This window comes from Mytilus californianus, unplaced genomic scaffold, assembly GCF_021869535.1.
Source record: "Mytilus californianus isolate M0D057914Y unplaced genomic scaffold, xbMytCali1.0.p SCAF_5, whole genome shotgun sequence".
NCBI classification, from domain to species: domain Eukaryota; kingdom Metazoa; phylum Mollusca; class Bivalvia; order Mytilida; family Mytilidae; genus Mytilus; species Mytilus californianus.
Genome location: NW_026262701.1, coordinates 75695649 through 75839827, shown reverse-complemented (window position 1 = coordinate 75839827; position 144179 = coordinate 75695649). Strand labels below are relative to the sequence as shown.

The 144179-nt window shown below is 32.1% G+C and overlaps 1 long non-coding RNA gene across 1 annotated transcript; it reads right to left on the bottom strand.

Moving 5' to 3' along the window:
* Nucleotides 1–67190: 67190 nt before the first annotated feature.
* LOC127703063 (uncharacterized) lies at nt 67191–139180 on the bottom strand. The gene is made up of 3 exons (XR_007982648.1): nt 139050–139180; nt 83133–83199; nt 67191–67530 (listed from the first exon to the last, which is right to left on the bottom strand). It is a non-coding gene; the product is annotated as an uncharacterized LOC127703063 (long non-coding RNA).
* Nucleotides 139181–144179: the final 4999 nt, after the last annotated feature.

The window sequence follows — 144179 nt, the reverse complement described above, 5'->3', positions numbered from 1 at the left end:
AATGTTTTAGAAGCTTCATCTACTGTTAGTACACAATATCTTGAATCGGACTTCTTACCGCAGAAAGATCACACGTACGGGAAAGAATGGACCGATTTTCAGACTAAATTTTCTCAAACAAATATAGTTTTAACGGAAGAAAAGGGAGTTCAAAGTAAATGTGATGGAGCAACTATGTCTGCTGCACAAAATTTAATAACGGACAATGACGCTTTATTGTATACAGGGGTCACAAAAGAGGTCTTTTTCACGCTGGTGAAATGTTTTACTCCATTCAATACATTCAGTTTTCAATTAGAGGTAGCAGATCAATTACTCCATGAGACTAAAGTTAAATTTAATTTTTGACGATCTATGCAGAAGATTTGGTATATCAAGTGGTTTAGCTTGCAAAATATTTAATTCGTGGATTCCTGTGTTGGCAGATAAGTTAAAGTCCTTGATTGTTTGGCTCCCTAGAGAAGTAATAAGAGACTGTTGTCCCGAATCATTTAGGGAAAATTATCCCAGAACTACTTGTATTATTGACTGTGCTGAAACATTTATTCAGAGACCAACTAATTTAAGGAGTAGGGGTGAAACGTACAGCAATTACAAGTCCCATAATACAGCTAAATATTTAGTAGGAATATCCCCACATGGACAAATTATGTTCATATTCAAAGCTTTTGGTGGTCGTGCTAGTGACAAATTTATTGTAGAAAAAAGTGGATTCATGAATTACTTGCTTCCAGGCAACGAGATTATGGCAGATCGTGGCTTTACAATAGACGACTTATTGTTTCCATTGCGTGTCAAGCTGAACATTCCAGCGTTCACAAAAAACAAACCTCAGTTAAGTGCAGAGGATGTGACAACCACAAGAAGGATTGCCAGAGTACGGATACATGTTGAAAGGGTAATTCGACGATTGAAGGTCTTCTGTGCCTGTATCATCCTTAAAACTGTTTGATGACATTTTGCTTGTATGCTCTGCTTTGGTTAATTTACGGTCAGATCTGATCAGAGACACTAATGAAAGTAATGAGTGAAATTAGTTTGTTATTTTTTTCTCTTTGTTTGTTAAACAGGTTGGGTATACACTGTACATGTACATGTATATTTAAGTCGTTGAATACTGTAAATGCTATAGACGTACATTGCATTATGATTGTATTATATTATAGATCCATTGATTGTTGGTTGTTTAACGTCCAGTGGCAAATAGTTTATACATATTCAGGATGACATATACATGAATTGAATAGAATTCTGTTTGTTTCCCTCTAGACGTCTTTTGGTTATTTTATGAACTCTCCCTTTTTGAATTTACCTTGGTGTTTGTTTTGTTTAGGGTCAAATTTATTTTGTAATTGGGTGTCTGTCGCATTGATGTATAGCATTGTCCCACTCATCTCCTCTTATTCATAATTTATAATAAAACTTTCACCGCAATACATCAATCAAAGAGTAAAAACATCATTGGAGGTATTTAAATGAAAACATTAAACTTGGACACCTTTTTAGATCAATAAATGGTTTCATGATAAACCTTTAAAGATCTTTTACTCTTTAACTGATGTAATGGGATGAAATTGTTACAACCGACAAGCAGTTTAAATGTCCTTAAAAATAACACAGGGTTCTTTGTGATAAGCCAGACCACACAACTATGGGGAAAATCAGTGTTAGATAATTAAGACACACCATGGTATTAACTGTGTAAATATTACTTAACACAGTAGGGCAATTAATTGACATATTTCTGATTGAAGAATGTAAACAAACAAGTACAACTAAAGGCTCCCTGCTATCATTATCTGAACCAAACTAGACACATATGTGTAAATTTATCCTAAGACATGTAAGAGATGTAGAAAGACTGACCATACAATAATATAATCAAAATAAAAGTACATGTATCAAGAGCAACTTTGAAAAATCACAACAAAATGAAAGGTCTCCTAAAATGATCAATCCAAGTGTAAAGGCTTGAATGTTTAATTTACACAACAAGTGATGCTTTTTACATAATATACATGTACAAAATGTACATGTATATATACATAGTAATCACACAAGTGACAATCAAGTTGTTTGAAGAATACACACATTGGCAATCATACCACATCTCGCAAATAATATATATGTTTAGGTAAACCAACAAATAAAACAATAAAAGGAAATTTTTTTTAGTTTAAAATAAATAAAATAATTTTCAATTGAAAATAAGCACTTACATTGGTGTTCATTTATAAATTATACATTCCCTTCGAAATCTGACTGCTCAAATTAAGCAAATGTACATGTATTTATATATATTATTAAATATGCATAAACTTTACAAAAGCTTTGCTCATCATCAGACGGTCATCCTGCATCTCATTAACTAAACATGGAAGAAGTTTTTTTACATACAAGTTTTTTAATCTGGTGACTTGGTTATTAACGTAAGTCTCATTATACAAAATGTCAATATATTTATGTTCATCTACGCCCAGCCATACAAGCAACTCGCACTGTTTTAATCCCGTACAATACATAGTGAGCTGAACTTGTAGGTAAATTCCCCTGCTCCCTTTTTCCTTTACAACAAGATCTCCATTTTCATCTTTTCCGACATCATATTTTTCAGATTCAAATTGTTGATCTAATGTTGACCAACTAGAAGAAGGCACTGGACACTTTATTTCTAGTAGACTTTGTCCATCAAAAATTCCATCTGGACTTGCGGACAACCAATTTTCCTGTTGCGACACACAAATGCCTTTCTCTTGGACTTGATGTCCAGTAGAGTTCAGATACACTTTTGCATCTATTTCTCCCTGCTGGCCATGTTTAGTATATTTATTTCCAACAAATTTTGGGTGTAAATGTTCACGTATAAAGTTCGTGCTGTCTGTCGTTTCCTTAACTGGCACTTTGTGAGCACTGCTGGCAGTTATTCTTAACTTTCTACAGTCTTTCCATAATGTGCTTTTGGACTGAAGTGTTGTTTCAGTCTGTAATCTAACTAATTGGGAGTCCTTCAGGAACACATATTTAGAAAAAAACTGCACACATTTAGCACATGATGACAAATCATTATGTTCACCATGAACTTGTTCAATACTTTCTTTAGTACGAACTGACGGATTACTTTTAAAACTTTTGTTCATGATTGTTCCTTTGATTTCAAATAAAGGTAGCATTGGTGAGGCATTGATGGCTTCTTTAAATTCCTCTTTTGAAACATAAAATGGTGTATCTCGCAGTCCAGGGACACTTTCGTTACCCATCATATTTTCACTAAGTTTTGTTTTTTTCAGCTGAATACTGACAAGTGGCTTTGGTTCAATGTTCCTGGTAGTTCCTCGGTTCCACTTGGCAGTTTCGTCTGTGCAACTCACTCCAGTCATGCTATTTCTCACAGCATACTCGATCTTCCACAATAATGCTCCGACATGACTGCATGAAAGTCCTAAACCAGCCATGCACGTACACCAGGCTTGTTCCATGGCACCTTCTCTTGTGCACATAACATAAGCATCATTAAGTCTACTCACAGTCTGGGATGATCGTACACTCGCTTTCATAACTAGTTTGTTATCTGTTGCATTGAAATGCAATATTTTGTCTACATTTCCGCTTTGAAAATAATTGTAACTCTGTAAACTCTTAAGGTAGATCATAGGTATATATTTCTTGAGATAGAATTTTCTTATACTTTGCCAAAATGAAGATTTTACTATGCTTTTTTCAAAAATATAATAAAAAGTATGGGTCACCGTGCTATTTTCCAAGCTATGAGTCGATGAAAATTGCCTAAATTTGGTTAGATTATTCATAAAAAAACACATTTGTGTGCATTAAAAAAAATCTATGAGATAGAATTTTGAAATAAATTGTGAGAAGATAAGTTTTATAATATGTTTTCAGAAAATAAAAAGAAAAAATGGTGTCACCGAACTTGTTTTCTTGCTACAAGTAAAAATTAAAAATTTCCCTATCAGTCCAGTATATATTTTTTACTAAAAGAGTTATCTTCCCTGAAATGGCTTATTTGAAAAAAATGATTCTAAAAACACAAAATTTGATATTTGTTTAAATATTTTGAGTTATACAATAAATCACCAATTTTTATTTACATAAATAAACAGTCTAACCAATAAATTGTAAATCTGTCTCCGAATTTGCAGATTTAGGCAAATAACTAGACCGATTTTGTACTGGAATTGTACAATCCAAGATGGCGGTATACCATGAATCTACCTTAAAGTTTTTCATTTCTTCTCCATCAACTGCCTTTGATCTTATCAAGTAGTTATAAATGTCACCGTACATTAAATTTGGCCAACTCCTCATATCGTCATTCCTGTCCTTTATTTCTTTGAAAATTTCTGGCATTGAACTTTTAACTTCAGTAGACATGATGAACTTCACTTGTTTATATATTTCTCGTTACGATTGAATGCTTTGTTTACACTTTTATCATTACTGTAATGGCGGACGTAATTATATCGCGCCAAGCGGCGAAGATTATTACTACGGGTGATAATTGAAAAAACGTGTCTATACTAGACTTAAACACGCTGATGTTTATCAAAGTGCAGAATTATATACATTTCTTTTCGTTTGACTGTAGGGATTTCTCCTGCGTTAAATATAGTTAAATATATTCAAAACTTTTAACAATGTTGAGAAGTTGTAAAACGGGTTATTGTTATTTTGGATTAAGATATATTGGTTATAATATGCACGTGAAATCTTTTGGCGGTTTAAAGGTTGGAGTTCCGTTATACATTGTATTATATAAAGAAAATGTTGAGCTGTCAGTTCTTCGAAGGTGCTCACAGTAACTACAACGTACAGTTTACCGTTTATTGTCTGTGTACATAATGTCCAACGCAAATCCAGACCAAGGATTAGGCGTACTATAGAACCTGATAACGCTGAAGACGATTTTCACAGAGGGTGCAGTTTCTCTTTTATCAAGTGTCTTAAACAACGAAATAGACTAACAGAAGAATAGAATTATTCCCATTTTGTCAGTATCTTTTCGTGTTGATGTTACATAATTCACTTTCAAGCACGAACATAAAAAAGGGAGATGTGGTATGATTGGCAATAAGACAACCAAAGTTAAAATGAAGTGGATGTAAGCAACTATAGGCAACAGTACGGCCTTCAACAATGAAAAAAAATCATACCGTATAGTCGGCTATAAAAGGCCCCGATATAAAAAAAAAATTAAACAATTCAATTGAAAAAACTAACGGCCTAATTTATGAAAAACAAACATGACAGACATAAACCAACGACAACCACTGAACTACAAGCTCCTGACTTGGGACAGGCACAGGCGCGCTCAACCCTCCCCCTAATCTTGGACAGTGGTGTTACAGAACAACATAAGAACAAACTATAAAAATTAGTTGAAAAAGACTTAACTCATTAGATCGATACAAAGCAGAAAAACATAAAACAAAAATACTGATCGGACGTGGCATGGTATGTATCCATCCCTTATCTCTAACAACAACAACACAAAAGACACTAAGTATATATCTGAGAGTACTCGCAGGTACTGACAGCTAGTTCAAAGCCAATTAAAACTAATAAAAAAAATCATGTATCTAAGACTAAAATATCATCAGTACACATCCGACATCCAATGGATTTAGTATAAAGACGTCATTAACAATCAGAGAAAACATGACTCTGTACAATGCCAAATTATAGGTATCGACAGATTGAAGTACTGTGAAAGTACAAATTTATACCAATAATATTTAGTATGGTTTTTATTTACTGATAACAAAATCAATGTTTATACCAATAAAACAATATCGAAAGATTTAGTTACAGTGTTCAATTAGTAACCTTTAAGAATAAATTTATTTAAAGGATTGCTAAGTTTACCCGGATCGTATATACATTTCCGGGCTCGGTAAACAACATCACCGTAAACCGAAGGCAACCGTATTCAACATAGTTTTAATCTACAACGTTTCGAATAGCTGACCAAAATTGACAATGACACCAAGTTAACTTCGTTTGGAGACCGTCTCTACTTTGATTACAGAAGAGAAAGAAACATTTAACTGTATGGATGACCGGGATACAGTGCAGGAGTTCTTGGATAGTCCTAAGGCCGATAATACAGACGATGCTGTTAATTTACGTACTGTCATGACAAGGGCTTCCAGCAAAACAAATTTCTAGAGTCGAAGAACGACATTGGGTCCATAATTCAGTAATCATCAGTAAATGAAGTTAGGTATATTTTTGATTTCATATAGAATTAGGAAACAGAATTAGGAAAATAGAGAGAAATAAATCAGTTTTTAAATTTGTTTTTACGAAAACGAAGCATGAAATCATATTTGGAAGTTGCAGTATTATATTGTTTCCACATTATGTGTAAATAGTAATATGTAGAAGTAGAATAAATAACCAGGAATGATTATACATGTGCAGACGAGCTTACATTTACTTTATTCGAACTCTGGTGGATAGTTGTCTCATTGGCAATCATACCACATCTTCTTATTTTATATGAGTGAAATAATTGGTTTTGATGATCGAAAATTAAAATTAATAATAATGTTAATAAAAAATAAAATATGAAAGAGTTCATGTAATTGCATATATAATTGGTCAAACAATTTATAATGTTTATAACTCTTGTTGATATTATCAATCATATACAGATGTTTTAGACCAAAGTAATTTAATAGTACCAATAAGGAAGTTGGCTATGTATCTGTATATTATGCATAATTGTCCCCCGCGCAACGTGTTGCATTGGACAAAGAAATACCGGAAGTCCGTCCGTCTTTCCGTCTTGTCTTGTTAGAGCTCTCTCATGTACATTTATTTGCCAGATTTGTTTTTTTACTTATATCATAGGTTTATATGAGCAATGTCTCGGACAAGTTCGATAATAAGTGCTGATGAACTTTTTTTAAAAGAGTTATGCCCTTAGAAATATTAATTATATGGAAAATTGCAATGTTAGTGCTCTCATGTGTACAATTCTTGCCAGACTTTTATGAAACTTTTATCATAGGTTAGATCAGCAATGTCTCGGACAAGTTTGAAAATCAGTGCCGATCAATTATATTTAAAAGAGTTATGCCCCTAAGAAATATCAATTATCTGGAAATTTGCTATGTAAGAAATTGCTCTCAAGTCTTCAACCCTTTAAGATAATTTTTTTATTTATATAAAGAAACAACATTTTTTTAGTTATTGACTTTCCACAGATAAAATATGTGAGACGCGGGGGACATTGGAACTCTGTTGTTTTATTTAAATCTATATGATTTTAAATGGATCGGTTGTATTAAGGATGTTCGCTCCTCTTGTTTTTGAATTTTTGCCAGATATTCGAAATCCTCTGGTTTTATCCATGTAGTGCCATTAAACTAGAGGCTCTCAAGAGCCTGTGTCGCTCACCTGACTCTACTTTGGTTTTAGAAATCATGTAAAGATAGATAAAAATCATAACAGATACCCAAATAATGATTGAGGCCAAATTTTGATTAATATTGGTCCCGTTATTTAATAAAATATCCTGGTGGCCATCTTGAACAGTAAATGGGCAACAAAGTAGCAACACTTGGTCAGCACTTCATAAGGAACATTCATGCCATGTTTGGTTTCATTCCATTCAGTGGTACTCTAAAAGAGTATGTATTTCCCATAGGGTCCTATGTTAAACTAAGCCCCCCCCCCTCCCCCCCCTAGCGGCCATCTTGGATGATGGATCGACTGCAAAGTAACAACACTTGGTCAGCAACTCATAAGGAACATTCATGCCATGTTTGGTTCAATTCCATTCAGTGGTTCTCTAAAAGAAGACAATTGTATGTATTTCCCATAGGGTTCTATGTTAAACTAAGTCCCCCGCTGTCGGCCATCTTGGATGATGGATCGGCTACAAAGTAACAACACTTGGTCAGCATCTCAAAAGGAAGATTCATGCCATGTTTGGTTTCATTCCATTCAGTGGTTCTCTAAAAGATGACATTTGTATGTATTTCCCATAGGTCCTTTGTTAAACTAAGTCCCCTGCTGTCGGCCATCTTGGATGATGGACCGACTGCAAAGTAACAACACTTGGTCAGCACCTCATAAGGAACATTCATGCCATGTTTGGTTTCATTCCATTCAGTGGTTCGCTAAAAGAAGACATTTGTATGTATTTCCCGTAGGTCCTTTGTTAAACTAAGTCCCCTGCTGTCGGCCATCTTGGATGATGGACCGACTGCAAAGTAACAACACTTGGTCAGCACCTCATAAGGAACATTCATGCCATGTTTGGTTTCATTCCATTCAGTGGTTCTCTAAAAGAAGACATTTGTATGTATTTCCCATTGGGTCCTATGTTAAACTAAGTCCCCCGCTGGCGGCCATCTTGGATGATGGATCGGCTACAAAGTAACAACACTTGGTCAGAACCTCATAAGGGACATTCATGCCATGTTTGGTTTCATTCCATTCAGTGGTTCTCTAAAAGAAGACATTTGTATGTATTTCCCAATGGGTCCTATGTTAAACTAAGTCCCCTGCTGGCGGCCATCTTGGATGATGGACTGACTGCAAAGTAACAACACTTGGTCAGCATCTCATAAGGTACATTAATGCCATGTTTGGTTCCATTCCATTCAGTGGTTCTCTAAAAGAAGACTTTTTTATGTATTTCCCATAGGGTCCTATGTTAAACTAAGTCCCCCGCTGGCGGCCATCTTGGATGATGGATCGGCTACAAAGTAACAACACTTGGTCAGCATCTCATAAGGAACATTCATGCCATGTTTGGTTTCATTCCATTCAGTGGTTCTCTAAAAGAAGACATTTGTATGTATTTCCCATAGGGTCCTATGTTAAACTAAGTTCCCCGATGGAGGCCATCTTGGATGATGGATCAGCTACAAAGTAACAACACATGGTCAGCACCTCATAAGGAACATTCATGCCATGTTTGGTTTTATTCCATTCAGTGGTTCTCTAAAAGAAGTCATTTGTATGCATTTCCCATAGGGTCCTATGTTAAACTAAGTCCCCCACTGGCGGCCATCTTGGATGATGGATCGGCTACAAAGTAACAACACTTGGTGAGCACCTCATAAGGAACATTCATGCCATGTTTGGTTTCATTCCATTCAGTGGTTCTCTAAAAGAAGTCATTTGTATGCATTTCCCATAGGGTCCTATGTTAAACTAAGTCCCCCGCTAGCGGCCATCTTGGATGATGGATCGGCTACAAAGTAACAACACTTGGTGAGCACCTCATAAGGAACATCCATGCCATGTTTAGTTTCATTCCATTCAGTGGTTCTCTAGTAGAAGTTCAAAATGTAAAAAGTTAACGCCGACGACGGACGACGACGGACGACGACGGACGACGGACGACGGACACCAAGTGATGAGAAAAGCTCACTTGGCCCTTTGGGCCAGGTGAGCTAAAAATGTGCCCGCTAACCCCTACTTTTCTTTCCATAATTTGATTACCTATAGTTTAAAATGCCATCTTTGAAAATCTTATAAAATCCTTGTTATTTTTTCATAGTTTTTGAAAGAAAAAAAGGGGCCAATGTTAAATGTATGCAAAATCTAGAGAGAATAATTTCCCGCCAAATTTAAATGGCTTATATCTCGATAACAAGCACACGGACCCTTCATTTTTTTCTGCTTTTTTAATTCCTTTATTTATATACTATCAATTTATAACTTTACAGTCTTTGTAAAAGCTTGTTATTTTGAAACAGAGTAGCGAACATCCTTAAGCCAATTTTAGGGGCACAGGACGTTTGCACTTTTTTACCGGTAACACGATAGGACATTTGCTCTCCGAATACTATGGACATTTGCGCTTTAAATTTTAATACACCTGTATTAAATTGAACGGACATGTAGTCGTCTACCTGTAATTTAAATGAGTTGTAATCATTACGTAAATAAATTCAACTTATACTTGTAGTTAGTTAGTTCAAATTGACACAGACTTAAACATAGAGTTTAAAGTTATAGACTAGTAAACGGAAATGTAAATGTCACAATGGATTTTTATCATTGAAAAACAGTCGGTTAATTACATTAAAATTCGTTATATTGACCTCAGTCAAGAATTGAGAAAGAGAAATTAGAATATTTTTTTGAAATGTGGGCGAAATACGAGTCAGGACAGATTACAAAAGCCAAATTTGTTCTTCCTTGAGCTTCAGATATCAAGCGAAATCTGACCTGTGATGACTATACGCGTCTTTGTGTCTTTAGACTGTTTATGTTAGCTATACATAACTATATTGATGTGCTATGTAATGACTTTTAAACACGAATGTGCTATGAAATGACTATTACACATTTAACCATAATGAAAATGGTGTCTTTAACTCTGCCAGATCAAACCTACCGATCCTAAGCCCGGGTAAAATAGGAGGGAGGTCATAAAAAGCAAATATTGGAAAAGCTCAAATGTCCTATATAAAAACCACAAATGTCCTTTTTTAAAAAGCTCAAATGTCCCGCGTCGAATTTTAGATAACATAGGTTTAAGTTATGTATGGAACAATCAGTGAGTGCCCTTTGACAACTTTAGATTCAACGGAAAATCGCGAGATAGACACTTCTTTTTCAAGGTCAATCTTATTTCTAATTCTAAGAAAATTTGTTTTGAGAAAAATATTTGACATTTTCACAAAAGGAGAATATAATTTATATTACTAAACTACGATGTTTGACCATCAAATTTCCGAATAAAACTGGCAGATGGATAAACAAACTCATAGGGAAGAGAGATGGGGCACGTTATGTAATGACAATTACTTTCTCTGATTTCATAGAAAATAGTGTGTCCATTTTGAATTTTCTAGATATTCCGAGGGAAAGAAAAAACAAAGATATTCAGAAAAAAATGATATGTTTTTTTTTATTATTGTACTTTTGCAAGGGGGATAACTGCTTTATACTTAATGGGAGGATAAATGGTGACAAGGAAGGAAACTTGATTTGCAGGAATGCTAGTGTGGTAGATTATTGCATTATTAATGTGAATTTTATAAATAGATTTTGTACTTTGAAAGTAGTAGATTTTTCAAAATTATTTTCTGACGTACATTGTCAATTATCTATTAGTCTGTATGCAACAAATGTAGACGAATGTGAAGTACCTGAATATATAGAAGAACGTGTAGAAAGGATAAGAAAGTGGGACAGTGATAAATTGATAGAATTTCAACAAAATATAAACCAAGGTAAAATAATGCAAAAACTACATTTGGCATTTATTATAATAAAAACGGGAACCCACGTCAGAAATCGTTTATAGATAAACCCTGGTTTAACCGAGAATGTAAATTTGCGAGACAAAATTATCGTAAAATTAGACGAAAATTTAAAAAGGTCGAATTGCAGTCAATAGATCAAATTTGGCTGGATCAGAAAACATATATAAGAAAACTCTCGACAAAAATCATAGATTATACCGGCAAAATCTTTCAAAAAAAATTGAAAGAATTGAGAACAAAGAATTCCAGAGACGATTGGAAACTACTTAACCAGGGAAAGCGTAAAAAAAACCCCGGATATCCCAATAGAGAAATTATTTGATTTCTTTATAGGACCTAAACGCTGCTCCGACTGCTGATAATGGAGTTGATTTACCACCTCTCGATGAAAACCAGGTTAATTAACTAAATTATGATTTGAATTTGTATATAGAAAAAGAAGAAATTTTGAAATGTATAAAAAAATTGAAAAATGATAAGACTGGTGGCGAAGATGCTGTTATAAATGAATACATAAAAGCAACTTCAAACCAGCTTATCGATATTTATGAAAAAATATTCAAATTGGTATTTGATACCGGATGTGTACCAGAAAGTTCGCTAGTTGGTAAAATTATGCCAATACTCAAGAATAAAGGAGATCGAAATAATCCTAAAAAAAAATCGGCCAATAACCATTGTTAGCTGTTTGGGTAAACTGTTTACGGCTGTTTTCACCCAGCGTTTGAATAAATATTCTGACGATTTCCTGATTTTACATGAAACACAATGTGGCTTTAGGCAAGTTTATAGTACTATGGATAATTTATTTATATTTCATTCTCGGTTTGAACTTCTTCAGAAAAGTCTTCTTATCGACTTTGAAAACGCTTTTGACAAAATTTGGAGGGATGGGCTTTGGCATAAGTTACTGTTAAACAATATAAATGGGAAAATGTTAAATGTGATACAAAATATGTACAAAAATATAAAATCAAATATTATTTTTAACAACAGCAAGTCTGATTATTTTCCGTGTAAAAATGGGGTAAGGCAAGGGGAAATACGTCCCCTTTTTTGTTTGCAGTATTTTAAAGTTATTTGGAATGTTTTTTACCGACAAAAACTGTCAAGGCCTTTTCACAGTTACATAAGAAACAGAACATGAACTTGATGTATTTCTCAATATCATTTTTTTTATTATGCGCAGATGATACTGTTTTGATGTCCGAAACACCACAAGATCTTCGAAGACAGTTTGATATTTTTAATGAATACTGTAAAAACTGGAAATTAAAAGTTAATGTATCCAAAACCAAAATATTATGTTTTTTTTTGTGGAAGATTACCAGACAATTTACACTTTGTTATAGATAATCAAGAGATAGAAATCGTTCAAGAGTTTAGTTATTTGGGTATTTTATTGACAAAAACGGGAAATTATAAAAAGGCAATTAAATTACAAGTTGAAAAGGGAACAATAGCGATGTATGATAAACAGAAAAGGGAAAAAATTTCATAGCCTATCAGTTTCTTGTCAATTAGATCTTTTTGATAGAGAAGTCAAACCTGTTCAGTTATATGATCAGAAATATCGGGATTCAGTAAATGTGATATTATCGAAAAGGCTCATCTAAAATTTTGTACGTTGCTCCTGAATCTGAAATTTTCCACTCCCAACTGTATGATATACGGTTAGCTAGGACGTTTTCCACTTAATATTGATGTAAAATTAAGAATGATATTCTACTGGTCGAAATTGATTATTGGAAAACAGTCAAAGTATTCTTGTACAATATATAAAATACTGTACCACTTGTATTGTAACAAAAACATAGATTTTAAATGGTTAATATTTGTTAAACGTATATTTGATGAATGTGGATTTTCTTATATCTGGAACACACAGTTCTTTTTAAATGATAAAATTGAGAATGGAAATGGGGAATGTGTCAAAGAGACAACAACCCGACCATAGAGCAGACAACAGCCGAAGGCCACCAATTGGGTCTTCAATGCAGCGAGAAACTCCAGCACCCGGAGGCGTCCTTCAGCTGGCCCCTAAACAAATATGTATACTAGTTCAGTGATAATGGACGTCATACTAAACTCCAAATTATACACAAGAAACTTAAATTAAAAATGATACAAGACTAACAAAGGCCAGAGGCTCCTGACTTGGGACAGGCGCAAAAATGCGGCGGGGTTAAACATGTTTTTTGAGATCTCAACCCTCCCCCTATACCTCTAGCCAATGTAGAAAAAACAAACGTACAACAGTACGCACAGTAAAACTCAGTTTAAGGGAAGTCAGAGTCCGATGTCAGAATAGGAAACAAAAGAAAATAAACAAAATGATAATAATACATTAATAACAACAGACTACTAGCAGTTACTGACATGCCAGCTCCAGACCTCAATTAAACTGATTGAAAGATTATGTCTTCATCATATGAATATCAGGCACAATCCCTCCTGTTAGGGGTTTAGTATTATACCGTCATAAAATATATGAGAAGAACATAACCCGTGATATGCCAACAACTGGTTTTAGAATAAATATGTTTAATTCCGATGCAAAGACCCTATAAGTGAATCAATATTAAAGCCAGAATATGCAATCTTTAATGACCTGACAACAGTATCGTAACTATATCCCTTCTTAATAAGTCTGTTTAAAGGATTTGTTAGCTTTATACTGACATTTTTGTGCTTTGTAAAGAATATTACCATAAAAGATTGGATGTGAAATACCCGAACGTATAAGATGTCTGCATGTTGAGTTATATTTAGGAATGATGTCCTTATACCGATGATAAAATTTAGTAAATGTTTTTACTAGTTTATGATATCGAAAACCCTGGTGTAATAATTTTTCAGTAATACATAAATTTCTCTCGCAAAAATCTAATACGTAACGGTTGTTACATACACGAGCGAATCGTACAAGTTGAGATATATAAACACCATAAGATGGTGACAAGGGAACGTCACCATCTAAAAATGGATAATTAACGATAGGAAATGAAAAATGATGTATGGTTGAAATATAATATCAAAGCAAGCTTGTGTGATCAATTCAAACAAACATGGCACGAGACTATTCAAAACTGTCCGAAAGCCTTGAATTGCCGTATTTTTAAGAATTTATTTTGTTTTGAAGAATATTTTAATATTTTAGACGAAAAAGATTTTTTGACATTATGTACATTTAGAATATGTAACCATAAACTACCAGTCGAACTTGGAAGATGGTACAATATAGAAAGGGAAAAAAAGAAAGTGTAATGTATGCAATCTAGACATTGGAGATGAATTCCATTGCATTATAAATTGTTCGCATTTTATAGAAGAAATAAATAAATTTATCAATCAAAATTTTAATAGAAGGCCAAATATTTTACGATTTACTGAAATTATGTCTTCCACAAATAGGACAGATCTCATAAATTTATGTTAGATTTTACGAATTTTAAACAAGCGAGTGTGTCCTCCTGAATAAATTGAAATTGTTTTTGTTGTTGTTGTTGTATATATTGTATATTTATGTTTATGTATTTAATGTAATGTATTACATGTCTTCTCTGAACCTTTGAATTTGGTGATGAACATAAAGATATATATATATATACAGATCAGTTGGGAATGAATTTCACTAATTATATATTTGTCAACACAGATATCAAATTTTGAAAGAGAAATATATACCAAATTATTTTAGAGAGAGAGAGAGTCCTGAATAATTTGTCTATCTTTCTTAAGAAATTGCTAAATATCTGTGATATTATTTACATATTATATTCTTATGCACGGACTGCTCCAGTTTACACACGTGGTTATATCTAATTCGATACAATTTTAAGTCCGTTAAATGCCAGTCAAGGTCAGTTGTACTCTTAATTTGTTGTACATAACAAAAACAAAAGTATATATATATATGTATAATGCTACGCTCCATATCGTACACCATTGTAATATATGTATTATGATTCCTTGCTCTTGTTGCTGTTTATACTGTCTAAGAGTAATAAATAAATAATATAATTTTGAATCTCATGATCATATTTGGCATGGAATTGTTGATCGCTTTACAGATAATTATCAAAGTTTGTTAAAGGTGTTGGAGAATATATATTATATACATATATATAATTAAGTGACGATATTTGCAAAGTATGTGTTAGAACAGTTCAAAAAACAAACTTTATCTAATGTTATGAATTTAGTAATCTTCGCGCAGTGCGATGATTATTGTCACGTAGGGTGAATTGAGTTACAATTATTTTGAACTGGGGGTTTTAAGAAGAAACATTTCATTTAAATAAACCTTAGGCAGCAACCATTTATTTTTTTTGGGAGGGGGCTTAGATCAAATTTGAAATAAACAGGCAGGACCCGAATTTATGGTGAAACAAATTTTTGATGAGCATTTTCAAAATCAAAAGGCAGAATTAAAAAAAATTGGCCGCAAAATAAGATGATTCGGAATATAAAAGAAATCGTGTGGGCAAACGTGTTAGAAATAGAAAAACAATTATTATCCAAGCACCCCCTCCTCTAAAAGTCCCTTATCAAAAACATGGACATTCTTTCAACTGGACGAAAGTAAAATGTGAACAAGAATTAGAAAGTAACCCATTCATTTTATATAAAAAATTCTTTTACCGCAAACGTTTTCGGTACTTGAAAGTCAATATTGTTCATTCCTTTTTATGCTTTTTATTCGTCTTCTCGGGACGGAGGGAATTTAACGACCTTACAATACCAAAATACGAATAGGTCTGCAAGGTCGGCGTTCTATCGAACTGACGGAGGGGAGTTCAACTAACTGACAATACCTAAATAGGTTTGCATGATCAGCCCTTTGTCGTTCTTTGGTATATTGATATTTATATATACATGTATAATTATATATAATTAATATTTTTAAAAACGAAAAAGTTAAATAACCAAACATAAACAGGATTCACGTAGTTAAGGCTGTTTTGTGATTATGATAATTGTGTATAAGTTTCATAACATTTGGTTGAGGCAAACTAAAGTAAGAAAACGAAAACGACAGATTTAGCAATTTTTCCATTTATAAAGGGGCATAACCCAAGAACGGTAAAAGTGACGCCACCCAATTTCGAAATTAATCTGTGTTTTGTGGTAATAAGCATTGTGTATAAGTTTTATAACATTTGGTTGAGGCAAACTAAAGTAAGAGAACAGACACCAACTTTGGGGACAGACGGGACGGACGGACGGACGCAAGAACAAGGGGACAGACGGGACGGACGGACGGACGGACGAACAAGGGTAACACTTAATGACCCCTCCGCTACAGCGGGGGTATAAAAACACAAAATAAAAAAATACTGTAGGACGCAATGGCGCAATGGCAAAGGAGGACTGCCGTAACCCATGCTGGAAATTTGGAAATTAAGAATTTAATGCAAAAGTTTGAGAGGATGCCGCCGTTTTGGAAAGAAAATTTAAAGCCAAATGTCGATGTGCGGAAAGGATTTAGAAAGCAAAATATTAAAGCCAAAGTTTGAGTCCTCTGAATTATGCTATGTATAATTTAGAGAAACCAGAAAGGTGTATATAATTTTATAAGCCGAATGCGCGTTTATTGGTGGTGCAAGTGTAGTGCGTTTTATTGTTCGATATTTGAAGTGCCGAATGTGTATGCATTTTGGAGCCGAAATAGTTATAGCCCAAAAGGTGTTTGTAAAATTTAGTTGCCTTGTACCAGACCACCGTAGTTGTGGTACCTTAAGGTGCTGGCGCACCGGGCGTTGCAAGCAGATTAACAACACCCGCACAGGAATCTCCGTCCCTGCACGACGGGTTATATCGAACCAAGCAGGAGCATTTATATAAGGAGCTTACTCAACAGGTTGCCCACAATTATTATAAATTTGCATACCAGTAGTTACTTTGTAATCGTAGTATATTCTTGTATAAATTTCTATCTCAAATTGTTTTAAGACTAGATAAGTGTCCGCCTCAAAGGAGGTAATCTTATGCATGTTATATTCGTACTCTAAGTGCCTTCGTACTATATCAGTTAGGGACCGACCATATAACTTGAAGGATTGTTGAAGTTTTTTTGAAGTAAGATTGATGTTTTCGCGAATTTTTTTTAAAATTTTTAACTGAGACATCTTATTTCTTTTAACATTATTTTACATGGTACAATTCCGCTTTCAGATTTCTCTTTTACACCTTCCTGGTCAAATATATTTTTTTCTCAAAAAAAAACAGCGTCACATTATTTATTTAGGAAAAAAACATGACCCCCCCCCCCCCCCCCCCCCCCCCTTTTCCGGTTAAATTGACGTTCCCTTAATAGTTGTTAAATTGTTTGCCATGTGTTTAGTCGAGTTAATGTATTTTTTACACAGTCGTCGTTTCCATACTAACTCTATTTAGCATCATAGAATCCAGCATCACATGGAAGGAAGAAAAAGGGGGGGGGGGGTTAAATGTAAGGAGCGTATAGCCCTTTTGGTACGCGGTTTTCCGGATATTTTGAAAGAGTATTCGGTATCACCGTGTACAGGCAAATCTTACTGGGGGTATGGGGGCACAGAAAAATGGTTTTACAGAAAAATAGATTATCAGAGAAAGCTAACATATGGACCATAAAATTCAGCAAAACATACTCTCATACTCTTTCCTTTGGTAACACACACGTTGTGAAGGAGGCTATGTCGTTTACGCAAACACCTCAACAATTTATTTTTGGTATTCTTTCTATTCAAATTGTTGAAATGTTTGTGAAAACTAGAGCGTTTTGCAAATCGTGTTTATAACCAAAAGATAGAGTATTTATGCCGGATTCCGTCGGTCTATCGTTTTACTTTCTCCTATGCTTCATTTAGCCTTGAGACAGTTTTTTTCAATCATTGTGCTCCGCCATAAGATTTGTCTGTACACGGTGGGTATTCGCAGGCATGGTACGCGGTATTCCAAAATTGAGTATATAGTATTCAGTACGCAGAAATCACATTTTTGTTTTTAATTTTTAAGCAATTGGTTTACAAAAGAGGTTAGTGTGTGTTAAAAATACATTGGTTACCAAATAGTATTTGGTATCCAGGTAGTTTTTCACCGGTATTCGGTACGCACGGGGGAGGGGAGGGTATTCCCTCCGTCAGACCCATACCTGGATGATTTATTTGCAATATACTAATCATCTATCTAAAAAAGACTTGTTTTTGTTTTTGTTTTTAGTCTTCTTTTTTCTGTCGCTCCTTTTCTCTCTCGATTCCACCTTTCGTCCTTTTTCTCCTTTTAATTGTTCTCTTTTCTCTCACGTTTCAACTCCTTGTTCTACCACCCATCACTTTTCCCAGCACGTTTCCCCCTTTCTGTTACCCATTTTGATTTCTATCTCCTTTTACTCTGTCCCCCATTTATATATATTGTGCCCATCTCCACCCTGATAAGCACCGGTTTAATACTTCAACCTAGATAAACCAATTTTACGATAATTCTACCGATCTTTATTTACTTCAACCAGGTTAAACTTTACTCAGCTTACTCGGGTGGAGTTCACGACAATTGGCTAAGCCCGTTTCATAAAATGCAATCGAACTAAACCAATTGTACGTGAATTTTAATTTTACTTTACAATTAAATTACCAGTGGTAGAGCCCTAAGGAATATTGCGTTCAGGTTAGCGTAGCTTTGGATCTTTTCGAGTATAGCAATTGAAGAGGACGGATGTACCATGGTGGCAATAACTTGTATTATCCTTTGCTTAAGGAGAACATGGTAACATGTACATATGCATTTCACTTGACCTTATATCTGCGACAATTGTCGTTCAATCCAAACACCAAATATCATTTCTTTGTATTTTAATAACCAGATTAACTTTTGTACAATCTTATTTGATTTTTTATATTGTTTTCCATTCGACCGAAATACTCTCTTCTATAATCCAACTTTTTTTCTCTCCACTTTACATGTTGACCGTGTTAAACAAAATAATGAAAAGATTCAGTGGAATTTCAATAAACTTAATTGAAAAAAGTCATAAAACTATACAAATTTTCTCTGACGGCGAATCAACATTTTAGTCGCTATTGGTCGCCTTATAATTTTTTTTTTATAGAATTTAGGTTTTTGGGAAATATTAAATTAAGCCAGAAAAAATGGTTACACATGTTATTCTGTCCACTTGTCCGTACCCTTTTCATATCTCTATTTCGAAAATACTAAACCTGTCTTGAGTTTTCATTAATATTTTTACCACCAGAATGATTAAATTGATCATAGCTAAGCTTGAAAAGTCCAACGTCCAGTTATGATCCGCTTTTCTTCTGTTCATATTAGTAATTCTGTATGGCAGGAGCGGATCCATAATTTATTCAAAGGGAGTTTCATCGGGTCTAGCATTTCTATTTTTGGTAATTTTGTCCGAATTTATGCAAGAAAAACAAAATGGGGTTCTAACCTCCGGAAATCGCCCTTTGGATCCACCAATATATGGAACAATTTCATTTAAACGGATAATCAAACATATCTGTCATATTCATTCCGGATTTTAAGTCCATGATAATGATACTTTCGCGTATCAGCAGATGAAGCGTATAGGTCCTGGACTTCGTCGTGATTTTCTGTCGACGGTTTCATCCTTGCTGACAGTATCTATCCGAATACATGACCTCTCGTGACGCCTTACAAAGAAAATGAAATAGCCAGACAGCCTCGCAATGAAAAAAGAAGGAGACGTAAATTTAACAGATTGCACAAGAAGAGGAGGGTGTTTGTAGAGCATGCTATAACATGTATAAAAGTGAAATAAAACATTCCGGGTTATCGGAGAAATTTACCGCCACACAAGATGGGAACTCTCGTGGATAGTTGAGTTGTGTGCTGGACTTGCATAGGGAATGACTGGATTTATGATTAATCTTATTTAAGAACAAGATGTTCTTACGGTATCAGAATAAGGCCATGCACGATTGTTTTTTATTTCGTTCCAAGATAGTATATTGTTCCCTCAAGAAAGTGTTCTTGTACTCTCAAGATAACATCTGGTTCCCACAATACAGTATCTCGAACAAGATACTATCTTGTGGGAACGAGATGTTCTTCTATGGGTACAGGAACAAGAACCCTTTCTTGAGGGAACAAGATACTATCTCCACGTAACTATCTTGTGGGAACGAAACAAAAAAATCTTGCGTGGCCTGATTCTGCCACTGTATGTTCCTGTACTTTTTATAGATAATTATTGCAAAACTTCTGTTTTATCTGGGATTTATTTACCTAATAGTATACCTGTATTTCAATAAGTTTGTTGACGGTGGTTTATGGTGATAAAAGAGTGAATTTTACCACACTGCGTAAACGATGTACTCTGAAATGTTATTTCATGTTTGTACTTTTTTAAATGTTATTTCGTATTCGCAGTTACCAACTGTTACGTGAACTCGAAATAACATTTCACAGAGTACACCAATACAGAAAAGAAGAAAGAACATTTTCATTATAGAGTTCACCGGTTACACTGTGTTTACAAGTGATAGAAAATCGATAATTTCACGGTCTCGGATTAACACTAGTAACCAGTTCAGATGGATTCGGCCATATTTGTCTTAAAAAGACTTACAAATACTGAAAATAAAATTGTCAAGATTTTAAAACCTTTTCAGTCCATTTTTCAGATTACAGTCCTTGCGGTCAATTTAGATTGTTCAAGTGCTTTTAATTTTTTTTAGAACTAAGCTGTGTAGGTGAGTGATCTGAAAAGACTTAAACAGAGTTAACTGATCTAAATTACTACAAGGACAATTTTATTTTCGGTCATTTAAGGCTTTTTCAGTTCGACTTGGCCGTTTTAGTCTGATAATTGGTTACTAGTGGGAAGTTTTACGTCGTCACTACGAAAACATCTTGGTGCCTCAAGTTTAATTCAGAATAAACGAGTTACTAAATTAAACGATTGTCTCATCATTATATGACTTGAAACCCAATAAATATTAGATACATCGAGGACACAGGCTATACTGAACAATAATGATATATTATCTATAAAAAAAATTAAAATGTTTTGACACAGAAAAGAAAGTGAACTTAAAAATCAACTAAAAATGTCAAAGGTGAAGGTCATTCAGGGTCATCACTTATGGAATTCTGCACATCAACTTCAGTTGAATACATAAAAGTCGAATACGGTCGGTAATACTCGGAAGTTTGCCTGCAGACCATGCAAGCTTACCATGTATTACAGATAAAAAGTACTTTTAAGTAAAAAGAAAGTATGTCGTATATATTTTCAATTGAAAGCAAGTTTCTAAAAGTTATTTCAAATACTTTAAATTATGATATGTTGCTATTGATGTATATATTACTCATAATATTAAAACACCATGAACTGTTTTATTTTGATTGAAAGAAATATGCTTTTGTCAGAAACTGCTATTCAAGGTAATTTCTGAGGTAGTCTTTACTTTTGGACCTCCTTGGAGCATATACACGGATTTCCATCAAATTAAATACGCTGCTTCTTTAAGCTTTATGCCAAATTTGGCTCCAATATTTAATTTGTTTAAGGCAATGCAACAGGGAAAAAAATTAAGATGACCATTTTCCGAAAACCCTACTCGACCTCTTTCACCTGTTACCTGTTATGGTAATGTATTGGTTTGATTAACAGTTAAACTAGTACAACATTTCCATGTGACAATCAATTTCTAAAGTTAATACGCTGATCGTGGTCAAAAGGAAGATCCAATAACCTTAGAATCGAATCACACCTCGTTGACATACATGGTTAATATATTATTATTCGGGTTACCCATTCCATGTCATTTGATACTGTATCTCGCCTTGGATAATTTTCATGTCGCCTGGAAAACGTCGGCCTTTTCTCTTCCCGCGACAGCTTTCTTTTTTACAGAGTAATTATCTTTCCATAGCGATGCTTCGAAGGGTAATAGTAACACAATGCTACCTGCAATCCTTCTGGCTGTCCGACGGTCCGTCCGTTCGTAAGACCCTTGTTGACACGCTTGCATCTGCATCCTTTAAGGGATTTTATACATGACAAATTTATCACACCGCGAAATGATCTGTTTTCACTTGCCATTATGACCTTTCCTAGGTAATCGTTTTCAAAACTGCTTTTCTTGACAGATTATTTTTAATGCCACACACATGACACAGATTATTCACCTTAACAAAGAAATATTTGAAATATTAATTAAACCAAAAAGAGCGTTTGATAATCTTACAAAAAAGGTAATAAAATACACCCCCCCTCCCCACCAAACGATCTGTAAATCAAATAATCGAGGTATTTTGATATGCCTAGATAATGGAAAAACATTGCGATCTACAGGTATATATTTACCAAAATTACTGAGCTTGTGTCATTAAACTTTTATCAACTTTATCATTTTTAGAAAAAATACGTTCAGAAAACTCATATTCCCATATACTCCTAGAACACCATATCAACATATTAATTGAAAAGAAACTTTTTCTAAAAAGATAGGAAAAATTGTTAACTGTATATCATTTAAAATATACCTGTGTCCCCTGCTAACAACGTTTGCCTTTTCGTATGTTCAAATATTAGTGAAAACTCTCTCTATCGTGGAATACGCTATTTTAAAATAGATTTGAACTAAATGGAGAAAAGGAGACACAATTTTACAATGACCTAGTTTAGGTGTATTGGTGGCACGGTAGTATATACATTCCGGAATTTAGGTTGCTCTTTTGTGTATCCTACTGAAGTCAATGTATCTGAACACTATGATTGGACAAAAAATAAAGTCTACTGAACATACTTTCCAAAGGTGAGGGATGAATCAGGTGTAGAAAAATATGAAATAATTTTAAAAACAGGTGAAAATGAATTTTTAGAATTTATGAGAATTTTGTATTCACTGCATGATAAAAGACCTAAAAGCACTAGTTGCCCTTAGGTTTATAAAGATAGCAGAAAAAGTAAACGGTCATCATTTTTTTCTGAATTTTATCATGAAAGTACTTCAGTTTACTGTGTATGAAGGCATTTGGGCGGTGTTAGAAAGTGGTGAAAATTCTAAAAAGCCTATCAATATCCCTATGGGCCAGGGAATACTACTGTGCCACCTATTACGTACGTCAACATATAGATCTTTGTTTCATTTACAAGTTTAATGGCCAAAGGGAGGTAGCAATAAATGATAAGGCAAGTATATCAAAAACCTAAAATTCTCTAATGCGACATGAAATTTTGTTAATAGTTTGCTATATCTAGATATTATGTTTTATTTTCATTGAGTATACTTTTGATTTTATGAACTATGATTAAACATATCAAGTAGATAAAGAGAGAAATGAAATCTCTAAATATTATAAAATTATAATTATTACAACTGATGTTAATTAGAAAACTTGTTTATCGGTTAAATTTTATATATAAATGATAATTTGTAATAGAAGTAGAATGAATAACTAGGCCTGATTATAGATGTCCGGACGAATAAAGTAAAATATTTGATTTTGATGACTCGACTTTTTTCTGATGGGACCGTTTGCTAGCTCCTGATGTTTTTGCAGATCATAAAAGTCTATATGTACGTAAGAATAGAAAGTAATTGCAATAACGTATCTGGTACTTATAGAATTGCAAAAAAAAAAATTTAGTATTGGTTGTACATCCTGTTAATATTATTAATCAAATGCAGATGCTTTCGGCCAAGATACTGGAATAGTACCAACGTGGAAGTCGGCCATTTATATTTGAACTAGGGTTATAAGCTGTTTTACAGATAATTATCAAAGTTTTGTTAAAGATGTTGAAGAATATATAACAAAAAAAAAAAGATAAATAAAAGTGACCGATTCATAAACAGTATTGTGTTAGTATAGTTGTTAACTTATTTTGATGTTATAAAATGTTGCAATCCTCGCGCAGTGCGATGATTATTGTCACGCAGGGTGACTTGAGTTACATTTAGATTGAACTGTAGTTATGTATGTCACGCAGTGTGACTTAAGTTACAGTTAGTTTGAACTGTAGTTATGTATGTCACGCAGGGTGACTTGAGTCACAGCTAGTTTGAACTGTAGTTATGTATGTCATGCAGGTGACTTGAGTTACCACGCAGGGTGACTGGAATTGGTTAGTTTGAACTGGCATTTATGTACTACAAATAAAATTGAGAATGAAAATGGGAAATGTGTCAAAGAGACAACAACCCGACCAAAGTGCAGAAAACAGCCCACGGCCACTAATGGGTCTTCAACACAGCGAGAAAATTCTTTTCGTTTGACTGTAGAGATTTCCCCTGCGTTAGATATAGTTAAGTATATTCAAAACTTGTTAGATAAGTTGTAAATCGGGTTATTGTTATTTGGGATATAGATATATTGGTTATATATGCACGTGAAATACTTTCGCGATTTAAAGGGTGGGGTTCCGTTTTATTATATAAAGAAAAGCTTGAGCTGTCATTTCATCGAAGGTGCTCAAAGTAGCTACAACGTACAGTTTAACGTTTTTTGTCATATTGATGAATATGGATCATTTAGAGTTTAAGTTCATTTACATATGATAACTTGTTGGACAATTTTATTGTATGTAAATGTCAATTTGAATATTGTTATTAACTTATATTAGATTATTATGTTATTAAACATTGTTTGCAAGAGAAAAGAACAAGTTTTTGGGAGGAACCAAATCTATAAAAGAGTTTTTTCTCATTCATACGAAGGAATTTAGTAAAGAAATACTTTACAATCGGACGAGCAGGCGAGGGAGGATTTAAATCAAAGCGACCAACCGCTTTTAATAGTGTTTAGACGTAATTGATAATTATATAAACATTTATAGTTTATTTACTTGTTTTGTTGACTTCGAATGAAATTGTCCAATTTATTCAAAGATATGGATCATTCATTTGATTTTATATAGAATATCATATTATTTGATTACAATAATTTGTTTCTTTAAAAAATAATAACTTACCTTTAGAGTGAATTTTTATTCCCAGATTAAAACATCCTGCTTGGTTTTTGAAAAAAATAATTTACGGTCAACTTGACTCTTAGAAATCTATGATCCACGTCGTTTCAATTTATGTTAATTTCATATCTCCATATTACTATTGTATATGATGTTATTCATATCATTCTATTTTGTTCGGTTATTTATTATTTGTATGTAACATGTGTAATGGAGAAGACGTTCTAAGTTGACAAACTTGTGTCTGTTCGTGTTTGGACAATAAAATATGTTTAAACTAAACTAAACAAATGAAAGATTTATTGGCATCATAAAGCCAATAAATAAAATAAGAAACAGCATTGACAGATTGTTTTCTTGTCAATTCTTTTATCGACCTTGATTAAAATTTTGAAATAAAATGAACTATGCAAAGTAGTTTGATATTTAATGGCCAAAGAAAAATACAAACACTTTTGAAATCAAATGATTTCATAACCATATATATATTTGTACATGACTATGTGTCCGACATTTTGTTCTGTGACTATCTCCTTCATTTAATTTTTGTACATACAATTATTTGAATTTGATTATTATTGAAGAAAAAAAATTCAGACATAAGCAAAAGGTTTTCTAAATGTAGATCACACAAGCGGTGATCAAAGTCATCGTCTATTAAAAAAAAGAAGGGAGAAATAGAAATAATTTCGTAATTAAAAAAAACAAAGAAAGTGTACGAAAAAATACATCAATGAGACAGCAAGCCGACGACACAGAAATTAAAAGTAATCTATTAATTAATACATTGAATTTAACAAACAAGAACAAAAAAAATGTGCATTACCTAGTAAATAAGTATTATATACTACAAAGTTGATAATAACCAAATGAAATATGTCATTTCTAGGCTATATCTACTATTATATACTTCAAATTAATGTATAAATAAGCTGTTAGAAGTTTATAGGAAGCTGATTGAATACTTTATGAATAAATATATTCGATAAAATCGGCCATTTAATTCCATAGTTCCAAAAATACAAAGTGACTCGTGAAAGTCCTTTATTTTAAAGAATCTGTCAAAATTACTTGACTGGGTGTTTACTTACAGTTTGTACTTGATAAATATGAAATAAAACCATTTCAGTCTGAGTACCTGCATAAGCATTGAATTCTCTTGGCTAGTTACATATTTGCACGCCTTTTTATTAATAGATTTTTATATGCATGCAGGTGCATGATTTTATGATGTCATGATGTGCTTATGTCATGTCACGGCTATCATTCGGTATATCGAGAAAAATAGCCGTGACAGAATAAGTTACGGTGGCCAAGTATTGCGATAATATCGTGACAGTTCTAGTATGGGATCGAGAAGACACATGCAAGGTCAATGATTATCTAATTTATTGAATTGTAAGGATACACTTTAAAATAAATGTCTGCAAAATGGTTCAAAGTTATAATCAGTATCTGTTTTTACATAATTACAAAAGTCAGACTATTCTTCAATATTTCAATGACATAAACAATGTAAACACACATGATTGTTTCCCTTATACATGTATGAATGACTAAATAAATATTATCTGAACAATGTCGTTCTTTATTCATGGTTTAAATGGTTCTCACAATTATCAAAAAGTAGCTTAATCAAAAAGTGGGTAAACATTAAAATATTTATATAAATTTGATATTTAAGATTGTGGACGATCGGTGTTACTTTTTTTAAATCGTGAAAATGACCTAGAAAGAACCGCTTTCGTTTATTTTGTAATTATATGAAGATTTATTATGTAAATGGTATAGTTAAAGACTAGAATTCCTTGACTTTTCTGGTTGTGTTTTTTTTTGTTGTTGTTGCTAGGGAATAATCTGTTATGCTATGATGGTTTAATGCTATTTTGTCTTCTTTTTTACTAAGACCATGCCGAGAAGTCCGTGTTGTCCTAAAGCAAATATTGTATGTGTGTTCGTGCAGAAACTCATCTAATATCGATAATGTTTATGGACAGCAGTTATCAATGTTTATATCTATAAGAGGAGATCCTTGTCGATTTTTTATAAAAAGAAATGAGGGAGCAATTTTGTACAAAAGTCATATGTTAGTTTTTCTTAAAAAAAAATAACAGATTATGTTTTTGACCTGCATGTGCTAGGATTTAAACAATAATTTATATTTAGTTATATTTTGGTTTCAAGATTGATTCCCAGAGTCATATTTTCGATTAGAAATAGGTTTGAAGAAAAATAACAAATTTGAAAAACAAAATCTGTTCAAGGACTTTTTCGAAATGAAACTAAGTGTATTATGTTATTTTAAATTGATTATCTGTGTCAAAATTGCCGTCTTAACGACTTTTATTAAAAAAAAAAGAAAAAAAAAGGAAACACACACACAAAACAGTGAATATCATCCATAACAAGAACAGAACTTAGTATTGCCCCAAAGAACTGATTAATATGTATACCCACACAAAAATGATCATTGATCACAACATCATTGATTTTTAATGATACCTAGAACAGAAATACTCATTGATCACAACACCAGTGATTATTAATAATACCAAGAACAGAATAATCATGGATTCAAACAACAGTAATAATTTTTGATTCAAAGAAAAGTTATCCTCGATACCAACATCAGTAAGTATCATTGATGTCAGCAACTGTGATTATCCGGGATACAAACTGCAGTTAATACATGAAATAATCTACCTACAAGTAGTTTGTTTAAATGCATTAGATTATTTTATGTAAAATTCCAAGCAGATCTTTCATTTATTCTTGCATCAACCAACATTAATTATAATTGATTTAACCTTCAACAATTATTATTGATTCAAACAACAATTATTATCCTTGATTCAGACAACATTAATTAACCTTGATTCAAGCAAACAAAAATCAGACTGGAAGACATTATCATAACAGTGTATAAAAACTAAACATTTTGCAGTATCAGTCCAAACTTAAACTACATATGAACTCTGCCGTTTCTCAATAGATAATTGCTGCTGCACTAGTTGCACCCGTCATGGTGTTCTTGACAAGGTAAAACCTGGTGATACGTTAAATTAGGGATGATATACACTCTGAAATTAGGCAAGAGTTAAAACATTTAGTATTGAGGTACTCCTTGCTTATCAACATGCTGTTGTATTTAAATGTATTGTTTATCTTACCAAGCCTTCGCTTCTATATTCCTTGTTAGCTCCGTCAGTTATATATTGTTTTACATCTTCCAAATGACCATCATAAGCAGCCCTCCAAAGTTTCTGTAAGTAAAACAATGATTGATCAATATATTAAACAATGCATTTAATTTAATTTTAAATTTTACTCATACAAACAAGAGACAAATTTCTCTTATGACTCATTAGAAGAGTTTAAAAAAATGACATAACTAACACATTACTTAAATATCTCAAATACAAAAAATTTGTCATTACTTGTTGTAGTATTGTTTTTGTTTCCTTGGTTAACAGGAGAAAATCCAATTTGAATCATGTTCCACCACCTATTCTAAGTCGTTTTAAGTCCAATACTTTCTTTAAGTTTATATTATATAAGTTATTTGATCCATTTTTAGGCATTATATGTCCAATACTTTCGTTAAATGTAAATATATAAGTTATTTGACCCATTTCAATGCATTATATGTCTAATAGTTCCGTTAAGTTTAAATTATATGAGTTATTTGATCCATTTCAAGACATTACATGTCCAATACCTTCGTTCAGTTTAAATTATATATTAATTTATTTGGGCCATTTCAAGACATTATATGTCAATACTTTCGTTTAGTTAAAATTATATAACTTATTTGACCCATTACAAGACATTATATGTCTAATACTTTGGTTAAATTTAAATTATGTAAGTTATTTTACCCATTTCAAGACAAAATATTTCCAATACTTTCGTTAACTTTAAATTATTTAAGTTATTTGACCCATTTCAAGACATTATATGTCTAATACTTTCGTTAGCTTTACATTAAATACGTTATTTGACCCAGTACAAGACATTGTATGTCCAAAACTTTCGTTATATTTCAATTATATATGTTCGTTACTAAATAACAATAGATAATGCAATAGTACTAAATTATTCTAAAATATTTTTGTATGCATTTTCCATCATGTTCAACGATTGAATTTTCATCATTCATGCAAACAATTGTGCAATTACATGAATCATACTAATAGCATTACTGAGTAATGGCAATAGATTGAATCTTATATCCCTACAACAGATAATTGTGTTTTGCATTCTTTACTTATGAGAATTTTAAAATAAAAAAGACAATGTATACTGTAAATTTTCGAAGATTTGTCAAACTATGTATTACATTTAGAATTTTAAATTACGAGAGACAACTATTAAAACGTTTTATATGTATTTTTGTGTGTGTAAACTGTTACAATTATTTTTAAGTAATTGTATCAAACTGTAGAACTGTGATGTACAAATACTTTTAACGGAGCAACCTTTAAACTGTAGGAACTGAAAAGGAAAGTGTTGTATTTGGTCTTTAGTTGCGTGAGTTAGATATTTAATGTTTAGCAAAATACGATGAGCAGTCATCATGATCCATTTTGCCCACTGTATGTAACCAGTGTGTGTGCACTCCAAAATATGAAAACACATCCCTCATTCATTTACTAAAAAGCAAGACACTATAGATGTCTTTTACTCTGTGGAAAGTAGCAAAATATTGCAATGTGTAGTTCAAGATTTAAATGCAGCCATGTAGGAAAAGATTGTTACCTGTATTACCGTTTATATTTGATTTATTTTAAGTAAGTTTCTTTTGGGTAAATTACGGCAGTATAATTAGAAAATGCTTGATTATTTAACAAACAAATATCATCAAGATAACAATAAGTGTTGTTAAATTTATCAATTAAATGCAATTTAGATGGATCTTTGTTGAGTTTTGTCATAAACTGTGATTCATTACAGTACAAGAACAAGTCTGATATTAAAGGGGCGTAAAGTGTGCCCATGGGAATACCTACAACCTGCTAAAACGTACATAAATGTAATCAGGGACCTTCACTAATTTCATCAAAGCACCAGTAAGTATATCTAGCATATTTACCTTTCTCGTTGGCGAAGAAAGCTCCGTGTTGAAGGCCGTACTTTGACCTATAATTGTTAACTTTTTATACACTGTGACTTGGAAGGAGAGTTGTCTCATTGGCACTCATACCACATCTTCTTATTTATTTTTTAATGTGTTGCAGACCATATAATTTAATAGGAAAACTTGTTTGATAAGATCGTGTGGAAATGTGGTGTAAAGATTAAATGTCGAAACTGTCAGCAGAATCAAAAGGACCACCACAAGCACGTAATTTATCTAAACCATCCAAAGAATTTTTTACACTCCACAACTAGTTAATTCCACTATTTTCATATGTTTTATTACAATAGTTAATGAGGATTTCTTTAATAGTAGTTAAGGAACTAGTTAAAAGAACTGAAAGATTAGTTGTAGAACACTTACTAGAGGCCGAGATGAAACGATGTTTTACGAACTGTTTTTTTTTTGGTATGAAGTTAAGGTAATCAATACATAGTAGGGACCTTCAAATGTTCAGGAGAGGTCTTAAGCTGTGGTGTGGTTATGATATGACTGTTTACTATATGATTCTCAGTAGAGCGCACTGACCTGAATGTAGAAGAATTGATAATTTCATTCTTAAAAACTTCCTTGTAGTATTAACGTCATACCACCATCACATTGGTGTCAGTTGTGGCTTCCGGTACAAACACAAAACGTTTTGCAAGTACTTGAAGTTTGGTTCTTATTTTATATTAGTACTGTTTTATGCATTTCTAAGTTATTTTCAGAATTTAATATTCGAATATCCACAACATTCATACGTTTATTTAAATAAGAATCAAGAGATTCTTTATCAGATTTTTTCCGTTTACACCAATTTTTACAATACGACGAAAGAGTGTCTTACTTTATTTGGCCTTTTTAACTTGTTTTGATTCGAGCGTCACTGATGAGTCTTTTATAGACGAAACGCGCGTCTAACGCATATACAAAATTTCATTCCTGGTATCTATGATGAGTTTATTATGACATGACGACACTTTTGCCAATCTATGTTAAATGGAGGACGATATGTTGGTCCTTTTTTTCAAAAGAACCGTTAAAGAAGACACCTTTCAATTTGTAAAGACTGGTCATCAACCCCTGTCTTTTTGCTATTTAGTTGTTGGATTACTGTTTCATTAATCTATATTCCAAATCTCCTTTTAGTAATGTTCACAATATTTATTTATCTTTTAAAGAAATTGTTTTGCTTCAAACTTTGACATTCTGTCATGTTCAACATGTTTAAGGGTGAGATAATTTACATGATTCGATCGATAGTTCTTGAATTTGGTACATCAAAGGGTTTATAGAAAAGAGACATTCACAAATTTTCTCCTATCCGGGACCAACTTCCAGGTAAGGACCGAAGCTCATCAAGTCGGCAGTCAAATGTAGGACTTTGGGAAAGCTAACAGCCGACGACATTGTTTTCGAAGTTAATCGAGGACATGTTTTATTTCTAGTTTATAAAACCTTATCTTCATTATACGGCAAGCAATCAGAATCGATGTTTGTTGATTAATAATTTCAAGATCGCGTAAATATCGAATTAAACTAACGAAACTTTTAACTTTACACTGTGACACTATATATGTATAGCAAAGTAAAATAGTAACAGCAAAATTATTCATTCATCGAATATCGGATCAGATCTTGAATACCCATACTCTAAATTTTCCGTATTTGATATCTCTCCTGTCCCAGAAATGTTCCCAATTCTATATATATTATTTTAGCAAACAGAATCTTCCCACATAACAAGGCAACCAATGAAACCAATTATTATGCAATCATTTAAAATTAATTGAATATCGTCCGAAAATAATAGTTTCACACCACGATGCGAAGCAATTATTAGTAGATAAGACCCACAGACATATTTTAACAGGAGTATCACGAAATAGTAAGGTAACAACACCTACTGATTTTGTTTGAGCACTCTTTGTGCTCTCGTAATTCTTTTGTGAGGTTGATTCCGTTTGCTCATTGAGTAAATATATATGTAGTTTTTGTGAACTGGCAATTGCAATTTTTCATTTACTTTTGGCTTGTTGTCTTTTTTTCAACTAATGATTATGTTATTGTCCCATAAATTCCTTTCCTCCTCCTTATTTTTGTCTTTGTCCCCTGGTTTCGTTCTACCTCACTCCTTATGATCTGTAATGTACCCTTCCTTGGTGTCTTCCCTCCTCTCTCCTTACGTTTTTTTTCCTCCTTTATTCTTTACTCACTCCTCTTTATGTTTTAATTGACCCTTGGTTTCGTCTCCCCCCCCCCCCCCTCCGTAGTGCCCTCCTGGCTTCATTTTCCTTATGACCCATGGTTTTTTTGCCACTTTTGTTTCTTTTCTCCTTCCTCCATATTCTTAAATTGCCCGCTTTTTTATTTTTTGCTCTCTTCCTCGTCAAGTTTTTACTTCCATTTGATTTCCTTTCCTCTCCCATCGTTTGTTTTTTTTATTACTCCTTGCTTTCTTACCTCTCAACTCCTAACGGTTTATTCAATGTCCCCTTGGTTTCTTGCAGCACCCCTATGTATGTATTTTTCTTGCTGGCATTGCAATCTATCCATATTCTTCGTTTTGTTTTACATTCTCTTTTTTGTTTCTTTCCTCATTCTATGTAATGTCTTTATTGCCAACTCAGTTTATTTCCTCCTCCCTCCTTACGGTTGTTATTGCCCCTTTGAATTTTTCCCTTCTTCATTATTTTGTATTTATCATTGCCTCCTTGTTCATCTTCCCTCCCTATGCTTTGTATTGCACCCGGTTTCTTTCCACCTTTTTCCTTATGATTTCAAGTTACCCTTCGTTTTTTTTCCATATGCCTCCTTATAATTTTGTATTGCCTCTTGGTTGCTTTACTCCTCTTCCTTCCTAATGATTTATATAGTTTGTTTGAACTATTGGTTTGGTATCTCCCCCTCCCTCCTTTTGTTTGTTATTGCCCCATAGATTCGTTGCTTCGCCCTCCTCATGCTTTTTTTGTACTGTCTCATTTTTTTCTTTCCTCCTCCTTTTTAACGTTTTTTATTGTCTCCATGCTTTCTTTCCTCCTCCCTCCATGTGGTTTTTTTTGGTGCCGCCTTAGTTTGTATCATTTGCCTACTTATGTTATTCACTGTTTCCTTTGTTTATTTTCTCCTTCCATCGTATGTTTTCATTGCTCCTTGTTTTCTTTCCTCCTCTCTAATTATGTATGACATTTGTGTTATTGCTCATTTGGCTTCTTTCACCCTCTTTAAGGTAGTTTGGGGGTATAGAAAAAAAAAGTCAGAATTTTCTCAAACTTTGTGAACTTAAACTATGTTGCATGGTTATTAAAAAAATACAATGGAATTTGGGGGTCAACGGCCATCCAAGAGATTTTTCGACCTCTGAAAATGGGTGCTATTCGGATAATTTCTCAATGGATATATATATATATATATAGAAAATGGACATAAAACCTCTTTGATTGAATATTCACAGCAAAAAAAAATGACAGAAGTTTCTACATACTGAAAAGCTTGATGTCTCTATTTTATAAAGTTGGAATAGAATTCCAGGGGTTGCCGGTAATATAAGAAAAGTAATCTACTTTGTATGACTGCCTTACCATGGAAACAGACTAAAAGTAAACATTCAGAAAAAAAAAAATGTTTATGAATGGAGAAGTTGGATATCAAAATATCCTTAAAAATTTTCATGGGAATTCAATAAAGGAAACTATTTGCAGGGGCAAAATTTGATTTAAGGGGGTTTCTCATGGTACAACACGGACTAAGCGATTACTCCATTTCAAATGTCATCAACATGTCGCTTGCAATTTCCATCAGAATTAATTAAAACTTTGAAAGATTATTTAAAGTATTATTTGACGATATGCAAATAGCATAAGAGTAAGTTTTAATTTATTTACCAAACTGACTTTTGTGGTCTTTCATGGTAAAACAAGGACATAGCTATTTATTCGACTCTATATATATCTCCTTTTTGAAGAGCACCACCATGAGATATGGTGTAAATAAGTAATTTAGCACATGGAACAGGAATAGATTAATGTGAGAATTTGCCTATCCAGTTTCTCAGTTAGGCTGTGATGGTTCTTACTACCACAAGGTAAACTATCTGTTAATTCCGTGTGTGTAGGGATAATCAGCCGCGAATACCCTACCCTTTTCATATATTTTGAATTTGAAAAAAAAAACATACCTTATATATTTTTGCCTGAAAGTATAGCTTTCATGAATATGTTATTTCCTGCAGAGATAAATATATTTGACATACAAGTATACCTGATCATGATGCATTCACACAATGGTTTTATTCTTATCTTTGAAAAATACGAAATCTGATAAGTTCAGATACTTATGATATATTGAACAACGTTGTCAATGTTATCAAATATGTCTACTAAATTTTTTGCCAGGTCCCTTATAATACATTATTACATTAATACACAGACCCCTACTTACTACTCATTACAAAAAAAAAACACCTCCCCTCCCCATGCCAAAAATTGAAAAAAATAGTTATCATAGCTCCTAAATGGTATGGGGGTGTACACAAAAATGATAGATTTTTCTTAAACTTTGCAGTTGAACCCTACAATCATGACAATATGTACATTGAAAAAATATAGAATAAAAGTTGGGGGTTACTTACCGGTCATTGAAGAAATTTATGAGCTCCAGAAAAAAATCATTTTTTAACTTGTTCTGTAAAGATATATAAGGACAATTACTTCTTGTTTTATCTACCAGGCTTGTGTTTATGAAGAAATGAATGATAGACATTTCTCATTTATAGATATTAGGTACCACAATTTTAAGTTTTAAAAAACCCTTGTCAAAGAAACATGTGCATCAGTAATCATGGTAATATCTCAGATGCTAAATTCTCTAAAAGAGTAAACATGTATTATGTGAATTTTTGTTCCACTTGTAAATATTTGCTGCCAAAATTGATTCAAAGAAATGTATTTATTATATATAACATGTATAATATATATATGTTTATAAGTCTTCGTAACTACTTATTCATATAGCTTGTAGATACTCTAAATTTTCTACAATGCTTTTTCACGACATAAACAATGCAGTGCCTAGATTTTCCTAAAATTCCACAGAGTGAAGCTTTTCCAATGAGAAAACAGGCTAGTTGTTGAATTCTTTTAAATGCTTCACATTGTGCCATTCACAGGCCTTTTTAACTGACTTTACAGTATGGACATTGCTAATTGTTGAAGGTCTAAGGGTGACTTGTAGTTTATAACATCATTGTTGTTTGGTCTCTTGTAGATAGTTTAAAGTAAACAGGTAAAAAAAGAAAATTTTCAACACTTCTTACATTTAAGAGAACATGCATGGCAGATATTTAGGTAAACTCATCGAGATATTTAAGTTCAATTGTCAGATATTTTGGTCGACATGTCATATTAAAGTTTGAAAAAAATGTGTTTTATTTCATAAATTGGGAGAATTGAGATATTATTATTATTTTTTTAATATTCTTTAAACATTAATCTATCAAAATAGAATGATACATGTATGTTCCATACTGTTTTTGTTTGCTCAGTTCGTGACATACATGTAAGGATCCTACATTATGCAGATCCATTGTGCATGTATGTCAGATTGCATTTGCATTTAAATGTAGAAATAGCACAAACTTTCACTTCTCATGATGTATGTTTATATATATTTTCAACATTTTCATGAACTCTGTATAATGGAATGTATTGACTGGTTTACCACATAATTTTTCAGTTGCTACATGCTCACGTTGGCTATGTTTTATGTAAAAGTACATGCATTTTGTGAAGAAGAAATATTTGTACTAAATAACATTTTGCCATTTAGGGTAAAAATATAACTTTTACTGTATAATAACTATTTGTCAATCTGAACTGTTTTAGCGTAACTTGATTTGAATTTATCTTCCTTGTAGACTTTTTAATTCTGTCCATGAACAGTTAACTGTGCTAGTATAAACCAGGATAATAACCAAATGCTGACCGGTCAGTAGCAATTTTCTGTAAAGAGGCCTAATAAGCCATAAAAATCTAAAGACATTTTATGAAAAGACAGGTTTTCCTACTTTGAAGTAAAAACTTGTGTTTTTCCCTGAAGATTCTGCAGGATCAAATGGAAGGGTCTAGTTGGGTTTTAAAAAATAAAGAATAATGTGCACAATTCATGTAAATAAAGAAAATATAAAAGTAGACAAAACAATAAGGAATAATGGGGTGTTGAATTATAAGAAATACCGAAAAATGGGAAAAGCAAAATACAAATCGAGAAAAATGGTATGAAAAATTATAAAAGAAAGAAATGCAGGACCTTCCATCCAGACCCACAGATAGGAAAGGTAGTTTTGTGAAATGATTTATTTTTAAAAATAATTTGTAGAGCCTATATAGGGAAACGGTCTAAACTTTAACGGAATAAACAGTTCTTCTATAAAATGTGTTTTAACAAGTATATGTTCTTGCCTAATAACATACATTTGTAATTTGATTATATAAGATGATCTCTATGAAATGACCCAGGACTCAGGAATCGGTGCAAAAAAACCTAACATTATTGGCGATACAAATCCATGTGACGACTGACTTGGGGCAAAAATAACCCGCATCAATATTCCTGGTTTGCAACAAGAAAAAGTGAAAATTCCAATCGCAAAAAATCTCCTACGTTCATGACTTTTCATCCCAGAAACTCAAATGGTCCTCCCCTTATGGAGATGTAACACCTGAACCGAATTACCATAATTACCTGCAATTCATTAGTCCACAAGTTATCGAATATTTATCACAAGTAGTGAATTACGATGAGCTATGGTTAAATTTCAGACTCAGGGGGGGGGGGGGGGGGGGGGGGTTACTGGTTTTGTTTGTTCACGGATTTTGCTGTGAAATCATTTCCGATAATTTTAAGCTTGCAAATGATGATTTTATGGGGGTCACTTGTTCTCAATTCAATAGCAGACGATGTAAAATAATTACTTTACAGTATAATTTTTCCCTTTTGTTTACATCCATATTTCGCATATTTGCATGACCTTTTCTAGTGTAAGACAAGGGTGAAACTGCTTCATAAGCTACCAAAATGAAGATCGTTATCTATAATTTTCAATCTGCATTACAGTATTCATGAAAAGCAGTTAAAGTGTTCAATATAAGATGAAGTGTCTTGTCTTTCTCTCTTTTCCGACGTCATGAACATGTTCCATATTTCCAAAACGGAAATGCATTTGCAACAATGAAAATTGCAACAATAAACTTTATAAAGTTATTCATGTTTTCCTTAATATATTTAAATAAGATGTTTTTTTTAATAATCAAAATTTATTGAAATGGCTAATTACGACAACAAGCATGACTTACGATATCATTTCGTAACCACCTGCGCAAACGGCGGGAAAATGCAAACCCCGGAAATACCTTAATTATGTTTTGTGTCAAATTAATTTTGTACCTCAAACCTCATTCCTCCTTATAGTTTGTATTTTCTCCCTCGTTTTCTCGTCCTCTCTAAATTTGTGTTATATTGCCCTTGGATTTTCTTCTTTCCTCCTTATGTTTCTTTCTGCCCCTTAGTTAATTTCCTCCTACCTCCTCCCGATGTTTTGTATTGCGCCTTAGTTTCATACCTACCCCCCTCCCCCCCCCCCCCCTATGTTTTGTTATTGTCCCATTTATTTCTCCCTTCTTGTATATCAATCATTGACTGTTGACGAGGTCAATACGTTATATATGGACCTGTTCAGATTAAATTGACCGTGGACGATGTATATACTGAGTGAAAGTCATTAATTTATATATTACATATGTGATTAAATAGTGTGAGTTTGAACATGATATTGACTCGATGTTACTATTTTTGGAAATTATATTGACTCGATGTTACTATTTTTGGAAATTGTATTGACTCAATGGTAATATTTTTAGTAACATGGAGTCAATATCAGTTTTAAAGATAGTAACGTAGAGTCAATACGTCAAAATTGTAGAAAAATACACAATATATATTGGGAAACACGTGACCAAATAAACCAATGAGAAACAAGAAAAAATAAACCATATGTAATATATTTTTGTATTTCCCCTTTGTTTCTTTCCTCTCTTTTTCAATGTTATTTTCATTGCCCCTTTGATTCTGTCCTTCTACTTTCGTATGTTTCAACTGCCGCTTGTTATGTTTAAGTAACCGGTTTGTAAATGACTTGTCCAACAATATAATTTTTTAAAATACGCCCGTCGCCCTTTTAGCTCGTCTATATGCTTGAAATGAATTTATATGATCAACTAGAAATACTGTGACACTGCTAAAATAGACCCCCCCCCCCCACCCCCTTATAAAAGAAACGACATGCACACACAGTGGTAGACATTGGCACAAAACTTGAATAATTTGGCATTATTTAGGCTATCTCAATTTTTACTAAGTTTGTGGCGTTGATTTTTCATCTATACATTTCTGTCTTGTTCACTTCTGACTGCTTTCAATAAAATTCCGGTTGTCATCGTAACAAATTGACCGTTAAACGAATGAAGTTCCATAACTTCGCAATTTCATATCAGAAATAAAAAAAAAAAAAAAATACGGAGCTTATTTCAATAGTTGTAAACAAGTCGTCAAAGTTTCATGAAATTTGCTCAAAGAGTTTTTGAGTTAGTGTCCAAAAGCTGGACCCCCCCCCCCCCCCCCCACCTTTAAGTAAAGTAAAGTTCCAATACACCAAATTATAAAATCAAGAAAAATTTCAAAATCAAAAGGGAGCTTATGTCAATATATATAAACAAGTCACCAAAGGTTCATGAAAATTGCTCAAACAATTTTTGCCGTATAGTCATTGAACGAGAAATTCCCCATTTGTGTATGAATAAAATTTAAATCCCATAACTCGGAAATGTTAAATCTTAAATTTATAAAAAGCGGAAGGGACACATCCAACATCCAATGGATTTAGTGCAAAGACGTCATTAACAGTCAGAGAAAAACATGACCTTGTGCAATGCCAAAATATAGGTATCGGCAGATTGTAGTACCGTTAATGTGCATATTTTCATTTCATATTTTATAATGCTATGCTATGTATTTGCTACTGTGTCATCCAAAAATGTAATGGTCATCAGGAGATTTAAAAGATTTTTAAAAGCATAAATGTCTACGATTTTTGTTTTTTTGTTTTTTGTATCTGGGGGTTGTCGTTTCCCCAAATTTCTAATTCATATAAATGACGAAAATCAATTTAATTTTTTTTATTTGTGTGTCTATAAAGGGCGAATCCAAAATGCTGCTGATGCATATCCCCAGACCCCATTTGCCTTATTTTTTTAAGAGTGCGCTATGGCCGTGAATTCAACTAGAGAATGAGATATCAAAAATATAAGATGGTCTGGGCAGGGTTCCGTTCTAATCTGTGTTCTTTAATTTTTTTAACCATTTTTCTCTGTTCTTTATGAATTTTGCACATTATTCTCTATTCAGCACATTATTCTTATCCTTATTATTTTGCCCTATTTTTCTCTATTCTTTATTTTTTTACCCATTTTCTGTAATGTTAGCCCTTTTTATTCTTTATTCTGTAAACTCCATTCAGACCCTCATATAACTTTTTTTTTTAATTTGATAAATTAAATATCCTTCAAAACGGTATTCTTTATTTTTTTTAAACCATTTTTCTTTATTTTTTATGAATTTTGCACGTTATTCTCTATTCTGCACATTATTCTCTATCTTTATTTTTTGGCCTATTTTTCTCTATGATTTTTTTTTTACCCATTTTCTGTAATGTTAGCACTTTATTCTTTATTCTGTAAACTCCATTCAGACCCTCATATAACTTTTTTTTAATTACAGGACCAGTCAGCAACTTGTGGCCAAAACATTAATGTTAAATAAATAAATCGATGCATTAACAAGAATCGGTCCAAGAATATGTGTCCATAGGACACCAATCCCTGCTCGCACTATTACGTATTCCATGTTAATTTTGCATATTTGTTAAACAGTTCTCTGCATAATGAACATGCGCACCATGTTTCATTTTGATGTGATCTCAAAGTAACTTAAACCAAAAATTTAACCTCATACATGCTTTAACTGACATTTCATTGAAAATTGACCCTTGAAATCTTGATCAAACCATAAGGACAAGTGGCGATAAGGGTAATTTTTTTCAACCCGTCGCCACTTTCATTTAATTTGTCATGTTGTAATCATCGGGAAATCGTGACAGTTTTGTATTATTTTATATACCGTTATTGTGTTCGTAGCAACATGTATAATGGAGGTGATAAAATAAGTAAATATGCTTAAAATACAGCTTTAATTTATTTCTATGACAGATTAAACCGGGTGAATAGGACATTTATACATCAATATGCTCTTTAAGTATTACACAAAATTAATTGCATACTTTTTGGCAATTGTTTTTATATTTTAATTGTGAGAGTTTTCGAATTATACAGATACTAGTAGATACATGTGGTAAATATACTAAACTCGATTGAAAATGTCAAAGATAGAAAAAAATCTCAATACTATCAACAAACAAAACTATAGATAAATAACTAGTATTCAAGAGAATTTTGTAACGTAATAGGGGCCTCGGTGGACTACAGTGATCACTAGCCTATTAACACTGCTCGTGGCCGTACTCTGACATTAATTGACTTGGATTCTCTACGATATAGCACAGAGTAATACAAGTGGCGTTGAATATCAGCAATCAATCAATCAATATAACGCAACGAACATCAAGAGTCATTTGTGGAATGGTTTTATGGAGAAATAGTTCATCATTATATTTGTTTCGTAATCTCATACATCTAAAATTGAGAATGGAAATAGTGAATGTGTCAAAGAGACAACAACTCGACCATTGAGCAGACAACAGCCGAAGGCCACCAATGGGTCTTCAATGCAGCAAGAAACTCCCGCACCCGGAGGCGTCCTTCAGCTGGCCCCTAAACAATTATGTATACTAGTTCAGTGATAATGGACGTCATACTAAACTCCAAATTATACACAAGAAACTAAAATTAAAAATGATACAAGACTAACAAAGGCCAGAGGCTCCTGACTTGGGACAGGCGCAAAAATGCGGCGGGGTTAAACATGTTTTTTGAGATCTCAACCCTCCCCCTATACCTCTAGCCAATGTAGAAAAAACAAACGTACAACAGTACGCACAGTAAAACTCAGTTTAAGAGAAGTCCGAGTCCGATGTCAGAATAGGAAACAAAAGAAAATAAACAAAATGACAATAATACAAAAATGAACAAAGGACTACTAGCAGTTACTGACATGCCAGCTCCCGACCTCAATTAAACTGATTGAAAGATTATTTCTTCATCATATGAAAATCAAGTACAATCCCTCCCGTTAGGGGTTTAGTATCATACCATCATAAAATGTATGGGAAGAACATAACCCGTATCATGCCAACAACTGGTTTTAGAATAAATGTGTTTAATTCCAATGCAAAGACCCTATAAGTGAATCAATATTTAAGCCAAAATATGCAATCTTTAATGACCTGACAACAGTATCGTAACTATATCCCTTCTTAATAAGTCTGTTTAAAGGTTTTGTTAGCTTTTGAGGTGAATACTGACATTTTTGGGCTTTGTAAAGAATATTACCATAACAGATTGGATGTGAAATACCTGAAAGTATAAGATGTCTGCATGTTGAGTTATATTTACGAATGATGTCCTTATACCGATGATAAAATTTAGTAAATGTTTTGACTAGTTTATGATATCGAAAACCCTGGTGTAATAATTTTTCAGTAATACATAAATTTCTCTTTTTCCATACACGAGCGAATCGTACAAGTTGAGATATATAAACACCATAAGATGGTGTATAAATTCTTTAAATGATATTTACACATTTTGTCTCGTGCTATAGGTGGAGTCCGTAAAAGGTTTTTTTTTCATACACGAGGAGTATACTTTTGTACTTTTACATTTATGTCATAACTATTACCGTATAGGAACTACTATACGTTCTCTCTTTCAACCCCCAATAAAATGACTGGTATAGATAAAAATTGTACTGCCTGATCTTCTCTCGTCACGAAGTAAAACCCTCGCTGAAGTGGTCGTCAGTTCGGATGTGCTGGACGTATAAATACGCAGCCACGTCCGCTCGGTATGGAAAACGATGCCCCGTGCATGCAAATTCCACACCCTCTGCACATTAAAAATTCCTTGTTACAACATCAGTATGGGTCTGTTGGTGGTCTATTGCAAGCCAAAATTTCTGCCCTATTCAATATTCTGTCTTTTAAAAAAAATGCATTTATATTGCCGATATACCTTGCAGAATTGATATTTATTTGTTTTCGTCTGCATGAAATATTGCCACTGTATGTTCAATACGGAACACCAATTTCATGACAGGTAATATTACTAATATATTGATGCAATTTATGGTATTATTTGTTGATTTCTTTGTTTCTAATGTGTTGATGTTCCTATCACTGTGTTCTTTTATGCATAGAAGTACAATGATCGACGATGCTAGGGACTGTCTTAAAATTGTAATGAAATTGTATATGATTATCGAATATATTATTGACAAAGACAAACATATGTATAGGAACAGTTAAAGGGATAAATCGAGAGGAACAACATTTTTAATAACGGAAAACATACACGAGCAATAGCGAAATGAATTTAGTTCGAGCTGATATAACTACTACAATTACAAAGATGGGGAAATTAGGGGCTGCTTTGGTAAATTATATGTTGCACTTTGATTGGGGACTGGTCATTTGTAACTGGAGGGTGAGTGGGAGGACATTAAGGGGCTTTGTAAAATTTGGGAATGGAAAGGGGAGTATCCAAATTTTTAATTCTTCAAACGGGGGGTGCGCATCGAAATGTTTTTTGAGCAATTCTGTATTCCAAACATGCAAAATAGATAGCTAATTGATGAATATACTGTTTTTTCTTTATGACCTAGAGATGCGTAATCAAGAGACGCACACCCTCCCTAGCGCTCCTCATACAATAAAAAAAAATGGTATTATTTTGGCACAAAGAAAATGATTTCCGCTTGGCACAATTCTTAAGATCCCAAATTCTAAGTTTCAACATTTTCTTCCAGGAGAGTATTTTTTTATCTGAAGCTAAAATGGAATGAAGGTGTGGTAAATGTCACTGAGACCATATCTGGCATATCCAAATAAAGTTCCCTGAAGTCACAAACAACTAACCCACATGAAGCTCTAGATCCCCTACTGATGCAATATAATAATAATAATAATAATAATAATAATAATAATAATAATAATAATAATAATTATAGAAATTGTATGCTTTTATTTTTTGTTATAACGAACTTTTGTATTGAGAAATGAGGAGGGGGTGTGTGAAATTTTTATGTCTTTGGAAGTTGGGTCTTGAATTTATTTTCTTTCTTCAAGGTGGGGACTTGAAAAAAAAGAAAGAGAAATTCCAATGTTTCCTTCCATCCACTGGAATGCTTAAAAATAAGAATCTCGTCACCTTAACAAAAAAATGAAAATGAAGAAAACATATTTAGGACTTGAAAATTTCAGTTTTTTATACCTACAACATTCTAAATTTGAAAATGAAATTTTATAATTATTAACACAAACAATCAAAAATGGCAAAGTAAATTATCATAGTTTTCAAATTAACCTAGAATTATAGAAATGTTTTTAATGAAACAAGAACAAAGCAGGTATTGAGTACGGGGTTGAAGCATACATTTTATATCTCAAAAGAAAACGCGAACCTGATAGAGCGCATGACCACTGGTGTAATTACATTGAAACTATGGATTCATAACAACTCTACCATTACATTCATGTATATACATTATTGTTTTCTCAATTTCTTGACTGTTATTTGTTTGAAAAAAATTCGTAATGTATATACAAAGAAGTCTATTAAATAAAGAACATCATCCTCCGCTGTAGTGTATAGGGGATGATTGCAATTTTAGCTAGACATATATATTTGTTGTTAACCTCATAAACTCCGTGTAAAACACCACAATTGGGGTGTTTAATGCTGTGTATGACATAGATTAAAGAACTAGTAAATAAACGTTTATAATTTCTTTTTTGAGAGTATTTAATACCAAGTTGCATGGAACGTATACCAATCCTCCTTAATTATAGCAGATGTCCCTAGTGGCAGTGCTGTGCTAGCTCAATCACTTCTTAGTTTTTATGGTCAGATATTTGGACTTTTGGAAGCGAGGTGCTCGTTTTAGTTCAATTAAAATAAACTCAAATATACCTGTAGAATACCTGTAGAATCCTTAAAGGGCTCATGTGTAAGGACATTCAATCCTTTTTTTTAGCCCACCCAAATTCGTACTTGTACTAATAACTAAACTAATAACATCCTGCATTGTATGGGTCACTCTTGGTCGATGCATAATTCAATTTATAATGGTTAATATTTAAAAAAGTCAAAATTCATCACTAGAACTGGTATTTAATTTCTTCCTAATGCCAATCCACTAATATTAAGAAACAATAAACATTTGTAGTAAAAATAATTGTCTAATTTATCACTAGAACTGGTACATTACATCTTACCAATGATGATCAAGTTGTATTTTGAAGTTATCAACGGTCTTTGCAGACACAACATTTTCAGGTAAACTGTAGGAATGGTAAATTTACGATTATTTCAGGAATTTATTTCAGTTACTTGTGATTGGGACAAAATAACATGAAACTATGTATTCTGTTCATCTGATGGAACTTAATTTTCTGTAAGATAACGTAATGTTGTTGATTTAAACAAAATGTCAACAGGTTAAATCACTACGATTTGACTTACGACTGCCTGTTAACACTCGATCAAACTTACGATAAAATTCTACTTACGATTGTTTATGAAACGGTCAAAAACTTACGATTTGACGTACGACCGACGTACGATCTAAGACTTAGATAATCTGCCACATAAATATAAGCAGAAAACAACGACGGGTTTATTAAGATTTCTTAATAACTTATAACGTATACTTCTGAACGAATGCGCTTTGGAGCAATATAAAACAGTTATCCGGTATGAAACTCATAACAAAATATTAGTAAAGAGAATCCAGAGGGCAACATGTAGTCTTTTAGAAAAGACCAGTGTATATACAATATGTCTAGCTCTGAATCGTCCCGAGTATATAAAAGATGTTTATAAAATTTACAGAAACAATCAAAGATCTATCATACAACCCGATTTTCAGAATTAGTATATCTCTGTGGCAAGCATTCCATCTCTCTTCATTTTTATATAACCATGAATACGACAACTACTGACTACCATTATCCTGTTAATCTCAGTATAGATTAAATAAACGTCGTAAAATAATATACATTAAAAACTAACTTTCTTCTTTCTTCTTTGATTTGTAAAATTTATTGACCTTTATAATGTCACTCTTAATTAATTAATGGATTGATTGTTGATTGAAAAACATCCAGTGACAATTATTTCATGTACATTTAGGACGATATTACTTGAATAATTTCCTTTAATATGCAAAAGTGTTGACGGAAAGAAGACGGCAAGTTTCTTGCATTTTTATAGTATGCTAAAATCTATTTATAGTATTGTGTTGGAAAATCAGTCATATGAATTATATAAATTACGTTTGCAATGGCTAGTGAACGGAACATCAACATAAACACCAATTTCGTGCACAATAGTGTGTACTGATTCAAGTCGTCATCCGGTCGTTCGAAAAAATCAAATGGCCCAGTTATATGCATAGTACATTTAAAGGAGATTCAGAATGAACGTATCTTTGACAGCAACCCAACCAAACAAATACCAAAAAGATATCTCGATTTGGGTGTTTTACTGATTTATTCCTACTCTTTTCCTCTCCTCTTTCGCGGGGTTGTAGCATAAGATATTTCTGATACTAGGTGTAAGTATGTACCTATATATTCATTTCTGAAATGTCTTTTCCTCTTCCCAGGTTTGCAGTTAAAAAAATAATTTCGAAATTCATTTTCGTGTCATACAACAAATTTCATTTGATAGTTTTGTTTCTGTATAATCTTACAATGAAGGTACTATTTTAAAACACTAGTTTTATAGCTGTTTTTTTTCCACTTCTAGACAACATTTTGGACGTCATAGAAACCAGTGTTAACAACGAACCTTTTTTGTATGAACTTCGAACTTTATAGTTATACATTAGTTGGAAAATGGGGGTAGGAGGGGGTGTCATCCCCTATTTTCAAAACAATAAAGCATTCTATACATGATCTAAAAAAATTTATGATTATTCCCGAGTCCCGATATGTGAAAAATACCGAATTCCCATTCAGGTATAGAATTGTGTTCGTAATGTTTGCCAACTTCGTCAACTTCGCCAACTCTGCCAACATTATTATTAAAAGAGGACTTATTCAACACGTAATTTGGTTTCCAATCCATGTATTGTATTGATGTACGTTTTTATTTAATTGTTTTCTGAATAGAATATTGTTTACACTAACACGTAATGGCGGCCACTGCTTAACGTTGATTTTTTACCATTATAGGCTGATCAGTTACATTCATGACATCCTTGGACGCTTTGAATTGATGGTACACAACAATATAGAAGGTAAAGGCTTATTTTAGATTTTTAGAATAATTGTGCTTTTAAGAAAATTTGAACTCCGCAAATAAAGTGTAAAATTATTTGAAGGTTGAAATCCAGTTCATATCCGGAAATATTCAACTTTAATAGTACACTATATCAACATCCGTTTTAGAACTGTGTAGATGTGTTCCTTTACAATTTTCCTTGAACTTATTGACCGCTATACTTGGTGTTCATATAATAGTTTATTTTTGTAAGTCTCAAAGTGTACACAGAGACGTCTGATGAAGAGGGATCCTATAGATTTCAATAAACAATTAATTTCCCCATGTGCGACAATGATAGTCTTTTTCGAGATACAGACTTTAGAAAGTGGATTTTTTTAACGAAACCTTGCTACAATTAAAGAAAAATTATTCGGACAGTATATTTTGGTCCAAAAAATATAGGTTGTCGTGGCTTTTCTTAACTTAATTTGTACTTTTCTCCCTTGCCTATCAATTTTGCACTCAAAAACACGTGTCTAGTCCTAGCGTAGAAAAGACATCACAGTTCCGTTAGGGCTAAGGAAAATATATTTTTGTTTGCCTTCGGTATAATGCAGAGTGCACGAAGTCTCTAATAATAAAAAATAACGGGTGCACATATCGACCAATCAGGATTAGCCATACTCTTAATTCTGAATACCATGTTATCTTCATAAAATGGCTGCGCCCATAATATTTAATGGTTGATTGTAACCTATACGGTATTTAATATTTTCTAAAATCGTGCAATTTATAGTGCATAACATGCACAAACATATATGCCACAGATATATCAACATCAAAACGTTCTCTCATTACTCTCTGAAGTTTTAAAATTTTTTATCAGAGGTGACCTCAGTCTAAAAATGGAGGAAAACAAATCCTGATTTTTTTAGTAAATGCGGTACTGCTAAAAATGATCTGAAGATAATGACCATTTACTCCAATGATTCTTTATAGGTCATCAAGTACTGATTATATTGATACCAAAACCGATCCAATATGTAACTACTACGGTGAATTTTGAACGACAGTTTTAAATGAAACCATTTTCGTATAAAAGTACATTTTTGAAACAGACTATAGCATTTCAAAATACGTAAAATGTGAAAATATTTGCATTCTAACATTGAAAACTATTCTTTTACTTCAAAATGCCATGCCTATTCTAATTGTTCTAGTTTGCAATTCAATTGAACATTTTAATGTTTTAAGGGGGTCATGTCTGTTCATTTTCACTGAATTTGGTAATTTCAATAACAGCACTTGGGTCGAGATCGTCATGTTTAAGAATCGATTTTTGTATGCAAACTCTAGATGTGTACGTGCTTGCTTCAAACAAATCAGCAGAAGTTCTGAAAATGACATATTATCGCCACAGTAAGTCAAAATTCGAGCCCGACCTTGTTTCTACTGTAAAACGCAATACAAGTATGAAACATATTATAGCTTGAAAACAAGATGATCAACAATTCATTTGTCACCAAAATATACGGTTTCACATCAAATATCAAATAAAATTACTGTTTTTGGCACTTTTTGAGCACTGTGATAAAGAAATGTCGACGCTGTATATATAGATTGCAATGAACAATTTATTTCCCCATAGGCGACAATGATAGCCTTTTTCGAGATACAGACTTTAGAAAGTGTTTTTTTTTTTACGAAACCTTACTACAGTTAAAGAAAAATTATTCGGACAGTATATTTTGGTCCAAAAAATATAGGTTGTCGTGGCTTTTCTTAACGTAATGTGTACTTTTCTCCCTTGCCTATCAATTTTGCACTCAAAAACACGTGTCTCGTCCTAACGTAGAAAAGACATCTCAGTTCCGTTAGGGCTAGAGAAAATATATTTTTTGCCTTCGGTATAAGGCAGAGTGCACGAAGTCTCTAATAATAAAAAATAACGGGTGCACATATCGACCAATCAGGATTAGCCATACTCTTAATTCTGAATACCATGTTATCTTCATAAAATGGCTGCGCCCATAATATTTAATGGTTGATTGTAACCTATACGGTATTTAATATTTTCGAAAATCGTGCAATTTATGGTGCAAAAGATGCACAAACATATATGCTACAGATATATCAACATCAAAACGTTCTCTCATTACTCTCTGAATTTTCATAATTTTTTATCAGAGGTGACCCCAGTCTAAAAATGGAGAAAAAAAAATTCTAATTTTTTTGAGTAAATGCGGTACTGCTAAAAAGGATCTGAAGATAATGACCATTTACTCCAATGATTCTTTATAGGTCATCAAGTACTGATTAAATTGATACCAAAACCGATCCAATATGTAACTGCTACGGTGAATTTTGAACGACAGTTTTAAATGAAACCATTTTTGTATAAAAGTACAGTTTTGAAACAGACTAAAGCATTTCAAAATACGTAAAATGTGAAAATATTTGCATTCTATTATGGAAAACTATTCTTTAACTTCAAAATGCCATGCCTATTCTAATTGTTCTAGTTTGCAATTCAATTGAACATTTTAATGTTTTAAGGGGATCATTTCTGTTCATTTTCACTGAATTTGGTAATTTCAATAACAGCACTTGGGTCGAGATCGTCATGTTTAAGAATCGATGTTTGTATTCAAACTCTAGATGTGTACGTGCTTGCTTGAAACAAATCAGCAGAAGTTCTGAAAATGACATATTCTCGCCACAGTAAGTCAAAATTCGAGCCCACCCTTGTTTCTACTGTAACACACAATACAAGTATGAAACAGACAATAGCTTGAAAACAAGATGATCAACAATTCATTTGTCACCAAAAAATACGGTTTCACATCAAATACCAAATAAAATTACTGTTTTTGGCACTTTTTTAGCACTGTGATAAAGAAATGTCGTCGCTGTATAGATTGCAATAAACAATTAATTTCCCCATAGGCGACAATGATAGCCTTTTTCGAGATACAGACTTTAGAAAGTGGATTTTTTTTAACGAAACCTTGCTACAATTAAAGAAAAATTATTCGGACAGTAAATTTTGGTCCAAAAAATATAGGTTGTCGTGGCTTTTCTTAACGTAATTTGTAGTTTTCTCCCTTGCCTATCAATTTTGCACTCAACAACACGTGTCTCGTTCTAGTGTAGAAAAGACATCTCAGTTCCGTTAGGGCTAAGGAAACTATATTATTTTGCCTTCGGTATAATGCAGAGTGCACGAAGTCTCTAATAATAAAAAAAAAACGGGTGTACATATCGACCAATCAGGATTAGCCATACTCTTAATTCTGAATACCATGTTATCTTAATAAAATGGCTGCGCCCATAATATTTAATGGTTGATTGTAACCTATAAACTTTCGTTTTTATGTTAACGAAACGAAATCGAGTATGCTGTATACTACGGGAACGTAATATCTGACTTGAAAATATTCAAAAACCCTATCATATTTAACAACATCGTAATGCGTGAAATTTGCTCCACTGAATAAACACACAATTGTTATCGACAACCTACATAAAACGTTTGCTTACTTACTGTTCATGTGTAGTTTTCCAGGATATAAAACGCACTGAGCTGTATTGTTTAAAAAAAGAGCCTGCACATATTTGAAATAAATAAATAAACTAGGAGGGTGTAGATTATCCCCTAAATATATATGCGGTATATCACAGTCACAACACGCATGTGCGCAAAAAAATGAGACTAATAGGCGTAAATAAGAAAGAATTTACAATTCAAAGTTGATTCAGGTTATTATTACTGTTCCTTTTTGTTGAGACTAAAAAAATGAGACTAATAGGCGTAAATAAGAAAGAATTTACAATTCAAAGTTGATTCAGGTTTTTATTACTGTTCCTTTTTGTTGAGCAGAAGGAAACAAAATTCTAGGTCATTATCAATGTGCATTTTGACGCGGCAACTGTCCATTTGATAAGGGAAATGGGTTAACGCAAACATCATTATTTTGGCATTGATCATTTTACTCTTAAAATCGTCAAAAAACTTAGCGCGTCGATGATTAAATATATATCATGCGTATGAATTGATGATATGGATACTTTTTCAAGCAAACAAATAGCTTCAGATTTACTTTTAAGAAGTTACATACGTTTGTCCTTTGTAAATACATGACAATACGCAATGATGATAAGTTACTTACAAACCTGTTCGTGCATTTTTCATTTTTATTCAACGCAAAACAATTATCTAAGATACCTGGGACGATCTCATTTCATAAAAAATTTCTTTGTTTACTTATTGTACCTCGAACTTATTAACCCGGTGTAGAAGGTCTTTAATTTGAGGTTCAATTTACTAAAAGTTAATCGGGCATGACAAATTATACACGCCCTCTTAGAATCAGGGGATCCAAAATAGGATCGGGAAAAAAAGCCAGCGAAATACCATAATTTACAATTTCAGAGGATCAAAGTGCTTTTGGTTGATTATCTCCGACCAATAATCTGACGGTATGTAAGTGGAAATACAAACCTGTCCGAAACCGGGAAATGTTGGCTGCAATAGGAATTTATTTACAAATACGTCCATATCTCATTTATTTATAGTTGCCGTTATTGATTGTAATTACATGTCGATTTGTTTTTGGCAACCGTCTAACGTGGAGAGAAAAAAAAGGGGGGGGGGGGGGGAGGGGGGCTACTAGCTCAACTTACGATTTTGATCATGGTTCAACTTTATTCTAGTACTGCATACGTTTTACCTCTAGCCAACGCTCTATCTTATTAAAGTGTCACTCTAAAATTGTTATCATTTGCTTCAGGTCGATCCACTTTGCATCTCATCGTGAATATGCATGACATATGTGCCACTGGACATTAAGGAAGCAATCAATTAATCAGCTTCATTTAGTGATGTCAGAAGTCCATTACTCTAGAAGTCCATTACTAAGGGAAGTGTGCAAGCTGTATTATGTAGCTGGGCGATCACACTGTCCCCGTTATCAGCGAAAAGCGCTATATGTGGTCCTACCAAATCTCGTTTTTCAACTATGGAATCATGGGTAGAAATGTTATCATCAAACAGATAGATGTTAATAAATATCCTTAAGTGTTTGATTAATGATCGGTTTGTTGAAAATAAAATGAGGCAACTTAGTGCGGTAGTTTCTTATTGCCATCTATTTAAAACTTCATTTTCAACATGTAGAAAATGAAGTAAAATTTTATAAAAGAATACATTGGTACCACTTATCATTAAATTGCGCATGAGGCAAATAAAAACTATAAAAAACTATATTAAATCTGCCGTGACTAAAAATGTATCGTCTATTTAAAAGATATAGTTCCTTTTGTCAAAATATAGTCATAATTGCTTCCATTTTTAAATGGAACGTTGTGTTGACGAATTATGTCTCGGTTTAATATTTACGGCATCAAGGAAGCTAGCTTTATATCGTGATGTATAAGCGAAAGACAGGTTTCTTCTTCGCTAGTACAAAAATACATCTGTCAAAAATAACCGAATATTAGTTGCTGCAGATGGCTTGAAAACAATTTCGAATTTCAAAATTCTCTTGTTTTCAATCTATTTTAAAGTGAGAGGCATATACTTTACTTCTGTCTATCTGTCATTATGCTCTCCCTCACGAGATGTGCGGGAGTCATCACTGCAACGTCCATAATTATGGTCTTTTTTTAAGTCGTTTTATAATCACAAGATTGAAGACACCTCAGGCCTGCATATCATTCGGATTTATGTTTTGATTTATCATGTGTTGTTTGCTTAACAGTCAGGGGCAAATATTTTATGCATATCCCACCAAAGAGTTGTCGCAAATGTTATCTAATATACAGCGAGCGTAACATTCATCCTGAATACGCAAGGTTCTGGATTTAACGTCCCTCCTTCAACCGGACATGGCTGCTAATTTATATATCACACGCTTGTAAGAAAGGGATTTACTGTATAAACCGGACAATTCCAGGGGTTACCATATTTCTATACCCAACTCAACCCTTGAGATTGATTTTGTATTCGAACAAACTAAATCAAATTGTCCTACAGTAAGACTATCATAATCAAGTATGAAGTATACTTACATAAACATTATATATTCAATATTTATTTGTTTACAAAGATCGTGATTGCAACTTTTCCTACAATTTATATTCTATAACATGTATATGGCAAACATATATTTTAACGGATCCGACTGAAATGACAACCTTTGTCAATCCACACCATTATCCTAGGTAGAATTTCCGTCAAGATCTTACGCAGGATTGAAGATATTCGAAATTGAAGAAATGGCATAATATTAATGTTTTCTCTTTTTATTTTCAAAATTGAGAGTAAAATTTGCTAAGTTTGCTAAAAATGAATATGTTTAACCTAAACTAAACATATTTAACCCCGCCGCATGTTTGCGCCTGTCCCAAGTCAGGAGCCTCGGACCTTTGTTAGTCTTGTATGTTTTTTTAATTTTAGTTTAGTGTGACTGCCATTTTCACTGAACTAGTACACATTTTTGTTTAGGGGCCAGCTGAAGCCCGCGGGATTTTCTCGCTGTTTTGAAGACCCATTGGTGGCCTTGTGCTGTTTTCTGCTCTTTGGTCGGGTTGTTGTCTCTTTGACACATTCCCAAATTTCCATTCACAATTTTATTTTTATATATCTGCAGAATTCTCGTTCAATATTAAAACAAAAACTCTTATTTTTTAAAATTTATAAAACGTAAAATACACGCTTAAAATAAATATAATGTGATGTTTTTTCCTTTCAACTCATTCATAAATTAGTGTTACTTGTACTGTATATGGATGCACAATTTTCCGACCTAACTTTTTTAATGGCAAATTTTTCAAACAAAACGTGAATTGTATAAAAAAGTAAGATTTGTTTTATTCCGACGATTATAAATGTAGTTTTTAATTGATAAATAATACCAACATTTTTATAGTTTAACATTAAAACCATCACCATGGCTCATGACACTGTTAAAATATAGCATCTAGGATCTGCTATTCATTAACACGTCGATTTTTCAAATATAATTTTCAACTGTGTGCTAATTGAGTTAAAGGGTGTTTTGCATAAATTATCTCTACCCAGAATGCATTGAAAAATCTCTGGCCAGTGATTTTTGTTACTATTAATAGAAATCTTGATTAAATCCCGTTTCAATTACCGTTGGAAGTACGGGGACAGCGTGGTCGCCTTACTATATAGAGGGCTGTACAGTAATGGACTTCTGGTGACGTATAATCATTAGTCTTCGGTTGATAATTGTCTCAAACTGTTTTCCAATTTTTATATATTTTATTTTTATTTATATTTGATTTTTTTACGTGTAAATTTCAGCATTTCTTTACTCATTTTTCTCTTTTTTTTCATTTTTTTAACAAAAAATAACGTAGTCGACATCAGGGGTTACATTGTATCCTATCCAGCCAAACTAAAAGGAAGGGAGTAGAACAGAAAAAAATCTTCATTGAGTGGCAATAACTCATATCTTAACGACAGTCTCGTCTAGGTGACAAAATTTGCTGTGTCAATTTTTTTTTATATCTGGTATAGTCATAAAAGCAAAAATGGATAAAATAAATGTTATAGAAGGATTCAACTTATTTTGGCCGTTTCATTTATTCTTTAGATATTGTCTTACTGGTCGGTTTTTTTATTTTAAAGTTTTTTTTCATCTACAATTGTCCTTGCAAAAGGCGCAAACAATGTGTTAAAATCAGCCAAGCGACTTATTTGAAGCTTTAGCTGACCTTTGTTGTTGTTTAGAGGTTTCAATTATTTAACTTGTGCGTAGATCGTATTTCCCCCTCAACGAGTTATTCAAATGGTTCTTTAACGTATAGATAGCGTGAAACTCTCACTACACCAGGCAATGGACATACGACATTTTTATTCCGACCGGACAATGCTGCGTATTTATTCATCCGAACAGCCAAACGGACGGACAAAGCTGCGTATTTATACACCCGAACAGCCAAACGAACGCACCCCTGTAGCAAGGTATACTGTCGGACAGGAGAAGTCTAGAGATTTGAATATTTCTATACCCAAGTCAATCCTTTGGTGTGAAATGAAAGGATATAAAGGTATACAATAATGCGACAGCAACCCGACGACACAGACAAATCAAAACATTAAGAGTCAATATAGTCTTTTGTAATAGAAAGATGCCTATACAGAATAATAAGCTCAAAACCGCCCATGACTAAAAAATACGGAGTTAATTTAATAATATTTACCGTCAAAGATATCCCAACGGCTAATTTGATTCAATATTATTCACCGTCAAAGATATCCCAACAGGCACAAGTGTTTGGTTAAAAAATATCACCTGCCCTTTTTTTAATTTCGGTCGTTGGAAATTAAAGAAGGAGTAATATAAACCAGTAGAAGAAAAGCACTTCACTGTTTAGTAACGGTAAAATAAATGATGATAATGGATGACGTCCAGCGGCAAGTTAAATGCATATTCAGGACGAAAACATGTAAATGTAATATGAATATTAACCCTGCTTTGTACAAGACCGACACGCTGAGCCGGATTTTTAACCTGTAAGTTCACAAGCTAATAGTTCACAGGAAGAAAAGTCACCCTAACTCCGAGCCGACCAGTATGTGCTCTTTCTCTTAAATGCGGCGTGTTTAGCGTTGAAACAGCAAATACCAATTTTAACATCTTTGTTTGACCCGGTCGGGATTCGCACCAACGACCTCCCGCTCTCGATACGAACACACTCCCACGAGACCAACCAGGAGAGCGGTAGTATATAATATCATACCAAAAACGCAGGTACAATAAACAATACAGTTTCACAGAATTATCTCAGTTACCAAAGCGAGCTAAACGTATCTTTCTGTACCTAAGTAAGAATCCTTAAATGATATTGGAAACTACACGTAAATACCGATGGCCGACTTCAGAATAGATTTCATGGATCAACGCTCTCTGCAAATTAAAAACTCTTGTACCATTTATTTTAGGGGTTTGGATGTGGCCAGCCTTTGGAAGGCTAATTTATGTCCTTATTTAATATACCCTCATTTTCCAGTGATATTCCAAGTTTCACGTCCAACCTCACCGTCGACCTCCTATTGCAAGACCTACTTATTGTATTCAAAATGTATGTGTTCTCGTCATGAACATGCATGAAATATTTGCCACTGGACGTAAAGCAAACAACAATCAATCAATTTCATAAATTATTCCATGTACATAGTACACGAAGACAAGATCTTGTAAAATGCTATAGTGTAAAATTTCCATTTAAATCACTCAATAATAGTGCAAAATTGTTTGTTATTTTTTGCAATTTACTACATAATTGAACACTTATAATATTTTTTAATATTTCTTTACAATGGTTCTTATCTTCTGTTTTATTACGATATACTACATATGGTCTTATGTTTCTTGTTTTTCATTGGTATATTTGGTCACGTGTTTCTCAATATATCTTTTGTATTTTTTCACTATTTTGACATATTGATTCGTGGTTCCTTTTTAAAAAATGATATTGACTCCATGTTACTAAAAATAGTAACATCGAGTCAATATCATTTCTAAAATTTGGAACATCGAGTCAATATCATGTTCAAACTTACACTATTTACATATGTAATATATAAATTAAGAACTTCACTTCGTTCTCGGTCAATATAATCTGAACAGGTCCATATATAACGTATTGACCTCGTCAACAGCCAATAATTGATAATTATAATATATGATTATGTCAGGCGATTATAAAACTAAGAAAGGTAAAAAAAAAAATTTTTTCAAGGTGTTTATGCTTCATTTAGACGTGAAAAGGGAATGATGGACGACTAAGAAAAGTGTTTGTTTCATATAATACATTGTATTTCAATTTATGAATGATAATCAACCTTGCGAAAATATCTCATCTTTACACGTTTTGATCGAGCCTCTCAAGCCTACATAACTTGACTCTAAAGATGTTACATTTAGGCTATTTAATACGATTTATTTTTCATTGAAGTTTTCACAAAACAAAATTTATTAATTAATTGGACTGAACAGACAACACTAATTATTTTGCATTTGCATGTAACGTAGTGTAGGAAAATTACAGAATCAAAACCAAAATGAACATTTACCTGAATATTGTGAAGGACCTTATGCATCTAGGTCTGTTCGATTAGAAATTTTAAAACAAGCTACAAGTATTTAATTAACTAATTGACTAATTGTTGGAAGAGTTTACTTACTGTTTTCATATGGTCTGGTCTTTACGAATCAATTTCATGATTACTGACAGATTAAAAACATCAAATGTATATAACAAGAAGTTTTTGTACAGAACATTCATTGGTCAATTACAAATGAAGTCTGTATAGGGTTTTGATTTACTCATTTATAAAATAAAAATCGTTATTTTAAAAAGTTGAATTCAAAAATATAAATTTACCCCTTAATTTTATAAAACTTTCCTATGGTGTTATTTTAATGCTAAACAATTTATAATAAATAAATAATTAAATGATGTACTGCCATTTAATCGGTCCGTTTCCAATGCAATACTTTCCGACCCTAGTTTGTATAATGCATTTGCAGAAAATTCTGACATGCTTATTTTTAACAGTTTATTTTGTTAAGCTACGATAATAGATTGAATTTTTGTTTTCATTCTGTTTATACCAGTTAGCTATATGAAATATCTTATAAAAGCGAAAATAAGTATTATAATTACCCGGTATTCAACCTTAATTGACAAATCCAAGTGTCTTAGAAATATTAAAACACATTTGTAGATGTGGTCTAAATGTCACTCACTGAATCAGATAATTACCAAATGAGCATTATTTATATAGCTTTCTTCCCTCCTAAAATGTTCATTAATGAGTTTTGAGTATCCTATGTTTTGAAATTTACCTGTATCTCAGTCAAAAAAAAGGAAAACAAAATAAAATGAATTCCCTACCTACCCTTACGTTTTTTTTAACGTGGAGACAGGAAACAGCATATGTGTTTTGTATCGATCTGATGAGTTAGGTCCTTTTCAACTGATTTTTATAGTTTATTCATATGTTGAGCTGTTACACCACTGTCCTGGGTTAGGGGAGGGTTCGGCGCCCGCAAACATGTTTTACCTCGCCACATTATCTTTGTCTTGTCCCAAATCAGTAACCTATCAATCAGTGGTTGCATTTGTTGCTGCATATCATATTTGTTTTTCGTTCACTGTTTTGTACATAAATTAGGCCTTTAGTTTTCTTCTTTGGCTTGCTTTATATTTGTCCTTTCGGGGCCTTTTATAGCTGACTATGCGGTATGGGTTTTGCTCATTGTTGAAACGTTGCATAATGTAGGTTGACTGTTAATTTTAGTGTTTAATGTCAGTTTAAATAAATGTTATGGAGTTGTATTAGCATTTCTTGTTTCCACAGAGGTTGTTTGACATTGCAACTTCAGTCAAGTTTTACTCTAAATTTGAATGTTTTTCAAGTTTTACAAGAACTTAAAGTGTGTGTGCACATAACGGCAGACAGGTTGATTCCTATTTGAGATAACTAAGTTGAACACATGTGTTATAGTAATATCAGCTCAAATATAACCCCAAACTGTGTATACAGAGATAAATAGACAGTATAAATTCTTAAAAGAGGAATAAACCAAATTGTCAGAGTGGTATGTTTCCGATATCTACATGTAAGTCAAACAATTCTTCTTGTATTCACATGTTATAGTTTAAGTAAAGATATTTCTTGCATTAATCAAAATTCTAATAATGGTCAAATATTCAATAGCCATTATAAAACACAATTTGCACAAACAAACTAGAGAGTGATAAATGCAAAAATCTTATTCAATAGATTTGAGTTATTAAAAGGTTTTCCGACTGAAAAACCCCGATATAAATTTGGGGAAGGACAAGAAATTGATGGATGGTCAGAAATGTTTTTATGTAATAACTTGGAGAATAAACCAACCAATGTTTTTCAAGTTTTAAAAGAACTTAACGTTTGTGTGTACATAACGGCAGACAGGTTACTCTAATATAACCCCAAACTGTGTATACAGAGAAAAATAGAAAGTGTAAATACTCAAAAGAAAAATGAACCAAATTGTCAGAGTGGTATGTTTCCGATATCAAACGGATAAATTTAGGGAAGGACAAGAAATTGATGGATGGTCAGCAATGTTTTCGTGTAATAACTTGGAGAATAAACCAATCAATGCTTTTCAAATTTAAAAATGTTGTTACTGATGACAGGATGGGTTTTGACAATTTTCAATTCAGTTGCTGAGGAGTTATGTCTCTTGGTTGCTTTTACAATGATATTTATAAATGACATATTGACAGCCTCGTATAGCTTTGATATTGATATAAAAATTCGGTAAATACTAGAATGTTTATAATGATATTTATGACCAGATTTTAAAACATATATTTATCAATATTTATATATATACTTATATTTTTTTCGTCTGGGCTTGTATTATATTTGCCTTCGGGTTTATATAATCCGTTCATCCTATTTCGGCTCTTCAAAATTCAAGAGTCAATCCTAAATTGAGGTAAATTTTATCGCCTTCCAAATACCGTTCCGATTCCTAACATCACTGAGGAGACATCAATTGAGGAAATCCGGATATGGTGTACCAAGTTTTCTGTTTGATATTAAATTAATAATTAAGATCCATTTTGTTACATCTGGTGATCCGTTCATTTGGCAATCGCCATGGCCGTCAGCAGGGTTTTAGAACATCCGTTGTTCGACCTGCTAGTCAAATGCGTTTTGTTAAAATATACCTTTTCACTTTTTTGGTCTTTTGGAAAATGTTGTTTGTGCTGTATTTAGACTCCTTTACCAAGAAATTTGTTTTGCATGCACAAACATGTTCCACCTATATTGACCAGTTCTGTTGGCTTCATACATACCGACGGAAATCAAATATTAAAACTAGACACAAGGGATGTGCATGTAAAAGCCGAGTTGCGATCTTCAAGGAAGTGTAGTAGAAGAAACAGTTTTTTCTGACCGTTTTGTTTATGGACATAAGAAATAAAATAAAAATAATTCCGTAAATTTTATTAAACGATCATATTTGATTAAAAAGTGTGGTCTTTTGATATGAAATAGATACATACTAACTCAGAAATCACTTAAAGGTCTAAGTTTTCATTTTCAAGCTACGTTTGACAAAATCTAAACAAATAGTTGACATGATTTCATCCCAAAACCAATATTCTTCCAACAATTAAGTGTGCCAACTTTTTTATGACCTGATGAGCTCAACATCGATGTGGGTTTTAATCCTTGGATAGTATCTGAATAAATGTGATACATGTACAGTTTATGGCTCAAATAGCCGTTAGGGAACATGAATGTAAACTTTTGGATGACGAAGTTTGACCTACTATGTAGCAACTTGTCTAATACTCAAGCCAAATCTAATTTTTAAAAAGAGGGATCAATATACTCAGTTTTCAAGTTAATGACTGAAATCATTTGAAAAATTAATCTTTTCCCGATATCTAACAGTTTAACGTCATACAAAAATAAATGTGTCATGTTAAAAAAAAAAAAAAATTTTCGACTGATTTTAATCGTCACATTGAAAATGAATGCATGGACCCCTCTTTTAAAATTAACATCTGGCTGGATTATGTATAACAATTATTTGTACCAATTTCTATGAACAAATTACTCATCATTTTTTTTAATCAGGTAAATATACACCAAAAGATGCAAGTTTTTTCTTCTTTCTAAAATGATGAAAATTGATAAAAATGAATTATTTCCAAAACAGTGTTGCACAAATTCAGAGTGTACTTACATTTGTATGTAAAGACGATATCCAAATACTTTTACTAAAATCGGCTTATGTTTATATTTTGAAACAAAAAAGTTAGGAATGCCTGTCCAAAGGATAGAAATTTCCAAGAAATCAAAATTTTTAGTAACTTTTCACCCCATATATCTCTAAAAGAAGCGCATGACATATTTGAATTGACTAGTTGAAAAATAGCCTAATGCAAATTTTTGTCAAAAAGTCACTGTGGGATCAAAACTGTATCGTCTGCTCTTAAATAAGAAATATTACCTATAGGAATTATATTTCGAATACTTTCGATAAGTTTGACTTATAAACGTTATGTTACCCATTTCAATGCATTTTATGTCCAGTACTTTCGTTAAGTTTAAATAATTTAAGTTATGTTCTTTTATGGTTGTGGCCTTTAATCTATTTCTCGCATAGAGAGATATTTCCCGTATCACACTGCAATGAGTTTGATTGGCTTATAAAGCAATATTGGACGATATTGCGACATTTTCATTGTCTATTCGATAGGTTATTGATGACATTCAAAGGTTAAGACGACACAAATTCGTCCATGAAAACGGGGATATGTGATATTTTAAATTATAATAGAAATAATTGACTCACACAAGACTCGTTTAATATTATATTGAAATTACATAAAACGAGTTGATATCAAGCAATATTTCATTCTCACTCGTTAATAAACCTGTAATTACCCATTTCAAGGCATTACATGTCCAAAATTTGTATCACCTTATAACAGAACCAAACTTGCTATATTGACTTCTGCATTACTTAATTTCATTCTATAATCTATTTCAAGCAATAAAAAACAAATTATGCTGTAGTCCAAACACTATTTTACTGTTTTAAGTCCAAATTGGACTGGTAGTAACATGTGGGTTACGCAAAGAAAACTGCATATATGGATATTACCAATGGCAAAAATGATTTTTTTTTATTTTCAATATCATGGTTCTAATTTGTTGATTTCTACTAGTAAAACAATGGTCTTATCAATAGTCATATTTTTATCAGAGATTGTTCATTTAATAAAAAATATATTTGTCCAAACCTAAGACATAATTGAGAATATTGTCCCCCCTTTTTTATTCTAATTGGAAAAGGGACATTTTTTATATAAACCCTACTTCTGTGGTACACCATAGATTATTAAGAGCAATTTATATATCCCTCAGCTGGATAACTTGCTAAACTGGTCCAAAATTGCATATAAAGTGAGATTTTGGAATTCTTATATGAGTATATACCAATTGCGTAAATTGTTAAAGGGTACCTTAAGAAAACCCATAAAACTGGAAAAATCATAGGATTATTTGACCAAGAGCTATTTTTTTAACAGTAAAATAAACAAGTAATATGTACATGATTCATTGATTTCAATTCAAAATACTGCAAAAATAAGAAATTCAGGCAAGTTGTATGACCAACAAAGGCTAAAATACCTTATTGTGGCAATTTGAGAGCTGAAATTTCCCATAAACAGAATTGTTCATCCAAAAACGTTGATTAAACATGATTACTGACATCAAATATGACTAATTTTCATTGGAATAGGTACAACGTCTATAAACTGAATTTCTGATGATTCTCTGTAAAAGGAAGTACACCACTAATTCATGGCTCCATTACTTTCTATATTAAATTCCTTAATTTCGAGCAGGCACAGCTCTTTTGTCTTAAGTTCAAATAAAGTGACAATCATTGCATGTCAAAGCAACACCTTATCGTGTCTTGTACTGAAAAAATCATCATACCTTTAATAGCATATAAGAGAAAACTGGTTCCCGGAACTTCGGATTTACCAAAACATGTACTTCGGATCTGACAAACAGGAAAATTGTACCCTCCTTTTTAAATTTCATGCAATTTTTTTATTCAAAAAGTGTTCTACAATGATCACCAGTCATTCAGCTTTCATTGATACCAAAATTACCAAAATATTTTACATATTTTGAAAGTTACACCCATGCGTAGGAACAATTTTGTGTTAAATATGTACTACTTTCTGGTATGTTCTTTGTATCGCCCATTAAGTTTCATTCTTCCTCCTTGTGATGTTTGTAAAGCCCCTTGACTTTTTTCCTCCTCCCCAACTGTAAGTATCTACATGTATATTCTTCTTTAAAAACGTTTTGTATCGTACCTTGGTTTCTATTCCGCCTTCTCTATTATGTATTACCCCTTGCTTTATTTTTACTTCTCCTTGTGATTTTTGTATTTCCCCCATATGGATAGTTCTTCATCACTCGTATAAGTTTTATTGTCCCTTGGTTTTTATCCTCCTCTATCCCTATGTTTAATTGACCAATTGAGTTATTTTTTCATTGCCCTTCCTTTCTTACCCGCTCTCTCCTTATTATATGTTATTGTCCTTGAAGTGTCTTTTCTCCACCATTTTGATTTTTGCAATGCCTCCCTTGTTCTTTCTTCCTTCTCTCATATCATTTGTATTGCTCACTTGGTTTTTATTTTTCTCCCTAATTATGTTTTATTACCCAAACTTTGTTTCCAATTCATTCTTTATAATGTTTTCGTTCTTGGTTTTGTTTCCTCCTACCTTCTCATGATTTTGTATTGCATCCTTGGTTCTTTACTTTTTATTCCTTTTATATTTCCCTCTTGTGTTATTGTCTCCTCCCTCCTAAGATATGTTTATTACCGTTTTATTATTGTCGCCCTCTTTCCTCCCCGCTGCTTATATTGTTTTTAGCCCCTTTGGTTTCTTACACCCTCCGTACTTATATTTCATTGCCTCTTTTGCTTCTTTCTTTCTTTCTCCATTTTATGTTTAAAATGTCTCCCTTCTTTTCTCTCTCCTTCTCTACTCTGTTTTTACTATCCTCTTGGTTTATTGCCTTTATTAATGCCTCCCGTTGTTTCTCCCTTCCTCCCTCCTTATAATTTGTAATGCACACTTAGTTTTTATTCTCCCCCTTCCTTCCTTTTAATTGTATCGGCCTTGGGTTTTTTTAATACCTGCCTCCTTATGTTTTTGAAAAACCCCTCTTGGTTGTTTTCCCTTCTCTGTTATGGTGTTATCTATTGCTCACTTGGTTTCCTTCTACCTCTCTCATTACGTTTTTTATTGCCACTTTGGTTCCTCTCCTCTTTTATTATGATATTTACATTGCCCTCTTCCTTCCTATTCTCCCCAAATAATTTTACCACCCTCTTTGTTTTATATATTCCGTCCTTATGTTTGTTTATTGGCCCCTTTGGTTTCTGTTCTCCTTCCCTCTTGTAATGTTTATGTTTTCCCCTTAATTTCTGTCCTCCTGTGTATTATCATTTGTATTGTCCACTCGCTTTGTTTCATCCTCAATCCTCACGTGTACGTTTGTTACTGCCTCCTTGGTTTCTTTCCCCCTCTATTCGTATATTTTAATTTTCCCATTCTTTCGACCTCCTTCTTTATTCTTTACTACCTTCTTGTTTATCCTTCTTCCATCCTCCTTATGCCTGTATATTGCCACTTTGATTTTTCTCCTCTCCCGTCTGATGTTTTTCTATTGCCTCCTTGGTATTTTCATCCTCCCTCCTTATGTTTTGTTATTTTCTCCCGCTTCCCTCCTCCCTCCTTATGTTTTGTAAAGCCCCCTTGGTTTATTTCTTCCACCCTCTATATGGATTTTTATTCTCACCTTAGTTTTCCTCTTCTCTCCTCTTTGTAAAATAATTGTGCCCTTTATTTTCTAACTTTCCGCCTGATGTTTTTCATTGCCCTTTGGCTTCTTTTCTCCTCCCAGCTTATGTTTTTAGTTGTCTTCCTGTGTTGTTTCCTCCCCTTCCTAGTATTTGTTTATTAATCACTTCGTATCCGTCTTCCGTCCACTTGTGATTTGTAAATGTCTCTTTCTTTCCTTCTCCTTCATATGTTGTATTGCACTTTTTGTTCATTTCTTCCTCCATTCTCGTTTGTTTTTGTTTCCCCTTGGCTTCATTCATCCTCCTTTTAAAGTGTTTTTCTCTTCCTGGTTTTCTCTTCACCTCCCTCCTTATGCTTTTGTTTCCTCCTCCATCCTTATGTCTTTATTTGTCCTATTTTGTTTCATCGTTCCACCTTACGTAAGCTTTTTTTCATTGCCCCTTAGTTTCATTTGTCCTCCCTCTTTAAGTAATTATTGCCATCTTGGTTTCTTGACTCCTCCTTTATTATTCTCAGCTGATTCTCAATGATTATAGAATTTATTTTCTTTTGATTTTGAGCTTGAGCTTGAAGTTAAAAAGGTAAAACATGCTACACAGAGGAACAAGAGGGACGAAAGATACCAGAGGGACAGTCAAACTCATAGATCGGAAACAAACTGACACGCCATGGCCAAAAATAAAAAGACAAACAGACAAATAATAGTACAGATGACACAACATAGAAAACTAAAGACTAAGCAACACGAACCCCACCAAAAACTTGGGGTGATCTCAGGTGCTCCGGAAGGGTAAGCAGATCCTGCTCCACATGTGGCACCCGTCGTGTTGCTTATGTTATTACAAATCCGGTAAAAAGTCTAATTCGGTAAGTCACATTCGTGAAAAGGGAAGGGTATTGTAGTTACGACATAAGGAACATATCCGATATCATCTGTGAAACGGTTATTCCATAACGGTCAACCAACTCGTGATGGCGTCCGTAAAATTTACGAAGGGATGATTTCAACTTCACCATTTGGAACTCTTGGCTTAATAGCTTCCTTGTGAGCAGCAATCCTCTATCAAGGAAATCATGATAGGAAACACAAGCCCGGGAAAATCGTATCAATTGGGAGATATATACTCCGTAACAAGTGATCAGTATGCTGGAGTTTCTTATTGACAACATATTTGTTGAATTTGGAGATAGACTTGTCCTATGGGAACGAACTGTGCGCCTCTCCTTGCCGACCTCTTCTTATTTTCATAGGAGTCGGAGTTCCTTCAGACACTTGTCAAAAACAAGACGATCAAAGAAGCCAGGTCATTTAATTTCACATTCAGAAATATTGATGATGTTCTTTCTATTAACAATCCAAACTTTTCTGATTGGGTTCCATTAATATATCCCCCCAGAACTAGAAATTAAAGAAACAACAGACACGGATTCCTCCAACTCAATTTTAGACTTATACCTCGAATTTGACATACACGGTCATCTCAGTACCACAATCTATGACAAACGAGACGATTTAATTTTGAAATTGTCAATTTCCCCCACCTTAGTAGCAATATACCAACTTCACCTGCATATGGCATATACATTTCGCAGCTTGTTCGGTATTCAAGCTGCTACTCAGAATTTGTAAAACGTCACCAGTGTCTTAGCAGAATGTTGATGAACCAGGGGTATGACAAAGAACGTCTCGTCCTTTTTCTAAAAAAGTTCATCGGAAGGTACCAAGACCTTGTTGATAAATATTCCGTATCAACTTCACAACTAATACACGAGGTCTTGAAGTAAAGATTCTTAGTACTGACGTTGTTTATCATCTTAATAACGTTTTATAGAATTCTTTTATTTGTCTTTTTTAATACATTTTTACTGATAGTCTATTTTTGGTGATATCAATTTGACGTGGCTCGGTACTTATACATCCCGTCATTGTGTTCTTGTGCGATGGTAAATTGTTGTATTCTTGTCTTTCATTTTTGCTTATGTGCTTTGTCTATATGCCTTTTTGTGTTTCTTTGTTAAATATTTGTTTTTATAGTGATTAAGATTATAACACAATGTTGACTGTTGTACCCCTATTTCGACATTTTTACCTCTTATGTCTGTTTGTTTTGTTCACACATCGTTGTCAATATAATGGAATTTTATGCGACTGTCATACAAGTGAGAGGTTTAGCTAACTATAAAACCAGGTTAAATCCACCATTTTTTACATAAGAAAATGCCTGTACCAAGTCAGGAATATGACAGCTGTTATCCATTCTTTTGATGTGTTTGAGCTTTTGATTTTGCCATTTGATTAGGGACTTTCCGTTTTGAATCTTCCTCGGGGTTCGGTATGTTTGTGACTTTACTTTTTACTAGTACAACACAATATTCTATGAGAGTAAAGTCACACTGTATAAGACCAAGTCTTAACAATCCTCGACCTATTCTTTATCTATATCTTTTATTCCTTCTATCTAAAGTCTTTTTTTTTTTTCACTCGGCTAAAAATTTGAACAAAAACTTATTTGTCCAATAAAACAATCGAACATAAATGTAAAAATAATTAAGTCGTTAATAAAAGGAAAACATTATACTTATACACTCAAGATTGATAAAGTAGACGTTTATTTATCGAGTAAGGTTCATACTTTTGTCGAGTAGGGTTCAGACTTTGGTCGAGTATGGTTCAGACTTTGGTTAAGTATGGCTCAGTCTTTTAACCTTTGGTCGAGTATTAAGACATTGAAAGCAGATCGTGAACTGGTTATTTACAGGACGAGAATGGTTTAAGATTGTTTGAGCTTGGTCAGAGTTCAGACTTTTCAGTATGGCCAAGATAAAGGTCCAGTACAAATCAGAACAGTCAAGTATGGTTAAGAATGGTGTCTAGTAACATTAAGTAAATTTCAAACCCATTCAGAATGGTCGAGTAAAAACCAGTCGAGTCCAGTACAAATACTGTTCATTTCAGATTTTTACTGGTTTGTAGAGATATGTTTTGTAGAAATATTGATATGAATTCTGCAATGTTCTGGTTTAACTATAACTTACAAGTACAAAACAATATGCTGTGAGAGTAAAGTTACACTATATAAGTTTGTTTCAAAAATAAAAAAAAAATATCAAATTGAATTAACTAAGTTTTGATGTTTTTACCTCATCCAAAGTTTGTCCATCTATAGATTCCACATCCGAAGTTTCCTCATCTGAAGTTTCCTCATCCATGTCCTGCGAAAATAGAACATTTATTTAAATATTGTCATAAACTGGTACTAAAGATTTTTAAACATTGTTGTTTCTCAGAACTGAACACATAGTTTTATCTGGTCTACAAAAGATTTCTTCGGAGAAAAAACGAATCATGTCAGGAGTTTAGAGCCAAATGAGCCATATGTACATTAGAAACTAATGGTTCCATAACTATTGGTTCTGATGGGAACCATCTCAAAATGCTATGTTGCTTGCAATTAAGTCTGTTGTGATGTATTGTTTTTTAAGTAAACGGGATAATTCCATTAAAACATTTTTTTTTCAAAGATGTCCCACTAAAATTAGTAATATTTAACTTTGCTATAAATGTCTCAATGTTTAAACATTGAAATATCCACTAGTACAGAGCGGAGACATGACTCTAAATGTATTGTGATGTAAAGAACACATTAAATATATTTCAACTACATGTAACTTGTTGGTCCATGAATTCCGAAATACAGGTTACCTCTATGTACTCAACACCTTTCAGAAGGGATGGACACTCAAATCTAGGAGTTTTCAATTAAAGAGAGGGGACACCATTAATGTATAAAATCACGGGAGGGGGTATCTCTACACACGTCATTAGAATTAACGTCCTAATTTGACCGGATGTGACTGCGAATTTGTGCATCACGCTCATCAAAACGAAAGCCAAAATCTGGCAAGGATAATACTGACGGTCGGAAGAAGACCAAGAGATGACCATATTTTTAGTCAATCTTTGAAGTTCTGTATATTTCTAAGTGCGTTGGATATGAACACTTTTGCAGTTAAGTCTTGCATTCTCGTTATTTGAAATGACATGTGTTTAAGACAAATCTTTGATTGTTTCTGTTTAATTCATTTACTATTTCTATGGACTCGAAACAATCGAAAGCTTGAAAAATAACTGAATAGACAGCTGCCTTTTGTTTAATACTGTATATTTCCGTCCATATGGTTGTTGTTTTTGTCATGTTTGCTGTCTCGTTGAAATCTTGCACAACTATCCCTTTATTCCAACAAATGTGTTAAGCTTCAAGTAGATCTATCAAAGCATTTGCCAAAAAACTTAACAAAAATACGAAGTTTATAATTTGGTACACCATATTCGCGTTTTGTCTTCATATACTCGAATAAAAACAGTCAAATACGATGTGGAAGAACATTTTAAAAAAAAATCCATTAAATTAAGTAAAATAAGTCTAAGGCAATCTATACCTAAGAATAGAAAAACCTTATTGTTACGAATAATTCTACATTTTATAAACTGTTAATTTATAGAAAAATGAACATATCAATGATGTTTCATGTCAACACAAAAGTGTCGTGTGATACACTCGTCCGGCAAGGCCATGTACAACTAGTGTAAAATAAACTTAAATCTGAAAGTAAAAGTACCGCAACTTTGGAATGACAAACCAGAAAATAATCAAAACCAAAAAAGGAGTTGCCTGTAATTAATTCCACCAACAGCGTCAAGTTTTGGGTAAATTAATCTAAGCATACTTTAGTAAATTCGCAATGAAAAAACATGCCTTAAATCTGACAGTGAAAATCCCGATACTCGGGGAAAAGTATTAATAAAAATACCGAACTTAAATTCAAAAACGAGGAAGTTTATAAAACCTTAGAAAATCAAACGTTCGACTTTTTCAACCAACAGAACAAATGGAAAACAACTGTTATATTCCTGACTTTGTACGACACATATAAATAATTCAAAAACAAAAGAGAGTTTTCTTTTATCAATCCCAGCATTATTTATTATAAAGTAAATTGATCAATGCACGAGTGAGTACTTTTTTTATGTTACAGCTGTTACAGAACTAATGACATACTAGATGGGTTTCAGTATTGTTATGCTTTATTTGCAGCATTGATAACCTGGCTAAATGGGTTTCAGTATTGTTATGTTTTATTTGCAGCATTGATTTCCAGGCTAGATGGGTTTCAGTAGTTTAATGTTTTTAGATGGGGTTAAGTATTTTCATGTTTTATTTGCCGCACTGATTACTATGCACGTAATAGTCACCAGGCTGGCTTGAGTCCAGTATTTTAACATTTTATTTGTATCATTGATGAATAAGCTATATTGGGTCCATTAGTTTTTTAATGTTTGGTTTACAACACTGATGACCAGACTAGATGAGGTTCAGTATTTTTCTGTTTTATTTATAGTACTAATGGAAAGATTAAATGGGGTTAAGTATATACAACAGAAATGACCAAGGTAGATTTTGTACAGTATTTTTATTTTTTTTAACAGCACTAACGACAAGGCTAGATGGGGTCCAGCATTATTATGTTTTGTTTTCAGCAAATATAACCACGCTAGATAGGGTCCAGTATTTTTTGTATTTCTGTTACAGCAATAATCATAAAGCTAGATGGTGATAAATATCTTTATCTTTTATTTAATGGATCAAAGCTAGATGGCTTCCAGTATTTTTCATTTTAAGTATCAGCACATATGTTATTATGCTAGATGGGGTCCAGTTATTTGATGTTATATTTACATCACTGATGACCAGGGTTGATGGGGTTCAGTTTTGCAATCTTTTATTTTCAACACTAATGACAACGCTGAATGCGTTCATTATTTTACTGTTTTATTAACAGCACCGATGACCAGGGTAGATAGGGCCGGTATTTTAATATATTATTTACAGTCATTACGACTAGTTTAGATTAGGTGCATCTTTATTTTATGTTTTATTTACAGAACTGACAATTTCTATATACAAAAACCATTAACAAAAATGTCGAACTCCAAAGTAAAATTTTAAAAAGGTTTCATTTACAGAACTGATGACAAGGCTAGATGGAGTCCAGTATGTTTATGTTTCATTTACAGGACTAATGACAAGGGTTGATGGAGTATAGTTTATTAATATTAATTTACAGGACTGATGACAAGGCTAGATGGAGTCCAGTATTTTTATGTTTCATTTACAGGACTAATGACAAGGGTAGATGGAGCACAGTTTGTTAATATTCATTTACAGGATCGATGACAAGGCTATATGGGGTCCAGTATTTTTATGTTTCATTCACAGCTAAGATGACCAGGCTAGAGGAGGTTCCGTTTTTTATGCTTTATTTACAGCACTAATGACAAGGCAAGATGAGGTTTAGTATTTTAATGTTTTATTTGCAGCACTGATGACCAGGCTAGATGGGGTTCAGTATCTACATGTTTTATTACAGCACTGATGACCAGACTAGATTGGGTTCAGTATTTCTATGTTTCAGTTGCAACACTTATGACCAAACTAGATTGGGTAAGTATTTGTATGTTGTTGTTTTTTTTTTTTTTGCAGCAAGGCTGACTACTAGTATTCAAGCAACAGTGACCAAACTGGATTGAGTCCAGCATTTTAACATTTTATTTGTATCATTGATGACTAAGCTAGATTGGGTCCATTATCTTTATGTTTTTAATTGCATCACCAAAGACTAGGGTAGATGGAGTTCAGTATATTTTTGCATTATATACAATAGAAATGACCAAGGTAGATTTGGTACAGTATTTTTATGTTTTATTGACAAGGCTAGATGGGGTCCAGCATTATTATGTTTTGTTTTCAAAAAAACATGTGAAGGCTAGATAGGGTCATGTACTTTTTTTTTTTATTTCTTTTCCATCAATAATCACCTAGCTAGATTGAGTTCAATATCTTTTTCTTTTATTTAATGGATCGATGACTAGATGGCTTCCAGTATTTTCCTTTTAAGTTACAGAACAGATGTTACAGTTCTAAATGGGGTCCAGTTATTTTAGGTTATATTTACAACATTGATGACAAGGGTAGATGGTGGTTTATTATTATCATCTTGTATCTACAACACTAAAAACAAAGCTGGATAGGGCCAGTATTTAACAGTTTTATTTACAGTCATTATGACTAGTTTATAGTGGGTGCAGTTTGTTTATGTTTTATTTACAGAACTGACAATTTCTATATAAAAAAGCATTAACAAAAAACGCCAAGGTAAAATTTTAAAAAGGTGGAAGTCCATATAAACTGACAAAATAAAACGTTAAACTATATCAATCAACTGAACGAATGGAAAACAACTGTAATATATCCTGACTCGATATAGGCATGTTTCGAAGAAAATGGTGGGTTGAATATGGTTTTATACCTATCAAAACATATATATTACAGTTGTTTATAGTTGTATTGACGAAATTGGGTGAGCACCCCAAACAGTCTTTATTGGTTATTTGACAATAATAAGGATCCAGAAGCCATAACCATGTAAAAATACATCACAGAGATACTGCACAACTGACTCAAGAATTCAAACAAACACTCAAATAAAAGCCGACAAATAAATTAGTGTAGTTGATAGTAAATCTGACAAGGACGCCAACAAAAAGTGTTTTATAGTTGATAGCACATATGTTATATCATTGAAATATGATGAAGAATTAGTTTTGTATGTGTTAATTAAAACACTGAACACCAGGCTACATTGTAGATGAGTCCCTTTATTGTATTTTAAATGTTCAATACTGAAGGTCCGGCTTGATGGGTTCCAGTCTTTTTATGTCTTATTGACAGTACTCATGAACAGACAAATAAAGGTACATTGTTTTATAATTGTTTGAAACACTGACGATTTGTCTAGAAGGAGTTCAGATTTTTATGTTTCATTTACATGACTGATGACAAGTCTAGATGGAGGACAATATGTTTATGTTTCATTTACATGACTAATGATAAGGCTATATGTAGTACAGTATGTTTATGTTTCATTTACAGTACTGATGACAAGGCTAGATGGAGAACAGTATGTTTATGTTTCATTTACAGGACTGGTGACAAGGGTAGATTGAGTGCAGTATCTTTATGCTTCATTTACAGGACTGATGACAAGGGAAGATGGAGTACAGTATGTTTATGTTTCATTTACATTATTGATATCAAGGCTAAATGGAGTTCAGTATCTTTATGTTTCATTTACAGTACTGTTGACAAGGGAAGATGGATTACAGTACGTTTATGTTTCATTTAGTACACGACTGATGTCAAGGCTAAATGGAGTTCAGTATATTTATGTTTCATTTACAGGACTGATGGCAAGGGTAGATAAGGTCCCGTTTTATTGTTTTATCTACAGCACTGATGGATAGGCTATACATTATTTGTGAGTTTTATTTCCGACACTTATGGCCATGCTATAGCATTATACACTTGGAAAGAATCGAGTGTTTCTATGTTCTATTTATAATATTACCTGGGAGGATATACAAAATTCAAAAATATTTTGCGGCTCTTTTCTTTATCTGGTCATGAGTAATAGACTTGGTTGCGTCCCCTATTACTATGTTATATCTTTAGTTATAATAACCAGGCTTGATCGGGTTCAGAATTTCCATGTTTGATATTTAGATGTAATTATCAGGCTAGAACGGGCTCATAATTATTTCCTTGTTCTGTCTTAAGTTATAATTACGAGACTTGATCGTGTCAAGTATTTTCATGTTTTATCGTTAGTTATCATAAACTGGGGCTTGATCATGTCCATAATTAGCATGTTCTATGATTGTTTTTCGTTTTTTTGGTTTTGTATGGCGTTGTCAGATTGTCGTCGACCTATACGTTTGAATGTCCCTTTAGTATCTTTTATCGTTTGATCATTAGTCAAGCTTTACCAAGCTTGATTGTGTCCAATATTTCTATGTTCTAGCTAAGTTACAATGACCAGGCTTGATAGGGTTCAATATTTCTATGTTTACGATTCTTATATGACAGTTCAGTAGGACAACCTGAAGCGTCTGAGTAAGGATTCGGTGCTCAGTGATTCGGTTCTCTAAATGACGTTGTCAACACGTAATTGCGGCCATTGTTTTACGTTGGATTTGGCAATCCACGTTATAAAGTTGCATTTATGACATTCTTGGATGCTTAATCTTTTTGCAACACAACATACGAGGTCAAAAATTCATTTCAGATATTCAACTAATTATTTTCAAATAAGTGTGCTTTCAAGAAATTATTTAAACGGCAAAAATAAAGTGTAAAATTATTTGAAATATTAAATGCCATTCATCATCATTTCCCATTCATATAGTGAATCCACTATTTATGCCCAACGTTTATAAATTAAAATCGGATTTCGGCTAAAGATATCCGCAGACTGTAAGTTCTCAAGAAAAGGAGGAGGGGGAGACTTTGGCATTTTTTCCCAAATATAATGACCATAGGAACTTTGTTACTTTCTAATTTGCTGAACGTCTCAGGTTCCACTCAAAAGTCCATGTACCAACTCATAAGAATGTAAGACATATTCGCTTTAACTGTTGACTTCTTTATACCTGGTCTAATATAAATATATTTGTCCCAGTTCATACATGTATACCCCAAAATTTCTAAACTTCCATGCAGGCAAGAGAAAAGTTCAATAAAAAATCAAACTTATAAATGTAAAATACAAAGGGCAAAAGAAAATTAAGGGGATGACCATTTAATTTTCTGGGGTTGAGGCAGGCAGAGTTCTCGAAATATTTTTTTCCCTGTAGGTCCTTGATGAAATTCTTCTGGTCCTCACTATTATTTCTATTGCAAAATTGCAAAATTGTGTCAGTCCTTTGCAATTTTTGGTGGTATAAACCTTCAGACCACTACATTTCGAAAACTCTGCGCTGGAGAATTTAAGGGGACAGAATATTCATTTACCTATATTGCTAGTATGGCTTATTTAAGTTGTCTTGCCACACGAACATTTATTTGCAATCTGTACACATATTAGAGAATTATTTCCTGCATTTTATTGGACAGAATATCATTTAATCCTGTGTCAGCACTCTTGAGTAATGTTTAGAGTTTTGTATTTGTTACCATGATTACATGTACATGTACCAGACCCCTAATACTCCTGCCCCCCTCCTCTCAAAAAAATAAATCAATCTAAATTAAATAGCCATTCTCTAAATTCATCATGTTCATATCTCTGAAATTATCAAAGAAATTTACAAAATGAAATTAACCAATCACCCACCCATTTGAAAGCTTATACATTCCTCCCATGAAATAACAAAATAATTCATCTTACAATTTCATTATACAGGTATCTGACATGTTATAATCTTCCAGCAATCTAATTTAAATGAAAATCCATTTACAATATTACTTTCTCAAACTTCATTAATATTATCAAATCCAATTTGTGATTTAGTGACAATTTGGTCATGGCAGTGGTGGTTCCATCAATCAAAACAAATGTGTTGTGGTTGTCCCCAAAATGTATAAAAATTCAGCTTGTATCTACAATGTACATGTTAATGATGTTTATGTACAATATTGAATATGAAAATGTAAACAAAAGGTTTGGTATAACATATATTTGCTCAATGTTAAACCTTATAATTATTTTTCAAGAAATGTTTCTTTTTTGCCTGTCACTTATATTTAGCAAAAATGTAAGGGGCATTAGGTGGCATAATTTTTAATAATACATGCATTTTGTTGGTAAAATTTCTGTGTTGATGATGGCAATGATATATTTAATTTTCCTGTGAGAAATTTAATAAAAACATTTAGTAATTGTACATGTTGTATGTACACATACTTTGTATTTACAGGATGGAGAAAGATGTTCACTAATGGATTAAACAGAGAACTTTTACATATAAAATATATTGCAACAACACATTTTAATGAAGTGATTTACATTTGTACATGGTGGAAGCAAAATTAGGTTTGTTAGTTGAAAACAATATGAATATAATATATTAGGGGTAAGTAACCAAAAAGTGTCTGAATAGGGTTACAAAAGTGGGCTAGTTACAATGTACTATGGTTTCAATCCCCCAAAGTATGAAACAAATATGATATACATTGTATTCAAACTGTTTTTATTAGGGAAACAGACTGTGCAAATATTCTGCATTTAATGGTCAGAGATGAAAGTTCCCAATGGAATAAGTTGGAGCCGGCACTTAAAATGAATGTATAGGATAGGCCAGGTAATCCTTCACAGACTTTAAGGGCCAATGGTATACTTTTATTTTATTTTCTATGTTCTGTAAATGTCAATATTGTTTCCTTCAGATTTGGAACTTAATTGCAAAGAATGAAGGGTACAGTAATTATAATTCCATATATATGATCGAAAACAATATAAGGGAAGTAACTCTTACATGATGTGCATCATATCCTGATGAAGAGTTAACATGAGGTTTCTGAAAGCTTTTATCTTAAAATTTTTTACTAACCACCTTTACCAAAATTCTTGAAAATTTATTCAATTTGACCATTTTTTTCAGATAAGAGAACTTACTTGAGCAGACCATATTGGGGTAATCGATGGACATAACAATGAAATACAATATCATAATTAACATTCTTCATAACTTTTGATTGAATTAACAAACTTAATTTAATAAAGATAATAACCAAATATATTCTTATTTTGAGAAAACAACAGATCCTGTCAGAGGAATAATTTTACTGGATGATGACATTTGAATACCTGGATTCAGCAATTAATATGAAATTTATTAAGAGAGATATGTTAATGTGCAGATTTGTTTCTTAGTTGGTAACCCCACCAGATACTCCATGTTGTTCGAGTGATTATTACATGTAGCAGAATTTTTTGCTGAACTAATGCAGCATTTAATAAATGAAACTTTAGCAGTTTGTGGACTCCTACTTCCCACATAATTGTTGTAAAAAGAGGAATTTAGATATTAGAGACTCATCAACATTAAAATGAAGATGTGGATAAGTGAAATGTATGTTGCAATAAATTCAGATATTGACTTAATATTTTTATGAAATTTTCAAAAACTGTAAATTTTGCAATCACATTTTCGGTTTTAAAATGAACAAACTTAAACATAAGGAATTATATAACAGTGATATTGCTTTGCTGAATCTTCCCTTTGGCCTCAAGTGTTTCACTTTTATTTTGCATGAGTGTAATTTTTTTCTTTGAATGTTTGCGAGTTTGGTCGATCCTGCACAATTTTTATGATATACAAGGTCAACACTTCATACAATAAATCTAAATACTTAACCCATTATCCTGAAATTTTAACACAAGATAAGAATTGAAGAAACAAAGCTCCCTTTTGCTTTTGACGATTTCAAGTTTTGTCATTTAAGAATTATTTGACTTTATTCATGGAAAATTACACATCTACTCAAGTGTACAAGAACTAAACTTTGCTTTGATACTTTTTCAAGAAATTGTATCACAAGGCTAGATTTGATCAAATAAGCTAACTATTGTAATTTTAGAGTTATGGTACATTTGTACTTATTTCATACATAATTGAGTATTTATCACATGCAGCTAAAATGCTTGGATTGATTTCCTTCACTTTTGACATGTTGTTGAGATTGATTGAAACAGTTTAGTTATTTCATCCCAATCAATTGTGGGGGAGGGGTCTATGTCATTTGCATTCAACACTGCATAACTATATCAAATCACAATTTATTTATATGCAATTGTTTTTGGTAGTAGTTACTTATTAAAGGTATTATAGTTCCCTTTCATTGGCCTGCTTTAGACTTGATTACAGTTTTAATATAAAAATAAGAAGATGTGGTATGATTCAATGCCAATGAGACAACTCTACACGATATACCAAATGACAAAGAGGTTAACAACTATAGGTCACTGACGGCCTTCAACAATGAATAAAGGGTCAGGAGGATTTACTAAATAAATAATCTGGCCTGGTAAGAACTGAAAATAAATAACTTGACACAAGATTGGCTGAAAATTAATATTCTGCATCTCAAAATGCAGGGTAGACATGATAGATCAGGATACAAATGTATTCAAAAGTGTAAATTTTATAAAAAATGAGCATGTGTAGCAATAGATGATGATGATTAAGTCAATCAAGAAAAAAAATCCTACTGCACCCCCTCACATCACCTAGAAAATCAAATGATTGATCCTCTAAGATACTGCACATTGAATTTTAAAAAGTAAAAACACAGACATTTTAGACATACATAGCAAACCATAAATTAAAAAGCATAAGCCCATAAAAACGACACACGCCTTTGTCCAAAATTTAATTTAAAAAGAGCCCGCACTCCCTTTTTCCAAAAACAAAACAAACAACCAAAAAACAGACAAAAACAATTAGGAAAAAAAGAAAGATGTTCTTTGACATATTTAAAGTAGATGTTAATTAAAACACATCGGCCAGTAACAGCTCACGAAGTAAATATGGATCCACGAAACGTTTACAATGTCAGAGATGTATAGTTATCAACAAATCAATCCCATGTAGGCCTATCTGGCTGTAATTTTACCAATCTTGGCCTGTTTTTGGTACAACGTTAATATGGATTCAACATATCGCATGACTTCCTTTTCATCTGGACACAAAAAATTGCAAAAAAAAAAAAGAAAGGGATCCAACTTTTATTGACATTTTACATGTTTTACGTTGATATTTGCGGCGCCGGAAATTTGCAACGTTGATCTATATACTGAAACAACTTCGGTTGAGGTCGATTCCGGCAATTATGCTTAAAAATGTCACTAACAGTTAACACTTATTTATGTCTTAAGATATATTTGTTGTGTTTTTTTTTTTTTTTATTTTTAGCGGATCATTATTTTCGAGTGATGAATAGATAACGTGTACTTCAGAAACAAGGTTACGGGAGGACCACGCCCCCGTAGTAGGGACACACAAAATAAAGGTGATCGTTCTCCATTTTTACTCGATAGAAATGCCTATTGTTTTCATAATTTATACATTATGTCCCAAAGATTACTATATGAAAGTATAAAAAAATCAAGGCGGAGATTTTTTAAGAAACAGCTGATAATTATAGCAGACCTATAGACGCAATAGAAAAAAGACAAAAATAGTGCCTTCTTCAATTTCGAAAAAGGAATCTATAATTCTACAATTTATTGACACCTATTGTGATTTTTAAAGGGGTTGAATAACTAAAGATTCACCTTTTTGTGAGATTTGGACGATTTTTTACTTTTTAAACAGAAACTTTTCCAATTTTTAAATCTACCACACATGCAAAGAAAAATCTATAAAAAAGAGACCCTTTCTTTAAAATGGGTACACATTTTTGCCCTGGATTGAACTCCCCTATTCTTTATGGATTTCGATGCCAAATACTACCGAGAACAGTATTAGTATAAAAATTATTGAAAATCGAAGGATATATATTTTTTTGACCCATTTCGAATATCGCCATTTAATTTTACAGTGTAGAAAAATTAAAATCCTTAATTCTATGTTTAGATATAAAAAATAAATAAGATTTCCTGTTGTTTTAGAATATAAGAATGACAATAATACGTAATTTTATATACTTTTCTCATATAAACGTGTATAAAATCAACAGTTCTTTGTATTAAACGAAAGAAAAAAGTTAACGAAAGCGCGTCATTTTTCAGTTGACGTCAGCCGACACAAACTAGTCCAATTTTGTGCGCGGGACTACTGATCGCCACCGAATCACAATTAGGCGAAAAAAGGCACATTCTGTTGTCCTACTGAGTTGTAATTTAAAATCCAAACGTATCTATTAGCTATCAATCATCATTTAATATACTTTGAGGCCTTTCGTCAAATTAAAAACTATTGCTTGATCGGTTATCAGAGGGAATTTTTGAATGTTCAAAAACACTATTTCGTGGAAGGGCAGACTTAACATTTACAGAGGTTGTAGACTAATTACCATAGATAACACACACAAAGAATAATTTATTTTTTTTAGGTTATGCTCAAAAAAGATCTAAAAGCAAAGTGTGTCGTAAATTTTTTTTGGCGATTTTTTTTTTATTTAAAGACACCTACTCTGTTGCTATGACTCATTTGAAAGGTATTTCATTGAACCCATACATTTCATTGTTTAGTACTGTGAATTTAAATGTTATTATGTCCATTTGTAACCTAAATATATAAAAAGTAAAATATCAAAAATACCAAAGTCCAAGGAAAATTCAAAACGGAAAGTCCCTTATCAAATGGCAAAATTAAAAGCTCAAATACATCAAACGAATAGAAGACAACTGTCATATTCCTGACTTGGTACAGGCATTTCCTTGTGTAGAAAATGGTGGATTAAACCTGGTTTTATATCTATCTAAACCTCTCACATGTATGACAGTCGCATGAAATTCCATTATAACAATGTGTAAACAAAAAAAAAAACAAACATAATATGTAAAAATGTCAAAAAAAGGGGTACGGCAGTCAACATGGTGTTATAATTTTAATCACTATAAAACAAACAAATATGTCAGAAAATAAAAATAAAATGACATATAGACAAAGCACATAAGCAAAAATGAAACACAATAATACAACAAATGACGATAGCACAGTAACACAATAGCGGGATGTATAAGTACCGAGCCACGCCAAGAGGATATTATCAAAAATAGATTAAACAGTAAAGTAACTAATTTACAAAGACAAACAAAAGAACACTATAATACGTAATTATCTTTACTTCAAGACCATCGTGTATTATTTGTGAAGTTGATACGGAATATTTATTAACAAGGTCTTGGTATCTTCCGATGAACTTTTTTTAGAAAAAGTACGAGACGTACTTTGACATAACCCTGGATCATCAACTTTCTGCTCAGACACTGGTGACGTTTTATAAGTCTGAGTAGCAGCTGTAAGCTCTTGAATACCGATTGAGTTGGGAAATGTATATGCCATATGCAGGTGAATTTGGTACATTGCTACTAAGGTGGGGGAAATTGATAATTTCAAAATTAAAATCGCCTCGTTTGTCATATTCTGGTACTGAGATGACCGCTTATGTCAAATTCGAGGTATAAGTCTAAAAATGAGGCGGAGGAAGCCATGTCTGTTGTTTTTTTAATTTCAAGTTCTGGAGGATATAAAAACAGAAAAGTGTGGATTGTTAATGAAAAGAACATCAACAATATATCTGATGGTGAAATTAAATGATCTGGCTTCTTTGATCTTCTTGTTTTTGACAAGTGTCTAAAGGAACTCCGACTCATATGAAAATAAGAAGAGGTCGGCAAGGAGAGGCACACAGTTCGTTCCCATAGGAATGCCGACAATTTGTTGAAAGAAGTCTACCTCCAAATTCAACAAATATGTTGTCAATAAAAAACTCCAATATTAGAATATGAAGCGAGATGATGCATAAACTATTTTATTTTTTTACGTTTTCAAGGTAAAATTATCAACTCAAACACGCCTGAACAAAAAAAAGTGTACTCGACACATGCTCGATTTTCTCTTTTCGAAGAAATTCTGGCCCATTTTTAGAATTCATTCTCCCCAAATAAAAATCTGTCGCTGGGGCGGAGATTCAAAGTTAGGCTTTAAAAGATCAATCCTTTATATTTTTTGGTGATTTTTTTTCGGCGGAATTTATGCTTATGCACAAAAAGATCCACATGAATTTGAACCTACCACAATCGACTGCTTTGTGGAAATGCTTCTTTAATTAAAATTTTACAAATATCTCGAAGCTCCATACTATAATTTAAGTAAAACACGTATATATAAGATGCATACAATCTTAAATTATGCAACATTAAACTTTTAAAGCCCATAAAAACAGATGTAAAAAATTCCAACTAAGCCTTTTTTACCTTCTCTACTAAAGAGTATTTTTTCCTTTGTTAATTTCAACTTGATATCAGCCTGTACGTACCAAATAATTTTGCACATGGAGGTGATGTCCATATAGACAAACATTGTCTTGCTTGTCCTCTATATTTGAGGGTATACATTAATTGCAGATTGGCCATAATCTATGAATTTTCACAAAAAACATGCTAGGAGGCATTTTCCATGATGCCACGACTACATGTAATGTGAAGTTATATAAATCACAAATTACCTGTTTTATTGATTTCGATTAATATCTTTATGAATTAAATGTTCAATCGTTCCTTCCTCAAAAGAAAAAAGAAGGAGGGATATACTATTTCCTCTAGATTGTGTAATTTTTTTAATGATATGGCTTTCTTTAAAACTACGGTAATGCACATATATATCAAGTTTGTAAATTATATATATCTGAGTAAGTAATATTAATAAATTGATCGACAGTCATATTATTAAGGTAGGATATGTATGGTTCATTGAAACAAAAACTTTCCTGAGTGTGTCCGCAGATGTGTACTGGAGCCATGTTATAACCAAACAAAGACTGTCCAACAATATATGTTTAAAGTTCAGAAAGGGATAATGCTAATGTGATATGTATATGAGCCCTGCTCAGACACAATTTGTCGTATGTTTGAACCGACCAGCCTTTGCTTCGTCTAAAATTTAGTAGAAGGAAGCCGTGTCTGTTGTTTCTTGAATTTTTAGTTCTTAAGGATATATCAATGGAACCCAATCAGAAAAGTTTGGATTGTTAAAGGAACGAACATCATCAATATATATGAATGTGAAATTAAATGATCTGGTGTCTATGATCTTTTTGTTTTGGTGCGAGATTCAAATTTAGGTTTAAAAGTATCAATCTTTTATCTTTCTGGTGATTTTTTTTCGGCGGAATTTATGCATATGCACAAAAAGATCCACATGTATTTGAACCTAACACAATCGACTGCTTTGTGGAAATGTGTCTTTATTTAAAATTTTACAAATATCTCGAAGCTCCATACTATAATTTAAGTAAAACACGTATATAAAATGCATACACACTTCAATTATGCACCAACACTAAACTTGTAAAGCCCATAGGAAAGGATGTAAACAATTCAAATATACCAACTTAGCCTTTTTTTACCTTCTCTACTGAAGAGTTATATTTCCTTTGTTTGATTTCAACATGTTCAACTTGATATCAGCCTGGGTTGATTGGGTTCAGTATTCTATGGTATATGTATAGCAGTAAACTGGTTTTTAAACTCATTGTCATCAAAATAGCTTTAAACGAAATATGTTATGTAATTATCTTCCCTTGAATATCAATTTATTTGTTTTTCATTTATTATCTCCCCTTATCAATTTTAAGCAATATGATGTAAGATATGTATATTTCTATTATGAATTAATGCAAGCTAGTTTGAGTTAAACGAACCAATTCCATCTTTTTCTTTCAAAGATAAATGAGCAAAATTGCAGAAAAAAAAATGCCTTTAAAGGATATATAATTAAACTATACAATATAATAGTACAAGAATCAATTAGTATGACGAATTCCGTGTAAAATATATATGTTGAAACACACAAAATATAAGCCACACAATGACAACAGTTATAACATATTGCATATTTAATTTGTTCATTTAATAAGGTTTTGTACTTGTAGCATTATATGTATTTGCATTCCATCCTTTAACTGGTATACATTTTGGCTGGTTTGTATGCGTACTACTTATTAGGTCCTCTTATTTTATAACCTCAATTTGGTCTGTATTACGCCAATGTGTTATAAGTGAAATATTTCAAAGAAGTTAATGCTGGAAAATAAATTAAATCACAAATTCAAATTTTAAGTAATTGCAACATCTGGGATGCCAAGTATACCGCATCTCCTGTATGTCCTGGCTCGTACATGAACTTTGATGCAGGTGGGCTACACAAAATGCATATCATCAACAGTTCAATAAAAATAAATAATACTTACCGAGGCTTGGTTGAATTGTAAGATGAAGATAAATCAGAAGTTGCTCGGACCTAAAGTTGCAGTATCCCTAAAATATAAACAAAAAATGACAGACAATACTCAATTATGATAACATCTTATACAAACTTAATGTATCTAGAAGTGCAAGCTACTGGTGAGGAAAAAAAAAAAGACAAACACTAGTTATATACCAATTAAGACGAACATTCGTAAATAGAGGATGATTAGCAGTAAGGTCTTTTATTAGCCTCTAAATTGAATATTTAAAGAATGATTTTTGTGTTTAGATAATTGATACAATTGTAAAAACATTTAAACCACATGGAATTTAATGAATGTTTACTGTTTTCACAAAAACATGCAAAGAGGCACTTTCCTTGATGCCACAACTACATGTAATGTGAAGTTATATAAATCACAAATTACCTGGTTTATTGATTGTGATTAATAAGCCAGCTTTAGCTGGCACTAATGGTAGAAAACTCTCTCTACATGATCAATCGAAAAAGTTTCGTCACTCTCGTTAAATCTCGTACGATTTCTTTTTTAAATTTCGAAGTTGATCAAGTCAAGTTATATAACTCTTAAAAATATTGTTTTTTCTTTTTTTTCCTTATATTTATTAAATAAATATTGTATTCTTGCTTGGCTCCAAATATAAAGTCAATTCTTCAAATAATGAAAACGAAATTAGCATTGGAATATCCTTAAGGACATTGTCAGGACATTAGTTTAACCCTTATATTTTTAATGGCTGCCAGATTCTCGTTTAATCGCGATCTTGAAAAAACGGGACAACACGGAATAAATTCGATGTTAAATACGACATGAATTTTTGTTTGTTTACAAAAACAAGAAATTATAAATTTTAGTAACTTGTGTAGTTTATTCAAATTTTATTGTACCATGGAAATAACCGAAGTTTGGACAACAACATCTTACGCAATGTTTCATCGTCTGCTTCATCTTTCCATTATCAGTGACAAATTTCCTAAATAACCACAGGTACTTCATTTAAAAGTTACAATATCATAATTTATGATTACATTTGTAGTGTAAAAGTTCCGTCCAGCCATGGGATGGGAACACAGAAAAACACTCTGCAAGCAATAAATTTCGAGAGAAACGTAGCCGGAGGTAGTAAAATCCGGTGCTCTACCTCTGGTTGACCATGACTACTATTATTCATTTTCTACAGAATTTCCCATATCAATTTTCAGTGATAATGAAGTTGGTTATACTGTTCAATGTGAGCACGGTTATTCCTGTAGCTCACAGACAAATGCAGGTTAAATTCAAAACTTTACAAAAGTTTTAAACAAAAAAAATATATTTATATCTACATTAAACAGTCCCAGGAGATGGAGACTGGGTTTTTTTTCACTCTCTAGGTTTAATCATAAAACAGCTGTAAAAGGAGACTTGAGTCTGAGTGATACATTTATAGGTACATATATCTTCAAATCTTATGACATATATATTGTATGCACCCATATTGTCTAAAATAAGATTTTATGGTAATACCATGACTTTTGATAGGTATAGAGCATGTTACTTGGAAGTATGTTGGCTACATTCTTTGAAATTCAAGCTGCCAACACATTATTTGGATGCAATATATAAATATAATTGCCTCCCGCAGTCGCCTGTATATTTTATGCGTCAGTTTAAACCTGATCATAACATTTTTCCTCTACTGAATACTTTTATCAGGTGCACATTTCAACCTATTAATTAAAGCAATAAACACTTATGGCTATAACGTCATACTACCAAAATTGCACTGAGTACCCAATTTGCACCTATTCATCAAAAATAACTGCGGAAATCATACAAATTTCTTTGAGACTAAGCAATTTGTATTGTAATGATTTGACATTATACATGTCTTTCAACATCGGTTAATATATTTATAAATTAAATATACACAAATCGTTCACAATGAGAATATATAAACATATGAAGCACTCCCGGGAAAAAGTAAATCTACGAAAACGCCAATGGTGTCACCATGCGAAGTTGTATAATTATCATCTTTTAAAAACTTCACAACTTCACAACTACAAGTTAATTCTCATGACCAAAATAAAATTAAGTACAAACAAATAAGCAATAAAATGCTTCGCCAAGCACAGCCTAATACAACCGCAGATGTAGATTTAGCATATAAAAAACACCAAAAATTTTATGTCAGTTGAATTCGAAATCAAACATATTTTAATTTTGGACCCTTCAAACTTTGATATGGACTAATATAAAAACAGGTATAAGATGAGCCCGAACATTTCTATTCAGCAGCAGTCTCCAACTACATATCCATACTTGCCAACCTCTGACAATGAGAAATCATGTCATGTGTGAAAACGCGTGACGTAGATGCGGACTTCTTCATATGAACAATGTTATTAATTTCACAGTAATCATTATACAAATTTGTTAATATATACATGTAATAAACAAGAGTCTACTGAATTGAATTCAACTGTAACATATCTCCTTAATTTTATATGATAGTCCTACAAAAATGTTGAAAAATTATGTGTACGTTTAATTTTTTTTCTAGATTCTCTCATGTCATACATGTGAAAGCGGTACCTTTTTGGTCACTATTTATGTGTTGCGTCTAAATATGAATTGTAACACTTTATAGTGACTGACCAGGTGAAACAAATACTTCTCAAGAAACATGCAGAGAAAGAAGACAACTTGGAACAGCACCAGCCATGCCAGACTATGTATGAATAAAAACTCAGATCGGAATAGCATGGACGATATGTTAGTTATATGTCCTTGTGAATAGCAAGGAAAGCTATCAATAATTCTGAAGATTACGCAATGTTATCAGGTTTATCGTACATTTTCTGTTCAAATTTTCAAACAATCAGTGAATCATTCAAAAAGGCTAAACTAACTTTTTATTACTGAAAGTTTCAAACAATGTCATTCATGAAATAACTCGTGCGTTTCTGCGAAAAAAATCATGTGCAATTTTGTGAATTAAAGGGAAAGAAGATCCTTTTGCGGTGCACTCGTGCATGTCAATTGGGAACTGACCCAATATATTTTCTTTATCATGACCAGTTCACTGATACTGACGTCGACATTATCAAGAAGTACGCATCAAAGGAAAAATGCACAAATTACAGATAAAATAATTTACACACCCTGTTTCGTGTGTATCTCCTGCCATATCAGTACTTGTTGCATTTATATATAAATGAGAAATAATCAATGTAAAAATGGTAAATTTTTGGAGAAAAAAAAAAAAAAATTATGGAAAAAACAACCCAAAAATGTTGTTTTTGACCATATGATAACCCCCAAAATCAATTCTAACCTTTCTTTTGTGTATTGAACATGTTGAAGTTGAACCTTCTGGTACAATTTCATACATTGTCATAGAGATCCATTTACTTAAACTTAAGTTATTGTCCGGAAACCAAATGTGTCCTCGGACAACAACAGCAACATGATTGCATTACTCGAAAGCAAATTTTTGACATATTCCCCTTTTCCATTCTGAATTTTATTTTTCCGTCGTATAAAAACTTGAAAAGTAAGCTAATAAAACGAAATGCAAAAATGACATAAAACTGATTCTGAATTAGTACATGAAATTGATGTAGAAACCCAAAAACAGAAGATGATCAGGAATACATTTATACTGCTGAGTGTTCTCCCCTCAAATTTTAAACAGCATCTTAGAAAATAGCAAAATCTTTAGATTATCAACTTAACAATCCTATTTATGGTTCCTTATGCTGAGATCAAAATGAAAAACCTGATCAAAACATCATACTAAACAGGCTCACTGTAAATTCAAACTCTTCTTTCAACATTAATCATAATGATCCTCTTGCTGATCACATATATATGAGATGCAGGAAACTGGGAATACAATATAAACATCCAGATAATTTAGAAAGTAAAAATAATTCAACAAACATAAAGCGTTGTTTGCAATACTAAATAAAAAAAACAGCTAGAACTTTTAGATATTGATTAAAAAGATATTCCAAATCCTCCACCTTTTCATGAAAATAAAAAAAATAATACTTTGATAAAGTTATGAAAAGGGCGGCCGGGGGGGGGGGGGGGGGGGGGGGGAGGGGGGGGGGGGGATATGGTTTTTTGTTTGAGTTAGATTTTTTTTCATGCAAAGGGCTTCAACGCTATCATTCAAAAATTAACACTAGAAGGTATGGGGATAATCTGGATTCAGAATATTTTTTTGTCCTCTGCTTGATTAGAATTTTTTTTTTTCATCAATTTGTGAATCAGAATATTTTTGAAGAAAAAAACATACTCCATCCTGCCTTTTGAAGTTCAATGATCGTTCCCTTAACATTTTCCATATGAACTTAATATTTTATTTTAGACAAAAACTATATGTAGGACATTCGTCCTGAACATGCATGAAATATTTGCCATTGGACGTTAGGCAAACCAACAATCAATCAATAAGTAGGACATAGTCTTGGTAAGCTGGCTTTCAAGGTAGCGCCTTCCGCATATTATCTTCATGAATTAAATGTTCAATCGTTCCCCTTCTCAAAAGAAAAAAAAAGGAGGGATTTACTATTTCCTCTACATTGTGTAATTTTTTTTTAATGATATGGCTTTCTTTAAAACTACGGTAATGCACATATACATCAATTTTGTAAATTATATATATCTGGGTAAGTAATATTAATAAATTGATCGACAGTCATTTACTTAAGGTAGGATATGTATGGTTCATTGAAACAAAGACTTCTCTGAGTGTATCGGCAGGTGTGTACTGGAGCCATGTTACAACCAAACAAAGACTGTCCAACAATATATACAGATGTACACTGTAGGCATAGATCAAAGAAATTTAGACTATCCCAATTATATTTACAGGTGTATACTGGAGTGTAGTTACAACGAAACACAGACTTTTCCAATGGTATCTACAGGTGTAACTGGAAATATTGTACAATGAAATGACAACTTTTCCAATGATATCTACCATGTCTATATGTGCAAATGGAAATATCGTAAACTGAGGTCTTTTTCAATGGCACATACATGTGTAACTAGAAATATTACACAATGGAATGAGAACGTTCCAATGGTATTTACAGGTGTAACTAGAAATAACGTGCCATGAAATTAGTACTTTTCCAAAGAACGTGCAAAGAACGTTTTACTCATTATATTACGGTACAAACAATATAAGATGAAGAGCATCGTAAAGCATTGGATTGTTGTCTCCAATTTAATGTACATTCCCTTTTTATGCATTTGATTTTCGATTCATTGTTCCTCAAAACATTATCAGATATGTCTTCGGTCGAATATTGTTTAACATTTGTTTCGTTATTTGACTTCTGGTTTTTATTGTCCCTTTACTTCTTCGTCACTCATACTCTGCTAACTTTTGCTTCCATGGATGGTTGGATAAATTGGTATTTAAAGTTCAGAAAGGGATAATGCTAATGTGATATGTATATGAACCCTGCTCAGATACAATTTTTCGTACTTCTGAGCCGACCAGCCTTTGCTCTTATTCCTAAATGATTTATCTCTTTTGAGAAGCAGTTAATACACATTTTAAACTTTTAGTTTAACCCATTTGAAGATCATATCAATGACCTATCACGACAGAGGGGTGCATGACAATCAAACTACTGAGTATGTTTTTGGCGTCGACCTTGCATGGTATGTAAACCGAACTTGAAATCATACACTTCTATCTGCTTGGTGTCAGGAATCATACACTTTCATATGCTGTGTGTCAGGAATCATACTCTTCTATTTGCTGTGGGTCAGGAATCATACACATATATCAGTTGTGGGTCAGGAATCATACACTTCTATATCACGTATATGCTGTGAGTACGGAATAATACACTTTTATCTGCTGTATGTCAGGAACAATAACACAGAAATCTTATCTTGATATACCAAAGGATCTGTGCAGTTTTTCAATGACACATGTTGATCAGGTTTATGCTATTAATACTTAAGATTAGTACATACAATAAAACCTGACCTCTAAAAGTATATGCAAACACATACTGGCAAAGCAACCGACTACAAATGCATTCAAATATTTATACTTAATGAACATCAGACATTGTTTTAACATTTCTAGTCAAAACCAGAGATCCTAATTAGCCTGCGACGCTCACCTCGATCTATGTACATTTAGAACATTGAAAAAAAATCACGACTAAGATCGTTTGTTTCTTGATTATGTCTTGCTGATAATTTTTGTTGTTTATATTTTTCTTTATCTATTACTATTTGTGCATTGTATGCCAAACAATGAGTACACATCGACTGACAATTTTGGCCGTGTTGATAAATTTTCAGATCTGATTATTGTTGCTGTTCACGGTTTTTCTTTATCTTCTATAATTTTGATGCCTAATGCAAAAAATGGTAAAAAATTAATTTGTTGGGAATAACCACCTTTACGGGGTCGATCAACGATTTTAGCAATGGTTAGAAATATGTAGATCTTGTCCAGCTTATCATTTTCCTTTTTTAGTTTCTCTTTATCTAATGTGGGTTTTCAGATAACAAGCCCAACATATGTAATAATCGTCACGTAGGCGTAATAACTCCTAGAATGAGTCGACCAACGATTTTGGGCACTTGACTTATATGTACATGTACATCTTGTCTAAGATACATTGGTTAGTTCCACCACCTTGGTTGGTCCCAGATACCATTAATAAACTGATATACGATACAGTCAGACAGCAAGCTCTTAGAAACGACCGTTGTTGCTTCTTTCTAAAGAAAACATTTGGAATGATATTTCACATGTTTAAGACTGCCATTCTGAAATTGTGTTGCTTTCGCGGAAAAATGTAATTTGCGACAATTTAAAAAAAAAAATCTGTTTTCTAATTCATACATGTACTTGCCAATGGAGTCAGAAATTGTCCTCGTTCTATTTCTTAGATTATGATATGAATAAAACATATAATGCAAATTGACAGTCCAAAAACAAATACGTTATAAAGATAGTTTTTCACAAAATTGTATGTTAGTTTTTTCTAACGTTTTTCAAAGATAAACGAAGATTTAATATATTCTACGCAAGGTGTGTCTATTCGTAACCTTGGCCAATGTTGGCAGTTGCTAGAATGTTAGGGTCCTGTTTATTGAATTACTGATACTAATCATGATATAAGAGATAAATCACTGTAGACTCTATGAACACATTTATAATTTGATTCGTCAAACATGCTAAGAAACTTCAGTAAGAACCCAAAAACCATAGGATACAAAATTATAAACGCATATTCCAGAGATTGTAGTAGTTAACAGATAACTATACCACACTAAATCATAAGATAAAAAAAAATCGGGACAAGAAGAACAGAGCTTTCGGAGTAGAGAATGCTTTAAACTGAAACCTTTGTTTTAAAAATAAATAGAGGCAATATCAAATGCAAACAGAAAGTTAAAACAAAACATGGCAAAACAGTCAAATTTGTTTTCAATTTCAGATATTACCGTAACGTTTTTGATGAATTATCAGTGTAGCAATTTTCAAACTTTATATTATTAATTCAGTAACAAAGAAGGTAATTCAATTATCCCTTAGTAATTTTTACTATATAATTTGTCAGCAATAGTTCTCTAATATGTCGGTTTTACTGTATTTAAAAAAAACATATATAAATGTATTATGTTGTAGTATTTTATCTTTTGATCAAATATGTTTTGTCTTTTGAATTTTAAATGAATTGTTCTTAATTTAAGTACTATGTATTTTTATTTACACCGACATACGATACTCAACTTTTGTTGTGACTTCATAATACAATCTGCGAATACGGAAACCATTCAATTGAAAGAAAATATTACAATCTGCTCACAAGGAAACTACTGTCTCGTGACAATATGAATACAGTGGTGGTGATTATATCTAGTATTATCTTCCGTTTAAAGGATATTTTACTTTGGATTTTCCGTATAATTGATTTTCACAGTAATCATTTAGATCTGAAATGACTGTCCATGAGTAGGTTTCATCCAATTTAGAGAGAGAATCAAGACGAACATATTTTGCACAATTTTAGCCTTCATGTTTAAAGTTGACAAGAACGAACATTAATAACAAAACTAAAGTTGCTTTTAGTTATTTCAAACCTTTGACGACTTCTGAATTTACTCTTCTCTTCGCATACACTAACCTTTGTGACATTTGTATTCTAAAGTATTTTATTTTGACTCGTAAATGTCGTCTCGCTTATTCTATGTATTTCATTTTTTATTATCATTACCAATAATTTTCTCTCATATTCGGAACTACTAAAGTATTGCTTTTTATATCTTGCATTATATTCAAAGTTCAAAAGATTTGATCAATTTCTATTTTTACTTGATGTTTGTTTAATTTATGTTTGGCCTTATTGGTCTATAGATAGGCATAATGAGATCAAATACCAAACTTCACTGCATCAAATGACTTTTTTGAAAATAATTCTCCTTTCAGTGATTTTGAGTGCAAAAAAAAGATCAATCATACCAGGCATTCGACAAACTCACGTTTCGTCTTCACAAGACTCAACAGTCCCATTTGAATGAAAACAGTAATATAGGAATACCAACTTTATTAAGATTGAAAAGCACTGCAGCCCCAATATCATAAAAGTGTGGTCGAATCTGGCTAGAGCCATCTTTCCCTGAGGTAAAATTACATATTATATGATAAGGTCGGGAATTTAGGTTTAATATCTGCCTATAATATAAGTATCTGACATATTTAGTATTTTTACAGATGCAATTTAAGCCAATGTCATAAATGCATTTGATATTTGACAAATCCATGTTTACTATCCATGAATTAGTGTAACAGAGATTTATGTCTTTTTTCTGTAATATTTAAATTATATGAAAAGGATGGAGCATTGAATTTCCAGCTGTTAATTAACATCAATATGCATTTGTATTTTTCTGCTATTCAGAGCACAAGTTTGGGACTTTTTTTTTTAGAGTGGCACACTTGCAATTTTTATGTTATATAAATATAAAATATTTCTGATTTGTAATTCAAATTCATCAAATGTAACATTTTAAAGGATGGTCCCCAAACAGCTATCTTTTTGGTTTTATTTTTATTCATTTAGTACTAACAGATTTGATACAATTTTATTTCATTCGTTTTGAAATAATGCCTCTTAACCGTGTTAACCTAAATAGGTGTGACGACGTCTGACAAAATGGGCCCAGATGCGGTAAAACGTATTGTTCACTATGACGTTACAAAGTTAGCACCATGAGCATATGAATACTCGTATAGGCTTGTATGCTGTCACATTATATGCTGAGCCTACTGATGAGTCCCATTTCAAATGATCACATTTTAACCAGAAGTTGAAAGTATGAGTGAAAATTATTGGCAATGATACCAAAAAGTAAAATAAATAAATTAAGCATCAGTTTTGACTCGTGAATTTCGTCTCGCTGAATCTATTTATTGTATTTTTTATTATCATTACCAATAATCTTCTCTAATATTCGGAACTACTAACGTATTGCTTTTTATATCTTGCATTATATTCAAATTTCAAAACATTTGATCAATTTCCATTCTTACTTGATTTTTGTTTAATATATATTTGGCCTGAATGGTCTTTAGATAGTCATAATGAGATCAAATACCAAACTTAACTGCACCAAATGACCATTTTGAAAATAATTCTCCTTTCAGTGATTTTTAGTGCGAAACAAACAGATCAACCATACCAGGCATTCGACAAACGTACGTTTCGTCAACACAAGACTCAACAGTCCTATTTGAATGCAAATAGTAATATTAGAAGGCCAACTTTATTAAGATTGAAAAGCACTGCAGCCCCAACATTATAAAAGGATGGTCGAATCTGGCTAGGGCCATACCTGGGGTAGAAAACGATTTATGAACAGTTAAATTACAAAAACGTATCTGTAATATTTCATGTCAGTACATAAGTCATGTAAGTGGTGATTACTGGGCTAGTGATGCCCTATATGCGAAACGTACAACAGCAGAAACATTGGTCATGTTGTTGAAAAAACCTCGTTAATAATTTTCTACCAATCTATTTAAAAATCCAAACATATAAAAACGTTGAAGAGCTGATGAAATCAATAGTTAAAGATCCTATTCTATCTCGACATGACATAAACAATATCAAACCAACGTTTTATAAATGTGATGCGTCCGAATCGTTTCTCTGGATTTACCTAAAATTTTATAGAAAACTAGTGAAATAGTGTTCTGACAAAAGCTTTATGAGTTTTTCCTTGCTAGAAATAGATCATAGTAGGAAATTAGGTAAATGAGAAGTCGATATAGCAAGTTTATTACTGTAAAAGGCATAGAACAACTCATTCGGGCCCGGTTTGAAAGTAATACACATTAACCTACGCATAGCTGTAACTTTGTCTATAAGTAAAATATGTTGGTGTCAAATCACAGCCTCATATTGCTACAATATGGTATTTCAGCCTTGGTTTGTCTTTTATATAAATAAGATGTGATATGAGTGCCAATGAGACAACTATCCGTCCAGGTCACAATGTGTAAAAAGTAAACAAAGTAGGTCAAAGTACGGCTTTCAACACGGAGCCTTGGCTCACATCGAACAAAAAGCTATAAAGGGCCCCCAAAAGACTAGTGTAAAACAATTCAAACAGGAAAACCATTTTTTTAGCATGCATACATTTAAGACGTAACCTGCAGTGTAACGTTGTGCATTATCTTAGACTGAAATCAATGAAAAATGTAATTTATGACTGGTATATAGTAACAAGAAAGCTTCCGGCCAAATTATCTTGTGAGTTTTTATGTTTAATTGGGATTCTTTTATTGATCATCTGATTACTGAAGGAATTGGTATTTACTTATATAAGAATTTCAAAATCTCACATCAAATGCAATATTCAACCAGTTTAGAAAACTGTCTGATAGGTGATAGATAAATTGCTCTTCTTGATCCATGTTTTTGCATATAAGTATGTTTTTTATCAAAAATACCACTTTTCAAGCATGCAGAAAAAAAGGGGGGGGGACAAAATTCTCAAATATATATTATGTGTTAACTACTATATTTATATTCAATGAACAATATCTAATAAGAATAAGACATACAGGTAAAACATTGTTATTGTAATAAATAAAAACTGGTAATAATGGAAAGAGTTTCATATTTATTACTTTTATCATCCATATGAAGTTTTTCTTGTATATCGCATCTGTTTCTAGTCTATTTTGAGCTTGAATTCAGTTAAATAGTGTTTGGACGAAAGTTTTATGGGGTTTTCTTTGCTAGAAATAGATCATAGAAGTAAAGTCCAGCAGAAATCAATATTATAACAATTTTGGTGCTGTTATAGGTATAGACCCACTCATTGGGGCATTCGGAAAGTAATACATATTTAAACAAAATAGATCATACGTATAGCAGTAACTTTGTCAATAAGTAAAATATTTGGATAATTGTGGTATGAAATGAAAGTTTAAGGACCTGGATCTACTGTTGAGCCCTGGTTGAAAGTTTCTTATTAATAATACAAAGATATATGAAATTAAGATAGGACGGCATATTTGCCCTGCTGTTTAGATCAGAAGTACCTGTTTCTCTACTATTAAACTTCCGGGAACCAGTACGCTCTAATAAGCAATGAAGGAATGTTGGTGAAATTTTTCTGAACAAATCAAGCTAAGGTTTTACATGAAATGAGTGTCATTTTATTTGACCTCAAGACAAAATAGCTATGAATGCTTGAAATTGTAGAATTTCACATATTGATAGATTAATAATTTATACGTTTGATTCGTTGAAGTGCAGAGTACCTTAAATAGCAAAACACAAATCCAAAGATAATATAAACATTGAGTCTAATAATTATGTTAGACAGTGTGTCTATCGATGGAATTGCAATGGCGAGTAAGATTGGCATTTTTGTCGTAAGAAATAAAACTTGATTCGTCATAGAACAAAAACAAAGTAAATAAAAGATAAACTATACCATAATAACTCACAAAACATAAAACAGATATGAAGATGAAGAACAAAACTTTTGGAAGAAAGAATGTTTTAACGAGCTATTAAACCAGGTTTAATCCACCATTTTCTACATAAGAAAATGCCTGTACAAAGTCAGTTGTTATCCATTCGTTAGGTGTGTTTGAGCTTTTGATTTTGCCATTTGATTAGGTACTTGCCATTTTGAATTTTACTCAGAGTTCGATATTTTTGTTATTTTACTTTTTAAACCAAAACTTTAATTTGACGGAACATTATACATATATCAACCGCAAACACTTAGAAAAAAAAAAACAGATCCCAAAATTATCAAAATAGCATTAGCCATTGGTAGGATAATCAAATCAGTGTGGCGGTTTTCACAATTAGCATTATCAATTAAGAAACAAGGAAAGGCTTCTTGGATATATGTTTTCCTTGAAAATCATATATCTAAGTTATGGAAAATATAAGAGAGTGTTTTATTGACTAAAGATATGATGAGTAACTTTCTATCGGGTATATATCATGCTGTAACCGATAAATGATTTGTCAGCAACAGTGCTCTAAGTGTTGGTTTTAATTTGTTTAAACTAGCAAACCAACAAAAAGGTAATTGTTTGTAGTATTTTATCTTCTGATTAAATATTCTAGTTTTTTTGAATTTTAAATGAATTGTTTTTTTTTTTTAAACTATGTATTTCTATTTACACCTCAACACGATACTCAACTTTTGTTGTGCCATTGAAAGAAAACAATACAATCTGCTAACAAGGAAACTATTCAATTGAACTGTATACAATGATACAATGAAGAAATCTACTGTATCGTGACAGTTTTACGCCAATGTTGGAGATTATATGTGGTGTTACATTCCGTTTAAATGATATTTTACTTTGGATTTTCCTAATACGTGATTTGCACAGTAACCATTTATATCTCAAATGTCTGTCCTTGAATAGTTTACATCCAATTTGAAGTGTATATTATAGAGAATCAAGACAAAAATATTTTGAACCACTTTGGCCTTTATGTTAAAGTTGACAAGAACGAACGTTAATAACAAAATAAAACCAGATTATACAGAAATTATAGTTGCTTATGCTTATAGATATTTCAAACCTTTAATGACTACTGAATTCACTCTTCGCATACACTAATCTTTTGTGAAATTTGTAATCCAAAGTATTTTATTGTGTACATGTATTTTTTTAATTTTATATTTGACTTTCTAATTGTATTTTTTTTATTGAGAACTAAGAACGATATTTAACGATTTTGAAAACTACATTTAATTCGATTACAATCATATTGTATGATGATAACACTTGCACGTATGTTGATTGTGTATTAGGTATTATATATTATATAATTTATATAACTAGAAGGTAAAAGGGGTTTAATAGTCTTGATGTTTTTGTAGTATAACAACTATAGCATTATAGTGATATCCAACATTGTATATATTCTCTAGTTATTCAATTACTGTTATATCAATCATTCTATATATTGTCTAGTTCTACAATCATAGGGATATCCATCAATCTATATATTCTCTAGTTCTACAATCATATGGATATCAATCATTCTACATATTCTCTAGTTCTACAATAATAAGGATATCCACCATCCTATATATTTTCTAGTGCTATATAATCAAAGGATATCCATCATTCTACATAGTCGCTAGTTCTACCATCATAGGGATATCAATCATTATATATATTCTCTAGTTCTACAATCATAGTGATATCCGTCATTCTACATATTCTCTATTTCTACAATCATATGGATATCCATCATATGTATAACAGGCTACCATTACCGCCTACATGAAATGAATTGCGCTTCTTTACACAATTTGTGAACTTAATTTTAGAAGTTGTCAGACTGATTTATGAATTATTGCATCTTGTGCACCTGCGCAAATTATTAAAGTGAAGGTTATTTGTCTTAGTTGTCACATAGATAACCATTATTTATTAAGATCAGCATAATTTTTTGATTTTTTAATGTATTACTGACACGGGACTGGAGCTCTTCCTTTAGGCACAATCAAAATCTGTGTTTACATGAGACGCCGAAAGGCACATGTCATTGACTTAAAGAAGGGATTCATTCAATATTGTTAAATTGTACGTCAACATGCCACACAAAAGACATATTTATGCAATTATCATTAAATGGACAGGAATAGCTGATAATGCAAGGGAAATAACACACTTCATACGAGTAACTGATACATCAATATACCTCTAATTTGTCCAATAATTAGCAGCTGGTCATTAAATAAAAATAATCAAATAAACAAACAAAATGATTTTAAGAAACGCACGAATTGCTTCATTTTGATGCACAGCTACAAACCACAAGATGGTATCTTTTCTCTGTGACAGAGGGAGAGGGTTAATAGATATAGGAAGATGTGGTATGATTGACAATGAGACAACTCTCCATCCAAGTAACAATTTATAAAAGTAAACCATTCTAGGTCAAGGTTCGACCTTCAACACGGAGTATTGGCTCACACCGAACAGCAAGCTATAAAGGGTAAACCTTTTTAAAACACAGTTATTCCATTGTTCAGCTATAAAGCTACTGCTGGTTGCTCCTCATAAAAAGGTTCAAATGAATGTTGTGAAGCTCTTTTCTGTGATAATACTTTCAAGAATTTGAATTTTTTCCTTTCGATTATACAGTTTGTATTCATATGAAATAATAACACAACCTGATCCATTTTTTGTCGTAGTTCAGTTTCCGACATAAAAGAGAGGCGAAAAATAGCAAAGAGACATTCAAACTCATAACTCGAAAATAAACTGACAACGCCATGGCAAAAAAAAAAGAAAAAGACAAACAAACAAACAATAGAACACAAAACACAACATATAAAACTAAAGACTGAGCAACACGAAGCCCACCACAAAAAATTGGGTGATATCATGTGTTCCGTAAGGGTAAGCAGATTCTGTTTCACATGTGTCACCCATTGTGTTGCTCTTGTAACATTCCAGTTTAACATGAAACGAAAAATAAGAGGTTTTAAAAAGTTCTGAATTACTTTATTCTTAACTTTACTTAAGCACTTTATTTTATTAAGCAAGCTCTTAATTGTATATTTATTGTATTTATGCAATTGAAATTACAGTCAATATGTTAAAAATATGCCGATATAAAAACTGATGCTATGATCTTGATAGTATTTAAAAATGCATAGTTACTGATCGTTTCGGCTCCACAGTTTATTAATGTTTGAGGTAAACCAATTAGGCCACCCTTCGTTATGCAAAACTGTAAACTGTGCTTAGCTTTATTTGAGAAGTCCTTATTTAATGGCATCATGATACGTGTCATACTGTTTACTTCAAAACCAAATTTGCATTCCTCATTGAAAATTTAAAAGGTTTTCACTGAAATACATCTAAATTTATTTTTTGTAAATAGAATTATGTGTAAGGACAAGTTTTTAAAATTTCCACTTCATTTCGCTTTTAATTATATGATTACAATGATGTTCACAGCAATTTTAAGTGGTTGTTAAGGTTAAAAATAACAGATTTCCAGTGGTAACAATTTTTCAGTATTTTTTTTTTTGTCAAAATCTACATTTTTGAATTACTTCTGAGTTAAAATTCACATTTAAACAACAGATTTTTTTAAATGCTTTAGGGTCTGTATATTGTAATTGAAGGTTATCATCAGATGTTTCATCCATATTGTGACTTATGAATGAATACTGGAAGAAAACATTTATACTTACATATTGTATTCAGAATTACTTGTATTAGTTATAGCGATATTAGGGTCAATGTCTTATAGTACTGAAACAACCTTCTTTTCTTTCATTAATTGACAAAAACACACAGATTTCTTCAGAAAGTCATACACACGGAAGATCACACAAGACTATTTGGAAAAATCAGAAATATAGATTTCAATAAAGGTCAATATCCCTAATGCGCCTCACAGTGAGGAAATCAAAAGAAGAGCGTTAAAAAAAAATCTCTGTACATATATTGGACATGTTTCAATCTTTAACAAAATACTGAGCTTAACCATTTGTGCTGACTCGGAGAACAGAGGACCATGTTATAAAGGTGTATAAACTATGGAGTTATTAAGAGAAATTTTCTGTAAGCATCAAAATTATGTACAAATGGCAAGTCACAGAATTGGTTCATACTTTGTAAAAATGTTCTAACCATTGAGATATATCAAAATATGCATCATGTTCCACATCAAATTTTGTGGTTGCTATTGCAACTTCTTGGACACTTTATGGTCTATTTTTGTAAGTAAAATAGTCAATTACAATTGGATGTATATGGTCTTTTAGAAAATAAAAAAAGAAAATTGTGTTTGTTGTCATGAGTAAGTATGGTTATGACATATTTGAAAAATGTATTTAGAAAAATGTATTATTCAGCAGTTATGTCAAGAACTTATCCCCCAAAAGTGTCAAATTTCTTGCCTTTTGGGACTCCAATTTTGCCCTGTTTTAAAAGCTTTGAAAATGTTCAACCCAGATTTACCATACATGACTAAAATATTTTTTAATAGTTGAACCATTGATAAATCAAAATACACAAATTTGGGAAGGGTATATTTAAAAATTTTGCACAATTCAATTTTTTTTTTGAAACCATGGTTTGTGAAATCACTGTTTCTGATATTGCTACAATATTGAATTATCCGAAATCACAATTATCATTGTGATAAAAATGTTATACAGAATCCAATTCACAATTTTCTGTATTAGACCCTAGTGTACAAGTCCAAATAATTATGATGTCTTGAAAGGCTATTTGAATCTTTTGCCTTGACGCTTTACTACAAGAAGAAAGGCGTCACAGCAAAATATTAAAATATCCTTTCAAGACGTCATAATTATTTGGACTACTAGTGTATGAATAGTGTATCAAACTGAATGTATATACATTATGTATTGGACAAATATTCACATGTATATTGAAATGTATACGTGTATATCGTACAGTATTTGTCACTATAGTCAAAGCTTCAAATTTAAGGTCAAGGAACAGTAAATGGGCTATTTCACAGATTTTGGTAAAAATGTTGCATACAACTTTGCCTTGTTGAACTATAACCGAACATCGAAAACATAATGCATTTACAAATGTAACTCTTTCATTTTCAGAAATATTGCTGATTGAATTTTATCAAAAAATGTGAACATTTATATAGAAAGCACATACAATCGACTAAAAACGTGTGTTAATTGAATTACATTGATAGCTACTAAAATGCTGTGATATTATACATGCTGTACTCTAGGAAGTAATACAACCATTCTTTTGTTAACTTTGTCAAGTTATACAAATAGCTGTTCATGGTGACATGGAAACATAATTGGCTGTGTTTTATTGAGTATCTTAATTACAATCTATGTAATATATGGTTTTGACAGAATAACTCACTTTTGAATTATACTGAAAATTTATAACTTGTGACTAAAAAACATTCATAATTCACTCATGAACTACATGCACTTGTGGATTATAATGGTATTTGAACACTCATTATGTAGGTGTAATACCACCAAATCTTAGAACGTCAGTCATAAACATATATCTTGGTGTTTCAAAGCACCATTCTTTTTTAATTTGGTGTTTCTATAAAATATTTTGGAAACTTGAGGTGACATGGTTACTTCAGTTTGTTAACATGAAAAAAGGAGTGAACATTTAATTGGTTTACTTCTGATAATGGTTATCATCTTGTATACAATGAAACTTTTTCTGCATATTTTTTTGAAAGATGCCAATTTACAAAGACTAAAAGGGGAATCACAACGGTGGTATTACTCCTATATATTGTTGGTTTTCGAATTCCAAAAGTAGTTATTCTATATATACTGTATGGGCAAGGGATCTAAATATAACATTCAACATGATGTCATAAAATTCAGTAAACATTTTGCTGTTTCTACATGTGTTTTTGTTTAAGACTCATGTCAGTTAAATTCATAGAAGGATTTGAAATAATCCAATACAATTTATTTCCAATAGCATGTTACAATTACGAAAAAAAAGGACAATGTTACTGATAATACGCATATAGATTAAAAGTATAACAGACGCACTGATAAGTTACTCATTAACATCAGTTGATCAAAGCAATATAACATGAACTTAGTTACCATTGATTGATTGGTGTTTAACGCCACTTTCAGCACTAGAGTGATATTTCATGGCTGTCATTTTTTATTGGTTTGAAGTAGCCGGAGTGCCTGGAAAGATCCACCGACCTTCCTAGGAAAACTGACACCTGACATATGCGTGATTCGAACTCACAACCTCAGTGTTGACAGGCTAGTGATGCAGTAGTTCGAATACTCAGACCTATCTTAGTTAACATATGGTAAGATTTAGTTCAGAATCAAAGTTGAAAAATGAAATACCTGTATTCTTCACAATTCACAATATGAGTGTTGTTCATAAAAGTTTTGTTCGATTTTATGAGTTCAGACCTTTTCAACTGTTTTTTTTGTCGTAGAATGGGAGACGTACGGATAACAATCCAACAGCGACGGCGTAAACTATTTTTTTTAAAGCTTTATATTTCAAAAGGTAGTAGCCATGGATGCTTCAAACCTGTATGCCGATGCCTGTTTTTGTACTACTAGACTTCCTGGAACCAGTGCTAATTTATATGCAATTAAAGGTATGTTTCAGCACAAGTCAGGGTAAGGTATATTTTTCACATGAAATGAGTGTCATTTTATTTGACCTTAAGACAAAAAAGCTATGAATGCTGGAATTGCAGAATTTCACATAGTACTCAATGATGCTATGAATAAGTGGTTTTATTCAAGAAGAGGATCTGGCATTAATCATTTTTGAGTATCTATATTGACAATTAAATAACATGAATAATGTATACCTTTGATTCGTTTGAAGTGCAGAGTACCTAAATCAGCAAAACTCAAAACCAAAGATTACAAAGAAAATAAACATTGATTCCAATAATTATGTTAAACAGCGTGTCTACCCATGGAAGTGCGAAGGCGAGTGAGATTGGCACTTTTGTAGTAATAAATAAAACTTGATTCGTCATAGAACAAAACCAAAGAAAATGAAGATAAACTATATCAAACTAACTCACAGAACATAAATCAAATATGAAGATGAAAAAACAAAACTTTTTGGAAGAGAGAATGTTTAAAAACATTAATTTGGCGAAAAAAAAAACATATAGCAAAAGCAAACAGATAAAAAAAAAAACATCCCATTAGCCAATGGTAGCATAATCAAATCAGTGCAGCGGTTTTCAAAATTAGTATTATCAATTCAGGAACATAGGACGGCTTCTTAATTCAATTGGGTAAAAAAATCAAACATCTAAGTTGTGCAAAATATAAATATTGACAATTTATAGTTACATATCAGGAGACGGGATATATCTTATTCGCTTGTTTATCATTTTATTCAATTGTTTTTATGGGGGTGCAAACGAGACTATTTTATTGCCTGAAAGACAGTTAAACCAAAGATATGTTGAGTAAATTTCTATCGGGTATATATATCATGTATATCATGCTGTAACCGATAAATTATTTGTCAGCAACTGTCCTCTGAGTGTCGTAGTCTAGCAGATTGGTGATAACATTGTTGGTTTGGTGATAAAAGCACCAAATTTGGCATGGTAGTAGTTCGGGGTGTTTCAAACAATAGTAGCTATGGACCAACCTTGAAATTTCAAAATGGCGTATAGTTCCAAGATGACCGCCATAAAATATAAAAATAAAACATATATCACGTATATAAGGTCACATTTAAGGTCAAATTTGGCATGGCAGTAGTGTTGGGTGTTTCGAAAAATATTAACAATGAACTCACCTTGAAATTTCAATATGACGGCTTTTTCAAAGATGGCCGCCACAAAATATCAAAATCAACAAATATCCCTTATATAACATGTATAAGTTCAAATGTGTCATGTTAGTTTTGGTGAGTGCTTCCAACAATATAATCTATGAACCCACAATTAAATTTTAATATGGAGGTTTTTTCCAAGATGGCCACCATAAATTATCAGAATCAACAAATATCCCTCGTAGAAGGTTACAAAGTGTTTTGTTTTGACGTACATTCAGTAAAACTAAGTGCCCTATAATTGCAGTAATATTAGGCTTGCCATGCCATTAACAAAGCCAGTGCTTGCAACCGCAACAACCTGTTTGTATGAAAACGATACTTGAAAAAGCTACACATGCTATGTAGTTCAAAAAGATATGATTTAGGCAAAAGTGTTTTCCACAGTCATTAAAACATTAGTTGATAATAGTTTGGCCAAATATTCTGATGCAGTCGATTTATTCCATTGAGGCAAATGCGACGCTATCCATTTCAATTTTACTTATGTTTGTTTTCTGTATTCTTCTTTAATATTACATTCAACTGAACTAAAATCATTTCTTAAGGTATACAGGCCTTCTTCTGTATCCTAGGACCAGGAAAGAAGGTACTAAATGACCAAATGTACAATTAATGTATGTCGTTTATGAATGATTTAATTATCTATGTATCTACAGTACTAGAAGATTCCATCTATGAAATATAGTACGACACTTCCAAAATTTAAGCATTTGTTTAGTCTAACTTGGCAAATTCGTCATAACCTTATGCTTTGATATGCATTTCCCTTTTAATTTCGGGTACTTTGACTAAAATATTATACGCCAGAACAACTGTTCGTATTATTGCTATAAATTAGTAAATATATATATTATAGAATAATAATTTGAGCTTGTATTATATTATATATTAAGATATATCCTTGATAGTAACCAAATATAACCATGCGTTTCATACTTACATCTAAAAATTACCGTTTTATGGACATGCACTCTGTCAATTGTCTAACCAGAAATACATGTATGTCAACCTGGTATAATTAGTCAATTTTTTTCCTTTTGCAAAATCGGAACACTGGAACTGGGCAAACATATTTCTAGCAGAACAAAAACATAGTTTAGTTTCAGGTCTTCATATACATGATATAGAAATGACATCGTTGAGAACCTTATGAGATTGGTTATTAAACAGTTGTTGAACAAGTGTTCAATCAAGGAAACATAGTACTTCATGAACAGCAGATTCTTTTTTAGAGGCTCTCGTGCATCATGAAAAAGACATTTCCATGAGGTTACAGTAGGTGTACTTTTATTCTTATGCAAGGATCCTTACAAATTTTTACTGAGGTACGAGACCCTGGTGAGAACTATGTGATGTTCACAGAATGTAGAAACTACAGGGAAATTGAGAGTATACTTTACCACAACTGGTCTGTAACATTAAAGACTGAAACTGACATGTAAATGTGAGATAATTAAGAGAATGTTCCTTCAGGGTGTATACAGTTTCCATTATACTGCTTATTCGTTGGTTCTTTGAATTTTTTCATCATAATTATGGCTTCCAGTACCCATGCGCGATATAGTGCCATTTAACTATACAGTTTAAGCGTTGCAAACATAAAGCCCATGAGTAGAATGTGGGGTAACCAGATTGACCATCAATATCGCACACCTACCGTATTAAATGGTGTTTTGTCTAGAAATGGCCATAGTTTCAATCCACCTTTGAATTAATATAACGTGATCAAGTAAACCACATGATGTTCTACATCAGGAACGGTTTAAAGTCAAACAAACAACATTCTCAAATCATGTGAATGCTTTAGGCAGGGGATCGTTTCGGCCTTATACCCAGAGTGCTACTTCGAGTGAATGTGGATGGCATACTAAAAGTATACACTATTGGACATTTATCACTAAAGTTTTCAGCAGTTTTTAATGAGCTAATAAAATGTGATTAACATATATAAAACGGATGTCACGGTAGACGAAAACGCTCGAGGACAATGATGTTATGTACAGTGCAGTTTAACATGTGTTGTGGAATAGGGCAAATACTTAATGGGCTGTTCTTAGGAAACATTTTGAAAATTGCATTGAAAATATGTTGCTGTTTAGATGATAAAAAAGAGGGAGAAGAGAATTAGGTACTCAAAAATCATTAGTAAGACAAGACAGATACTAAAGTGGAAAAAAGGAAAGATAAGACTAACAACAGTCAAGAAATTACTACAAAATTATCTAACAATTGAGCAACACCAACCCCACTAAAAAACCGGGGAGGATTGCAGGTGCTCAAGCAGGGTCAGCAGTTCCTGTTCAACAAGTGACACTTGACTTGGTGCTCTTGTTTGAATAGATTGATGAGCCATAACTAGTAATTAAGCATATATATTATATAATATTGGTTTGTATAAATGTCTCTTTTAAACCCTTAGAATCACACGTAAAAACCATTGGTTCATGTAAACTATCCAAAACTTCACCAAATGTGAACGTTTGAAATGAAATGTAGTTTCCCATGCTTGTACTTTCACTAGTTGACAACACAGACATTGCAGGTGTCCCGGAAGGGTGTGTAGTTTCAAGCTAACTGGTAGCTCTCGTGATGTTACTCATTGCAAGTAGAAATTCGGTGATCATCCTGATGTTACCACAATCGAGGAAAAAGACATGATTGTGGCAAGTAGAAGTGGAATATATCCATTATCATTTGTGATTCAGACGGTACTCAACGGTAAAAAAAATCCTGATGGCGTTCTGAAAACCTTCGAATGTTTCAATTTATTGAATCTTTTATTACATTGTTTTGCAAGCAATTCCTAGCATATCGTATGAACTGCAAAATTCAATTCGATAAAAGTAATGTCAGTAAAGCCTTGTCTTAATTTTATTCATTTTCACTTTCTTGCGGATATTTTGAAATTTTCTCCATTTTGAATAAAATGAAAAGTTTTATATATCGTCATGACTTTGGATTACATTTCTTATGTGTTAAAATAATTTGGTTTGAATATGATTTGCATTAAATTATATATGGTTGTGAAATATGGACAAATTGCAGATATCTTTAAAATGGCGGCCATATTAAATTTTCAGAGTGGGTTCATACTTTAAATTGACTACTAAATATATATCTACAATTGTGCAAAATTTCATTCTTTTATCATCAAACCCTCAATTCTTCCAAAAATATGTATGAATCAGCTAGACTATTGGTTTTAATGTGTTTAAACAAACAAACACAAAAGTAATTTTTTTGTAGTATTTCATCTGTTGATCAAATATTTTTGTTTATTGAATGTAAAGGATGTTCGCTACTCTGTTTCAAAATAACAAGCTTTTTAAAAGACTGTTATAAATTGATAGTTTATAAATAAAGGAACTAAAAAATCAGAAAAAAATGTAAGGTCCGTGTGCTTGTTTTCGAAATATAAGCCTTTCAAAGTTTGGCGGGAAATGATTTTCTCTAGATTTCCGTCCATTTATCATTGGCACCTTTTTTCATTCAAAAACTATAAAAAAATAACAAGGATTTTATAAGATTTTGAAATATGGCTATTTAAACTATATGTTATAAAATTATGAAAAGAAAAGTAGGGATTAGCGGGCAAAATTTTGTAATGGCACTACATGGTTAAAGCAGTGGATTCCGAATATCAGGCAAAATATCAAAAACAAGAGAAGCGAACATCTTTAAATGAATTGTTCTTAAGAAACTATGTATTTCTATTTACTCCGAAGCACGATACTCAACTTTTGTTGTGCCATTGAAAGAAAACAATACTATCTGCTAACAAGGAAACTATTCAATTGAAATAAAATAATACAATCTACTAACAAGAAATCTACAGTCTCGTGACAGTATGACGCCAATAGCGGTGATTATATCTAGTGTTTTATTCCGTAGATAGATATTTCAAACTTTAACGACTTCTGAATTCACTGATTTCTTCAAATACACTTTTTTGTTGTGAAGTTTGTCATCAAAAGTATTTTATTGTGAACCTGTATTTTTTTTTTATTTCATATTTGACTTCAAAATTATCTTTTTTCAGATCTTTTTTTTTTTTTGAGAACAAAACCCGATATTGAACGATTTTCAAAACTGCGTTTAATTCAAATATAATCATATTGTATAATGATTACACTTGAAAGTATGTTGATTGTGTATTAGGTATTATATAATAATAATAGTATATAATTTGAAGGTGGAAGAGGTTTAACATTTTTATGTTAAAATTGGCATATGACATGGCATGCAAAACTTAGACCCAATATAGTTTCTTTATCATGACCAGTTCACTGATACTGACGTCGACATCAAGAAGGAAAAATGCACAAATTACAGATAAAATAATTTACACACCCTGTTTCGTGTGTATCTCCTGCCGTATTAGTATTTGTTGCATTTATATATAAATGAGAAATAACCAATGTAAAAATGGTAAATTTTTGGAGAAAAAAAACCAAAAATTATGGAAAAAACAACCCAAAAATGTTGTTTTTGACCACTGACTCCTAAACTGTTGGTACCATATGATAACCCCCAAAATCAATTCTAACCTTTCTTTTGTGTATTGAACATGTTGAAGTTGAACCTTCTGGTACAATTTCATACATTGTCATAGAGATTCATTTACTTAAACTTAAGTAATTGTCCGGAAACCAAATGTGTCTTCAGACAACAACAGCAACATGATTGCATTACTCGAAAGCAAATTTTTGACATATTCCCCATTTCCATTCTGAATTTTATTTTGCCGTCGTATAAAAACTTGAAAAGTAAGCTAATAAAACGAAATGCAAAAATGACATAAAACTGATTCTGAAATTGATGTAGAAACCCACAAACAGAAGATGATCAGGAATACATTTATACTGTTGAGCAGTGTTCTCCCCTCAAATTTTAAATAGCATCTTAGAAAATAGCAAAATCTTTAGATTATCAACTTAACAATCCTATTTATGGTTCCATATGCTTAGATCAAAATGAAAAACCTGATCAAAACATCATTCTAAACAGGCTCACTGTAAATTCAAACTCTTCTTTTAACCTTAATCATAATGATCCTCTTGCTGATCACATATATATGAGATGCAGGAAACTGGGAATACAATATGAACATCCAGATAATTAAGAAAGTAAAAATAATTCAACAAACAGAAAGCGTTGTTTGCAATACTAAATAAAAAAAACAGCTAGAACTTGTATAACAGTATTCATAGTTTTGAAATTAAACAAATGGCTTATCGTTATAAATTTTGTAAAATTTGCAAAGAAGGAAAATGGATTTGAAAATGGTACAATATAATGAATTTAAGCATTGTCATTAAGATAGACCACCAATAAATTTATTTTCAGCAGAAAACAATATGGGCAATAAGGGTGCAACCATTTAGCTTCAAAAGGGCGGCCGGGGGGGGGGGGGGGGTTATGGTTTTTTGTTCGAGTTAGATTTTTTTTCATGCAAAGGGCTTCAACGCTATCAATCAAAAATTAACACTAGAAGGTATGGGGATAATCTGGATCCAGAATATTTTTTTGTCCTCTGCTTGATTAGAATTTTTTTCATCAATTTGTGAATCAGAATATTTTTGAAGAAAAAAAAAACATACTCCATCCTGCCTTTTGAAGTTCAATGATCGTTCCCTTACATTTTCCATATGAACTTAATATTTTATTTTAGACAAAAACTATATGTAGGACATTCGTCCTGAACATGCATGAAATATTTGCCACTGGACGTTAAGCAAACCAACAATCAATCAATAAGTAGGACATAATCTTGGTAAGCTGGCTTTCAAGGTAGCGCCTTCCTCATATTATCTTTATGAATTAAATGTTCAATCGTTCCCTTTCTCAAAAGAAAAAAAAAGAGGGATTTACTATTTCCTCTAGATTGTGTAATTTTTTTTAATGATATGGCTTTCTTTAAAACTACGGTAATGCACATATACATCAATTTTGTAAATTATATATATCTGGGTAAGTAATATTAATAAATTGATCGACAGTCATTTATTTAAGGTAGGATATGTATGGTTCATTGAAACACACACTTTTCTGAGTGTATCGGCAGGTTTGTACTGGAGCCATGTTACAATCAAACAAAGACTGTCCAACAATATATACAGATGTACACTGTAGGCATAGATCAAAGAAATTAAGAATCCCAATTATATTTACAGCTGTATACTGGAGTTTAGTTACAACGAAACACAGACTTTTCCAATGGTATCTACAGGTGTAATTGGAAATATTGTACAATGAAATGAGAACCTTTCCAATGATATCTACCATGTCTATAAGTGCAAATGGAAATATCGTAAACTGAGGTTTTTTTTCAATGGCACCTACATGTGTAGCTAGAAATATTACACAATGGAATGAGAACGATCCAATGGTATTTACAGGTGTAACTGGAAATAACGCGCCATGAAATTAGTACTTTTCCAAAGAACGTGCAACGAAAGTTTTACTCAGTATTGAACCGTACATACAATATAAGACGAAGAGCATCATAAAGCATTAGATTGTTGTCTCCAATTAAATACACATCCTCTTTTTATGCATTTGCTTTTCGGTTCATATCAAATATGTGTTGCAAAGTGTTTTCGGTCAAATATTGTTTAACATTTATTTCGTTATTTGGCTTCTGGTTTTTATTGTCCCTTTACTTCTTCGTCATAATCTGCTAACTTTTGATTCCATGGAAGGTTGGATAAATTGGTATTTAAAGTTCAGAAAGGGATAATGCTAATGTGATATGTATATGAACCCTGCTCAGATACATTTTTTCGTATTTCTGAGCCTACCAGCCTTTGCTCTTTTTCTTAAATGATTTATCTTTTTTGGAGGAGCAGTTAATACACATTTTAAACTTTTAGTTTAACCCATTTGAAGATCACACCAATGACCTATCACCCCAGAGTGGTTCTTGACACCATAAAACTACTGAGTATGTTTTTGGCGTCGACCTTACATTGTATGTAAACCGAACTTGAAATCATACACTTCTATCTGCTTGGTGTAAGGAATCATACACTTGTATCTGCAGTGCGTCAGGAATCATACACATATATCAGCTGTGGGTCAGGAATCAAACATATCTATAACATGTATATGCTGTGAGTACGGAATGATACACTTTTATCTGCTGTATGTCAGGAACAATAACACAGACATTTTATCTTGATTTACCAAAGGATCTGTGCAGTTTTTCAATGACACATGTTGATCCGGTTTATGCTTTTAGTACTTAAGATTAGTATATACATGTACATTGACCAATAAAACCTAACATCTAAATAGTATATGCAAAGCAACCGACTACTAATACATTCAAATATTTATATTTAATGAACATCAGACATTGTTTTAACATTTCTAGTCAAAACCAGAGATCCGAATTAGCCTGCGACGCTCACCCGGATCTATGTACATTTGGAACATTGAACAAAATTCACGACCAAGATCGTTTGCTTCTTAATCATGTCTTGCTGATAATTTTTGTTGTTTATATTGTTCTTTATCTATAAATATTTGTGCATTTTATGCCAAACAATGAGTATAGTAGATAACAAATAACTATACCACACTAAATCATGAGGTAAAAAAAGATCAAGACAAGAAGAACAGAGCTTTCGGAGTAGAGAACGCTTGAAACTGAAACTTTTGTTTTAAAAATAAAAAGAGGCAATATCAAATGCAAACAGAAAGTTAAAACAAGACATGCCAAACCAGTCAAAATTGTTTGCAATTTCAGATATTACGTTTTGGAAGGATTATCCGTGTAGCAATTTTCAAACTTTATATTATTAATTCAGTAACAGAGAAGGCTTTTAAATTCAATTGTCCCTTGGTAATGTATGTTCATTGACAATCAAATATTGAACCACGTTTTATGCAAAAATATGTATGTTAAGACTTTTAGTTACAGATCAGGGAAAAAGGTTTAACTTATGTTATTGTTCTTGTTTTATGTTTTTATGTTCTTTTTGTTGATGTGTGCAAATGAAGATATTTTATTGGCTGAAACACAGTAAACGGCAAAGGTATGATGAGTTACTTTTTATCCAGTATAGGCCGTGCTGTATCTGATAGAGAGAGTGTATTATGTTTATAAATAGTGTTTGTAATAGGGAGTTACTACATAATTTGTCAGCAACAGTGCTCTTAGATGTCGGTTTGATTGTATTTAGAAAATCATACATAAATGTATTATGGTGTAGTATTTTATCTTTTGATCAAAAATGTTTTGTCTTTTGAATTTTAAATGAATTGTTCTTTATTTTAGAACTATGTGTTGTTATTTACACCGAGACACGATACTCAACTTTTGTTGTGACTTTGAATGAAAATAATACAATCTGCTCACAAGGAAACTACTTTCTCGTGACAAAATGAAGACAGTGCTGGTGATTATATTCCGTTTAATGGATATTTTACTTTGGATTTTCCGTATAACTGATTTTCACAGTAATCATTTAGATCTGAAATGAATGTCCTTGAATAGCATGAATAGGTTTCATCCAATTTAGAGAGAGAATCAAGACGAACATATTTTGAGCAATTTTAGCCTTCATTTTGAAGTTGACAAGAACGAACGTTAATAACAAAACAAAACCAGAAAACTAAAGTTGCTTTTAGATATTTCAAACCTTTGACGATTTCTGAATTCACTCTTCTCTTCGCATACACTAACCTTTGTGACGTTTGTATTCTAAAGTATTTTATCATGTACCGGTATTTTGTTTTTAATTTCATATTTGACGTTTCATTTATCGTTTTTCATATTTTATTTTAATTTAAGAACAAATAACGGTGTTGAATGATTTTGAAAACTACATTTGATTCGAATATCATAATATTGTATACTGATTACATTTGAAAGTGTGTTGATTGTGTTTCGAGTATTACATATTATTAATATTATATAATTTGACGGTGGAAGTGGTTTTGCATTAAACAAATTTAAGTTAAAAAGGGCATATGAGATGGCATGAAACACTTAATTTGTAAATACACTTGTTCAATTTTGGTCTCGAACAGTAATAAGTATGTAAAGAAAAGGATTAAATGAATTTTGATCTCTCACTCTGCATCACTTCATTTTATCTGTTTTTCTAAATTATACGGCACTTTCTTCATGAATACCAAAAATGTGTATTGTAACAAGAATTATGACCTTTCTCCACAGGTGTTTTATGTTTCAACCAAGCCGGTTAAATGTTTGATAATAAACGATGATCCGAATCACTTAGGTTTTTACAATCTTCAACAAATAAAGTTTTCCTTCGTTAATTTGTTACAGTAATGTTTAACATTCCAGGTATTCCTTTTGTAGTATTACTACAATAACGTTATCAAACATTCTTGATTTTTGGTAGTATAACAACTATAGTGATATCCAACATTCTATATATTCTCTAGTTCTTCAATTATAGGGATCTTAAAGCAGTCTTTTTATTCTCCAGATACACAATCATTGGAAAATATATCATTATGTACATTCTCTAGTTCTAAAATCATAGGTATATCCACCATTCTATATAATCTCAAGATAAAAAATCGTAGGGATATGTATCATTCTATATATTCTTTAGTTCTACAATCTCAGTGATATCCATCATACTATATATTCCCAAAACCAACAATCAGAGGGATATCTATCAATCTATACATTATCTAGTTCTACATTAACAGTGATATCCATCATTCTATATATTCTCTAGTTCTACAATCATAGGGGTATCCATCATTCTACATAGTCTTGAGTTCAACAATCATAGGAATATCCATCATTCTATATAATCTCTAGTTCAACAAGCATAGTGATACCCATACTTCTATATAACATATATTTCAATACTCATAGTGATATCCATACTTCTATATAATATATAGTTCAACATTCATAGGGATATTAATCATAATATATATTTTCTAGTTCTACAATCATAGGGATATTCATCATTCTATGTTTTCTCTAGTTATACAATCTTATAGATACCGATTATTCTATACATTCTCTAGTGCAACAATCAGAGTGATATGCAATTATTCCAGATATTATCTAGTTTTATCAGCATATCGATATCCAATATTAAATTAACACCATATCATATCTTCGTTGAATGCAACCTGAACCCTAACTTCTAAGTAACCATATGTTCCGACAATCCTTAAGTGATATACATACATTTTTTTATAAATAGACTGTAATATGGACTGGTTGTAGTTAATCGATCGATTTGAATTCATGAAATCTAGTGATAAAAATTGCCTCTCTTGCATGCATACAATATTATGTACATATAGAGTAGATATATAGAAATAACTGAGTATTACAGACACAAAGTAAATCATTCAACCTTAGTGTACATCCGGTCCATTGATTTTTATCTTTAATCTCAAATTAGATTAACGAGATTTGAATATCGGTAAACTACTGTTCAAGAATATTAAACATGTTTGTGAGCGATCGCTCAACCATATGTTTGACACTTCATTTCAAATTTTATTCCCTATTTAGATTAAAGAAAACATAAATTAACAGTGAAGATATGTGTGCAGCAGTTTTTTTACATTTGATTAAACTTTCAATAATCTCATCATAGATACCAGTAGAGACGTTTAGTACGCCAGACACGCGTTTAGTCTAAAAAAAACTCATCAGTGACATTAGAATCAAAAAAGTAAAAAAAGCCAAATAAAATTCGAAGTTGAAGAGCAGGTATACCTCGCCCCTTTTCAACAGATAGCCTCTTCACACAGTTTTGCAGTTCGGCAATTAAGTAACCACCTGGTGAGAATATATGTTTGTCTCTTTTCTCAACCTTCCATCACAAATCAAAGCGAAAGTTTTTAAATTTTTCTTTTCTGAAAATTAATCCAATTTTCCTGCAGATTAAATTCCACATTAATGCATAACGTAGAAATATGTATTACACATAATCGTTAACCATGTTATGAGGTTTGGTCGCCAGACATAACATTGTTGCCCTACAATAGTTCCCCCACAGATTCTGTGAACCCTGGGTTCATTTGCCCTCTTTACTTTTTTTTTATATAGCAAATGCATATGGTATTATTTTTTTTTTATCAATATATCATTAACGTGCTGTCAGAATGGGAATGCCAAATCTGATAATTTGTGAGAGAGCGCCACACTATCTGCAGGTTAAGTGTATGTTGCCAGTTGCAAATCAAAATGTGTTCCCCTATCCAAAATTCCGATGGTCCCAGTAACAGTCCAAATCATTTATTTTAGAACAAAAACATAGATCAGAAAAATATATGCACTGTTATATGCATGATAAACAAATATCAATACAACATTAAGAAGATGTGGTATGATTGCCAATTACAATGGGACAACTATCCGGCAGAGTCTAAATGACGTGGGTGCAAGGAACTATACGTGATCATACAGTCTTTAACAATGAAAAAAATCCATACTATATAGCCCACTATAACAAGTCCCAGCCATGACAAATGTGACACAATTCAAACAAGAAAACCGACGACCTGTAATTATGACAGACAAATGATTGAAAAACAAATATGAAAGACAGCAACCACTGACATGGGACAAGCACGTACATAATATGGTGCAGTTTACATTTTTAGCATGTTTAACTAAGAAGCGTTATACTTTCCTTCATAGGAAATTCTTAAAAGACGTTGAATTCAGAGGATTTTTTTCAAATATTAGATAAGGCAATTATTAAGGAAGCCAGCTATGATATGTATCCCTTTTTACTTAATTTTGAAATCTCTACATTATGGGTGACATGTTGCTTTGGTAACTATCAGAATCAAGCATATCTTACAACAAAAATGAACATATACAATGTAAGTCACTTATTGGTCTTTCCTACTCTACATTCAAACATCTCTGTTTAGTAAAACAATATACCTTAAAGACCGTATACATTATGCTGTTGCATTTATAATTCCATGTTGTTTTATATAAGGTGGCAGGCTTCTTTGGCAAAGAATTGAAAGCAAATGTAAATATAAGACAATTGTTAATCTACATTTAATGTTTCATAATTTATTACTATGAAAGTTCTGTATTACTATTACTTCAAAAGACCAGTCAGGTTCCATTTTGCTACTGTAATTGAGGCTTGACGGACAGATTATTAGATGAATTGTTTTGGGTCATCTAAAATTTATGAAAACAGTAAGTCAGACTTGCCAAATTTAATAAAACATCTTAACTCGAAGCAATTTGTCACAAGATCCTTGATTGTTGTCCTTGATATAAAGTCAATGATATGTTATAGTCGTTTGGTTCGATTAAAATTTAGCTAAAACGTAAATGTGTAGTACTCTTCAAATTTGAGATGCTTTCGAGATTGGTGCAAGATTCACTACTTATATATCTAGTCTTGCTAGGATGTGTGATAAGTACATGTATATGAGCTTGCAGTATGTTATATACATGTAGCACTATAGGATTTTGGAATAGCACTGAACCCCTAAAATTGTAGCAAAACACATTTAATACATCCCATTATAAAATATATTCAGATAGTAAAAAATAAAGCACCATGGTGCTACAAATGTATAAGGCCGTGAGAAGAACGAAGTAAAATTCTTTATAATATATGAATTTTGAAGTGTATACATATACATGTGTATAACTGTTAGTTTTTATTTCCCTATTTATACAATTCCATGGAATTTACACTAAAAATGTCCCTTAATATTTGTAATAAGATGTACAATGACTGTGTACATGCGCATTGATTGATTGATTTATGGTGTTGAACACCACTTTCAACACTCTGTAGATCACTGCATATGACTATTTAAAGATGACTCGGCTACTTAGGCTCATACACACGTTGATATACTCCCTAAAATATGCATGTATTATCTATGGTTACTGTAGGATGATTTGTTTAAGCTACAGTTATACATATACATGTATCATACCTGTCAGACCTTTTTGAGCTAAAAAGGTTAGGATTACGCGTGACAATTTTTCGTTTTTGCTCTTTTCATTATCAGTTTTATATGAAGATTCATAGCCACTGGAAAGGGAGTAAGAGGGCACTTGCTACGTAATGGGTTATAGGGATGAGCTTCTGGAGTAAGTCAAATTATCAGCTTCATATTATATGATAAGGTCAAGGAATCTAGGTTTAATATCTGCCTATTATATAAGTATCTGACATATTTAGTATTTTTACAGATGCAATTATAGCCACTGTCATAAATGCATTAGATATTTGACTAATCCATGTTTACTATCCGTAAAATAGTGTACAGTGATTTATGTCTATTTCTTTAATATTCAAATTATATGAAAAGGATGAAGTTCTAAATGTACAGCTGTCCATTAACATCAATATGCATTTGTCTTTTTCTGCTATTCAGTGCACAAGTTTGTGACTCTTTTTTATATAGTGGCACTTTTATGTTATATAAATATAAAATATTTCTGAATTGTAATTCAAAACCATCAAATGTAACATTTTAAAGGATGGTCCCCAAACAGCTATCTGTTCGGTTTATTTTTATATATTTAGTACTAACAGATTTGATACAATTTTATTTCATTCGTTTTGAAATGATACCTCTTAACCGTGTTAACCTAAATAATTGTGAAGACGTCTGACAAAATAGGCCCAGATGCGGTAAAACGTATTTTTCACTATGACGTTACAAAGTTAACATCGAAGAGCATATGAATACTCGCATAGTCTTGTATGCTGTCACATTATATGCTAAGCCTACTGATGAGTCCCATTTCAAATTATCACATTTTAACCAGAAATTGAAAGTATGAGAGAAAGTTATTGGTAATGATACCAAAATTGCAATAAATAGATTAAGCATCTGTTTTGACTCGTAAATTTCGTCTCACTTAATCTATGTATTGCAGTTTTTATTATCATTACCAATAATTTTCTCTCATATTCGGAACTACTAAAGTATTGCTTTCCCTGGGGTAAAAATAACATATTATATGATAAGGTCAAGAAATTAGGTTTAATATCTGCCTATAATAGAAGTATCTGACATATTTAGTATGTCTACTGATGCAATGTAAGCCACTGTCATAAATGCATTAGATATTTGACACATCCATGTTTACTATCCATGAATTAGTGTAACAGAGATTTATGTCTATTTCTGTAATATTCAAGTTATATGAAAAGGATGGAGTACTGAATGTCCAGCTGCTCACTAACATCAATATGCATTTGTCTTTTTCTGCTATTCAGTGCACAAGTTTGTGACTCTCTTTTTTTTAGAGTGGCACTCATGAAATTTTCATGTTATATAAATATAAAATATTTCTGATTTGTTATTCAAATTCATCAAATGTTACATTTTAAAGGATGGTCCCCAAACAGCTATCTTTTCGGTTTATATTTATATATTTAGTACTAACAGATTTGATACAATTTTATTTCATTCGTTTTGAAATAATGCCTCTTAACCGTGTTAACCTAAATAATTGTGACGACGTCTGACAAAATGGGCCCAGATGTGGTAAAACGTATTTTTCACTATGACGTTACAAAGTTAACATCGACGAGCATATGAATACTCGTATAGTCTTGTATGCTGTCACATTATATGCTAAGCCTACTGATGAGTCCCATGATCACATTTTTACCAGAAGTTGAAAGTATGAGGGAAAATTATTGGTAATGATACCAAAAATGCAACAAATAAATTAAGCATCTGTTTTGACTCGTGAATTTCGTCTCGCTTAATGTATTTATTGCATTTTTTATTATCATTACCAATAATCTTTTCTCGGAACTACTAAAGTATTGCTTTTTATATCTTGCATTATTTCAAATTTCAAAAGATTTGATCAATTTCCATTTTTACTTGATGTTTGTTTAATATATGTTTGGCCTTATTGGTCTATAGATAGGCATAATGAGATCAAATACCAAACTTCACTGCACCAAATGACTATTTTGAAAATAATTCTCCTTTCAGTGATTTTTAGTGCAAAACAAACAGATCAACCATACCAGGCATTCGACAAACGCACGTTTCTTCTACACAAGACTCAACAGTCCTATTTGAATGAAAACAGTAATATTAGAAGGCCAACTTTATTAAAATTGAAAAGCACTGCAGCCCCAACATTATAAAAGGGCCAACCCTGGGGTAGAAAAACGTTTTATGAACAGTTCAATTACAAAAACGTATCTGTAATATTTCATGTCAGTACATAAGTCATATAAGTGGTGATTACTGGGCTAGTGATGCCCTATGGGCGAAACATACACCAGCAGAAACATTGGTCAGGTTGTTGGAAAAAAACTCATTAAAGACACAAGTTTATAATTTTCTACCAATCTATTTAAAAATCCAAACATATAAAGACGTTGAAGAGCTGGTGAAATCAATAGTTAAAGATCCTATTCTATCTCGTCAAGACATAAACAATATCAAACCAACATTCTATAAATGTTATGCGTCCGAATAGTTTCTGACAAAAGCTTTATGAGTTTTTCTTTGCTAGAAATAGATCATAGTAGGAAATTAGGTAAAGCAGACCTCAATATAGCAAGTTTATTGCTGTAAAAGGCTTGGAACAACTCATTCGGGCCCGGTCTGAAAGTAATACACATTTACCTACGCATAGCTGTAACTTTGTCTATAAGTAAAATATGTTGGTGTCAAATCACAGCCTCAAATTGCTACAATAGGGTATTTCAGCCTTTGTTTGTCTTTTATATAAATAAGAAGATGTGGTATGAGTGCCAATGAGACAACTATCCATCCAAATCACAATGTGTAAAAAGTAAACAATTATAGGTCAAAGTACGGCTTTCAACACGGCGCCATTGCTCACACCGAACAATAAGCTATAAAGGGCCCCAAAAAGACTAGTGTAAAACAATTCAAACAGGAAAACCAATTTTTTTTAGCATGCATACAGTTTAGACGTAACCTGCAGTTTAACGTTGTGCATTATCTTAGACTGAAATCAATGAAACATGTAATTTATGACTGGTATATAGTAATAAGAAAGCTTCCGGTCAAATTATCTTGTGAGTTTTTATGTTTAATTGGGATTCTTTTATTGATCATCTGATTACTAAAGGAATTGGTATTTACTTATATAAGAATTCCAAAATCTCACATCAAATGCAATATTCAACCAGTTTAGCAAACTGTCTGATAGGAGATAAATAAATTGCTCTTCTTGATCCATGTTATTGTTCTCTCACTAAATAATACAAAATTTGGTGACTATGTTGAACGAATCTATCCCATCGAACTGGAGATAAAGAATACTACAGATAGAGTTAAGTCTGCCTCATATCTTGACTTACATCTAGAAATTGACAATGATGGTCGGTTAAAAACAAAACTTTACGACAAAAGAGATGATTTCAGCTTCCCAATTGTGAACTTTCCATTTCTATGTAGCAACATTCCAGCAGCGCCTGCATACGGAGTATATATCTCCCAATTGATACGATATTCCCGGGCTTGTGTTTCCTATCATGATTTCCTTGATAGAGGATTGCTGCTCACAAGGAAGCTATTAAACCAAGAGTTCCAAATGGTGAAGTTGAAGTCATCCCTTCGTTAATTTTACGGACGCCATCACGAGTTGGTTGACCGTTATGGAATAACCGTTTCACAGATGATATCGGATATGTTCCTTATGTCGTAACTACAATACCCTCCCTTTTCACGAATGTGACTTACCGAATTAGACTATTTACCGGATTTGTATTAACATAAGCAACACGACGGGTGCCACATCTGGAGCAGGATCTACTTACCCTTTCGGAGCACCTGAGATCACCCCCAGTTTTTGGTGGGGTTCGTGTTGCTTAGTCTTTGGTTTTCTATGTGGTGTCATCTGTACTATTATTTGTCTGTTTGTCTTTTTATTTTTGGCCATGGCGTTGTCAGTTTGTTTTCGATCTATGAGTTTGACTGTCCCTCTGGTATCTTTCGTCCCTCTTTTATTGCATATATGTATGTTTTTTTTATAAAAAAAAACACTTTTCAAACATGCAGAAAAAAGGGGGGTGGACAAAATTCTCAAATATATATTATTTTTTAACTACTATATTTATATTCAATGAACAATATCTAATAAGAATAAGACATATAGGTAAACCATTCATGCCATTGTTATTGTAATAAATAAAAACTGGTTATAATGGAAAGAGTCTCATATTTTTTACTTTTATCATCCATATGCAGTTCTCCTTGTATATCGCATCTGTTTCTAGTCTATTTTGAGCTTGAATTCAGTTAAATATTGTTTGGACGAAAATTTTATAGGTTTTTCTTTGCTAGAAATAGATCATAGAAGTAAAGTCAAGCAGAAATCAATTAACAATTTTGGTGCTGTTATAGGTATAGACCCACTCATTCGGGTCCGATCTGATAGAACATATACAAGAAAGTAATACATATTTAAACAAAATATATCCTACGTATAGCTGTAACTTTGTCAATAAGTAAACTATTTGGATAATTGTGGTATGAAATGAAAGTTTAATGACCTGGGACTACTGTAGAGCTCTGGTTGAAAGTTTCTTATTAATAATATAAAGATATATGAAATTAAGATAGGACGGCATATTTGCCCTGCTGTTTAGATCAGAAGTACCTGTTTCTCTACTATTAAACTTCCGGGAACCAGTACGCTCTAATAAGCAATGAAGGAATGTTGGTTTGATTTTTCAGCACAAATCAAGCTAATGTTTTATATGAAATGAGTGTCATTTTATTTGACCTTAAGACAAAATAGCTATGAATGCTTGAAATTGCAGAATTTCACATATTACGCTATGAGGCTATGCATTAGTGGTTTTATTCAAGAAGAGGTTCAAACATTAATCATTTTTAAGTATCGATCTTGATAGATTAATCATTTATACGTTTGATTCGTTGAAGTGCAGAGTACCTTAAATAGCAAAACACAAAACCACAGATAATATAAACATTGATTCCAATAATTATGTTAAACAGTGTGTCTATCGATGGATTGCAATGGCGAGTAAGATTGACATTTTCGTCGTAAGAAACAAAACTTGATTCGTCATAGAACAAAAACAAAGTAAATAAAAAATAAACTATACCATACTAACTCACAAAACATAAAACAAATATGAAGATGAAGAACAAAACTTTTTGAAGAAAGAATGTTTTAGCTAGCTATAAAACCAGGTTTAATCCACCATTTTCTACAGAAGAAAATGCATCTACCAAGTCAGTTGTTAATTTGTTAGGTGTGTTTGAGCTTTTGATTTTGCCATTTGATTAGAAACTTGCCATTTTGACTTTCATCGGAGTTCGGTATTTTTGTTATTTTACTTTTAAACCAAAACTTTAATTTGACGGAAAATAATACATATATCAACCGCAAACACATAGAAAGAAAACAGATCCCAAAATTATCAAAATTGCATTAGCCATTGGTAGGATAATCAAATCAGTGTGGCGGTTTTCACAATTAGTATTATCAATTTAGAAACATGTAAAGGCTTCTTGGATATATGTTTTCCTTGAAAATCATATATCTAAGTTATGGAAAATATAAATGTTGATCATTTACAGTTACAGATCAGGAGACAATATATATCTCATTCGCTTTTTTTTAGGGGGTGGGTGCAAATGAGAGTGTGTTATTGACTACAGATATGCTGAGTAACTTTCTATCGGGTATATATCATGCTGTAAGCGATAAATGAATTGTCAGCAACAGTACTCTAAGTGTTGGTTTTAATGTGTTTAAACAAGCAAACCAACAAAAAGGTGATTGTTTGTAGTATTTTATCTTCTGATTGAATATTTTTGTTTTTTGGAATTTTAAATGAATTGTTTTTAAGAAACTATGATTTCTATTTACACCTCAACACGATACTCAACTTTTGTTGTTCCATTGAAAGAAAACAATACAATCTGCTAACAAGGAAACTATTCAATTAAACTACAATGATACAATCTACTGACAAGAAATCTACTGTATCGTGACAGAATGACGCCAGTGGTGGTGATTATGTCTAGTGTAATATTCCGTTTAAACGATTTTTTACTTTGGATTTTCCTAATACGTGATTTTCACAGTAACTATTTATATCTCAAATGTCTGTCCTTGAATAGTTTACATCTAATTTGAAGTGTAAATTATAGAGAATCAAGACAAAAATATTTTGAACCACTTTGGCCTTTATGTTAAAGTTTACAAGAACGAACGTTAATAACAAAATAAAACCAGATTATACAGAAATTATAGTTGCTTATAGATATTACAAACCTTTAACGACTTTTGAATTCACTCTTCTCATACACTTATCTTTTGTGAAGTTTGTAATCCAATTATTTTATTGTGTATATGTATTTTTTAAATTTTATATTTGACTTTTCAATTATCTTCTTTCATATTTTTTTTTAATTGAAAACTAAGAACGATATTAAACGATTTTGAAAACTACATTTAATTCGATTACAATTATATTGTATGATGATTACACTTGCACGTATGTTGATTGTGTATTAGGTATTATATATTATATAAATTATATAACTAGAAGGTAAAAGGGGTTTAACATTCTTGATTTTTTTGTAGTATAACAACTATAGCGCATGTATAGTGATATCCAACATTGTATATATTCTCTAGTTATTCAATTATTGTTATATCCATCATTCTATATATTGTCTAGTTCTACAATCATAGGGATATCCATCATTCTACATAGTCTCGAGTTCAACAATCACAGTCATGTCCATCATTCTATATAATCTCTAGTTCTACAATCACAGTGATGTCCATCAATCTATATATTCTCTAGTTCTACAATCATATGGATATCAATCATTCTACATATTCTCTAGTTCTACAATAATAGGGATATCCACCATCCTATATATTTTCTAGTGCTATATAATCAAAGGATATCCATCATTCTACATAGTCGCTAGTTCTACCATCATAGGGATATCAGTCATTATATATATTCTCTAGTTCTACAATCAAAGTGATATCCGTCATTCTACATATTCTCTAGTTCTACAATCATATGGATATCCATCATATGTATAACAGGCTACCATTACCGCCTACATGAAATGAATTGCGCTTCTTTACACAATTTGTGAACTTAATTTTAGAAGTTGTCAGACTGATTTATGAATTATTGCATCTTGTGCACCTGCGCAAATTATTAAAGTGAAGGTTAGTTGTCTTAGTTGTCACATAGATAACCATTATTTATTAAGATCAGCAACATTTTTTGATTTTTTAATGTATTACTGGCACGGGACTGGAGCGCTTTCTTTAGGCACAATCAAAATCTGTGTTTACATGAGACGCCGAAAGGCACATGTCATTGACTTAAAGAAGGGATTCATTCAATATTGTTAAATTGTACGTCAACATGCCACACAAAAGACATATTTATGCAATTATCATTAAATGGACAGGAATAGCTGATAATGCAAGGGAAATAACACACTTCATACGAGTAACTGGTACATCAATATACCTCTAATTTGTCCAATAATTAGCAGCTGGTCATTAAATAAAAATAATCAAATAAACAAACAAAATGATTTTAAGAAACGCATGAATTGCTTCATTTTGATGCACAGCTACAAACCACAAGATGGTATCTTTTCTCTGTGAAAGAGGGAGAGGGTTAATAGATATAGGAAGATGTGGTATGATTGACAATGAGACAACTCTCCATCCAAGTAACAATTTATAAAAGTAAACCATTCTAGGTCAAGGTACGGCCTTTAATACGGAGTATTGGCTCACACCGAACAGCAAGCTATAAAGGGTAAACCTTTTTATAACACAGTTCTTCAATTGTTCAGCTATAAAGCTACTGCTGGTTGCTCCTCATAAAAAGGTTCAAATGAATGTTGTGAAGCTCTTTTCTGTGATAATACTTTCAAGAATTTGAGTTTTTTCCTTTCGATTATACAGTTTGTATTCATATGAAATAATAACACAACCTGATCTATTTTTTGTCGTAGTTCAGTTTCCGACATAAAAGAGAGGCAAAAAATAACAAAGAGACATTCAAACTCATAACTCGAAAATAAACTGACAACGCCATGGCAAAAAAAAAGGAAAAAGACAAACAAACAAACAATAGTACACAAAACACAACATATAAAACTAAAGACTGAGCAACACGAAGCCCACCAAAAAAAATTGGGTGATATCATGTGCTCCGTAAGGGTAAGCAGATTCTGTTTCACATGTGTCACCCATCGTGTTGCTCTTGTAACATTCCAGTTTAACATGAGACGAAAAATAAGAGGTTTTAAAAAGTTCTGAATTACTTTATTCTTAACTTTACTTAAGCACTTTATTTTATTAAGCAAGCTCTTAATTGTATATTTATTGTATTTATGCAATTGAAATTACAGTCAATATGTTAAAAATATGCCGATATAAAAACTGATGCTATGATCTTGATAGTATTTAAAAATGCATAGTTACTGATCGTTTCGGCTCCACAGTCTATCAATGTTTGAGGTAAACCAATTAGGCCATCCTTCGTTATGCAAAACTGTAAACTGTGCTTAGCTTTATTTGAGAAGTCCTTATTTAATGGCATCATGATACGTGTCATACTGTTTACTTCAAAACCAAATTTGCATTCCTCATTGAAAATTTAAAAGGTTTTCACTGAAATACATCTAAATTTATTTTTTGTAAATAGAATTATGTGTAAGGACAAGTTTTTAAAATTTCCACTTCATTTCGCTTTTAATTATATGATTACAATGATGTTCACAGCAATTTTAAGTGGTTGTTAAGGTTAAAAATAATAGACTTCCAGTGGTAACAATTTTTCAGTATTTTTTTTTGTTGTCAAAATCTACATTTTTGAATTACTTCTGAGTTAAAATTCACATTTAAACAACAGATTTTTTTAAATGCTTTAGGGTCTGTATATTGTAATTAAAGGTTATCATCAGATGTTTCATCCATATTGTGACTTATGAATGAATACTGGAAGAAAAACATTTATACTTACATATTGTATTCAGAATTACTTGTATTAGTTATAGCGATATTAGGGTCAATGTCTTATAGTACTGAAACAACCTTCTTTTCTTTCATTAATTGACAAAAACACACAGATTTCTTCAGAAAGTCATACACACGGTAGATCACACAAGACTATTTGGAAAAATCAGAAATACAGATTTCAATAAAGGTCAATATCCCTAATGCGCCTCACAGTGAGGAAATCAAAAGAAGAGCGTTAAAAAAAAATCTCTGTACATATATTGGACATGTTTCAATCTTTAACAAGATACTGAGCTTAACCATTTGTGCTGACTCGGAGAGCAGAGGACCATGTTATAAAGGTGTATAAACTATGGAGCTATTAAGAGTAATTTTCTGTAAGCATCATTATTATGTACAAATGGCAAGTCACAGAATTGGTTCATACTTTGTAAAAATGTTCTAACCATTGAGATATATCAAAATATGCATCATGTTCCACATCAAATTTTGTGGTTGCTATTGCAACTTCTTGGACACTTTATGGTCTATTTTTGTAAGTAAAATATGCAATTACAATTGGATGTATATGGTCTTTTAGAAAATAAAAAAAGAAAATTGTGTTTGTTGTCATGAGTAAGTATGGTTATGACATATTTGAAAAATGTATTTAGAAAAATGTATTATTCAGCAGTTATGTCAAGAACTTATCCCCCAAAAGTGTCAAATTTCTTGCCTTTTGGGACTCCAATTTTGCCCTGTTTTAAAAGCTTTGAAAATGTTCAACCCAGATTTACCATACATGACTAAAATAGTTTTTTAATAGTTGAACCATTGATAACTCAAAATACACAAATTTGGGAAGGGTATATTTAAAAAAAAAATTTTTGAAACCATGGTTTGTGAAATCACTGTTTCTGATATTGCTACAATATTGAATTATCCGAAATCACAATTATCATTGTGATAAAAATGTTATACAGAACCCAATTCACAATTTTCTGTATTAGACCCTAGTGTATAAGTCCAAATAATTATGATGTCTTGAAAGGCTATTTGAATCTTTTGCTTTGACGCCTTACTACAAGAAGGAAGGCGTCACAGCAAAATATTAAAATATCCTTTCAAGACGTCATAATTATTTGGACTACTAGTGTATGAATAGTGTATCAAACTGAATGTATATACATTATGTATTGGACAAATATTCACATGTATATTGAAATGTATACGTGTATATCGTACAGTATTTGTCACTATAGTCAAAGCTTCAAATTTAAGGTCAAGGAACAGTAAATGGGCTATTTCACAGATTTTGGTAAAAATGTTGCATACAACTTTGGCTTGTTGAACTATAACCGAACATCGAAAACATAATGCATTTACAAATGTAACTCTTTCATTTTCAGAAATATTGCTGATTGAATTTTATCAAAAAATGTGAACATTTATATAGAAAGCACATACAATCGACTAAAAACGTGTGTTAATTGAATTACATTGATAGCTACTAAAATGCTGTGATATTATACATGCTGTACTCTAGGAAGTAATACAACCATTCTTTTGTTAACTTTGTCAAGTTATACAAATAGCTGTTCATTATGACATGGAAACATAATTGGCTGTGTTTTATTGAGTATCTTAATTACAATCTATGTAATATATGGTTTTGACAGAATAACTCACTTTTGAATTATACTGAAAATTTATAACTTGTGACTAAAAAACATTCATAATTCACTCATGAACTACATGCACTTGTGGATTATAATGGTATTTGAACACTCATTATGTAGGTGTAATACCACCAAATCTTAGAACGTCACATTCATTTTCATATGTAAAAGGATCGAGAAAAATATTCCCTTGAATTTGCCAGGTATAGGAAATGAGCGGTGCATTTTATTTCAGAAAACAATTCTGAATCAGTCATAAACATATATCTTGGTGTTTCAAAGCACCATTCTTTTTTAATTTGGTGTTTCTATAAAATATTTTGGAAACTTGAGGTGACATGGTTACTTCAGTTTGTTAACATGAAAAAAGGAGTGAACATTTAATTGGTTTACCTCTGATAATGGTTATCATCTTGTATACAATGAAATGCTATGTGAAATTTTTACTGTAGTACTGGACAAGATAAAACTTTTTCTGCATATTTTTTTGAAAGATGCCAATTTAACAAAGACTAAAAGGGGAATCACAACGGTGGTATTACTCCTATATATTGTTGGTTTTCGAATTTCAAAAGTAGTTATTCTATATATACTGTATGGGCAAGGGATCTAAATATAACATTCAACATGATGTCATAAAATTCAGTAAAAATTTTGCTATTTCTACATGTGTTTTTGTTTAAGACTCGTGTCAGTTAAATTCATAGAAGGATTTGAAATAATCCAATACAATTTATTTCCAATAGCATGTTACAATTACGAAAAAAAAGGACAATGTTACTGATAATACACATATAGATTAAAAGTATAACAGACGCACTGATAAGTTAATCATTAACATCAGTTGATCAAAGCAATATAACATGAACTTAGTTACCATTGATTGATTGATTGATTGGTGTTTAACGCCACTTTCAGCACTAGAGTGATATTTCATGGCTGTCATTTTTTATTGGTTTGAAGTAGCCGGAGTGCCTGGAAAGATCCACCGACCTTCCTAGGAAAACTGACACCTGACATATGCGTGATTCGAACTCACAACCTCAGTGTTGACAGGCTAGTGATGCAGTAGTTCGACTACTGAGACCTATCTTAGCTAATATATGGTAAGATTTAGTTCAGAATCAAAGTTGAAAAATGAAATACCTGTATTTTTCACAATTCACAATATGAGTGTTGTTCATAACAGTTTTGTTCGATTTTATGAGTTCAGACCTTTTCAACTGTTTTTTTTTGTCGTAGAGTGGGAGACGTAGGGATAACAATCCAACAGCGACGGCGTAAACTATTTGTTTTAAAGCTTTATATTTCAAAGGTAGTAGCCATGGATGCTTCAAACCTGTATGCCGATGCCTGTTTTTGTACTACTAGACTTCCTGGAACCAGTGCTAACTTATATGCAATTAAAGGTATGTTTCAGCACAAGTCAGGGTAAGGTATATTTTTCACATGAAATGAGTGTCATTTTATTTGACCTTAAGACAAAAAAGCTATGAATGCTGGAATTGCAGAATTTCACATAGTACTCAATGATGCTATGAATAAGTGGTTTTATTCAAGAAGAGGTTCTGGCATTAATCATTTTTGAGTATCTATATTGACAATTTAATAACATGAATAATGTATACCTTTGATTCGTTTGAAGTGCAGAGTACCTAAATCAGCAAAACTCAAAACCAAAGATTACAAAGAAAATAAACATTGATTCCAATAATTATGTTAAACAGCGTGTCTACCCATAGAAGTGCGAAGGCGAGTGAGATTGGCATTTTTGTAGTAATAAATAAAACTTGATTCGTCATAGAACAAAACCAAAGAAAATAAAGATAAACTATATCAAACTAACTCACAGAACATAAATCAAATATGAAGATGAAAAAACAAAACATTTTGGAAGAGAGAATGTTAAAAAACATTAATTTGGCGAAAATAAAACATATAGCAAAAGCAAACAGATAGAAAAAAAAACATCCCATTAGCCAATGGTAGCATAATCAAATCAGTGCAGCGGTTTTCGAAATAGTATTATCAATTCAGGAACATAGGACGGCTTCTTAAAAAAAAAATCAAACATCTAAGTTGTGCAAAATATAAATATTGATAATTTACATATCAGGAGACGGGATATATCTTATTCGCTTGTTTATCATTTTATTGAATTGTTTTTATGGGGGTGCAAACGAGACTATTTTATTGCCTGAAAGACAGTTAAACCAAAGATATGTTGAGTAAATTTCTATCGGGTATATATATCATGTATATCATGTTGTAACCGATAAATTATTTGTCAGCAACTGTCCTCTAAGTGTCGTAGTCTAGCAGATTGGTGATACAATTGTTGGTTTGGTGATAAAAGCACCAAATTTGGCATGGTAGTAGTTCTGGGTGTTTCAAACAATAGTAGCTATGGACCAACCTTGAAATTTCAAAATGGCGGCTAATTCCAAGATGACCGCCATAAAATATAAAAATAAAACATATATCACGTATATAAGGTCACATTTAAGGTCAAATTTGGCATGGCAGTAGTGTTGGGTGTTTCGAAAAATATTAACAATGAACTCACCTTGAAATTTCAATATGACGGCGTTTTCAAAGATGGCCGCCACAAAATATCTAAATCAACAAATATCCCTTATATAACATGTATAAGTTCAAATGTGTCATGTTAGTTTTGGTGAGTGCTTCCAACAATATAATCTATGAACCCACAATGAAATTTTAATATGGAGGCTTTTTCCAAGATGGCCACCATAAATTATCAGAATCAACAAATATCCCTCGTAGAAGGTTACAAAGTGTTTTGTTTTGACGTACATTCTGTAAAACTAAGTGCCCTATAATTGCAGTAATATTAGGCTTGCCATGCCATTAACAAAGCCAGTGCTTGCAACCGCAACAACCTGTTTGTATGAAAACGATACTTGAAAAAGCTACATATGCTATGTAGTTCAAAAAGATATGATTTAGGCAAAAGTGTTTTCCACAGTCATTAAAACATTAGTTGATAATAATTTGGCCAAATATTCTGATGCAGTCGATTTATTCCATTGAGGAAAATGCGACGCTATCCATTTCAATTTTACTTATGTTTGTTTTCTGTATTCTTCTTTAATATTACATTCAACTGAACTAAAATCATTTCTTAAGGTATACAGGCCTTCTTCTGTATCCTAGGACCTGGAAAGAAGGTACTAAATGACCAAATGTACAATTAATGTATGTCGTTTATGAATGACTTAATTATCTATGTATCTACAGTACTAGAAGATTCCATCTATGAAATATAGTACGACACTTCCAAAATTTAAGCATTTGTTTAGTCTAACTTGGCAAATTCGTCATAACCTTATGCTTTGATATGCATTTCCCTTATAATTTCGGGTACTTTGACTAAAATATTATACGCCAGAACAACTGTTCGTATTATTGCTATAAATTAGTATATATATATATTATAGAATAATAATTTGGGCTTGTATTATATTATAGATTAAGATATATCCTTGATAGTAACCAAATATAACCATGCGTTTCATACTTACATCTAAAAATTACCGTTTTATGGACATGCACTCTGTCAATTGTCTAACCAGAAATACATGTATGTCAACCTGGTATAATTAGTCATTTTTTTTCCTTTTGCAAAATTGGAACACTGGAACTGGGCAAACATATTTCTAGCAGAACAAAAACATAGTTTAGTTTCAGGTCTTCATATACATGATATAGAAATGACATCGTTGAGAACCTTATGAGATTGGTTATTAAACAGTGGTTGAACAAGTGTTCAATCAAGGAAACATAGTACTTCATGAACAGCAGATTCTTTTTTAGAGGCTCTCCTGCATCATGAAAAAGACATTTCCATGAGGTTACAGTAGGTGTACTTTTATTCTTATGCAAGGATCCTTACAAATTTTTACTGAGGAACGAGACCCTGGTGAGAACTATGTGATGTTCACAGAATGTAGAAACTACAGGGAAATTGAGAGTATACTTAACCACAACTGGTCTGTAACATTAAAGATTGAAACTGACATGTAAATGTGAGATAATTAAGAGAATGTTCCTTCAGGGTGTATACAGTTTCCATTATACTGCTTATTCGTTGGTTCTTTGAATTTTTTCATCATAATTATGGCTTCCAGTACCCATGCGCGATATAATGCCATTTAACTATACAGTTTAAGCGTTGCAAACATAAAGCCCATGAGTAGAATGTGGGGTAATCAGATTGACCATCAATATCGCACACCTACCGTATTAAATGGTGTTTTGTCTAGAAATGGCCATAGTTTCAATCCACCTTTGAATTAATATAACGTGATCAAGTAAACCACATGATGTTCTACATCAGGAACGGTTTAAAGTCAAACAAACAACATTCTCAAATCATGTGAAAGCTTTAGGCAGGGGAACGTTTCGGCCTTATACCCAGAGTGCTACTTCGAGTGAATGTGGATGGCATACTAAAAGTATACACTATTGGACATTTATCACTAAGGTTTTCAGCAGTTTTTAATGAGCTAATAAAATGTGATTAACATATATAAAACGGATGTCACGGTAGACGAAAACGCGCGAGGACAATGATGTTATGTACAGTGCTGTTTAACATGTGTTGTGGAATAGGGCAAATACTTAATGGGCTGTTCTTAGGAAACATTTTGAAAATTGCATTGAAAAGATGTTGCTGTTTAGATGATAAAAAAGGGGGAGAAGAGAATTAGGTACTCAAAAATCATTAGTAAGACAAGACAGATACTAAAGTGGAAAAAAGGAAAGATAAGACTAACAACAGTCAAGAAATTACTACAAAATTATCTAACAATTGAGCAACACCAACCCCACTAAAAAACCGGGGAGGATTGCAGGTGCTCAAGCAGGGTCAGCAGTTCCTGTTCAACAAGTGACACTTGACTTGGTGCTCTTGTTTGAATAGATTAATGAGCCATAACTAGTAATTAAGCATATATATTATATAATATTGGTTTGTATAAATGTCTCTTTTTAACCCTTAGAATCACACGTAAAAACCATTGGTTCATGTAAACTATCCAAAACTTCACCAAATGTGAACGTTTGAAATGAAATGTAGTTTCCCATGCTTGTACTTTCACTAGTTGACAACACAAGACATTGCAGGTGTCCCGGAAGGGTGTGTAGTTTCAAGCTAACTGGTAGCTCTCGTGATGTTACTCATTGCAAGTAGAAATTCGGTGATCATCCTGATGTTACCACATTCGAGGAAAAAGACATGATTGTGGCAAGTAGAAGTGGAATATATTCATTATCATTTGTGATTCAGACGGTACTCAACGGTAACAAAAATCCTGATGGCGTTCTGAAAACCTTCGAATGTTTCAATTTATTGAATCTTTTATTACATTGTTTTGCAAGCAATCCCTAGCATATCGTATGAACTGCAAAATTCAATTCGATAAAAGTAATGTCAGTAAAGCCTTGTCTTAATTTTATTCATTTTCACTTTCTTGCGGCCATTTTGAAATTTTCTCCATTTTGAATAAAATGAAAAGTTTTATATATCGTCATGACTTTGGATTACATTTCTTATGTGTTTAAATAATTTGGTTTGAATATGATTTGCATTAAATTATATATGGTTGTGAAATATGGACAAATTGCAGACATCTTTAAAATGGCGGCCATATTAAATTTTCAGAGTGGGTTCATAACTTAAATTGACTACTAAATATATATCTACAATTGTGCAAAATTTCATTCTTTTATCATCAAACCCTCAATTCTTCCAAAAATATGTATGAATCAGCTAGACTATTGGTTTTAATGTGTTTAAACAAACAAACACAAAAGTAATTTTTTTGTAGTATTTCATCTTTTGATCAAATATTTTTGTTTATTGAATGTAAAGGATGTTCGCTACTCTGTTTCAAAATAACAAGCTTTTTAAAAGACTGTTATAAATTGATAGTTTATAAATAAAGGAACTAAAAAAGCAGAAAAAAATGTAGGGTCCGTGTGCTTGTTTTCGAAATATAAGCCTTTCAAAGTTTGGCGGGAAATGATTTTCTCTAGATTTTCCGTCCATTTATCATTGGCACCTTTTTTCATTCAAAAACTATAAAAAAAATAACAAGGATTTTATAAGATTTTAAAATATGGATATTTAAACTATATGTTATAAAATTATGAAAAGAAAAGTAGGGATTAGCGGGCAAAATTTTGTAATGGCACTACATGGATAAAAGCAGTGGATTCCGAATATCAGGCAAACTATCAAAAACAAGAGAAGCGAACATCCTTAAATGAATTGTTCTTAAGAAACTTTGTATTTCTATTTACTCCGAAGCACGATACTCAACTTTTGTTGCGCCATTGAAAGAAAACAATACTATCTGCTAACAAGGAAACTATTCAATTGAAATAAAATAATACAATCTACTAACAAGAAATCTACAGTCTCGTGACAGTATGACGCCAATAGCGGTGATTATATCTAGTGTTTTATTCCGTAGATAGATATTTCAAACTTTAACGACTTCTGAATTCACTGATTTCTTCAAATACACTATTTTTTTGTGAAGTTTGTCATCAAAAGTATTTTATTGTGAACCTGTATTTTTTTTTATTTCATATTTGACTTCTCAATTATCTTTTTTCAGATTCTTTTTTTTTTTTTGAGAACAAAACACGATATTGAACGATTTTCAAAACTGCGTTTAATTCAAATATAATCATATTGTATAATGATTACACTTGAAAGTATGTTGATTGTGTATTAGGTATTATATAATAATAATAGTATATAATTTGAAGGTGAAAGAGGTTTAACATTTTTATGTTAAAATTGGCATATGACATGGCATGCAAAACTTAGTTCCTTCATACACTGATTCATCTTTGGTATAGAACTCTAATAGTTATATAAAGAGAAGGATTAAATTAACTGTCATCTCTCGCTCTGCAACAACTCATTCTATCTCTTTTTTTCTTCTTCTTAATTAGACAATACTTTAGTCATGAATAGCAAAAACGTGTGTTACGTATTTCCACTGATGTTTTTAGTTTAAATCATGTAAACTATGTTGCTTAAATTTTTAATATTCAACATTGACCCGAATCATTTAGGTTATTTGAATCTACATCATACAATGTTTTGATTCAGTAATTTGTTATAGTTTTGTTTAACATTCCAGGCATTCCCAAGGATTATTACAATAACGTTCTCAAACACTCTATAATCATAGGGATATCATCATTCTACATAGTCTCTAGTTCAACAATCATAATATCCATCATTCTATATATTCTCTAGTTCTATAATCATAGGGATATCATCATTCTACATAGTCTCTAGTTCAACAATCATAATATCCATCATTCTATATATTCTCTAGTTCTATAATCATAGGGATATCATCATTCTACATAGTCTCTAGTTCAACAATCATAATATCCATCATTCTATATATTCCCAAGTTCAACAATCATAGAAATGTCCATCATTCTATATAATATCTAGTTCAACAATCATAGGGATATCCTTCATATGTAGAACAAAGCTACCATTACCGCCTGGAATGAATTGGGCATCTTAACTCAATGTCTATACTTTATTTTAGAAGTTGTCAGAGTGATATATGAATGATTGAATCTTGTGCACCTGAGCAAATTATGAAAATGAAGGTTAGTTGTCTTTTATAAGAAAAACCTAGTTATCACAGTTGGTTCGAGATTACCATTATTTATTAAAATCAGCAACAATTTTTGATTTTTGAATGTATTACTGGCACGGGGCTGGGGCACTTCTTTTAGGCACATCTACAATTTTTGCTTACATGAGACGCTGAAAGGCACATTTTTCATTGACTTAAAGAAATAATTCACTTCTCATTGAAACATTTGATATTGTTAAATTGTAAGTCAACATGCCACACAAAAGATATATTTATGTCATTATCATGAAATCAACAAGAATAGCTAATTATGCAAGGGATTTAACACACTTCATACGAGTATTTGATACATCAATATACCTCTATTTATATTCAATGAACAATATCTGATAAGAATAAGAAATATAGGTAAGAACATTGTTATTTGAGTAAATAGTAACACATAAGAACTGGTAATAATGGAAAGAGTCTCATATTGGTTATATTTTTCATTCATTTGCAATTTGCTTTGCATATAGCATCTGTTACTACCGGTCTATTTTGAGCTTGAATTCAATGAAATAGTGTTTGGACAAAAGCTTTGTGGGTTTTTCTTTGCTAGAATAGATCATAGTAGGTAATGAGGTAAAGCAGATGTCATTATACAAAGTTTACTGCTGTTAAAGGCATAGAATCACTCAATCGGGCCCGGTCTGAAAGAACATACAAGAAAGTAGTACATATTTAAAAAAAAAGTCCCTATACGCATATCTGTGACTTTCTTAATAAGTAAACTATTTGGGTATAATTCTGGCATGAAATGAACGCTTAAGGACCTAAGATTACTGAAGAACCCTTGAAGAAAGTTTCTTATTGATGATATAAAGATATATGAAATTATGATAAGAGGGCATATTTGCCCTGTTGTTTAGATCAGTACCGGTTTTTGTACTACTTAACTTCTCAGAACCAGTACTCTCTAATATGCAATTAGAGGTATGTTGAATTTTTCAGCACAAGTCAGGGTCAAGTATATTGTTTACATGAAATTAGTGCCATTTTATTTGACCTTAAGACAAAATAGCTATGAATGCTTGAAATTGCAGAATTTTACGTAGTACGCAATTAGGCTATGCATGAGTGTTGTTATTCAAGTAGAGGTTCTAACATTTATCGTTTTTGAGAAGCTATCTTGAAAAATTAATAATTAATACCTTTGATTCGTTTGAAGTGCAAAGTATTTTAATCGGCAAACCCAAAACCAAAGACAACAAAGATTATAAACATTGTTTCCAATAACTACTAGTATGTTAAACAGCGTGTCTATTCATGGAAGTGCGATGGCGAGTAAGATTGGCATTTTTGTCGTAATAAACAAAATTCATTTGTCATACAACAAAAACAAAGTGAATAAAAGATAAACTATATCAAACTAACTCACAAAACATAAATCAAATATGAAGATGAAGAACAAAACTTTTGGAAAAAGAATGTCTGAAACTAAACTTTAATTTGACGGAAAATAAAACATATCTCAAAAGCAAACACATAGAAAAAACCGTCCCAAAATAGTCAAAATTCCATATGCCATTGGTGGGATAATAAAATCAGTTTAGCTGTTTTCCTGATAATTAGTATTATCAATTCAGAAACATAGAAAGGCTTCCAAATTCAATTGGGCATACATGTTCCTTTAAAATCATATATCTAAGTTGTGCAAAATATAAATATTGGTAATTCATAGTTACAGATAAGGAGACTGGATACATCTTATTCGCTTTTTTCCCATTTTTTTAGGGGGGTTGCAAACGAGAGTATTTTATTGACTGAAACACAGTAAAACCAAAGATATGTTTAGTAATTTTCTATCGAGTATATATATCATGCTGTAACCGATAAATGATTAGTCAGCAACAGTGCTCTAAGTTCTGGTATTCAAGTGTTTAAACAAAGACACACAAAGAAGGTAAATTTTTGTAGTACTTTATCTTCTGATAGAATATTTTTGTTTTTTTAATTGTTCTTAAGAAACTATGTACTTCTATTTACACCGAAACACGATACTAAACTTTGTTGTGCCATTGAAAGAAAACAGTACAATCTGCTAACAAGGAAACTATTCAGTTGAACAAAAACAATACAATCTTCTAACAAGGAAACAACTGTATCGTGACAGTATGACACCAATGTCGGTGATTATATCTAGTGTTATATTCCATTTAAACGATATTTTACTTTGGATTGTCCGTAAACGTGATTTTCACTGTAATCATTTACATCTAGAATGTCTGTCTTTGAATAGGTTACATCCAATTTGAAGTGTAAATTATAGAGAATAAAGACGCAAATATTTTCAACAATTTTAGCCTTCATGTTAAAGTTGACAAGAAAGAACATTTATAACAAAACAAAACCAGATCATACAGTTGCTAATAGATATTTCAAACCTTTAACGAATTCTGAATTCAGTCTTCTCTTCGCATACACTAATTTTTTTGTGAAGATTGTAATCTAAAGTATTTTATTGTTTACCGGTATTTTTTTTTTTTTTAATTTCATATTTGATTTTTAATTTATCGTTTTCATTTTCTTAAAATTTGAGAACAAAAAACGGTGTTGAATGATATTGAAAAATACATTTGATTCGAATATCATAATATAGTATAATGATTACACTTGAAAGTGTGTTGATTGTGTATTAGGTATGATAAATTATAAATATTATATAACTTGACGATAGAAGCGGTGCAGCATTAAACTTTTATGTTAAAATGGGCATATGACATGGCACGAAAGACTTATTTCTTACCTACACTTATTCAATGCTGGTCTTAGACAGTAATACGTATATAAAGAAAAGGATTAAAGGAATTGTGATTACTCGCTCTGCAACACCTCATTCTGTCATGTTTTTTTCTAAATTAATGAATAATTCATTATGGTGCAACCACGCATCTACGAACCATACAGAAAGTGATGTGTGCATGACATTTTTCAAACACATTACTTGAAATTTGCGGCGGCAAAGTGCAATTTATGTTCAGAGACAAATGATTGGAAAATGGTATTTATAAGTCTTAAATCACAAGTTATAATAGTTATAATGGCAACTTTTTTTATCATTTGATAGGCTTTTACTTTTCTTAATAAATAACGCGTTAAATTCACAACAAATATGTTTCAAATGACAATTAACTACTGTCAATTCAGAAATGGCTGCATTCTTCATTATTGCGATAATAGCAACGAGGTAAGTTTCGCAAAAATATAAACTTACACATTTTATTATGATAATATTGTTTGTTTTCAGAATTGTCCGTTTAATAATACATTATTTTCTCATTTTAGTCCATCGTTTAACAACCGCATTTCTAAAACCATGCCAAAATTCTCTTAATTTACGCACAGTACAAAAAGGGCCACCACAATACTATTTTGATAAAGTTTGATTTATACGTTCCTAGCTTTTAAAAAAACGAACATCACGAAGACGCGAATTCTTTTTTGTCAATGTTATTTTATAGAAGTCAGTAACATCGCCGTATTATTTCTCAAACAGTTTTTGTTCACTGCATATATTTAGTGATCACAAATCCATGTAAATGAATTATGTTTTGGTTTACCAAAATTACCAAAAGACCTTGTAAAACAAAATGATTTCATAGCTTGTTTCTCTTGCTGTTGATTTCACATGCCATAATATCTATTATTCTTAGTAAGGTTAGCACCATACTTTCCTTAAATGTTCGAAATTAACATGATCAGTGCTCTTTTCTTTTTTGTTTTTTCAGATAAAATGGACGACGTAAGCATGATAAAAATAGACGGCGTAATTTGTTTTTTTATGATAGAATAATCATCAAATGGGAGGCGCTTTTTGTATAAAAATATTCTTTGTAAACGATAGACACATTTTAATCAGTTGTATGTGTTGATTGAATGGGATTGGTATAAAGTACGAATTTTTCCACAAAAGCTTAAATGTTTCAATAAATTTGAAATAAATGCACTTTTTGCTGCTTAACACCTTTATGTTGACTTTATACCTGTCTTAAAAGATTCAGGGCATAAAATGCTAAATCTCTTATGTTTTCTTATTTCATATTTGTGCAATAGCAAAATATTCATAAGCCTAAGGGCAATGTGTTTGTGTTTGTGCAGCAAATTATTAACGTTAACAAGACAAACGTTACAAAGAATCATCAAAATCGGACATAATCCACTGTTTCCCACAGTCCCTACTACACAGAGAAAAACCTGTTTAGAATGGGTATATTCAACAGTTAATGGCATTTTTGTAAAACAGAAAACTAAACCCTTACACATCGTTTTCATAGTTATAACATTATAAAGGTTGTTTGGGAATATATTTGTTGTACCTACAATGCATAATGTGCTGAATAACACTGCAGTTATTCAATGAGGGGAAGATTTTGTCACACTAGGAATGTACAATAAAAATTGGAAAACAAATAAAATGTCAATAACAATACCACATTTAGTATAATCAAATGTGTTATATGGAAATGTCGAAATTTAATCAAACAAAAGCCTTAATAGTATGACTTCTAGCCAATTGATGTCATATAAGCGAAACGGGAGCTCTACAATTTAATTGAATCAATAGATACGTCATTATCTTTACAAAAGGAAAAATATGCAGTTAACATCAAAGTTATTGTTAACCCTATACCATAAATTATTTACTTATCATATTGTACTTACCTTCTTTTCATATCTGGAACATTATAAATCCCCAAAAGAAATAACCACTATTAAAAGAAAAACATCGGGCACATCACTGACAGTCACATTACGACGTACTGCAGGTTTTAGCTAAACAAAACATTTAAATGGCAATTATTAGTAAAGGTAAAGCGAATAAGATTGTAGTGTGTCTTTTGTTGTATTTTATGACTTTAAAAGATCTTTGTTTGATTGGGTTTTTTTGTGTAATGAATAGGAATATAACTAACGCACTTAATTTAGAAACACTACTTGTTTTATATCGTTGAACCCTGGACGATGGAGTATTGTAAACACTGGCCCCTGGGATTTCAACAAATTTATTTCCGTTTAAAAAAAACAAAAAAAACAGTGTAATTACTTTCGCATTTTAAACATTCTATTTCATGAATTCTAATTATTAAATAACTAGTAGAGATTCTGGTTTCATGTAACAATTTTGTACTGGCTTTTTTCTCCTTTTCTTTTTTTACGATCAATGCATTTGAATGGGGACATATAGTTGGAACACCCCCCCACCTTTATCCTGGGTTAGGAATCCCCTTTTATAAATGGCATTACGTAGGCTAGTTTAAGGTCTCTTTTGGTCATACAGCTCTGCATGTGTTTAGGTTTAATACATCCTTTACCCCGAAGGTATCATCAACATAGTAGTCAGTGCGTCATTTATATTACACAAAATGTATAACATGAAGTGTATCTTGTTGTTTTCATTAACGTTAGACGTGTATTTTTCTGATATAGTATCTCATATAAAAATAAAAAGATGTGGTAAAATTGCCAACGAGACAACTCTCCACAAGAGACCAAATGACACAGAAATTAACAACTATATGTCACCGTACGGCCATCAACAATGAGCAAAACACATACCGGACAGTCAGCTATGAAAGGCCCCGAAATGACAAATGTAAAACATTTCAAACGAGAAAACTAACGGCCTAATTTATGTACAAAATAATGAACGAAAAACAAATATGATATACAGCAACAAACGACGACCACTGAATTACAAGCTCCTGATTTGGGACAGCCACATACATAATGTGGCGGGGTTAAAGATGTTAGCGGGCGCCCAACCCTCCCCCTAGCCTGGGACAGTGATGTAACAGTACAACATAAGAACAAACTATTAAAATCAGTTGAAAAAGGCTTAACTCATCAAATGGATACAAACAGAAATATATATAACAAAAACAGTGGACGTGGGAGGGAACTCATACATCCCCACAACAAAAAGATACTAAGTACATATCTGAGAGTACTTGCAGTTACTAACAGCTAGTTCAAAGCCAATAACAACAAATAAAAAATCATGCATCTAAGACTAAAATATCAATCAGTACTCATCCAACATCCAATGGATTTAGTGTAAAGACGTCATTAACAGTCAGAGAAAAACATGACCTTGTACAACCAAACTTCAAAACCAAATGTTTATATCCATGGAAGAATTGAGTAAAGGTTTTAAGTAATTTGTGGTAACGAAATCCCGGACTTAATAATTTACCAGTAATATATGGATAAAGTTCATTGAAATCCAAAACGTCACAACAGACACGGGCATAGCGAACGAGTTGTGATATATAAACACAGTAAGATGGTGCCAAAGTAGCATCATCGTCCAAAAAGGAAAATTAACAAAAGGAACGAAAATTCGTCCCTTTTGTTGTAAATTTTAGTGTAGAGATTCCCGTGTAAAACTGAAATATCTAAATCTAATAAAGAACAGTTATTATCGTTTATATTTGATTTATTCAAAGTAAGTTCCTTTGGGTAAATTTCGGCAGTATATTTATAAAATTGTTGGTTATTTAACGACAAAATAACATCAAAATAACGGTAAGTGTTGTTGAATTTATCAATTAAATGCAATTTAGACGGGTCTTTACTGAGTAAGGTCATAAACTGTGATTCATAACAATACCAGAGCAAGTCTGCTAGTAAAGGGCCGAAATTGGTGCCCATTGGAATACCTACAACCTTTCGATAAACTTTAATGCCGAAACGTACATAAATATTATCAAGGAGAAAATTGACAGCTTCAATCATGTCAACACACCCCTAGTAAGTACATTTAGCATATTTACCTTTCTCATTAGAGAAGAAGGCTTCAAATGAGTTGCAGCAAATATATTTGCATTCGGATTTACCAAACGACCATTGGATTAAATAGGAAAACTTTTGTTTGATAAGATTATGTGGTAGTGTAGTGTAAAAAGTTGAAAAATCAAAACTGTCAACAGAATCAAAAGGACCATCAAAAGCACGTAATTTATCTAAAACTTCCAATGAATTTTTTACACTCCAAAAATAGTTAATTCCACTATTTTCATATATTTTATTACAACAGTTACTGATTAGTTCTTTGATAGTAGTTAAGGAACTAGTTAAAGAATTAAAAGATTAGTTGTAGAACACTTACTAGAGGCCGAGATGAAACGATATGTTACTGGTTTTTTTGTGTAGTTAAGGTAACCAATACATAGAAGGGACATTCAAATGTTCAGAAGAGGCCTTAAGCTGTGATTTGGTTATGATATGATTGTTTACTATATGACTCTCTGTGGAGCGCACGGACTTGAATGTAGAAGAATTTAAAATGTCATTCTTAAGAAAGTCCGTGTAGTATTTACGACCACCACATTGTTGGTTTCTTTGTCGGCAGGTACAAACACAAACCTCTTTGAAAGTAATTGAAGTTTGTTTCTTATTCTAGAAATAGCCGTGTTATGTACTATTTTATTTATTTCTGAATTATTTTTCAAATTTAATATTCGAATATCCACAACAATCATACATTTATTTAGATAAGAATCAAGAGATTTTTTATTATATTTTTCCCGTTTACACCAATTTTTACAATATGACGAAAGAGCGTCTGTTGTGACCTGACGACACTGTTTCCAATCTAATTTTGATGAAGGACGATATTTTGGTCTTTTTTTTAAACAATATTTAACCTCTCTGTCTTCAACGATATTCAGGTCCCCAGTAATAACATGGCCATAGGGATCATATCTAAAATTCGACGATTCACAGTCTCAAGTTAGAGGAGTATTATTTTCTACACTGACGTCTGATGTTACTGACGTATAATTAAAATGACTCTTCTGCTGGGTTTTTTGTATGTATACAAAATAATAGGTGGTTCTGTGTTATCAAAATAGGGAGGTATAAAGATTTAAATGGTAGAGTCATTGAATATATACATAAATGCTGTCTGTTGCACTTTAAGTAATGTACGCCACGAAAACTATGGCTTTTTTAATACATTGAAATTTGATAGGATTGTTTTCATTTAAATGTCCGCGATTTTAAACAATAAGGTTGATAAGACAAAATAAATATCTAATGATAACATTACTTTAGTTACATTAAGAATCAGGTGCATATTTCATCAAATCGACTAAAGTTCTGTTGAAAGTAAATATTTTTTTAGGAGTTTTCTAAAATTTTATTTTCAAAGAAATCATTAGATATGAAATAACGTATACTTAAACAGTTTCTATCCAATTTAACATTATTGACAACCATATCAAACTTTTTGTTTGATTCTAATCTGACCATTCGCTAAAAAGGACTATCATTTAAGATATTCTAAATTGCCATTCTTTAATCGTTATCATACTAGCTTTACTGACACCATTGTAATTAGTTGACCAACACGATTAGGTGTTATATTTTAATGGAGAAGAATAACCTTTATAAATTTGGAGCGTCGGAATTTACCTTCATCAGGAACGCTGAAAAAAAAAACATTTAACGGCCAGGGATGTAAACATACGTACACTGTGTACATGGTGTAAGAGTTTATGACCAAAAGGGACCTGAAACAAATACCCAAATTCATCTAAGGTCAAGGTGGTCTGATATATTGATTTACAGGTTGTACTCTTTTCCTTTTGTGATATATTTTACTAAGTCTATATCGACACTTTGAATTATCCATGTAGAGCATTTGATGCTTACATTAATGTATCTTATGGACTTCGGTTCCATCTTTTATATCTCTCGAATCGTTTATTAAAAGTAATTTTACGAGTTTTGACAAGTGGTAACCTACTATTCATCTTATATGTAATGTTACCAAAGTCTACATTAAATATAACAGTGTTGTATGCTATTGTAACATGGTGTTAATTGTGTATTGTTATTTCTGTAATTGGATGGGTCTTGATTAAACTATTGTGTGCGTGAACCTCTGCCTTGATGCGATCTCCCTTTGTGTATGCGGATGATATTTAGCTGTGTGTATATGTGCGGGCAAAGTTGACCTTTGATAGAATTGGTAACTATATGTAGTCCCTTCTGTTCATATAGCTCTTCACATTTTCCATACTTATCTCCTTTTTTTTAGTTTAACTTACATGTAGCTGATGAATTTAAATCCATAAATCAGACGCACTTATCTTTAAAGTTTTATTTCTATACACTGACTGGAACTGAGATGAGTTGATTTAAAATGTTAATGTTTTTTCCTTGAATACATCTGTGTGCGTTCCGGTGGAAAAAAAACATGTAAGATGCGTTATGACTGCCAATGAAACAACTACCCAATAAGACCAAAACACTGAAATAAAAATTTCACAGTTGGCTGATGACACCACTTGTTTTTTGAAAGATGCATTTTCCGCGCAAATTTTATTAGATTCCTTTAACGATTTTGAGAAGTGTTCAGGGTTAAAAGTCATTTTTTCTAAAACCGAAGCAACATGGATTGGAAGAAATAAATTTAACAAAGAAGGTTCCCTTCCTATTAAATGGACAGATGGTTTTAAAACCTTAGGTTTAAAATTTAATGCTTTTGAACAAATGGTTTGTTCTAATTTAGATACATGCATAGAAAAAATGGAATCAATAATTAAACTGTGGATGATAATAAAGATAGTGTCATTTTTAGTGTATTGAATTCTGATAACTTAGTTTTAAATTATTGTATTCTACAGGCAAAGTATTACATTAATTATGTAAAGAACACACAATTAGACAGACTGTTAATATCTGTGCAAGCTTTTCTTAAATTTTTGAAAAGACGTCTGGAGATATTAGAATATTTATATCTTTCTAAAGACAAACACGAGTCATTTGTCGACAGATGGGGGGGAT